This window comes from Bacillus rossius, chromosome 17, assembly GCF_032445375.1.
Source record: "Bacillus rossius redtenbacheri isolate Brsri chromosome 17, Brsri_v3, whole genome shotgun sequence".
NCBI lineage: Eukaryota > Metazoa > Arthropoda > Insecta > Phasmatodea > Bacillidae > Bacillus > Bacillus rossius.
The window spans coordinates 16,134,653-16,273,215 of NC_086344.1; the positions used below are offsets into that span (position 1 = coordinate 16,134,653).

The 138,563-nt window shown below is 38.9% G+C and overlaps 2 protein-coding genes across 3 annotated transcripts; one reads left to right on the forward strand and one right to left on the reverse strand.

The window, feature by feature from the left end:
- The first annotated feature begins 10,452 nt into the window (after nucleotides 1–10,452).
- Nucleotides 10,453–52,706, forward strand: LOC134540998 (ATP-dependent RNA helicase DHX33). 2 transcript variants are annotated; one of them, XM_063384110.1, is made up of 13 exons: nucleotides 10,453–10,840; nucleotides 12,630–12,762; nucleotides 16,229–16,394; nucleotides 21,064–21,197; nucleotides 21,971–22,155; nucleotides 31,303–31,378; nucleotides 36,529–36,722; nucleotides 38,087–38,216; nucleotides 38,754–38,885; nucleotides 42,590–42,744; nucleotides 44,260–44,431; nucleotides 46,432–46,632; nucleotides 51,028–52,706. In XM_063384110.1, exons 1-13 carry the CDS (start codon nucleotides 10,647–10,649, stop codon nucleotides 51,214–51,216), a joined length of 2,061 nt encoding a protein of 686 aa, XP_063240180.1. In that variant the 5' UTR covers nucleotides 10,453–10,646; the 3' UTR covers nucleotides 51,217–52,706. The 2 variants fall into 2 exon arrangements, with proteins under 2 accessions (XP_063240180.1, XP_063240181.1); XM_063384111.1 differs by having other exon boundaries at nucleotides 10,473–10,840; nucleotides 12,630–12,808.
- A 4,366-nt stretch (nucleotides 52,707–57,072) lies between these two features.
- LOC134540947 (uncharacterized) lies at nucleotides 57,073–115,484 on the reverse strand. Its single transcript, XM_063384034.1, has 14 exons — nucleotides 115,479–115,484; nucleotides 110,166–110,332; nucleotides 105,605–105,643; nucleotides 104,927–105,180; nucleotides 103,345–103,508; nucleotides 100,525–100,642; nucleotides 97,690–97,942; nucleotides 93,129–93,782; nucleotides 90,442–90,697; nucleotides 88,315–88,528; nucleotides 82,875–83,009; nucleotides 75,899–76,101; nucleotides 66,188–66,241; nucleotides 57,073–61,580 (listed from the first exon to the last, which is right to left on the reverse strand). Exons 1-14 carry the CDS (start codon nucleotides 115,482–115,484, stop codon nucleotides 61,455–61,457), a joined length of 2,643 nt encoding a protein of 880 aa, XP_063240104.1. The 3' UTR covers nucleotides 57,073–61,454.
- Nucleotides 115,485–138,563: the final 23,079 nt, after the last annotated feature.

Sequence of the window (138,563 nt, forward strand, 5' to 3'; positions counted from 1 at the left end):
TACATAAGAAACATTCTTATTTGTAAATTGTTTATATTATTATTTGAAGGGTCGTGTTTTCTTTATTGTAAATAGTTTATTATATTGTATGAAATGTTTTGTAGAATTAGTTCTCACGTGTTCACCGGGCGCCAAGGCCGTGGCTTCCGCCTGTGACCAATCAGCGTGTTCCGCGGGCTCGCGAGGAGGGGTGGGACGCGGGCGCTGGGTCGCGCGAGGCGGGGAGGTAGTCAGTCGGCAGCTGGACTCAGGAGGCGACAGACGTGTCTACGAGAGCTCTCCGAGACGGTGAGAACGGGCGCGGTGTCTCGCTGCAGTTCATGCATTGCCGAGAGGAAGTGATTCCTCTGTCACAGTCGTGTGGGCATTTAGGTGTGTCATCGTGTCATTCAGTCGCGGCGTGCAGTCAGGCACTTCTCTCGCGTGCGTGTTTTCTCCGGCAGTTTACGAGTCGCGGAGTTCTTTTGCGGGCTGGATTTTCGCCTTCGTTTGCACGGTAATTTTCGGGTCTTGCTCCTCACGAACGGGACATCACGTATTTTCCCATACAGCAACAGTTCGCGAAACCGGGCTCCGCCCTACAGGATCGGTCACAGGCGGGAACGCGGCAGCCCCTTGTAAAGGGTTTGATTTTCCGTATATAAAGAACCTGGGAACCGTCTTTGAGTGTATTAATTGCTATCCTGGTGACTTAGTCCCTTGGCCACGCGGCCCGAACCCTCTCTACCGAACACTGAGTAGCCGGCTAAATACTATCATTCAGGGGCTAGTCGGTCAGGCGACGACATACTGTACGAAATTATTATATAAAATTCTTAGAACTTTAACTTTAGTTTAATTTTTTAGTATTCACATGGCAACAGTGAAATATCTATAAAAAAAATTAATAATAAGAAAATTGCGACTTCATTTCTGGCTTCAAAGGCAAGCCGTATAACCTGTTACTGCATAATGACGCCATTGCTTTGCATGGAAACTATGTCTGACAGACACATATAGTTGTTTTTTGTAGAGGTGGGTCGAAAAGTATAAACCTGATACTTTAGCACTGATACGCGCCTGTATCAGGAACGGCAAATGAGTACACTTGAAAAGTATCAAGTACTTTAGTATCAGTTCAGAATTCGCCTGGAACAACACCACGGCCAATGTGCGCAGAACCCGATCGCAGATTACGGTCACTTGGGCGGAGTTTGTGAAAAGGGAGGGAGCAGGAATGACGAATAAGGGATAAAGAAGGGAAATAATGTAGGGGACGAAGCGCAGGGGAAGGCGTTGAAGGAGAGGCGCAAAGCGAAATTGTTACGAGTCATTTGGTTATTGTCCCACATCAAAGTACGCTCAGTGCGCAGTGCGTGCACAGTCTCGTTCAATAATAAAAATAATGAAATTTTAATATTAAAAAGTACATTAATACAAGATATAATATTTACGTTTGTGCACCTAACAGCTATGAAAATGCAAATAAATTCTCAGTTGACACTAATAACAGATGTAATCAACATATGGACTTTTTTTTTCCGAAAACAATTAGTAACTAGTGTTTTCATACATTAAAAGATTAAGATTTTATCAAAAATTAAAAATAAAAAAACAGATAGGTACATTAGTGAGCATACTATATCAATGTTTACATTTCAAATGTTTCTTCAGATTAGTCGATGATGATTTATAACTCAGTTTTTGTTTACACAAATTACAATTAGCAAACTCATTATTTTCCGTAAAAAAATTCCACACAAATGAAGTCTTTTTCCTGCACTTATCCATTCCTTATTTCACTATAAAGATACTAACTACAAAGCATGACAGCCCGCAACAATGTACAAGGTGGTAATTAATACACGGCCAGGACGAACTGCAGTGAATGTTGAACTGATTGATACTGGCTGTATCAGGCGGGCATGAGAGTAACAGAGGTAGAGAATTACCGGGCGTGATAAATAATGTATCAGAGACACCGATACCTTTTTACGCTGGTGATGACGGCACGGAGGATGTGTACCCTGTAACGAGAATGCTGATACTTTGTCGCTTCCTGGGACCGCTACAGTTCTGATACAAAAGTATCAGATACTTGTAACTAGGTACATTACTGTATCAGTATCAGGTTAGAACAGAGACCGAAAATTGCTGTAACAACCCACCTCTAGTTTTTCGTATTCTATTTGCATTTATGTATACCAAAAAACTTAAAGTTACAAGGAATGCAAAAAATTAAAACTTTTATTAAGAAACATATTTCGGGCAAAATGACTTGTGGGAAATTTGAGGGCCTGTAATGGTCACTCCTTAACAGACAAAATCTTTTCAGGATCTGTTCGCACTCCATCCTGCGAAACAATATGTCCCAAGAATGTCACCATGCTGAAATAAGCACTTATCAATTCTTTACTTAAGTTGTGTATGAAGAAGACTAGAACACATACTGGATGTTTCACAAATGTTCCTTCTCTGTATTCCCCAACACAATAATGTAATCAAGGTATACTAGGCATATTTTCCAAGTCAAACCATGCGGCACAAGTTCCACCAATCTCTCAAAAATTGCAGCAGCATTACATAACTCGAATGTTAACACAGTGAACTGGAACAACCCATTCCCTGTTGAGAAAGCAGTCTTCTCTTTATCCTCTGGGTGTAGCTCCACTTGCCAGTAACCACTCTTCAGGTCCAGTGTAGAGAACCATCTGGTGCCAGAAAGTATATCAAGTGTATCATCACTATGAGGGAGGGGGTAGCTGTCCTTTTTGGTGATGTCATTCAGCTTCTGGTAGTGAACACAGAACCTCAGTTGACCATCCTTATTCGTTACAAAAAATGGGGAAACCCAAGGGCTCATTGATGGTTATATTACACCATTCACCATCATACCCACATCAACTTCTCTGATTCTTCCTGTTTTGCTAGAGGCCTCCGCCGTGGTGCTTGTAGGATTAGTTCCGCATCACCTGTGTTGATGCGATGGTAGACCAGGCTTGTTCTCTCAAGCTCAGTATCCCCTAGGAGAAAAACTTCCTTGTTGCTTACCAGAAAAGTAATAACTTCTTATATTTCTTCATCTGTTAGGTTATTTTGTCAATGCCTTTAATGTTGTAGATTTAGGTTCAGTGGTTGCTCGGCATGTCTAATATGTGAAGAAGACTCACACTGGTCTACCTAAGAGATTTATTTAATGCTAGCTATTGGGTCTCCCTGTTTCAGAAACTCGGTTCGTTAATCGAGGTTGGCCACCCTGACTGGTACAACCTCGCCAAACTTTGCTATGCTTGGAGCGAGAAGCTTGACGTGTGCCGGCAACAGCGTCCAGTGCTTGAGTGACTTGTGGTGGGGTGATTAGCCCGCTGGTATGCTGGCACTGTTCCTTGTCTCTCAGATGTTGGCACTTTTCTGAGTTGTCTGTGTCCTGCCCACTTGCTGGTCAGACTAGAGGTGGGTTGTTACAGCAATTTTCGGTATCTGTTCCAACCAGTTACTGATACAGTAATGTACTGGTTACAAGTAGCTGATACTTCTGTATCAGCTAAGCAGTAGCGCAGTAGCGGTACTAGGAAGCAACAAGGTATCAGCATTCTCGTTACAGGTTACACATCCTCTGTGCCGTCATCACCAGCGTAAAAAGGTTATCAGTTTTCTCATTCTACATTTTTCGTAGTCGAAAAAAGGTATCGGTGTTGACGTCGACCCAAGTGTCTCCTCGGCTCCTTCAGGCCGTTATGCCTCGTCAACACCCTCTCTTGCATTACTAGTGCAACCTAAGTGCAGTGCCTACGAACAGGGACGCACCCGTGTGCGCCCTGGAACGTCCAAAGGCGATCCTGTGTCTTGTAAATAACTTCTAATATCCTATATTTGTTGTCACTATGCTCCATTGTAAATATTCACGAGTGTTTACGTTTTGTTAATAATTTATAATGCCCTTTTCTTTTTAATACTTTCCATTTAGAGAGTTCTGTATATATTTTTAAGTGCTTATGCTGTGCCATTATCATGTAGATCGGCAAGCCTGGCCCGCCGCGCGAGTCGCGTCATCCCCGCCGGCCCATTTCCCCTTCCTCCCCTCCACAGCCCGTGCGGGCGGGCGGCGGAGCGCAGAGTGTGAGTCAGTCGTCTGCTGGGAGTCGCACGGGGGTGACCTGCTTCGCTCCGCTCCGCGAGAAGTAGCACGGGGTCCGGGTCGCAGCATGGATGAAACGTTCGTCTACCGACGTGGTCGTCCAGGCTGTGACAGGATTCCTCGCGATAAACCTCGTTAACAATATCGCGTCTTCATAACTTCGCCATTCACTCCGCTCGAGACGCACGCAGCGCACGTCTGGACCTTCCTACGTTCTTAATCTGTATGTATCGTTATAGAGTCGTCTACGCATACGTCACGAGTCGCGTACGTGCTACGAAGCACCGCTGAACTTTCGTAACCGGTACGATTCGCTACGGGACCGCATTCACTGTTACGCCGGTTCTCTTTTTGTCTCCAAGTGTTTGTTTCCGAGAGTCCGGGTCGCGGCAGAGGAGGACGCTCGTTTCGTGACGTGCCGGCCAGGCTGCGACAGGATTCTTCACGGAATAAAGGAGCTCGTGAAAACAGACAGCATCGTATTATCCTTGTTACCATCTACCATTGCTTTCACATATGCAAAGTTCCCTCCCGGTCCCTTACTTTCCGGTCCCGGCCACGTTGGCCTGAATTCACTCTCTCACCGACGAGAGCTACATGGGCAAATCAGGACAGTTCACCACAGGAAAATAAAGGACCATAGGCCGAGGGACGTCAGTGTACTCTTTCCATGCCTTACGTAATCGGAGTCTTCAATCTTTGCAAGGAGCTTGCACTGCGCACTGAGCGTACTTTGATGAGAATCCTAAGATGTACATCAAGCTCTGTCCCTGCCCGAACACGCCCGAATATTCACCTTCGGCCAACCTCGGGATTTGTTTTATTTTTGCGCAGGAAAATTGAATTCAAATATTAAAAGTGGTCAGTTAGGTTGGCTACATTAAAACACTTAAGAACACTATGGACGGTTAGCTAGGTTAGTAAAGCTACATTAAAATAAACAGAAAAATATAAATTTATATAAATTAACCCGAGGTTGGCCGAAGGTGAATATTCGGGTGTGTTCAGGCAGGGACAGAACTTGATGTACATCTTAGGCTTCCCCCTCCCCTACATACTTTCCCTTCTTTATCCCTTATTCGTCATTCCTGCTCCCTCCCTTTTCACAAACTCCGCCCAAGTGACCGTCATCTGCGATCGGGTTCTGCGCACATTGGCCGTGGTGTTGTTCCAGGCGAATTCTAAACTGATACTAAAGTACTTGATAATTGAATAGTATACTCGTTTGCAGTACTTGATACAGGCGTGTATCAGTTACAAAGTACCTGATTGATACTCTGCAACCCACCTACCCACCTCTAGGTCAAACGAACAAAGAAGGGGAATGATCCTAGAGCATAATCCTCGGAGGGCCACTTCAGGAGGAGGGTCCTAGAGCATAATCTTCGAAGAGCTGGAATCTCTGACTCATTTTTTTTTCCCTAGCCTAAGTTAATTCTAAATGTGTAGGGGAGTGTCCAGGTTAGGGGAGGAACTAAGTGTGTCTCAGGCCGAAGCCTATACACTCTACCATGCGGGTTTTTAACCATGCAGGACAAGGGCGCGTGCATTGTGTGCTTATTGGGGTTTACTGGCCAGCCATGGCTGTGATTGGTGCCATGACTGACGCCCCATTGGTCGCCTAGCTTAAAAGCTAGCTAATGTGACCCAGGTAACACCTGCATAGACACAGGGAAAACCCTGGGCCGGGTCATGCGGGGATAAATATCATGCATTAAGCAAGCAGGTAACTACTGGACAAGAGGGAAGAAGGGTACAGGTAAGAAGAGTTGGAGGGGCTGAAAAATCAACCATGCTGGAGTTGGGTGCTTGGGACTTGCTGCCCACATTTAAATGTTGGGAACTCCTGGGTTATTATTAACCAGGGGCGCACGCGCCCCCACGGGTGGGCGACTTCACTCAGCCCATCCCAGCTGCCCAGGCAGCCACAGTTAAAACAGAAGTGGGCAGACGAGCCAGTAAACCGGCTCGAACTGCGGGCGCACGGAGCGAAAGGCAGCCTGGCGTTGTGCCATCTTCATCTTCCTTCTTCAGGTTAACAGCAGTGTACCTTTCAAGCCAGGGTGGGGGGAGGGAACCAACCTCGCCACCCAAAATCCCCGAGACGGTTGAAGGTCACGCCGCTCGAGGTTACTACTGCCAGACCTACAGTAGCCCTAGCTGAAGGTCCCTGATGTCTTCCTTCAGAGTTCCGATGCATTTCAGTTCTGTTGCGCGCTCAGCAGTTCACTGCTCCGTAAGTTCCAGCCCGCAGTTCGTCTACACTTCGCTACTGTGGCACTTCGAGCTCCCCTGCGGTGACTTCGCCGACGAAGCTGCTTCCTGCCACGCGCCGAGCTACATTCAGGCTACCTTTCACCCCGATAGCTGTAATAACGACTCCACAGGCCGGCCATTGGTCCGCGGACTGCTATTGGTTATTCACAGCCACCCCAGCGAGATTGCAACTCTGGAGCTGGGCTCCCGTATCAGCCACCCGCGGGACGCGGTTGGTAGCAGTTGGCACTGCTAGGCCGCCTACCGTACGCCCACAATTCCCCCGCGCACCGTTAGCCTTTGGTTACCCAATAGGGCGCAGGGAACTCCCAGCCAACAGCCCGCGAGAGAGATGCGCACGTCCCGAGAGACGACCACCGACTCTGCGACTCTGCGACTCTGCGACTCTGCGACTCTCCGACTCTCCGACTCTCCGACTCTCCGACTGACTCTCTGACTCATAATGTACAAGCCAAGCTTATAAACAAGTCAGTTACATTAACATTGCCGTCACCCGACCTATGTGAAAGGCCCGGGGGGTACCTGACGGGCGCTACGGGCGTCGCGGTGCTCTTGTTGTCCGGAGGGGCGCCAGGCTAGCGGGCTGCTAGGCCGTTGGTGTTGGGTCGTGGGTACTCTGCCCCCGCGTGCCCCGCCAGGTACACGTCTTGAATCTACCCTGAATGGCTCTCCCTTGATTGTGAAGGCCGCTCGGCCGTGTGGAGGACGGGAGACTCCGGAAAATTAGTATACACGAGTTGGTGAGAATTACCTTTAATCTAGTCCCGCTACAAAACACTCTCACCAACACTTGGCGACGTCTAGCCGTTACACAATTAACACAGAAAAAACATAACACTACGCGACACTAATGGTTACCGCGGCAGTCTCGCGGGACGCGGGTCGATGCTCGCTGGAGACGGCCAGCGCCGAACATTAACGGGTGCAGGGGGGGCTCTATGAGCGGGCTCCTTAATTCGGCGAAACACTTACATGAGTGATACGATCTGCAGCGCGGTATCACGATGAAGACGGTCGGGATAGGCCCGGTTCCGTAAAATACGCGCCGAGGCGACGTGGGTAGCTTATGAATTAATAATAGGTTTAAATTTAAATATTTAGTGCAGAATAAAATGATCACAGAAAGAAAACTTGGATGCTGCCCACGGACACACATCTGTTCCCAGCGCGGAGTGGTTCGAGACTGCCGGACATGGCCGCCTCGCAAGGAAGTGAAACTTTCTCTTCTTTGTGAGTCGGTGTCAAAAAACTTATATTAACTTAATTTGCTCTATTATAAGCTAAAAACACGTTCCAGGTGCTCAATTAAAAGGTAGCACCTGGTAATTGTGTGCTTAAGGCTTAACAACTGTTTTATAGTAGTATTTAATTATTTGAATTGTGGCATCAAGTTGGCGACTGTAAATATATCAACATATTGTCTCACTGTGAGCCGTTTTAGTTGGATTTCTTCTAATCTGACTCGATCATAGTCACGGGCATTTTAATTAAGGCCAGTGGCCGCGGTGACTGTTAATGAGGTTTGTTGTCTGTTGAGGTCACGCCCGGGGCGCTCGCCTGACTCAATCTGGCTGGGCAAGGGGCGCGATCCGAAAACGGGATACGGTACTGGCGGTGCGGGCACGGGCTTAAAGGCCATGGTTGGTACGACGTCAACATTACAATCAATATTTACAGATTTAGCCTTTGCAGCATGTTCTATAATATAACACTGATTGCCCTGATCAGATGCTAATTTCTGACTTTGGGATGCTCCCAACATGAGCGGAAGCCGGCTCCTTCCTTGAGTAATGACACAATGAATCCCACTTATTTACATTCTGCAGCAGTCGTCATCTATTGGCGCCGGGTGCATCACCATATTACAGGATACTACCATAGGCATAGAGATTAGGTAAAAAATACCCTGCGGTGTAGGGGCAGCCATGTTTGTTTCAGGGATGAGCATGCATCTCTCGCACAAGGGGGCCGAGGCCAAATGCAGGACACGACTCTGTTCTACGCCTGCTCCACAGAACTGTTTACAAATTAAAATACATAACCCTACAACTGTAACAAATATTCGGTTCATGTAGTTTTCGTTAGGACTCATTGTTCGTAATGCTAAGAATATTTACGATTAAATCAAGTGATTGTATTATCATTACTGTGGTGGTAATCTAACAAAATGAATGACGAAAAAGAGCGTTTGCCAAGTTATTTGCCTACTAATTACAAAGATATTCTCTCTAATTAAATGACGCCGACCGCCAATGCTCCTCTATGTCGCATAGACCGCTATGCCTCATCAACGTCTAGCAAAGGCGTGTGCACCGAACGCGCTCGTGCGCGCACCAAAGTGTAGAGCGTGCAACGTGGCGAATGCCAGGCAACAAGTGCTACGTCGGTAGAAGGATCCGGCCGGGTGAGGCATATCCCTCCGCCGAACAACAACAAATGTAATATATGTATTTTTTCCACAGGATTTTATTATACATTATTTTCATCAATTAATATTTTAATTCTTACAAAATTATGTTTCACTGTGCGCCTTGTCCCGAACCTGGCCGGTTCAGTTTCCCGCGAAAATCACACGTTTCCGCGGGAGGTCTGGCAGGGGAGGGGGGTCGCGCGCGGTGAGAGCGGCAGTACCCGTCTAGAGCTCAGAGGGGCCGGCAGCCTCCGCGCAACACGGGACCAGCAATTTGTTTTTTCACTGATATGTAGTTTCAATAGTTATAATCTTCGCAATCTTTTTCGTACAGTTCCGTGGACGGCCTCGACCTACCATGTGGTATTTCACTTAAATAATCAGTGCTCCAAGATGAGCGTTCAGCGTAATACGTAAGTACTGTGGGTGATCTACGAGAAGTTACGTCGGCGCTTCACGCAATAACCTAGCCAACCGGCTAACTAGTTTTCAGCCTGCACAGGGCAGCCAGTAGGTGACACGTGCAACCAAAATTACTAACGAGTCAATATCTGGGACAAGTCTAAGAGTCAGGTAGAGTCGCCGAAGTTACGGGCCTACGTGTTATTAGCCCAGTGTAATACGTAATGTGTAATTGCGAAGTGTTTTATTAGTCAGGGTATACGTAGTATGTCATATTAGGGTTTATTCTGTAACCGCCGCATCGTATCATGCAAGCAAACTTACTAACGAGTCAATATCTGGGACAAGTCTAAGAGTCAAGTAGAGTCGCCGGAGTTACGGGCCTACGTGTTATTAGCCCAGTGTAATACGTAATGTGTAATTGCGAAGTGTTTTATTAGTCAGGGTATAGTATGTCATATTAGGGTTTATTCTGTAACCGCCGCATCGTATCATGCAAGCAAACTTACTAACGAGTCAATATCTATGACAAGTATAAGAGTCAGGTAGAGTCGCCAGAGTTACGGGCCTACGTGCTATTAGCCCAGTGTAATACGCAACGTGTAACTGTGAAGTGTTTTATTAGTCAGGGTATGGTATGTCATGTTAGGGTTTATTCTGTAACCGTCCCATCGTGTGCAAGTGTATGATCTTCCCGCGCAACAAAATCGTGAGTCGCCACTGAGAAAGTGGCTTCGCGTGTGACGATTCAATTCGGGACAACGTTACGGCCAGGGCGGGCAGCACCTTGTATAGGGCTGTGCCGTAATAAATTCACCAGACATCAATCAGAAATATCGTGTTCTCTTTCAGGCGTCCCGAGTGGCCATAACAGCTCGGGGGGCCCTGCTGCGTTGAACCATTACCTTTAGCCACAAGGCCAAACCTACCCTGAGATCCCGAACAATATTAAATCACGTAAAAATCTATAGAGGTAGTGGGGACGGCGTCACAAAGAATAATGAATGTGATCCAACAAATTTTCTAATATTATTTAATATTATTTACAGATAATCAACATATATTGAATATTTGATCTTCTCCTTATTCATCGGAAGTCACAGCAATGGAAAATAATAACTATATTTGTTGCAAACTAGTTTTCAATGGTTTTGGTGGTTTGTATAATGATATCCGATTTTGTATAATTTCAGAGACCAAGCGGTATAATATAGGTTGGCTCTACTGGCAGCCTTGGGAATTCTAGACTTGCTTATGGCTGCAACGGCAACGTAGGCCAATATTCGTTGTGAAGTGAAGTGGACACGTGCGTGATGGATTTGCGAATAAATAAATAAATAAATGTGCATTAACGTCAGTATGTAGCGTTTGAGCTAAGTTGTAAGAAAGTGGTTACGATCATTATGTAGTTTACAACAGTCACGTACAACTGTCATTAAGATGGATTCAAAGTATAATGTAACATACGGTACTCAAAGAAGTCCCCTGAAACAGAAACTGAATGGGCCGACTACACTTTTTTTCCCTGATAGCCCTAGCCCCAAACGACCAAAACTGGAAACTAATGAGAAAACAAATTCCTCGTGTGTTTTTAAAACAAGGAAACAATTACCAGTGTTCTCTGTGCGCAAGAAGTAAGTTTTGTTCTTAACCTGGAAATATATTTTTGCATGTATTTACCGAATGTTAAAATTTTTAGTTAGCTTGATGTTTTTTGGTATAATTAAATTTCGTCAATTTTTGGGTATCTGCTACGTTATCCAAGTTTTTTAATATAACTAAATAAATGTGTGTGTGTGTGTGTGTGTGTCTATATATATAATATATATATATATATATATATATATATATATATATATATATATATATATATAAAGTAGCATTAGACCACTGAACTAGAATGTTTGGAAAAGTCCAAGAAATGTTTTTGTTAACCTAAGCACAACTATTTTAATAATATGGGTAATGTTCGGACAGAGCTGCTTTTTAGAACTGAAAGAGAAAAGAAATCAGAATATATGGTTTTCACACACTATACACATGCCAAAATTTACTCCGAAGGGATGGTTTTGTAATTCATACTAGTTTTTAGAAAAAAATAAATTTTTATTTCTTACGTTACAATAAGTGAGCTTTTACGCTGTTGCTGCCATTCGTTGTTTGCCTGTGTTTTTTATTTTTTTTTTATTTTTTGTATAGAGAACTTAAGCCAATGTAGGTGTTGCAATAATGAAATTTGTTTAAATAATGGCTATTGCAATTGTAAGGAATTTTAATGCTTATATTTAATGTTTGTTGTTCTATTAGAATAAGTAATTGTATTACAAAATGTTTTGTTTTGTTACATTACATTTAAAGTATGTACTATTTTATGCCATATTGTAATGGAAGATTCTATTGGGAGGCAAAAATTTGAATAGAATTGTTAACATTGTTCATTTTCTTCGAGGAATATGTGCTATGCACTGAATTGGTGAACACATTGAATTTTACAGCCATTCCAAGGAATTCTTTGATTACAACCATCGTATATTCTGTGTGTGATATGGCTGGTGTTTCTAGTTTCCCATTTTTTCTCTGAATCCTGCAGCCTTGATCCTGTGGTACATGATGCTTGCTGTTTTAGGTCAGTGCGTCGAAAGATACTGATAGCATGATCCTGTTGGCTTGATCCTGTGGTATATGATGTCGTTTTAATTCAGGACGTCGGAAGAATCTGCACATGTAACAAATTTCAAAATAATTATGAATTATGATTGTAGGTTGAAAAACTTCCTTTTTATGTGACTTAAAAATCATTATTCATTATCTGACAATATATACAAAACCTTCCAACGTACTGAATAAAAACAGCAAGCATCATGTACCACAGGATCATGCCATCAGGATCCAGGGCTAAACTTCAATATATGAAACAAAACAAATTAACGTATTTTTAATCCTCCATAGTTGGCTACAATTATGCTAAACAAAGAGATACACAATCGCGGGTAAACAATGAATGGTGGTTGCAGTGTGAAAACACAGGTATTATAATGTAAGATTTAAACTGTATTTTTTCACGAACCAGTAGGAATTAATAAATTATGTTTTCAGGGTAACTTTAAGGATGTCTCTAGTACTTAAAATAAACAATTTATCTGTTTTTATTTACTTTTCATTCTATGAATCCACAATGTCTGATTCTGGTATAGTAAGGTAAGCTATAGACTATTATTTTTCACAAACTATAATGAATTAAGAAACCATAATTTCAGAGTAAATTCATTGAAGTGTTTAGTGTGTTGTGAAAACCATTTTTCTCTCTCAATATTTTCCTTTGTATTCTAAAAAAAACGTTGCTCTGTCCGAGTATTACCGCCTAATGTTGAAAGCTTTGTACTGAAATGTGTAATGAGTAATGATGCATATTTTGGAACGCAGGCTTGTCGCGGAGATTCAGAAGCACCAGTCGCTCATCGTCATCGGCGAGACGGGCTGCGGCAAGACCACGCAGATCCCGCAGTTCCTCCACGAGGAGCGCATGGACCGGGACGGCATGGTGGGGGTCACCCAGGTGCGTGCGTGGTCCGGGCACCGCGAGGCGTCTGCTCCGAGTGGGGGTGCGTCCACTCTGGAAGTTGGGAGGCATACGCCACGTCGGTCCGACTGATAATGGAGTATGTGATGTACCTGGTGATGGAGATAAGATAAAAATTCTTACGTTGCTACTTCTCCGCTAGGAAAATATTCAGAAAATTGTGATTTTGGTAATTTTCTTACAGAGGGGCTTTTACACGAAGTAAAAATAAAAATCCGAAAATAATTTTTTTGAAACACTAGTCTCTTTCTTACATTAATCCTGAAAACAGCATTTCTATATTTCTACTAGTTTCTGAAGAAATCACTAGTAATAGGTTCCATTACAATACATTGTACTGAAATGTGTAATAATGCATATTTTGAAATGTAGGCTAGTTGCGGAGATTCAAAAACACCAGTCTCCCATCATATGTGTGTGTGTGTCTATATATATATATATATATATATATATATATATATATATATATATATATATATATATATATGTATGCGAAGTGCCGAATTTTTACGCACGATAGCACGTTACCTGACGTAGGAAAGAAATTATCATTTTACGTGTATCAAAAGTTTTAGTTTCTTTTTTTTAACGTCAGGTTATGTATGTGCGGTCGCATGTAAGGAGTTACCACTCCGCGTCTTCGTACTGCTAACAAAACAAACATCCCTGTCGAGGGTTGAAGCGTGGGATCAGAGGCACAGTGGGGGTTCATGTATTTTTTTTTATATACCTTCCCACTGCATCACAAAATACAAATACAAAAAAAAAATTCTTTACATATAGAGATCCACAGGATCTGCATTGCAGTTGAAGCACAAAATTGCGGCGGCCGCGTTAATGCACAGGGATTGTAATGCAAACAATAAACAATAATTTATTAGAATCTTGTAGGAATTTATGAACACTATTTTCTGGGTAAAACAAAAAACTTCAGTCATACTGAAAAAAACATCTTTTCTGGAATTTTATATTTTACTTACAGAAAAGCAGCGATGTAAGAAATTTACCAATTTATTTTCGGGCTTACGTATGCCTTCCACTAAACAACATAAATTTTTCCTAGCCCTATTTAATAATTAAGTATAATATCCAATTATTATTTTAGTTTGCATCAACACAGTAAAAGTTAATAATTTCAGTGCTTGATACCACTAACTTATCCTCATAAACTTTTGTTTAAAAAAAAAAAAATATGTTCTTCCTTTTGTTATTATTGTATTGTACCATGAACATTTGTTTCCCACGAAAGAGTTTGGATTTCCAAAAATTCCCTCCCTTCAGTTTTTTACCTGGATACACCTTTGCTGTGCATAGCGATTCATATTCTCATTTGTCATGACACTGATACGCTCTTCAACCCATTTTTTTATGCTCTTTTATATCTGTAACAAATGAATGCCATATCGGTACTCCAGGATCTTCCAACAAATTTGGCATGGATTCAAACACCAGGGGTCGAAAATGGTCACTTAACTCACTTACAGTCACTTATTTTGCATCAATCACTTTTTTGTCACTTTTTTTTTAAACAGTCACTTAATTTACTTTTTTTTTCAGTATTGGTGCCCAAAATTTGCATTTCCGTTTATGAAAGTGACATTAATTAAATGCTTGAATTTGTGTTTTTGACCGTAATCAAGGTATTTGCCGTTTGCCATTACACGGATTGTGTTGAGATCGTTTTTTACATGCGTAAAAGCGTAAACAACAACTGAAGTCGAACTATCCATTAATTGATTCGCCCTACAGTATAGATCGGCTGACGTGATGGCAGATAACCTATGTTCGCGCCAGTGTGTTCTGTAGTTAGTCTGATTACAGTCTTAAGTTAGTTTTGTCCTTAGGGGCCTTTGCTAGCGATATGACTTGTGTAATGCTATACTATTATTTGAGATAAAAAAGTAACCGGAAAATAATATCGTTGTGTTTTGATGTTTTCTTTTTTCTTGTGTGAAGATGGGGAAGTGTCGTTTTCGTAGCGAGTGGCTAGAGAGGCGCGATGATAATGGATATGTCATTAACGAGTGGGCAAAAAAACGTAATGATACTGATGTTTTTTGTGCAGTTTGCTGTGTCACAATCAAAATATCAACTAAAGGGTATGAAGCACTATCTCAGCATGCTACTTGCGAGCGACATAAGAGTGAATGTCGAAATAAGTTGGCTCCTAGTCAGCTAAAATTCACGGTCGTTCGACTTTCATGTTCAGCTTCCACATCAAGTGAAGTGTCCTCAGAAAACCATGTTAAATGTCTTTACAGTGTACGAGATCGTGCAACAAGTGCAGAACTGAAATGGGTAATGAAATGTATTATTTCAAATTATTCAGCATCATCTTGTGGAGGAATAAATGTATGTTTGGTGAGGGTGTGCCTGAGGACTTCAGCCTGAGCAGCACTAAATTTAGGTATCTACTAACAGATGCATTAAGCCCATATTTTCGTAATGTTATTTTGAAAGACATGGATGGTGAATACTATTCAGTGTGCTACGATGAAACAACAAACCACACAGGTAGAAAGGAACTGCAAATTGCTATCAGGTCACCTTTTTAGTCACTTATTTTCCTGGAGATCACTTTTTTCTCACTTTTTCTATCACAAAGGTCACTTTTCTCACTTTTTTCTAGTGAATAAAGTACTTTGAGGCCTGAAACACCCTAATTCCACACAAATGTTGCATAATATACTGTATGCTTTCACCACCAACTTTGCTTCACACCAATCTAACGAACATGGCCACCTTGAAACCGTGTTTACTTTCTTCACCGATTTTCATTACGTCACATCATTTCCCTCTTTATAGCGTCACAGTCTATTAACATCGTTGCACACTTGTTACCTGTTGAATTTAGTATGTTATTCTAACAAAAATCACCTATTTTGTAAACTCATAAATTTTTTTGTCTTTGCAACTGGGTGTTGTTACTTAATCAACGGGGTCAGTGTTTTTGAAACTGTTGAACCAGTAGTATTTGGTGAGTTTTACAATTCCGTTTTGTATAATATCTGTTAATATTTTACATTTGGTACTTTTCATTTCATTTTAATGTATCAATGCAATTTGTTTGATTCATTAGGTTTCAATTCATTTCGCTTCATTTGGTTGTAATTCATTTTCAATAGTTTCGTTTTGAATTATTTCGATAGTTTTAACTTTGATGTGTGGAGTTAGTTAACATTTTAATACATTTCAGTTCTTTTCTTGGTTTTATTTCGTTACAATTCGAACATTTGATTTATTGGAATTCATTTCTTAAATGGTTTATTTCATCACAGTCGGTTTCTTTCGTGTTTGCTTCATGGTGTTTCAATTCATTTCATTTATTTCACAACATTTGGGTACATTTCCTGTCACTTATATTGTATCAGTTTTGTATCGTGTGAGTGGAGGGGTGGGGGGGGAGGAGGGGAAGTTGAGGGGCTCGTGCTCTTGTGTGCAGCCGCGCCGCGTGGCGGCCATGACCGTCGCCAAGCGCGTGGCGCAGGAGATGGACACGGCGCTGGGCCAGCTCGTGGGCTACACGGTGCGCTTCGAGGACGTCACGTCGCGCTGCACCAAGGTCAAGTTCCTCACCGACGGCATGCTGCTGCGGGAGGCCATAGCCGGTACGAAACTTCCTTCGAGTCCGGGTGAGAGGTAGCTTGGCTTCTGGGTTGGAAGCCACTTCCTCGGCGGGTAAATCCCTCCAATTATATTTTTAATTGATTGTATACACATGCAGGAACATTTCTATATACCATCTATATCGGTACCAGTGGCCAAAAAGGGGTAAAATAAATTAATGTTTGTGAAATATACCCTGAAAACAACACTTTGGAGGGCCTGAGAGACTCTTGTGCGACTCGTACAATATATTTCCCTCCAATTATATTTTAAATTGATAATACACAATTAGGAAGATTTATATATACCAGCTATATCGGTACCAATGGCTCGACATTGCAGTCGCCATCGTCAGGGAGCAGTTAGCGCTCGTTGATATGGGCGCCATTCTTACCTCGGGTGATGTCAATTTCCTTCTGCTCTTCCGATATGTGTCTACACGGTTGAGTGTTGGATAATTGATGCAGTGATCCTCACTTTGAGTCGCTGTATATCCATTATCTTCTTAACGTGCATATTGTTTTTAATGTATTGTCACAGAAAAGGGTAACTTTTTTCTGTGACCTTGTGTAGGTAACTGCTTCCTGATGATGGCGACTGCAATGTCGACCGAAACGTCGGTGAATTATCCGCCAAGGACGCGGCTAAAACCCAGAAGCCAAGCTTCTTCAGACAACGGCCGTGAAAGTTTGAGCACATATTATTATTAAGAATTTGTTCCCATACGCCATGTTGGCTATCTCATTTTCTTGTCATTACTACAGTAGACTCCCGATTATCCAGGTTAATAACTGACATGGAACCCACGGATAGCCAGAAAACACGGTTAAAGCAGTGAACCTTTAAGTAAAAATTATCCCCCCCCCCCCTTCCCAATTTATCCAAGCAAAATCTGTATTAGGTTATACGTAATAGATACTGAAGTGTTTAGACGTAATTTACAGAAAAAAAGTTGCAGCACATACGTATCACTGAAACATAGTTGTATTCTACATCTAGCTGTTTGATATGATTTTTATATTTGTTGTAGTACCTCTCGATTGCATTTGCTACTAGACATTACTGTCCGAAGATACGAGAGAAAGAAAAATACTGCTGTGTTGCGACTGGTGCCTTGAAACTATGCAGGCCAGTTGTGGGTAGAGCGAGTCACGAGAGAGCAGCATCGTGCTGGCGCGGTTCACAAGGGCGCACAGCTTACAGGCGTGCATTTATGATTTGCTCTAGCAGTTCATGATGCATACTAACACTTTCTTACCAACTGCGCTTTGTTTGGCAGTATTTTTCGTCTTGAATCACATTAAAAAATGTGTGTGTCATATCAGTACATCACAAAAATAAAAAAAAATAAATGTAAAAAATTATTTCGTGTTCATGGTTTATGGAAGAGAAACACAGCATGGTTAACACGTAAAGTTCTATACCTAGCTCAGTACTGGTTGATATGGGTGCCATTTTTATCTTGGGTGATGTGTTTCCTCCTGCTCTTCCGATTTATGTCTACACTTTTAAGTGTTGGATAACAGATGCAGTGATTCTCACTTTGAGGTGCTGGAGGACCGTTATCTTCGTAATGTACGCATTGTTTTGAATGTATTGTCACAGGAAAGGGTAACGTTTTCAGTGACCTTGTGTGACTACGAGGTTTAAAATGCCTCACCTGTTCACGCCACGCTGCAGGATGTGCGCCAGGCAGCAGAAGGTCCTGTTTCAGTTTGGTTAAGGTCTTGAACTTTAAAATTTCATGAGCATTTGAAGACACCACATATACGTATCTGTTAAATAGTACTTCTTTGACAGTAACAGTTAAGAAATCCGGCAATCGTTCCCTATGACCTTGTACTGTTTGGTAAATATATTGTGAAAAAATTTTCTACCCAACAATAAATGAAATGGAGCTACTGAAATAAACTTACAGGAAAGTAGCTTAATCGCACAGTTCAAAACGGTGAAAAAGAAGATTGATTGTACGAGGTAGCGTCCGGATATTCTTTCTAACTCATTTATTACTTGTGAGCCACAACCCGACACACAACCCACCGGTGCCTCATTCAGACGCTGACTGACGAGGCTACGTGGATCTGCACGCCGCCGGGGGAAGGGGCAGGTCATTACCTCTCCAACCAATCACAGTGCAGCCCTCACAAAAAGAAACTTAGCAATATACAAATTTCCGAACCCTTGCAACGAGGCTTTTCCGGCAAAAATCACAAGACAAAATCACAAAGTGTAGTTAACATAATTTTTAACAAAAATAAAAAAAAACACGGAAAAAAATACTAGCCAATATTGGTGCATGGCAACAGCATCACGACTACCGATCTCTCGCTCTATCTCTCTCTCTCTAATTATTATGCACTGGGCAATATATGGCATCTGCTCGCCTTCAGACAAAGGCCCATGGCAAAAGAAGCACTTTTTATAATAACTGTGTATGTTTAATTTTTTTTTAGTATTATTTATATAATGTGTGTATGTGTATATATATATAGTCTTAGTATAATCATATTGTAAATGGCGGTGTTTTAGTTAAATATTATTTGAATACAAATATTAAAAAAAAAAATTCTGAATATGAATATCTAATGTAAATAAGAAGTGTGAGACTATTTTTTGTAAAAAAAATTTTTTTTTTATAGTTTAGTCTTATTTTACCAGATACTTGATAATGGTATTTAATATAATGGTTGGTTTTGGATACGTAAAAAAAAAAAAACTATGATATTAAAATGCTTCAGAATTTTAAATTTTTTTTATGCAGTACTTAACTCATTGTTTGATTGCCTTGGTTTCACATTGTCAAGAAATTTCCAGATTTTCGATTGTTCTCCTGTCTGAACTTCAGCCATTTTGCTGTTCACTGAACACTTGTTGAAATAAACTCAGGCAGTTATGTCAAACCCATTTGTATGCTGTAAGTGGGATGTACACTTTTATATTGTACACCAATGACTCTCAACCTCAGTTTTGATGTTACACAAGGTGATGTTACATGTAACAGCTCGGCTATACTTAGAATACAAACTAATATTGAATATTTCGAAGTGTACATATTTGAAAATGAGTATGAATGTTAATCATGTATTTGTTTTGTTGGTTTCAAATTTCAGTAATTGTTTGTTGATGCATATCCTTTTTATATCAAAGTTTTATAATTCATATTTCCATAATCAAATGTATTTTGGCTATAGTAAAGTTTTACATCTCAAACACATATAACTGCTTACTTTATTTTAATTTTTTTTACATTAAAATACAATTGGTTACGTTACTCTGGGACAATGTTCCTTATTGCGTATCAAGTTTATATCAGAGCTTTATAATGCTCATCTTCAAAATGAAAAATATTTTGGTAATTGTACAGTTTCAAATCACAAACACATTCAACTCCATACTCTATTTTAAATATTTTACGTTGAAATACAAGTAGATATGTTACACCGAACAATTGCTCCCTAGAACAATGTTCCTCAAAGTTTTACTCATATTTTCAAAATAAAATATATTTTTGCATCACAAATACATTAAATTCCTTTCTTTATTTTAATATTTTATTTTAAAATACAACTGAATATGCAATAAGGAACAATTGTTGAAATGTCAAATATATTTACAGGCTTAAGCTGGAGTCACAATATCACAACATAAACACGACGATTTTTCTGATTTGGCTGTCGGTAAATCGTTCCAAGCCAAGTACTCCATAAAATGCAGTATAGAATGCGGTAAAAACAGCATAGAAGAGAAAAAGAAAATGCTTTCTCAGCCCATGCTTTTTTTTTTTTGGCTGATTTCTGTAGTCCTTCAACCCACTGTCATGCAGAATACCATGAGCACGAACTTTATTAATTTAAAGTTCTTGACTGAACTCATCCATTCTTAAATTAAATCTTCACCAATCTACAATAAAAACATTGACCATAAACACATGATGATATCCATTTGTATAAACAGATGAAGGCAAACAACAGATAAGTTTTTCAGCATAAAGATTTACCAAGTAGGTAAATATTTTTGAAGTTTAGTTCTTGTAAAGGTTTCCGTTTCCGTTTTTCTTTCTGTCGGGCGGCACGACACGGCAGAATTTGAAATAGAATCTATTCCTTTGCGGGCCGCCTGGGTGTGTGTTTTATCGGGGTGACATCACTGCGACCTCGTATTTCATTGGCTACTGAGCGTGTCGGGCCTGTCGTGGCATTGTGAATTCGGCTTTAGTTGATGCATGTGTCTCGTCACTGATAGTGTTATGGCGAGCTACCCATCATTAGGATTGTTGATTAATATGTATTTGTAGTTTAATTTCTCCTAGTTTGTTCATTATATTTATAATTATAATTGAATCATTCATTTTTGTGCAGTGCCTGCAAATTCATCTTGAATTTACATCCTGGGTGCTGCGTAGACTCTCGGCTAATTTAATTTTTCAGCATAATGATTTACCAAGTAGGTAAATATTTCTGAAATTTGGTTGTTCAGTTCTGTAAGGTTTCCGTTTGGCTTTCTGTCGGGCGGCACGACACGGCAAGGCAAAATTTGAAACAGAATCTATTCCTTGCTGGCTGTCTGGGTGTGTGTTTTGTCAGGTTGACGTCACGGCGATATACTGAGCGTTCGGGCCTGTCGTGGCATTGCGACCTCCAGCTCAAATTGATGCATGTTGATGCTGCGCAGACTCCCGGCTGATGGCGTACAGCGTGGTGGTGCTGGACGAAGCGCACGAGCGGACCGTGCACACGGACGTGCTGTTCGGCATCGTGAAGCAGGCGCAGAGGTTCCGGGCAGACAACGGCTTGAAGCCCCTCAAGGTGCGCGGCTGCTGTCATCTCGGTGGCAGAGTCCCAGTTTCCCCACAGAGTGCCTCGAATAAACACACCACAAACTCAACTAACTTAACATTTGAAAGATTGTTTTTTATGTCATTAGAGTTAATTTCTGATTGAAAATGCAATTCTGATGCCATTAATTGCATTTCTATGCTTTGTAATGCATTGACTTCATTTTTGGTGTTATATGGTGTATTGGCATGCTTTACGTTGTTATTTCGGTTTTATCGCAATTCACCATTTAATCTAGTCCCTGGTCTTTATGTTTTCTCCAAGCGCTCCACTGATCTGGCAAAGAATTTCGACCACTTTCACGCCTTTTGCACTAAGAAAACTAATCACAGCGCGTATTTTGACAGTCGGTGGGATTCCCAATCAGTGGAGGCATTCTAAATACTCGCAGACAAACAAATGTAAACATGATCGGATGTTTCCGTGATGGCGTCTGGCATGCCAACAGATGTAGGTACACAGCCCAAATGTATGAAATGCCAACCCCAGTGCTACAATGGCCGAATTTGAAAACGGTACCTACTTAAAAAAAAACACCCCTCGATTAGCTGTGACAAAGTATAAAAGCTTAGGGGGAATTTTTTTTGTCATTCCATAAATGTATATAAATAATTTTAAGCACTTAAATATTCGGAAGGAAATCCAAAATATCCAAGAAAGTGAGGCATAACCACTTTAAGTGGAACTGATAAGTATTTTTGAATAGTTTTGTGGTGAGGATGAAACAGTGCGGTGGCACGCAGGTGGTGGTGATGTCGGCCACGATGGACGTGGACCACTTCAGCCGCTACTTCGGGGGCATCCCGGCGGTGTACGTGGAGGGCCGGCAGTTCCCGGTGCAGGTGTTCCACAGCGTCCGGCCACAGGAGGACCACGCCTTCAGCTCGCTGGTGTCGCTCTTCCAGATACACCGCGAGGCCCCGCCCAAGTGAGCAGGCTCTCCCCCGCCCGACCGGCTTGCCACACAGTCACACTTCAATCATATTACCATCTTGCCACACGGGCAGACTTCAGTCATATTACCGCCTTGCCACACAGGCAGACTTCAGTCATACTGAGGGCTATTTTTTCCACTGCTTCACGGGGAAAGATGTTTATATGGGCGCCACCACGTGAAATGGGCACGTGGACCCCGGCCAATCCTCTCTCTCAGGGCGTGACGTGACCCATGTGGGACGAGTTACCAGCCCTATTGATTCGCTTATGTCGATCTACACCAAACCTGGCCCGCTCTAGGCGTCGGGCACGCCACACTCGTTTAAATGTTGGATTCTCATTACGTAAAATATAACTCACGACTCAGTTAAAATTTAGGTTTAATAACATAACTCACGCCTCCCTACACGTTCTTCATTAAAACAGTAAAAGGCCTGGGCACGGATCAGCTTAGGTAAAGCATGGGCCAACCATGTGGCCATGCGCCATGAGTCTCCTGTGGACTGCGACAAAGAAGCTCGTAACGAGTTATATAAATATTTAATTAAACGTCCCACCGACCGAGAGCGGCCCGAGGGCTAGAGATTGAACTTATTTAGGAACAAATTATAAAACAGAAATACTTGATCAGATGCACAAAGATTGCGGCCCCCGGGGTGCCGACGCGTCTACTCTCGATGGCTGTTGAAGAGGAACTGGCTACACTACCCTCGCAATGGCGCACTTCCGCCGTACAAAAACCGTTACGTTAGTTAATGATCCCGTGCCCCGGCTAAAGTGAAGATAATTACAAAACACATTATTTAATTACAAAACACAATGCTCTTAATTAAAAACCATTAACACTTCTGTAATTATTTAAAGTGAAACTTAAAAGAATCACAACTGAGGTCAAGTTCCGGTCCGTGCGGATTCGTCCGCGCAACGTCTGTAAAACTAGAATATATTATTAAATTAAGTAAAAGAGCACGTTGGCTTGAACATGGAAACACTGGGGCTAAAAATAAAAGGTTACAATAATTAATTAGGTACATAATTAGGGGCCGTCGCACTGCTTCTACAGCGCCCTCTTGCTGGGCTACCAACACACGCACGCACGCACAAGCGGGAGGTTTGAACGGAGATGGTGGTGTTTGGGGCGTTGGCATATCGGGCTCAAAGGGGCCGCAGGCCCGGACGACGTCAATACAAACTTAAATGTTACCGTCTTGCCACACAGACTTCAATCATACAAATCTAATGAGACCGTAATTTTGTCATTTTGCAATAATGAGGTCTGTATTAACTAAACTAAGCATAACATAAATTTAGTCACAATTATAATATAAATTTGTAGTGATGGGTCGAGTCACCCTATTTCAGCATCGAGTGGAGTTCGAGTTAAACCAAGAAATTTATCGTCGAGCTCGAGTCGAACTCATAGAAATTTGTCTTCGAGTCAAACTCTAGCCGAACTCATGGAAATTTGTCGAGATGAGTCAAACTTAGCGAGATTCAAGTGGCAGAATGATGAGAAAAATAAATATCACTTAAATATTTCTCAATATAATATATGTAATTAAATATGAAAACTTTGAATTATTGAAGGTTGCCCTACACATTTTGATTTTTTGTATTTTTTTTTTATCTTCATACTGACGCTTTAAGGAAAATGCACATCCAAGTGACGAATCAGACTTGAAGTTGATAATGACTGAGTCTTGTAAATTTTTTTGCAGCACTTGCATCGAGCTGGCTGATCAAATTTTTCAAAAAATTCCCAAATCTCTGCTCTTGATTTCTGTTTGTCACTTTGTGACGCCCCAGGCCGTACAAACATATCCATTCCACTAATACTAAACTGTTTATGATTAATACGAGGCCGGCGACGCAATTTTCCGTTCGGCCATGGAAAACTGGTAGGAGATTTCAATTAATGTTGATATCGATTTGTCAAAGTGGCAACATTCCCTGGCTGTATGATGACTTATGTAGGCCATTGGCCCGGAGTTAAAATGGCGGCTATCTAGTGTTTAGTAGTAAATATTATTATTACGTCCAAAGCTTCCCAAATATTGACTTGGTCTTGTTCATGACTGAATCTATAGAACATTTTTTAATTCCGTTATAGTTAAATAAAGGTATTATGTTGCAATTATAAATATTAAGTGCATATTGAAGGATGGGATGCACTGTTTGCGGTTATACACGATCGAAAATAATCTTCCGACTTCGTTTTCAAGGTTTTCACTGTTGGATCAGAGGTCTTCCACTAGGTAGGCATAAATAGTACATTTTATTTGATTTTAAAGTGCATGGTTTCGGATAAGTATCTCCACTATTGGAAATTGTGCAACATTATGGTCGAGCCAAAAACAAAACTTTGACGAGTCTCGAGGACACGATCTTAATCAACTCGGTTTTCGAGTCGAGTTTAGTTTCACCGGCTCGACTCGACTCACAGTCTCGACCCATCACTATAAATTTGTTTGTTTTCTTAATAATGAAAGTACTTTATGCTAGTGATCTGTCGGTTCTGCTTTTCTCTCAGTTTGCATTTAAAAATATTTCACGTTTTTAGGTTGATCTCCAGGCAGATTCCAGTCACACCAGAGATATAGTATTTCCTGATATTTTGTGTGTTTGATTAATTTGACTTATCAACACCCCATTTTACCATAATCCTACCAAAACTTAGTCATCTAGCCCCTAGGTAGCACAGTTGCTTCGTGTGTCTCTAGAAGACTAAAGCAACACTGTAACAAAATCCTGTGCTGCAGCAAGTTCCAGTAATACACTGTGGTGTAACACACTAATATGATGACAGACACACGTTATGCTGGACTGAAGTGACCCAAACGTAAACAAACACCTTGTTTGTTTACAAACACAGGACTGCCTGAATGGTAGATGATATTTGTCAATACACGAGTGCCTAACATTACTTAGCCCTGTTTGCCATAACTTTAAAATATAATCAAGGAGACTGACCTGTAGTACAAATAAACAATATGTATATGATTTTCCAAGAAATTTTAATAATATTAAGGAATTTGAGGCAAAACAATAACATAACATTGGAATTACATTTATACTTGATACTGGCTAAAGTTCTCTGAATATATCTATAGGCACAATGTGACTAGCAGAGAAAAAAAAATATGTTATTGAAACTGCAGGACGTTACGAAGGGCACCGGGCTCGACAACAGTCCAATTCAAGTTCAGTCTCTATTGTTGGTATCCAACGCAACACGTAGATGCAGTCTACACATTAAATAATGGTGGGGGTTGCTCTGGGCTAAAACTCTGTCGGTAGGCTATTTCTACCCTCAGGACCTCTGGGGGGACCGCGGACAGTTACTATTAGGAGGCACAGTCTCTGCGATAACGTCTCGTAGCTGGAATCACCGTGTAAGATGCGGGGAGTTCGCAGTCCAACAATGCGCTGGCGCCGACTCAAGGCGACCGCGCCTTACCTTGCGAATGCTGCGCTGGCTCCACAGTCTCCAGTCTGTGTGACGGCTGTCCCAGGGAGTGCGTTGAGATGCTCCAGTAGGCACCACACACTTTAGGTCACCAGAGCACTCACACAGGCGAAGTTCCGGCGCGCGCGTAGTTGTTTCCCGGACGGCGGACGCGTTTATGAATTCGATAAATACCGTCCCAAATATTGATAATACCGAAAGTTCAACTTCAGGTCGCGATTCCGCAGCCCGGAATCGCGGGTAGCGAGGACTTCTCACGCGAAGCGACACGTGCTCCGACTGCGCAGCGGACCGACTCCCTGAGAAAACGCCAGGCGGCTCTTTTATACCTCCGCCGAGCGTCCCCAGCGGCCTCTCTGATTGGCCCGTTTTTAAGTTCAGGCGGTTGCCAACTGCCGCTAATTCTCCTGGAGCTGGCGCGCATGCGCCGTCACACTATCACTTCAAAAGTCGAATATTTACCAACACCGCAGACCATTGTTGACTAGGCCTCCTCAAACACTGTTTATATGTCCTTAAATACGCCCTACTGACCATATATATATATGTGGGCCGTGTATCGGTACAACACATTAACCAATTTTTTTTTTGCTGGCTCAGTATTTAATTTTGGCACACCAGTAAAAAAATTGCGTCAGAAAAATTTACCCATTTACTGGTAGTCTAACGTATTTTAACTGGAAAAGGCTGCTAAGCTGTCTGGGTTATATTTTAGGAGTGTGCAAAGTCTACTTTGGCAGTTCGAATCGAAGACGAAGGTATAAATCTTTCCCGAAGTCAGGAGTGAAGATTGGTTAAATATTTTGCTACATTAAGAAAAATCCATAGATGTAAATTTAAGTGCTCACATAGGTGTCTCTCTGATTAGATAGAACAATTGTCTGGACATTATATTCTTTTACTATTATGGATCACAGAAACATTCATAAATTCAGATGTCCTTATTTTCTTGACAATACATACTGCCTTAAGAATTCCTCAATTCAATTCCTGCTTACACTCTACTCTGTGTACTCTTCATACTAATAATGATATTATTTATAGACTTACAACAAACTACAATAATCTATATTTGAATTCCAACAGTGTTTAATTATAAATTCTGATTTATGTCTGTCATATCTATATTATTTTTCCTTCAATTTTTCGTAACATTTAATAATATGATTTTACCTATATGTTTTATGTGTTATGGTTCTTTAACCTTTGTTAGTGTTTTGTTTGTTTTGTTATTATCACTGCTAGTTTGTGGTACTCTTGCTCTCGTTTGCTGGCCATCTGTAGATGTTTTCCTCCTATGGTACCGACGGAGGTGGGAGTCCATACACTGGTAGTGATAACTGTGTTCCTGTAATTGCATGTAGTGCCCACCACTAAAGTCTACCACTGTTGGTGGGCATGTGACAAATTCCAGATAAATAAATAAATAAATAAATAAATAAAATGAAATAAAAAAATAAAATGTATTGTGTGGGTAGTAAAATTAAAAAAAAGGTGAGATTATACCAAGTACCTATATCAAACAAGTATAACATTCAACATTTATTAGTTTTCCCGTTTTATGTATTGATTTTACTGCTGTCACCAGACTAACTAATGGTTTGAACCTTTGTTTATTTTAAGGCTGCATGGGAATCTAGTTTTAATTTCAGGATATCTTTGTGTGGGAAAGAATTATTCCTCAAGGGTATTGGTTTGGGATTGCAAACAAATTTAGTGGAATCAATAAATACCAATTACGTATATATATTCAAGTTATTTCCTGAAATGGCCTAGTTTTAAAGTAATAAAAAAAATTAATATTTATTGCATAGGCAATAAATATGTATAGTTAAGGGTTACAGCTAGTAAAACACAGTAAGGTTTTGTTTTTCTGGGAAAATATTTTTTTTTGTTGTGGTTGCAAACTGTTCACTGATTGCATATTTTCAACTTAAATTTCTAGTAAACACATTATCACGCAGTCATTACTTAAGCCAGTCAGCTGTTCACTGTGCATGTACGTTAAATTTAACTTTTGGTGGTTAGGCCAGGTCCATTTATATGTTTTAACTGTGTATGTACTCATTTATTGTACAACAATGACTTTTAACGTTAAAACAAAACTGATAGTCATTGTGAAATGCAGCTTTCTTACTACACTTAGGATATATTGAATATTCATTACTGTGTTTTATCGCATAATTGTCGCACATTTTATACTAAAATCAAGTTTAAAAAGTAGGGATGCAATTTTTATGCGTAAAAATTTCTTAAGTAAAGTTATTTATACAAACAAAACCCATCCACGGAAAGTACGTTATTTAAAAAGTAGAGTATACAAAAGTACGTCAAACAATTTATATTAATAAATATTGGAACAAAAATCTTTCTTTAACTTTAAATAGAAAAACAAAATCTGTGATCCGAATGCGAGCCTGAACTAACGCATAACTATCGTCGTAGTACACACTTGCCACGAAAGAGCGCGTGCCATCAAATGTAGTTAACTCAACACTCGACAGAGAGCATGTTGCATGCAATCGGCAAGATATCAATATCAATATTTGACTACGTGTGCACGCTCTATACGGGAAGCAACATAACCAAACATGAATGATGCCAACTAGCGCTGGCTACATTTTTATAAGCGGTACGCAGCGGCGACGAAGACGAACAGATAAAGTTTGTAACGTTTAAAATGTCTTTAAAAGAAAATTTACACATCAGACAACTTAGTATTTCCGTAAATTAAATAAGTAAGTGGTAATGTCTCTACTTTAAAATACATCATTTTGTATGGAAAAAATACCTACACAAAGTGCTCGGAATCTAATAGTGGGATCAAAAACATCATGCGACATTTACGCATGTAGTTTTTTCCCTCTAAATTTTGATGCCCTAAAATATCAGTGCGACGTTTATGCGATAAAACACAGTATTTTGGAGTGAAAGTATTTGAAATCAAATCAAATACAAATACAGTACACTCCCTATTTAACGCGGTTGTCGGGGGACATAACTTTTACCCGCGTTGTTGCATAACCGCGATGTTTCGATGTGACCAAGGTCAAAAGGCATAAAACACCGCCTGTATTCTAATAGGTCGGCAAGCACGCACAGTATAGACGGCCCGCCTTTGTGCGGACTTTGCATCCGCAGTTTTCACTAAATGCGGGTGAAAAAATAAAAATAATAAATTTTAAAGATAAATATTAAATGTTGAATTTTATTTTTTATTTTTCCGCACGCCGCGCACAGTTTGTCGCACGGCCTACGAGCGCGCCACACGCCGCCATACACACGTGCGGCACACAAGCTGCTGCCAGTCTCGTGGTGTCAGCCACAGTATCTGCTTCGTCTGAGTGTCCGTAACAAAGTAAGTGCAGTGTGTGCGGTTACACACGATTCTGTGGTCAAAGTCTTCTAAATAGAAAGGCCATAGTAATACTTCAAACCGAATATGAATCGCAAAGTACCGAGTTTGATTGACAAAATAAAAATTCTAGATTTACGTACTTACAGATAGCGTGTCTTTTGTAGAAGTATGCAGCAGATACGTGAAAAACGATTCTAGCATTCGTACAATATAAAATAAAGAATCGTCTATCGTGTAAAGTGGTTAGTTAAACATTGTTATCCATGCTTACAGTAAATTATAAATGGTCACATGTGGGATACAAAAATTGCGCCAAAATAATTTTAGCGCAATCAGTGGCGCCGTATTAAAAAGTCTGTTAAACGTTGTCTTTACTTATTCCATCAAACGCTGTGTCGAGTTGCTGAGTGTGTGTGGCTCTGATCGGCAAGTGTTATATTCCCCAGCCTCTGGTTAAAGGTCGGGAGGCCGCTACACATAAACATTTCCTGGGCTTGTTTACTACCTCACGGCAAAAGTGGTACAGTATGGTTCACGTAAGTATTGGACCACTGGGAATTCCTCGGCAAAGATTAAAAATACGCTAGCTGATTTACTTTACTATTTAATGTTAAAACATTATACAAAAGTAAAAAAGATGAACGTGTATAATACAACGAATAATATTACGTCTGTAGGTTCAAGTTGTAACAAAACATTTATATGTCTCCGCTTGCCAACACACGTGACCACTAGAAGTGTGCAGACGGAAATGAGTGAACTACTCAAGGTCACCAGACTTCCCCCCTTTCGGCTTAATCGCCCCTCTCATCATTGGCGCTTATATTCCACTCCTCCCGTCTACCCGGGTGTCTTGGTCGCATATTCTCGGCTCGCCTCTCCCCTCCCAGCGCTTGCCGACAACCAAGCCTATCCAACATCAATCCCCAGCCGAGTCACGCTGGATAATGTCGCTGGACGGTGGGCTTTATCAGGTCCCCTGTCCGATGCTTCATTTGTGGGTTAAAAAAAATGTTAAGAACTAGTGTTTTAGAAAATAACACTGGGCTGGATTTGACCATAATTTGAAAACCCTACAAGATAGAGGAATAATGTACGGAGATATCTTGTTTATAATTTCACTGCGGACATTTTCTACGCCTAGGCTTTTTTCTGCCCGATGCTTAGTTTGTGAGTTACAACGCAAAATTATCCTAATCGGCTGTCAACCATTTATTCCATTATTATTACAGTAGAAACTCGTTAATCCGTGACGCGCTAATTCTGGAATCGGATAATCCGGGACGATTTAAAAGTGCAGAGAAAAAAAAAGAGAAGTAAAAATTGTCAGCGCTTAAAATTAACGTCACGCGGGCCGGCGGCCGGCAAACACTGCAAGCCTTCGCATGGGCCGCCAAACTCTGCAACGCTGTTTGTACCGACCCTTTGTGTCGTCCCCCTTTCAGCTGTCACATTTGTCACTCTTTAAACTTGAGGGGGATGTCCTGACTTCTGCTTCCCGTCTCCCTTTGTTTGTTTCCACCCGCCAACGCACGGCAGGCGCCTGGCGAGTGACGTGTCTGGCTGGCATTCGGCTGGATTAAGGAGGGGAGGAGGGGTGGAGGGAAGGAGGGGGGGGGGGCTACCAAAAATTTATGTGTGCAAGTTCAGCACGATCATATCTTTCTCTCTTTGGCTGTTGTAAATGACCGTGAACTAATGGCTAGGCAGTGCCGTATTTTTTTAAGCCGAGACTAATTCGAAGACGGTCCTTACCGTGAACGGATTATCCGGGTTTATTAAATTTTTTTTTTACAGGATTTTAATTATCTGGGCATCGGCGGGTCCCAATTAACACGAATAATGGAGAGTTTACTATTTTTTATCCATCTGCTGCCAAGGCGCAGTAAGCCTCGGTAGATGTTACGTCACATGACCTTGGCCTACCCAGCTGCACGCCGGTTTCTGAGAAGCTTGACAAGATCTTCCGGGCTTTTAATCGCTAGTCCGTGAAATTCGGTAATCCGTGATTATCTCGGTCCCGACCATCACGAATTAACGAGGTTCTACTGTGTTATTATTATTATTATTCATTTCTGATTGGGGGACATGGTTTGACCCGCGATGTACCCGATTCCGCGATCTATCGGGGCGCGGTATACCGGGAGTTTACTGTACTAAAATATTTGTCTTGAAATTTGAAATTTGGAATTTTCACACAGGCCTACCCGTTGCAGACGGAACCTGGAACCTTTGTCAGGACATGCGTGAGTTGACTAGAAAAGTTTTAAAAATATTGTTTTTTAAGTTTTTAATTATACCTTTTTTTGTTCCAGTGCTGACATTTTAGTTTTCTTGACTGGCCAAGAAGAAATTGAAGCCATGGCTTACAACGCGCGCTTAATTGCAAAGGTAAGTGAGTTTATTATCCAGACATGTTCTATGTACTGTTTTTTTTTTACTTTAAAAGTTTCCACCATTATCTATTTTCTTGTATTTTCTGGCATGAGGAAGATTTTTTTAATTTTTGAAAAGGATTTTGGTTAAAATTTGGCAATATTTATTGGTATACTACTTCATAGAGAGGTTCTTGTGATAATTAATTTATGATTTTTATTAAAAGTATTTTAATTATTGAAATTTTGTTTTGAAAACAATCTAAAGGTAGGTATAGCCTACATTGTACTCAAGTTAAGTGATATATATAGCTGTTTCTCGAAGGTATGGAACACCAAATAAAAAACACTGTATCTTTTGGGAGAGCAAGATAGTAGGGGCAGCGGGCCGGTTCTGTTACACTGTCAACAATCCTAGCAGCCGATGCGGCTCGTTTGAATTTACCGCAAAAATTAACATGGCGGCTGGCTTGTTTAAATTTCCCGCTTAACACTATAAAAAAATAAACATGGCGGCCGACTATCAGCCGATGCGGCTAGTTTAAATTTACCGCCTAGCACTATAAAAATAAACATGGCGGCCGGCTTGTTTAAATTTCCCGCTTACCACTATAAAAAAATAAACATGGCGGCCGACTAGCAGCCGATGCGGCTCTTTTAAATTTCTTTAAAACATTTTATAAGCATATATACAACATCTGAAATTATTTTCTCCAACATGGTCTCGTGGTCCTGTGGTTAGCGTCACGGACTAACGATCCAGAAATGAAGGTTCGTATCCCCGCCGCCCGCCGCCGCCATCACATTTTTATACTTGTAAAAATAATTCCGGCGCGTGGACACTAGCGCTACCTACCTTCCTCATTTAGAAACATCCACACACCCCTTCACGTGACGTCAACAACCACCTGTGGATTCCCTCCACGCGGCTCCCGGCAACACCCACCCGACCAAGTGGTGCCACGCCTACCCGGCCACGTGCTCAGACAACCACTTGTTTGATTGTTGACAGTGTAACAGAACCGGCCCGCTGCCCCTACTGCCAGTAGTTTCCCTCATACCTATCCTGTTACCATTCCCCAATATATTGTACTTTAAACCAGGGGGGGGTTTTAGGGGTTCAAACCCCCCCCTTAGCACCAAATATTTAATTAATTTCTTATTCATCACTCAAATAAATTTCGTGGTAAAGTTAATAAAATTTTTACCATTACTATATTTAAATTTAAGTACCGAAAACGGCTAAAATGGCACTATTTTACACCTTAAAATCCAAATTTTCCCGGGGGAGGACCCCCGGACCCCCCGCTTTAATACGGGGGGGGGGGGGGGCGGCGGCATGCTTCTTAACACCCCCCATACACAAATCCTGGCTACGCCACTGCTTTAAACATATAACTAAAATTTCAAACTTCGCGCTTCGCCGCGGGCATCGGCGCTTCTTTCCCTCCCTCCTTCCCCCTCCTAGAGTTGTGTATTGTTTCTCCTCGCCTCCCCTCGGGGTGGGCGCATGCGCGCTGTGGCGCGCCGATTCCATACAAGCAGCCGTCAGGGTTTTATTTGCTCTTCTTCTTTTTAGCAGTCATGTGCATGTAGTCGTCAAGTAGAGTTTTCTTTATCAACGATGTGTGAGAGTGACCTCGGGGGAAAGATATGTAAGTGTCTTTTCTTGTGAGTGAGGCGGTGGCCCTTGCCATAATGTAATCCGCGAACTTTAACTTTTTGCTATCTAGTATAAATTCTCTTTAGGCTGCCGTCTCGACAAAATTATGTTTGGATTTAATTCTCTGTCGTTTGCCTTTTCATGCATTCACTAATTTCTATTAATTGGTTACTCAGAACTGTTCTCCCTGGAGAATTCGATAATAATACGTATTGATAATGATGTTATTTATTAGTATGTAAACTTTATCGCGTGTAATAGTTTTTTTGGTTCATGCATTTTTGCTATACGTTTAAGGTATTTACTATCCTGTATCTGTGGCGTAAGCCTTGTAGGTAATTTAGTTGGTTAACACAACGGCCCTTTTGATGGTCTGTACAGGGATTGTACTCCAGTTACGCGGGTGTTACTTGCATTGAAGAATGTTCATGGCCTTGATATTTGTAATGCTCGTCTACATTAGGCATAATTATTCATGTGTATCCCTTTAAGATTTGTCAAATATCATTGTTTGAGGCAATCGTATTTCACTGGATTGGTTTTTTGTATTTACCTAAATTTATATGTCTTAATGTTCACGGACAGCATAATTTCACAAAAACTCATGATGTCATTTCACCACTGAGTATTTTGTTTGTATTTTGTAGGAAATGTTCTATTGTGTATTGTGTACCTTAATTAGGCTCTGGGCTTAATGAATTTAATATTCTCTTATTGAAAACTACATTCGTAGTCCCTGTTGAATGCATTGTTTTCTAATACACAAACACCTTAGTCTTTGCCGAATAATTGAATTTGGCCACTCCTTGTTTAGATGGCAATTGCAGAAAGATAACCTTTCAAAAGGATTAAATGAAATTTTTGTAAAACCCCAGACTAAAAGGAAGTTTGTAATGAAAGATAAAAATAAAAAGCATTTTAAAAGGGTTGTTTTGTCATGAAGTCTGTCATATGAACAACTAATGACTTTTCTTAGTGCTTTGTTCCTTTATGTACTTATTTGTTTATCGTAGAGATAGACACAACTATAATGTCAAATATAGGTACTACATGTATTCACTGACCTTATAATATAATAACAAACCCAAGAACATTCATCAGGGCTGTCATTGCCATCTCTGTTCCCAATTTAAATTAAAAAATAGCAGTATAGAAAAGCTATTGTGTGTCTTGTAGAGATGCAGCAATTTATTTCAGTTAAAGACTACAATTACTTACGTACCCAGTGCAATTTCAATTACCCTCTTTTATCGCGTAATCGTCGCACTCGCTTAATCGTCGCACCTATATTTTAGGCAGTCAAAATTGTGATAAAAAAAATTTATCACGTAAACGTCGCATGTTGTTTTTGGTCCTTTTATTATATCCCGAGCGCTTTGTGTAGGCATCTTTTCCTTATAAAACAATGTATTTTAAAGAAGAAACCTAATAATTATTCGGACATTGCCACTTACTTATTTAATTAATGGAAATACGAAGTTGTTTGACGTGTAAATTTTCTTTTGAAGACTTTTTCAACGTTATTTCCTTTATCCGACCGCCTGCGTCGCCGCTGTGTATCGCTTATAAACATGTAGCCAGCCCTAGTTGGCATCATTCATGTTTGGTTATGTTGCTTCCCATATAGATCGCGCACATTTAGTCTAATATCGATATCTCACCGATGCATGCAACACACGCTCTCTGTCAGGTGCAGAGTTAACTACATTTGATGGCCCACACTCTTTTGTGGCAAGATGTACTAGGACATTTACGCGTTAGTTCATGTCACATATTCAAGTGACTTGCGTTCGCATCACAGATTTTGTTTTTCTATTTAAAGTTGAAGGAAGGTTTTTGTTTAATGAATTATTAATATAAATTGTTTGGCGTGCTATTGTATACTCCACCTTTTTTTAAATAAACGTACTTTCCATGAACAGGTTTTTTGCTTTTATGAATAACTTTACCTAACAAAAAAATTTTTTACGCACAAGTCACAAACATATAAAAATGCAAAATTTTAGTTCATTTTGGGGCAGGGAATGGCAGCCCCAACGGATTTTCTTAGGTTTGTAATTGTATTAATAGGGAGGTGAATATGTGTAGTACCTGTATTTGATATTATCGCTGTGTCTATATCTACGAAAAACAAATAGGTACATAAACGTAGGAAGCACTAAGAAAAGTCATAATTAGATGTTTATACAACACACTTCACAACAAATCAACCCTTTTTAAAATGCTTTTTTATTTTTATCTTTCGTTACTTACTTCCATTTAGTTGTGAATTTTACAAAATTTTTATTTAATTCTTTTTTGGTTACAATGTTTAGATCCATCATGGTATTTTTTTCAAAACTTTTAATTTTGCTTTTTATTTTAAACTTTTTAGAGAATTCCTACTTTACTGTCTAAATATCTGTCTATTTGTCTGTCATTCTGTATGTTTGGTGTCTTACAAAATATACCCCTACATTTTACCCCTGCACTGCTCCATTTTATGTTTATTTTTTAATTGTACCCCGTGCGGTCAATACCATACCATTTTGTTGAGAGTAATGTTTTTAATAGCGATATATTTTAAGATATCGCAAACTGCAACTGTTTTATATTTTCATGTAAGAATAAATAATTCTAGGAACAACATAATAACAATTAATAATAAGCTATACTGAGTCACAATTTTTTTTTGATATGCTGGTACAACTGTTGCCGATTCACCAATTCCGAACTGATACAGAAGAAAACACATTTTGTTAAAAGATTACCCAAAATAACTCAATCCAAAAAAATCATGCAATGCAAATGCACATGTATTTTAATTTATAAAAGGAATATAACCTCTCTTATTTTAACTCATATGTTTAGCTTTTTTTTCCTTTGTTTGTTCACCACCCTTAGTTTCTTATTTAAACATGAATTACTAGCTACGTGCCTCCACATAGTTTCCGATGACGATGATCTCCTCTATCATCAGACTGTCAGCAGTTCATGTACAGAAGCAAGAAGAAAAATGTTTATTACAGCACCCTCTGGTGAGTTAACACCACTACATACACCTGTCTAAGAACCATTGCCGATGAATCACAAACCTTTTACAGAAAACCGTATCTAAATCGGTCGAACCGTTTAGTAGATAAATGGGAACATTAGTTTTTTGCACACACAAACAACCTCTCACCCTAAATTCATACACCTTGTCCGTTCCGTCGTGGCTAAAAATTACAATATGAATTGATTCTGCAAACTTAGTTTGTGAAAAAACCATTAAAAGGGAAGAATGTTTCAATTTTTTCTTTTTCTTTTTTTTTTCTTTTTTTTTTTTTCCCTTCACACTTAAATTCGCATTCAAAGGGTATATTTTAGGTACTCTCTTGTATTCGAATTCGAGATTCGGGTGAGAGGAAATCGGGATTTGACCCATGACTGGTTTGAATAACACTGGTTCTCTTGTATGCTAACTGTTAACGCTGATGGCTCTGCGTGAACACGCATTAAGTCGTGCGCGTGTGTGTCGTAAGGACCTGGAGGGCCAGTGCGTCCCGCTGAAGGTCTACCCCCTCTACGCCTCGCTGCCGTCGCAGATGCAGCTCGACGTGTTCCGGCCCACACCCCAGGGCGCCAGGAAGGTCGTGCTGAGCACCAACATCGCGGAGACCTCGGTCACCATCAGCGGGATCAAGTACGTCATCGACTGCGGGAAGGTGAAGAACAGGTGATGCTCTTTTTCGTGTTTTTATTTTATTTTGCATTAATCAGGGTGCTTTATGGCGAATTGCGATAAAACGGAAATAACACTGAAAATAATATCAGTACACCACATGACACCAAAATGCAAGTTTATACACCACAATAGCACCACAATGCAAGTTATATAATGGAATTAGGCAGCATTTAACCAATACCTAATTCAGATCATTAAAAAACTAATCGTTAAAAAAGTTTGAAGTTCAAGGAATGTCATTATTTCCGGACAAAAATGGTACCAAAATGAATAGATCAGAAAAATTAATTAAATTTGTTTTATTGTGTTTTACTCCGAGTTATAATATGTTCAAACGAATGTGACATTTTCCATATTATGGTAGTTACAGCGATTTTTCTGTTTTTCAAAAAACGTTTTCCCATTTCTACCCCCCCTTTGGTTGGGTATTTACCATTAAGGAACTTGACAGAGATTTTCCACTACTAAATTTTATGTATCAGTTGGAAAGTGATTTATATATATTTATATATATATATGTAAAAAGTTGTTTTATGTACAATAATATATTCTATTCTATTATTCATTTGTGTTTTTTTTAATTATAAATGCAATAGAAACAGTAATATCTAAATCAAGTGATAAATTGATATTTCTTGCGTATAAATTTTGACGTTGATAACGTCTTATAAATCGATGTACGCCGGCTGCATGCACGAAAAATTGTCATGTTCTGCCTGAGCCGACCGTGCAAGAACCGGCCAACCGCCGTGCGAGAAAATCTTCTATGATATAAAACAGGTTAAGGTGGGCCTTTTAACTAATTGTTTGTGATTATGTAAATGTGCAAAAACTGTACATAATATTTGAAAATTAGAAAGTATGAAGTTTTTCATCAGTGTTTTCTTGTGATGTTATCACATGAAAGTATCGTCCGTAAACCGACTTTACAGACAACCCCCTTTTTTTTGTTTTGCCTCAATACTGGGGTGGTATAGAAAAAAAAATTAATATTAGGAAAAATTCAAAGGAACAGCTGAAAAATAGCAAAATATTTGGTGATTTTATATGGGGATTGCCACTTCGGACTACTTTCAATCAATGGCGTTCATGGCGGACATATAGTTTGACAGCTGCGCCATGCAAACCCGTTATTCATTCAGTGCAGTTGTGTGAAATATATTACATTTAAAATCGTTTTTCGTAAATAAAAAGGTAGTGGATTTTGAGAATAGATGTTAAAGCGAATTTAATTTAATTTTGCGAACATTCATTTTGATAAGCCATTCTATCCATTACCAAATATTTTGCCATTTTTCGGCTGTTCCTTTGAATTTTTCCTAATGTTGAGGGCTGGCGTGCGGCCGTGCGCGCAGGACCCACCACCCGGGCACGGGGCTGGACGTGCTGAAGGTGGAGAGCATCTCGCAGGAGCAGGCCTGGCAGAGGACGGGCCGCGCTGGCCGCGAGTCCGAGGGCTTCTGCTACCGCAACTACACCCGGCAGGTGGGCGCCATCACCTTGTGCAATTGAGCAGCCTGTGACCAAGAGTTGATTTAAATCACACCAAAAAAAAAAATATATATATATATATATATATATATATATATATATATACACACACACACACACACACTTGTGTGTGTGTGTTTGAAATTCAAAAATGTATTGTTTCCGGATGAAATCAGAACCAAAGTGCATAGTTCAGAAAAAAATTAATTTAATTAGGTCAATCCTGCATCTCTTATTGAATCAATTTTAAACTACAAATGCTTGCCGATTTAGTTTTATTGTTCTGAATGAATCTGTTATCTTAGAAATGTGGCTTATAAACATGATGTTGTTTTGGTGGAATAGTTTCACGAACCTAAATTTATGAATATGAAATTAGTAACACAGAAATATTTTGTTTTAAAAATTAAATTGGACTGAAAGTTTAACCTGGAAGTGTTTGCGTCCTCTGACGCGTGTGCCGGGAAGCCTGGGGCAGCGCGTGCGGACTCGGGTGCAGCGCAGCGAGCCGTGCGGGCGCGGTGTTCACAGGAGTTTGAGCGGTTCTCCAAGAACACGGTGCCGGAGATCCAGCGCTGCAACGTGGCGAGCGTGGTGCTGCAGCTCCTGGCCCTGGGCGTCGACGCCGCGACGTTCGACTTCATGGACAAGCCGCCGCCCGAGGTGAGGGAGACGACCACACGGTCGGGGGTTGAAGTGTCCGTCGAATCCTAGGGCGCCACCACGTGTATGACGGGCAAGTGGATCCGGCTGCTCTGTTCTCAGGGCCGTGACGTAGCCCGTGTGTGGCGAGGCCCGTTTCCCCCCCTGTATCACTGAAATGCTCCGAAAAAGATGACAGGTGCGTGAAGCTCCTTCCTGTAGCAGCAATCTCGACTCATTGACCGTTCGTCCTCGCTCGGCAACTCTCGGGAGCGGAGCACTGACGTCACTCCGGTGGGTGCGGGCCGACACACGCACGTACGCGCACACGCACTCTTCGCCGGGGTTGTAGAGGGTGGAGGTGGAAGGAGGGGGCTTTCAGCGTGTAAGGGGGGAGGTGGTGGCACATCAGGCTCAGAAGGACGCAGCCCGGGACGATGTCAACATAACAGTTGTGAACATAACTGACGCCAAAGTTTGAAAAGTTATATTAATGAATTTGAATTTTTTTTTCATCCTGATTACGAGTGTAATCAGGCAGCATTAATACTTAAAGTGAAATATTTCAATTAAATTTAAATATACAGAAAGTCAGACCTCTTATGACCTCAGAGGTTCTAAGTACAGTCAACTCCCGATTATCCGACGGCAGATTATCCGATTTGCGGCTTAACCGGCGTTTTTTTTTTTAAGAAAAAAATTATTTTAAACAGATAGTAACTTTTCGGTCGCGCAGACTGCTGTGGCGCGCGGTGTAGCAACGCTGTTGGATGACTGAGATAAAAAAAGGTCTGCACCTGTTTTGTTTACGCGCTCAGATTCCAACCCCTCTCCCGTGAGTCATCTGGCTGGCACAGCGCTGTCTTGTCAGCTGTACAGTCGCAGTCAATATTGAGTTTCATCAGTCGTGCGTGCAAGATGTCTACTTCCAAACGTAAACGAGTTATAGAACCTCGTTAATCCGTGATGCGCTAATTCGGGAATCGGATAATCCGGAACGATTTAAAAGTGCCGAAAAATAGAGAGAAGTAAAAATTGTCAGCGCTTAAAATTAACGTCACACGGGCCGGCGGCCGGCAAACACTTGAAGCCATCACGTGGGCCACCAAACTCTGCAACGCTGTTTGTACCTACCCTTTGTGTCGCCCCCCTTTCAGCTGTTACATTTGTCACTCTTTAAACTTGAGGGGGATGTCCTGACTTCTGCTTCCCGTCTCCCGTTTGTTTGAATGTTGTTTCACGTGCTGCTGAGTTTCTTTCCGCCCGCCAACGGGCTGGCATTCGGCTGGATGACGAAGAGTGGGGAGGGGGGGGCCTACCCAAAATTTATGTGTGCAAGGTCAGCACAATCTTATATTTCTCTCTTTGGCTGTTGTAAATGACCGTGAACTAATGGCTAGGCAGTGCCATATTTTTTTAAGCCGAGACACTAATTCGAAGACGGACCTTCCCTTGAACGGATTATCCAGGTTTATTATTTTTTTTTTTTTTACAGGATTTCAATTATCCGGGCATCTGCGGGTTCCAATTAACACGAATAATGGGAAGTTTATTATTTTTTATCCATCTGCTGCCAAGGCGCAGTAAGCCTCGGGAGATGTTACGTCACATGACCTTGGCCTACCCAGCTGCACGCCGGTGTCTGAGAAGCTTGACAAGACCTTCCGGGCTTTTAATCGCTAGTCCGTGAAATTCGGTAATCCGTGATTATCTCTGTCCCGACCATCACGTATTAACGAGGTTCTACTGTACTAATACTGTACGTATGTATACTGGCACATAATAGTACATAAGTTACTAGTATTATTCACTGTAACACATTACCGTACTTCCGATTGCCTTCCGTCGTGACCGTGGTTGTTTACACTATAAGGGGAAGTGGGGACTGGCCGTTTTTTTTACATTGCGTGGTAAAAAAATGGTTAAAGTGTATTATCCAGCGTTTTGGGTTATCTGCGGCCTCGACCACCTTCATTACCGCGGATAATAGAGAGTTGACTGTATAAAGGAAATTGGGTTCTCTGACTGAACTAACTAGCCGGATGTAATGAACCCAAATGAAATTTACAATTTACTTACTGAACTTCCATTTGGGTAAAATTTTCCAGAGACTAAAAATCCATGATTTCGTGGGAGCGAAGGTAACCCCAGTGTTTTTGGCTGTAGCACTGTCGCAGTACACACACAGCACTGCTACGCTCGGAACACTCTAGCGATGCAATAAATAACGCTAGCCTCTTTAAAATAATATCACTTTAAAGCTTAAGAAATATGCAAAAATTTTTGTTAAAGTGATCATTACATTGGACCCTTTATTTTTATTTGAATTGGGCTTTTGTGTCATTGACTGAGATAAAAAACTTATTTCATTACTAATCGATTTATATCTTAATTTAATATTAACATTCGGACTGTTTTTCAACTTGAATGTGTTTAATGGTGTTTCTAGATTATTTTTGTATGTTTATGTAGTCTATACATAAAAAATTGTTCAAATGGGAAGTATTATGATGTTATCTTAGACTTAACTTCACGTTTTCGGTGGTACGCACAAATTCTACAGTGGTAAACTTTTAGTATGTTTTTTAAGTATAGTAGATACTACCACTGCAAAAATTCATCTTTAGACAAATTTTTTAGAGGTTGATAACTTTGTTTCCTGGGCTATATGGGGCGACCCTTTTGTGGGTAAATGTGGTATTGTTTTATGTAAATATTTTAAGTGCGTTACAAATTTTTTGAAGCAATTGAACAATGTAATTGTGCTTTTAACATGTGTTTAAATTTTTAATGAAAAAATGAGCTTATTTATATCATCATAAAATCATGGCTCTAAATATTGCTAATTTTACATATTGTGCAGTACTTAAAGTCTTAAAACATCATGCAATTCAATAAAAAATTCATGTGCTATAAGTAGGGACAAGATTATGTAGTGAATTGTGATAAACCTGAAATAACACTGCTAAGCAAGTCAATAGAACATTATCTCCAAAATGCAAGATAACACACGATTTAGCATTAAAATGTGACTAAAAATAAAATTCTATCAGTAATTTAACATAATATTTACTGAAATTACAAATTTTTTTTTCTAATGTAAATTTATTAAATGCAATTTATTTAACATGAATTTTGTACCAAAAAGTATAAACTAAATGTAAAGGAAAAAAATAATATTACATTGTTTGATATTGCATATTTTATTAGATTTTTACATTTAAGACATTGGCACATTTTTAAAACACATAATTTTGCCGAATATTTGTCCAGATATATTTTTTTTATCAATTATTTATATTTTTTTTACACCACAACACTGTTATTGGTTGTTTAAAAAAAGGTTTTATTGAGTCAGAACTTAAATACCAAAAAATAATGTAGTAAATCCTTCTTAATAAGTTTTCAAGGTACTTAAAAATATAAAAGACGTATTAACAGGAATATTTTTTTTACTTAAACTTGAAAATTATATGTTCGTATTTATGGGTCTACTTCTAAATTTTTGGAACATAATTTGCAGGTAATTTTCTTAAGAGGGATTATCTTAAGATTGATTTAGGGTGCATACCTACTTGAAAAAAAAACTGTTGATCAAACATGTTTATGTTTGCTAGCAGGAGCAAGTGCGCAGGTTGAGGATCGGGGTTGGGCCGTGCGGGCGGAATGTAGGGGAGACGGCAGCGGGCCGCTCACCGAGGAGTGCGGGCGCGGTTGCGTTGCAGGCCGTGCAGGGCGCCGTGAAGCTGCTGCGGCTGCTCGGGGCCGTGGAGGGCACGGACGCGCCGCGCCTGACGGAGGTCGGCCGCACGATGGCCCAGTTCCCGCTCGACCCCCGCTTCAGCAAGGCCATCATCGCCGCGCGCGACCTCAACTGTGTGTGAGCGATGCCCTCCCACGTTCGAGTGTCCGAGTGCCTGGTCTCGCCCGTGCACGGACAGCGCAGGAGCTGCTTATTTGACGACGGGAGTTTCAAGAATCTCATGTCGTCACTGGAGTCAAGATTTTATATGGTTTTCCCCCCCTTTTCCCCTTTTAAGTCTGTACGAGCTCATTTACTGATCCAGACCGCTCTATCAAAAATTATACTAGAGGTAATTGAAATTACTTCTGATGAGAGCAAAACTGTCTGTAAGGTTTTAAAATTTTTTTTCCCTAGAAGACAGTTATTTCTACAATGGATTTACTTAACCAAAAACCAAAAATCTAACCAATTTTGCTTGCGAAAATTAGGGACAATATGGAGCAACTGCAGGAAAATGGACAGACAGTGAGAGTGGCGCCTTTGAACCCGGTACTTTAACATGGTTACATTGATGAGAGATTTTGCTGTTATTGCTTTTGCGCACTAGACCTCTGATTTTACGTATGCTCCCACGGATTGCTTTCGTAAAATCGCTACCTTCTTAAAATTGGGGGTGGCTGTTCTGAACCCCCACCCAAAGAAAAATATTGTTGTTTTTATTTTTGAACCAAAAACATTTAGCATTATTTATGTGTATGTGATCATAATAAATAAAATACCATTAAATATAAAATACTATTAATGCAACAAAAAAATAAACCTCTGGCTGCAGTTTTTTTTCTCTTTCAATTGGTTTTTCTTCAAAAATGTCAATAATACAAAGTATTTTATAGTACCTGGAAATTACGTATTAAGCTAAGCAGTTTGTTTTGTACAATATATAGTTTTTTGTAATAGAAAGTTGCTTAGGCTGCGCTGAAATGATGGTTAATACCTACCTTCATACAAACATCACAGAATTATGAAATTCAAATGTGAAAATTTGACAAAAATAATACTGATTAGATCTCCTTAGTTCATTGTAGCTTTAGAAAGTAGGTATGTAATTATTCCATTTTGATTTGATGGTATGTCTCCTGTGGGTGATTTCCCAAACTTTGGTGCATTGTGCTATCATAATCCTGTTTAGAGTAACATGCCATACAAACTTATTTTATTGGCGTACATTTGGTATTGGCGTACATTTTTTTGGGTATTTTTATTTATTTCTTTATTTTTTTAATTTTTTAGTTTTTCTTCAACAGAAAAAATGCTTAGCAATGGCGTATGTCGAAAAGCTTACATCAAGTCATGCACTCCCATTGCACGAATCTTTCACAGATAATATTTGGTATTGTATAAAATCAGTTAATGTTTTATAGAGCCCATTCTACTTTTTTTTTTATAGAAGTTTTAGACTAGTTAGTAACTGGTAATAATATTTGTAACTTTGCTTGAAGTTTCTTTAGAATTATTTATGTATAAAATCTGTGACTGGAGTATCCTTGCAGTAGTGTGGTCGGTGCGTGAGGCGGGTAACGCTGGTCCCGTGAGGTGCGCGTGAACCAGGTGTTGACCGGGGTGTTGACTCGGGGTGTCGCGGCGTCGCAGGGAGGAGGTCCTGAGCATCGTGGCCGTGCTCTCCGGGGAGTCGATCTTCGTAACTCCGCCCAGCAAGCGCGAGCGGGCGGCCGCCGCGCACCACAAGTTCCTGTCGGCGGCGGGCGACCACATCACCATGCTCAACGTGTTCCGCAACTACGCCAGCGTGCCGCAGAAGAAGGTGCGTGGCCGGGACCTCTAGTCGGGGGGCTGTGGGCATGTCGATTCTCCAGTGCTTCGATTCCACCAATTGTACCTTTGAGTCTCAAGCTGTAAGCTGGAATTTTGTTACCGTGTAAGGACTGCGTAATATTTTTAGGTTGGGTAGGTCGTATGAAATGTCGATAATTTGGATACAAAATATAAATCACATAAAAATTGATTCTTTGCCACCATTGCGTATTTTCCGGCCAGTAAGCTGACAATGATTACGCAACTCTCGTAGCACAAATATACTAAAAATGCGGTAAATTATTTTAATGTTAGACCACAACTGCAATCACCTATACCGTATTTACTAACGTAAAGGCCCTGTTTTGTAAACATTTTTGAGAAAAAAATTTAAAAACGGGTTTTTTTCTGGGTTTATCTGAGGGCAGGGCAGCTTGGCATGCATCAAACAGCAAGCCTTGTATTGTGAGCGGCGGGAGGTGATTTGTAAGCGACAGTGATACAGAGACTGGTATTATAGTTTGTCCATTCTCAGTAGGACCGTCGTGAGGCATGCCAGACGAACACTGTTAGTCCTATCTCAAACGACATAAAGATAAAGAAAGCTGGACTCGCGCGCTGCCGCTGTGTTGATGTGGAGTGTTGTCGGAGAAGAAGAGGAGAAGTGAAGGAGGAAGGGAAGTGGGTCAAGGATTCTAACTCTCCTTTGTCTGGTTGGCTGGCTAGCTGGCAGGAGGGAGGTTAAGCCACGCCTCTGCCTCTCTCCCCTCCTGTCACAGCGCTGCCTCCCCCGCCACCTCATTCGAACAAAGACGCACGACTTGAAAAGAAAAATCTATTTTTTCCTCCAAATTCGCGTATAGGCCCCCTCCCCTTTTTTGGAGTCGAAAATTTGGGGAAAAAAGGGGGGCCTTTACGCGAGTAAATACAGTATATGTTTTGTAAGAAGGTATATATACTTTAATACGATTATTCATTGAATTGTTAAATAATCCACCATAGTATTAGTATTATTAATTTGGTGTTTTATGGTGTATTGAATGCTTTACAGTGTTATTTTGGTTTTATCACAATTCACTAGTCCCTTGTTCCTAGTCAATTGTCCCTAATTACTCATGAATATAAAATGTTTTGAAGTTCAATTCTTTGGGTACGATGAGAATAAAATTTCAAGGTCGAATTTTAATGCAATGTTGTGAAAAGGGCAGAGAATGGGTACTTGGCCAAAGTACCAATAAGCAGACATATAAACAGACCACTATGCTATATACTTTGTTGGTTTCATTTTTTTGTTTTCCCCCTTTGTGCATTGATTCTTCCCCTGCCCAAAAAGAATATAACCGAGAGATGTAGATGAACGAAAGAATAAGACAGAGTGTTTGTGGATGTGCTGGTTTCATCCTATAACAGTCCTGTACAGTTCAGCTGTGAGTGCCTTGAATTTTATATTTGCTACCAGCCCGCTCGCGTTCCTACTTGTTCAACCAGCAGCGTAGCGAGCGCTGTTGAGACAGTCCCTGCATTTCCCGCACATATTGCGCTACCTGTTATGAATTTAATATTTCGTTCAGACTTTTTGCATGTTCCAAATGGCAGAATTGTTTGAAGGAACAGTAACATGCCCCTTTTTTTTCTTAACGGTGTGTTTCAACAGTGAGTAATATTTATTGATGATTAATCATTATTGATTGATCAATATTTATTGATATCCTGAGCATTTATTTTGAAGGGAGTAATAATTTTGTTAATTCATATTTATAATTTATTTTAATCACATTTCTAATAAATACAAAAAAAGAGTAGGATTCTTAAATACTTGAAAAGGAAATGGGGGAAAAAAAACACTGTGTGTGTGTGTGTGTTAGTTAGAACATTGTCTTTATCTCTCTGCTGTTTGCTGTACTTACGAGTCGAGGTTTGAATTACCAAATAAGTTTCACTTCTATCACGCGCTCTTATTTTGTTTCAATACCCTCAGACTTGAGTGATAGTTGTGTGGCGTGTGCGCAGCTGTGGTGCCAGGAGAACCTCCTGCACACACGCAACCTGCACTACGCCAGCAAGGTGCGCGAGCAGCTGGCGGACCTGTGCGCGCGGTGCGGCGTCGCGCTCACGTCGTGCGGGCAGGACACGGAGGCCGTGCGTCGCTGCCTGCTGGCCGGGCTCTTCACCAGCGTCGCGGAGCTGCACCGCGACAGGCACTACATCACCGTGAGTCCCTACATCCACCTCCGCACGTTCTCCTACAGTGAAACCTCACTTTGGATACTAAACCACCATGATTTTAGTAATCATTGTGGGGAGAACTGGGTTCGTATAGGGATAGCCCAATTGAGTTTTTGTTACACAGTTTTATTGATTACTAATATTTACAGTAATAATAAATAATCTTACTCATAAATGCCTAATCATCAATTTCTCGCAGTTAGAAATGTTTTTTTTTCCCCCCAAGTCACACGGTATCTCAAGTCCTTACACACCGCACACCTCGCTGGGCCGCACTCCTCACGCAACTGTTGCCGCAGCACTTCTCGTGGACCTCCGTCGCAGGGCTCTGTGCCAAACTCCGTAGCCGAACTCTCGTCGCACTTCGTGGCCGCCGTTGCACTTCCCTTCGCTCTGGATCTGCTCGGAACGCCACTCGTAACTTTGCTCGGAACTCTCGCGGAGGCCGGCGTCGCGGCTTGAGTACCTAGGGGAGTCCTTCTCGAAGGGACGAGAGGGGCTGATGACGAGCCGCGTCATCCCGGGCTGACCCGATGCCCGAACAGTCGAGAAGGGCATTGTTAGCTCACGCGACGGCCCGCGGAATCCCCGAGGCCCTCGGCGATAGGTAACGGCGCCGAGGCAGGACGATGTACCGCGAGCAGAGGGGGAGGGAGGAATGCGTGCCATGTCTTATGTCAGTGGCGGCCACGTGATATGTGCAGGGCGAGCAGCCAGCCAGCTCCGAACCTGGCATCGTTGTCTGGTCTCTCGCATTTGTAACAATATACGTATTTTCACATTTCCTAAAAATTACATACAAATTACAGTACTAAGTAAGTTTTTTTAGTATAAAAGTATGATAATTATGGAATTCGAAATGTTTTTGTTCCAAGAGTAAAGAATGGACGACTTGAAACGGGGCGGAGCCTAGTAGTTCAAGATACGGCCGGTTGAAGCGCCACCGCTGACTGTGTGGCACAGAATGTAAACAAACAGTCACCGCTAATGGAATGGGCTATGTTGAAAGAGTTGCAGTGGACAAAATCATTATTAATTTTGAATTTGTTCAAATTTGTTTTTCAGGAATTAGCATTATCGAGGATCTGGGAAGCAAGAGGCTTCATGGTTGCTACAGGACTAGAAAACCGGGAAATGTCAGGGAAATTAAAATGGTCAGGGAATTCCGGGAAATGTCAGGGAAAATTCTACGAATTCTGGCAATTTTAAAGTTGCTTATAATTCAAACAAAGCTTTGTTTTGATGCGCTCGTACCGCTACCGAACGACTCCGCTAAAAGGCTGCTGCTTAAGGCACACGGCAACAGCAACTTTTTTTTACTTGGTCTACGATTGTCCGTTGCAATAGGCTGTTACAACCACCCACCATAACTTCTGGCCAATCCAGGCACTCGTTTGTTCACTAGCGACCCGGCCTTCATTTGTTCGTGTTTTGATCCTTTTTAATTTGCCCTTGAGACTTTGTGTTTTGTTCCGTTCCATGCAGAGAACTTCAGAACGGGCATGGCGTCGGTTATCTTTTGAAGGCTATTTTCATGTGGAATAAGATGAGTACAAAGCTTATTATGTGAATTTAAAGGCATTGTTTCAGGTGAAGTTAGTTTTTGATGCGATCATAAGAAAATAAAGTACATTTTGATAAAGAAGCAATACCAATTCTAATTTTGAAAACTACCAAGCTGATACGAAAACACGTGGCTTTTGTGTGCGGTTATGTTTTTGCATTTTTTCTAACTATTTTTTTAATTACTTTTTTTTTTCAACCGTTATAATCCGTGAGTTCTGTTGCGTGACACTTACATTGTGTATAAAAAAATATGCATAACTGAACATGTTTTTACCCAGAATCGTTAGTTAACATTGTAAGAATGTAAGAGTATTGCATGTTGTAATGCTGCTATTGTAATTCTCTAAGTAGGCCCGTTATATTGCTAGGTGTGAATTTGTAATAGTTTTTGTATTTGTGTAGTAATATTTTTTTAAGAATTCATAAACAATAATTATTTAACCTAACCTGAAAATATTAATATGTACTTTTTTTTTTTTAGCTTAGAGATGTCGAAGAAAACTACTTTTAAGGAGAATTGGCTCAAGGAGTCACAGTTTCAGCATATCAAACCCTCTGCTAAAAACATAAATTCTGCGTACTGCACTTTGTGCTACAAAAGTATTCGACTCAGCAATATGGGCCGAAGAGCTCTCACCAGCCATGTCGAAGGAAAAAACACATTCGCAATTCTGCCGTCAAAGTAACACAATAAAAAAACCTTATTTTACCTCATGTTGAAATTTTTATATTACAGTTAATCATATGCACGTTAATATTTATGGTATGTACTTCATAAGAAAGTCAGGGAATTTTTCTCTTAAATTTCTGGAAAACAGGGAAAGGTCAGGGAATTCTAAGATTCTATTTCTGTAGCAACCATGGGCTTAAACATAGAGTAAAGTTTTAATGTTTCTACGTATTGTGACGATGTGTGGATGGCGACTTGTGGTAAGACTGTTGTTGATATCCATGGAAAAGAAAATGAAAAGGCCGAATTTATTTATTTTTGTGGAGAGGAAAAAGCTAATGATAAGTTTTGATTTCCTTTTAATGTGGAAATGTTGCAGTGTTTGTGTTGATTATATGGAAACTGTTCGCTGTTGACTAAAAAAAATAGGTTACTGCAAAATTTATTGCCAGTAAATAACTCAGAAAACCTGTATGCCTTCTACGACAAAATTATCATTATAAACTTGTATACACTGTATTTAATTCTAAAGCACATATTATTGAAGCCAAAATCGACCTACAATGGTTTTAAGAACTGTCATCCATATAGGTATATAAATGTAATTTCCTCCTTACCTTCTATAGTGTTAACTTTGGGAATCTGAAAAATATTGCTGGGTCTAATTCTTTTTAAATACTGAGTAGCACGTGTTACTCCTTGTTCATTGTGAATTTGCAGGCACTTTAATAATTTGATAAGGTAATTCAGTAGTTCACTTAAAAAAAAATACAAAAAAAAAAGTTGTGTGGGGGGAGGGGGGGGGGTATATCTCAGTACACCAATCCCTCACTTAGCACGACTAATGTGTTCCTATAAATGTTAGCGTTATCTGAAATCGCATATTCTTAAGCAAAGGTCTTCATAAATAGCACTTAATGTGTTCCAAAATATGTAGGGAAATTTTCTTTACGTAATTCAGCAATATTATAAACACAATTTTTGCTAATTTCATCTTGAATCTGAAACCATTATTTTGGTTATTTTATTTACTTTTGAGATGCAATGTCTGTTTCATCATAGATATATACAGCAAGTGAGCTGCTACATCGATTGTGGCTATCAATTTATAGGCCATTGAAACTATGACAATTACTTCTTTTAATATCCATCTAAATGGAGTGTCCGTGTATTGTGGTATTGTAGTCCATGGTTGTTGATGTATATTTTTTTCCCTACTTGAAGTGCATGTGACAAAAAGAATACAAATATTAATTTTTTTTCAAATTTGAAATGATAAATTTGCAGTGTTTTAAATTGTTTATGGAATTTTTTCGATTACTGTTTAGCGAGATAGTAGCAAAAAAACTTTAATACTTACCGTATTCAATGTTTAAAACATCACTTATTGAATGTTTAAAATGTCGCTATTGTTCATGTTTTTGATTATTAAGTCCCATAATCATTAAAAAAGGGTATTTATATTGGACCAATGAACATTGGTATATGACAAACTCATGAGGTATACTATGTGAAGTATTCGTAAGCAACTTATATTCGTTATTTCGAAGTGTTGGTATTCGAGGTCGAATTGAATACAAATAGTTTATTATTCGTATTTGTATCTGAAATGTGTATTATTCGCACATGCCTACTAAATACTTTTAATTTTAGTTTTGAACTTAATAGTGACGTAGGTTCAGTTTTGAGAGGGTAGATTTGAGGTACTCGGTGTGTATTTTTTTAGATTCAAGGAAATTCGGCATATAAAACATCACTTGTTAAAATAAAATGAAATTGAACCAATCTTTTTTCCTTAATCAAGAAGGAACCGACCCGAAGTGGCGCAGATAGCTGTCAATGCCACGAAAGGGGCCGCTGGTGTTTTTTTTTTTTTGAGCTGGAACAACACTGCCGTGTCCTCGGTCAATGGCCTTCAGGATAGATTCCACGATCCTCTGCTTACTTGGTAAAACGGCGTCTGTTCGTTGGGTGCTGAATTTCGAGGCTTCTCAAGTGGGTAACCTGTGATCGGATACTTCTCCGATCGATTGTCTGTAATCGGCCAGAATTCCAACACATCAACAGCGAATCAACAGTAGAAGGCAGACGCAACGGTATAATCAATTGGGTTGGCGAGGCGGCTGGGGTCGTGCTGCCGGCAGGTGGACTCGAGGCAGGTGGTGGCCGTGCACCCGGCGTCCGCGCTGGCCCTCGCGCGGCCGCCGTGCGTGCTGTTCACGGAGCTGGTGCAGACGGGCCGCTGCTACATGCGCCACCTGTCCGAGGTGGAGCCCGCCTGGCTGGAGGACGTCGCTCCGGAGTACGCCCGCCTGCACCGCCTGGCCCGGTGACGTTGCTCCTACACCTCGCTGTCTCCTCCTCGTTGGGCGGCGGGGGGAACACGTTTGTTTGAGCCCGCGTCTTTAGTCCACGAACCAGCCGGATTAGGGATTCTTCTGTACAATCGAACGTCAATATAGTTTTAATGGTAATACCTAGAGGCAAGATTATGTGGTGAATAGCGATAAAACCGAAATAAGTAAATATACAGTAGAGTCCCGCTAATCCGAAAATCCGCCTAATCCGAACAGGGCTAGGATAAAAAATTTTTTTATATCATTTAAGAACTAAGAAAAGTAAAGAAAAAAAAGTTTTTTCAAGTAATTTTGTACGTTTATTAATATTTACATAAGAAACTTATAGTTTATCTATCTATCTATCTATCTGATTAATTAAAAATATTATATGACACTAAAATGTAGGCTAAATAATTAAGGTGTATTTTTCGTCTGTCCTTCCTTACATATTTGATATATCAGACACTAAATACGCCTCAAAAAGACAATATATGGCATTATATGACAAAATTCCCCCTAATCCGAATTTTCGCTAATCCAAACAGGGTTCGGTCCCAATTAGTTCAAATTAGCGGGATTCTACTGTACAGCCAAACAACGAAATGCGAAGCTAAACACAAAATACAACAAAATTCAGCTCAAGTACCTCGTTTTGTCTGATAAAATATCAAATTGATTGCACAATTATTTAGTCAAGGCTATTATTAAAAACCTAAATATTACGTTGGTAATAAGTAAAAAGTTTTATTTACTTCGTAAGTATTTTTTTTAAATGTGGTTTTTGAGTTTTTAAATTGAATTTTTTAATTCATATTAAAGAGTTTTGGAATAATAAGACAGCTACAAAAAGTAAAATTTTTAATTTGAAAAAATTTAGAACTTTTTTGTTAACTAAGAAACACTACAGAAGAATATATTGAATTTTTTTTTCTTCTGTTTAACTTACTATTATCAAAGTATGTAGTATTGTTTTATTTTAAAATTTTAAGTGTCTTAACACAAAAGTTTGCAGCAATTGTTTAACATTATGCTTCTGGATGACATGTACTTATTACGTATGTTTAGCGACAAGATTATATGTTGTATTGCGATAAAACCAAAATAACACTTAAAAGTCAAAACACCATATAACACCAAAATGCAAGTTATATCATGTAACTATGTAGCATTTAACTAAAACTTATTTCAAATCATGAGAAAAAAATTAATCTTTCAATGTTAGAAATTCAAGGAATGTCAATTCCGAACAAAAAATTGTACCAAGTTAAGGGTACAGAAAAATTAATTAAATTTTATTTATTGTGCATGTCTTATTGAATCACTTTTAAACTCCAAATTCTCCTTTATTTATTTTTATTGTGCTGAATATATCTGTTCCATATAATTCTATTACAAATTATTTAATTGTAAAAATGCAGCATATAAATTTTACCACTATTTCAGTGGAGTATTATTACAAAACAACTTTTATAAAAAAATAAAAACACCGAAATCTTCGATTTTAAAAATGAAATTGGACTAAAAATAAACCCATAAAAATCTTGTCTCTACATTTGTTTAATCTTTAATGACGATAAAGATGAAATTAACTATTTTTTGATGATGAAATGTAACCATTTAGCTAATAGAAAATACTGCACTGAATTGAAAATTGACAGTAACAATAAACTCAGAGTGAACTCAAAATGCCAGCAGTGTAGTAAACCAGGTGACCAACGGCAACAGCTGGAATCCGCCTCAAAAAATCTGAATCCAGCGCCTGATTGGCCTGGATTTCAAAATCTGGCGAACCATGGAGTGCCGGAGTAAAGACCTTTCATTGTCGTAAGTTTAATTAGGGAGAAAATATTACTTCAAACACAACTAGGCCTGTTTGAATATTCAGAATTTCAAACATCTAATCAAGTTGAGCTATTGTTCGTAATTAATTTGATTTCCTATACTTAGAGACAAGATTATATGCTGAATTGTGATAAAACAGAAATAACACCGAAGCAAGTTATATCATGGAATTAAGTAGAATTTAACCAAAACTTAGTTCAAATCATAATAAAAGTAATTTTTTAAAGTTTGTAATTCAAGGAATGTCATTATTTTTAGACAAAAAAAAAGTACCAAAGTGCAAGGAAAAAAGTTAATTTAATATCTTATTGAATCACTTTTAAACCACAAATGCTTGCTAATTTATTTTTATTGTTCTGAATGTATTGGTTTTAGAAAAAATTTATTACAAATTATTTTGTTTGTAAACAATGCCGCGTACAAATTACATCGTTATTTTGGTTCAATAATTATGAAATATAAGCTTTTATAAAAATTAAAACAATAACATCAAAAGCCTCTGTTTTAAAAATGAAATTGAACTAAATATATGTAGTTTCATAATATTAATGGGCAGAATATAATTAGTAGTATATATACACACACACACACACACACATATATATTCAATATGTGCACAGCGAACAGCAAAATTTCTTAAGTTTAAATGGCAGAACAATCTGCAATATCGATATTGTTTGATAAATTGAAAACAAGCTGACATAAGTAGGTAGTAATTGGCAAACATGGCAAAAAGATGTCCTAATATTCAAAATTATACTTTTTGATCCCCCCCCCCTGTATATTTAACCATTATGTAAAATATCTATTGTCATTGCATTACCAGGTACACATACTTTTTGAATTATGACACTTAAATATTATAAAAAAAAATCCCCTCCCCCCCTGCTTTTTGAATTCAATATTTGTATTATTATTTGTTTCTGACTTAAAATCTGGTATTCAAACAGGCCAATGCAACACATCATGTATGTTGACCCATTTTTATTTCATTATATGGATTGCATTAATTTATTTGTTTGCATTTTGGAATTTTTTTTTTTACAAATAAAGCTGCTATATAAAAGAAAACTGAGGCAATAAGAATTCATATTTGGATATATGTATGTATATTGTTTGCTGAAGAATTATATATATATATATATATTTTTTTTATAAATACTTATCACTGCTGTTAGTGCTGAATAAAACCACAAATTGTGTTTTATTTCACATTTTGTTACTAGCATTAAGATGTAACAGTATCAGTTGTGGTTAAAATTTTTAACATCAGTAGCATTTATTTTTTGCTGATGTAGATTTTTTCACGGATAGAACTTCATAAAGGTCAAATCAAGAAACATTGGAAATTTGCACCATTTTTTTTTATTCTTCACAGTTGTCAGCTCTTGTGCTCTGCGATAGTTTGGGTGAAATAAAATAAATTGTTTTGACACAAGGGTATGCTCACACAATTTTTTTTATTTACATAACTATTTGTATGATTTTGAATAATAATCCAAAACATGAAACTTTATTCGCAAATTAGTTTGCAATTTTTTGTATTTACTGTGATTTGTGCTCTATGCTCTGTGATAAACGACTTGCCGGTTATTTTTCTTTTGTAACTCCGCATATTTTGTACCAATAAAACTTAAAACCAGAATTGTTGCGTTGTTGTTTAGGAATGGACCAACTCCTGTTTTTTTGCTCCATCACACGTCCTGATGCCGTATGTGTTTCATGAATACTGTACATCATTTGTAATGACTTATAAGTAGGGACACAAAAAACACTAAGTATAACTGACCGAAAGTATGTTAAAACAAACACAAATTTTATAATGTAGTGGGTTTGTAGTGTGGGTGCGTATGTAGTGTGTGTGGAGTATAGTGTGGGTGGTGTGTGTAGTGTGGGTGTGGTGTGGGTGTAGTGTGTGTAGTGAGGGTAGTGAGGGTGTGGTGTGGTTTGTAGTGAGGGTGTGGTATGGTGGTAGTGTGGGTGTGGTATGGTGGTAGTGTGGGTGGTGTGTATAGTGTGGGTGTGTATGTAGTGTGTGTAGTGAGGGTGTGGTGTGGTGTGTAGTGAGGGTGTGGTGTGTAGTGAGGGAGTGGTGTGTAGTGTAAGGGTGGTTTGTAGTTTGGGTGTGGTGTGTAGTGAGGGTGTGGGTGTTTTGTGTAGTGAGGGTATGTGGTGTGTATGTAGATTGTGTGGTGTGTATAGTGTATGTGTAGTGTGGGTGTGGTTGTGTAGTGAGGGTGTGGTGTGTAGGTAGTGTGTGTGAGGTGTGTATGCAGTGAATGTGGTGTGTATGTAGTGTGTGTGTGGTGTGTGTGTGGTGTGTATGTAGTGTGTGTGGTGCGTGTGATGTTTATAGTAGTGTGTAAAGTGGTGTATGTGTGTGGTGTAAGTATTGAGGTTGTGTATGGTGAGTGTTTTGTGTGGTGTGAGTAGGTTGGTTATGTATGGTGTGAATGTGTGTAGTGTGTGTGCTGTATAGTGTGTGTTATGTAGTGAGGTGTGTGTGTTTTGTGTGTATGTTTTTAGTGTGGCATGAGTGGGTGTGTATTGTGTGTGTTTGTGTGTGTCTAGGTATGAATAGACTTTGGTCCCGTTATTCCAAACCCTGCTTGTCTGGACCTCCAGACCAATTTTTTACAAAAATTCAGGAAGAACTAATTTTTGTAATCCTCTGTTTCTTAGGTTAAAAGTAAGGTTTACATACGCAGTAGTATTAAAACTCTAACTTGTATTACATGCATTTTAAGGCATAACATTTAATCCAAATGTATATACAGTAGAACCTCATTAATACGTGACCTGATTAACCGAGCATTCGGTTAACTGGGTTCTCAATTAAAAATTAAACATTTTTATTTTATTTGGGGAGGGGTGGGGGAGGGGGAGAGAACAAAGATTCCAAAGTGTTATTTATTAGGGAAGGGGAAAGAAAGAAGTAAAACTGTTTCTTTTAGGTCATTACAAATAATTTCAATCATACATGTTTTTAGAAATTAATAATTAGTGTAGGTAATACATGTACAATTTGTTTTGTGTAAATTGCTTAAGAAATGTTGCGGTGTTGTATAACCTAAATAGTAACTGCGATTTTCGCTTATCGTTTTGACCCATCCCCCTTTCCACAAGTTACCCCGGTTAACAAGGTTCTACTGTACATTTATATACGTACATATACCTGTGAATACACCAACACATGTATGTATCAACCTTGATATAGGAGCTTTGGTATTGTGCAACACTCAAGCAATTGTCCCAATGCTTCAAATATGTAGTTTTAGATAAACCACTAGAATTTATGAAGCAAACACAATTGCAGTCAACTGCAAAATTTATGAAATAATTTGACAAGCAACAACAGTAATTTGTTATTTGTTACTAAAAAAAAAAAAAAAAAAACTGTGTTAAAATGTAGGTACTACTTTAGTAAAATTTTTTTTAACAAAATATAATAAATATGTATTATTTAATAATATTTTATTATCAACATGTATATAATTTACATATTTTCTGTACAAAAATTGGATGACGACCAATCTGCTGTATATTCTGACACTTCAAAATGGGATTTCAAGCTAAAAATTTAAATATAATCTTACAATTTACAATCTACTCAGATTTACAGTGCAGCAAGTTTAGAGAAACATCAGTATAGCAGAACCCTTTTACAAGATTCACGCTCGCAACACTTTCACTGTACAGTCATAGCATTTTCATATACGAGGAAAACATGAATTTCCTGTGTATATAACATTTAATTTTTCCATTTCCTGTTTGTAACACACATAAAATTTTTAAATGGTAAAATTATTTTCTTTTAATAGTGACCTCAACTAGTTCGTCACCTACTGATTTGTATCAAGACTGCAAATTCAAGGAAGGTTTTCGAAAATCCTACTTTGATTTTAAAATAAAAACTCTGGTAATGAATTATCCTTAAAATTAAGCAAATATCTTAAAGAATTACAATTACCTGTTTTGAGTTTTCTTACACAATTATTATTGAAAGTATCCTTTTTTTTTTTTTTTAAAGTTCCACAAATTCATCATGTCATGAACCAATTTTAAAATGTTTTCAAGACCTTTTAATATAAATTTATTTTGACTCCTTTGTATCACCAGGTCAAATTTTTAATATTTAAGAAGCAAAATTTAATATAGTATAAAATAATTCTTCAATTAGCAGAAAAGTGCTATATTTTTTTTCAGGCAGAAAACAAAAACCTTATCACAGATAATTATCACATGGTTTAAGTGGCCCATCCATACACCATTTATATTTAATGTGCAACTATAAACTGTAGTGAGGTGCAAAAAAAAAAAAAAAAGGCTGCCGTAAATTAGTGTTTCATAACTTCTGTTTATTTTTAGGACTTGTTCGTGAATTCCGTGACCTGTCAAGTATCCTCATTTTTTTTGTGATATGTACACACACTATCGTTAACAAACACCCAGTTCACATTTTTTTCCCCTCGCGAGGTTCCTCAAACTACGTTATGTTACAAACAAAAATTGTGATAGGGTAATTCACTATTTTTGAAGACTACTCAAGGAGTACAGGATGTCGACAAAAATTATTTTTCGGTAAAACCTTTGTATCTCCTTGCAACAGTGGTCTTTGTAAGCTGCGTTATGATGTGTATGCTAAGCCTTACCAATCAACACAATGCTGGTGTCCAATCTTAGGGCGGAGCTACACAGGACTCTGAACTACTTCAGGTTTCAACTTAAGTGTGAGGTCACACAATCTGAACATGTTTCATTCGAGGCCATTTCTCATTCAACCTAAACAGTTTGGCAAATTTAGTTCAGAACGACATCTATAAGCTATAACACAAAGGACTCTGATGAGCTGTTAGTGTAGAGAGTACAAAGAGCCCTTTTGCAAAAAACACAAGATGGAGAATGTTCTTGGCACAAGTTCGTGTAATACTTAACAGACAAGCAACAAACTTGGAAACAACAATAAACGCCATGGATTACGAATAAGTGTCTCAAAAACCGCAACTAGAAAAGTTGCAAATGATGCCAGACATGAATCATTTTGTTTTGAAGCCTATTTCGCTGATGATGACTTCTTAACTACAGTATTTCATCAGCTGTTTCTGCCTTGTAAAGTTACTAATATAAAACCAATGCAGATTAATTTTCCATCTGCTTATATTACCATAAAAACAATTGGGGGAAAAAAAAAAAACATGTTTTTCTAGGTACAAAATAAATTAGAATTTGTAACACATTTATTCAATGACAGTAGACAATCTGTTTTGGAGCTGAATACACTTTATACAACTGACGCGTGACCGCACACTTTCGCATTTGTAAACATGTTTACCTAAACCTGTCCACCTGAAGTATTTTGGCGCCCTTAGTCATTTTCATCTCTTCAAATAAAGAGTCACAGCAAAAACTACTTGGCAAACACACTGAAATACCACTTCACATTACTTTTTCATTAAAACAGCCACATTTCTCATAAACTATATTGAAAATTCAACAAACATATTTTAAAAATATATATTTTATATTCATTTAAATTATGCCAATCAGAGCTGTAGCAACTGCAACTGCACCACATATTTAGAATAGATTTCTGTTATCCGACTGTTCGGTTATTCGTCTTACCCCTGGTCTCCAGAGAGTGACGGTAAGGGTGGGGGCAGCTAGCGAAGGCGACCATCAGTCCATTACTGCACTCTGTGCGTTCTGAAGAAACTGCAGCTAGGAGCTGCGTTTATCGCCACCAACGCTGGACTCAACTATCCGTCGCATTTGTCCATCACCCGTCCGTCCGTCAACAAGATCAACGATTCACAACTAATCACACATCTATCATAATATTTCCTACTTAAATGCTGCCAACTTACTACTATTAAGTTAATAAATTTTTTGAGAACATCTGTTGTAAAGGTTCATGAGTTTGTCGATTAAGTATGCCAAGCACTTACAAATTACTAAACAAACTCTAAAATATTTATTATAATGTATGTAATTTCAAGCTACTGAGCATTTTTACTTTTTGTATCTTTTTTTTGTTTCGCATATCAAGCTTCAAACGTGTTCATAGGCAAGTTGAAAACATAATGCCGATGCAGCTTAACAAATAGGTAAACAAACTAAAAAGCTTTCTAAATTAAAGACAATGCATTTCACACATTTTTGAGGTTATAATTTAATCCGTTGTGACGAAATTTCACTCAATTTAATTTAAAGACAATATTATTCTATGTATTTAAAAAGAAAGTGATAGTAACATCTTTGGCAATGTGTGCGCTTTGCTTTGATATTCTAAAAGTTTGACATTCAATATTTAAAAAAAAAAATAAGCACAGTGGATAGACACCAGAAGTTTGTTATTAAAAAAATTTTTAAAAAGAAAATTGTTAGAGCTTGATCTAGAAGGATGGCCATGTCATTTTATTTATATTTGAGCCTACTGCGAAAGTTAAAACGAAGCTTTGTAGAAGCTGAAGTTGTATTGGCATTTAAAAATCTCAAGCATTTGAAAACTTTGAAACTCAAGACTTATGATAGTTTTGTGTGTAATATTTATGGATTTCAACATTAGACCTTGGGAGTCGTCGTACGAACCAGTAAAACACGGATGTTAAGAATTTGACTATCCGACGTGGATTATACGAACTTTAAATCACTTAATCACATCAGATATTTACGACTATATTTTCGGTGAGGGGAAACGGACCCTGTGATGCAGCAATACTTGGCTGTCATCGTGTGTTATTAGCAGAGACTCTTAGATCAGTCATATGAAGAGTCGCAGAGTGCTACCTACAAGATTTTGCGGCGCTTCACATCGACTGGGAGAAACGATTACAGTCACAGCGGCAGTGTACCGTCATGGATACCAGCTACACTAGTTCCTGAAACCGAGGATAGAATCTACTAGTATACAGCAAAGTTACCATAGATCATTAATGTCATAATGAGAAAAAACACTACTAAACGTATGTATGCAAAGTTCGGATGAGTGTGTAACCAGGTATATACGTATTAGATATAGAGTGTTTTTATGTAAAGTAGTTTATGATATCCAAAAATCGTATATAATTTTACACCTCATACATTTGCAATATATGGCGAAGTTAAATTAAAATGATAACTTTTGCTTCATTTATTGATTGTTGCTACTCCTTACACTTAATGTTAACTTCCTCAGTAGTCCTATTTTAAAGTTGAGAGTCTTAGTTATTTTACTCTTGGACAGAACTAGTTGTGTTACATGTAATAAATATTTCTGTTGTTACAATTAATACAATTTATACAATTAATTAATTAGACATTGAATTGCTAGTGTGAGTTTTAAGATTTCACTATTTCCTTCATTACTAATCCCAGGCAAATCAGTTTTGGATACAATTAAGAAGCTGGGGGTTACTTTCTGATTATCAGTAACAGTATATATTGTTTATGAAAGTCAGGTAGCACGATATGTCATAGTGCGTCTGACACTGTTTGTTTACGATGACATTGTAACTCTGTGACTTGTTTTAAATTCAACTACCAATTTTCTCAAACGATTTGATGATTTTTCAAAAGTAAAGTAACAACTAAGTTTATTAACGCCAAGGGGAAGGCCTATAATTAGTTGGCACCCTGATCAACATAACCAAGTGATTGCTAGATTATCATAACTTGTATTTTTTTTTGCAAAGAATATTATTATTTTATCGGGTAAATTTATTTGAGGAAGCAGTATGGATAAATGATTTCTTTGTAGGGCGTTCCATACTACATTTTAATTACACAGTCAAAAGTTAAAGCGTAACAAGGCTTTGACAGACGGAGGAACGGCAGACGGATGAGACGGATCTTTGTAAGTCCAGCTTAACTTTTTCAATAAGGCATGTAACCCCCTCCAACTGAGGAACGCAGAACCAGAAAAGCTTTTGTAAATACTTTTTAGATTTACCTATCTAAATGATTTTTCAATTTTTGGAATTGTGATTTCTACTCATGAGTCGATTTTTCCTAGATATACGATCAAAAAGATGGCGGTTGCATATTTTTAAGGTGAATACAGTAGTTACATTTGCATAACTTTTCAGAGTTGGGTGTATCTGTAACAGCAAGCTGTAAATATTACTTTTATCTGTTGCGAACAACCTTCCTATTTTTGGGAGTTACATCTTAAAGCACTAGCCTGCAAACTAGTAACATGGAAAACAGAATTACGTTAATATTTAAGTCCTTTCCTTCAGAAAGCACATGCAATGAATGACAAATGCAATATTTTCTGTAAACATTAAGACTTAAAATTCTATGTTTTGTATACAACTGGGAAAAAAAAAAAAAATTATAATGCATCCTTACTCGGTTAAACCTGTCCTTATACTACAGATGGGAGGTTTTACTGCCACATGCTATTCCTGTAGCTAAAGTATTTCAGGAACTTGTTCCAATAGGAAGTTAGTTTCACCACTTTTACCTATTTGCACTCTCTCCACGAGACACAACAGTGGGCCAATCTCCTGTCCAAGCACCGTGGCCAGGTCGTAGCCCTGAAAGAAAAATGTTGTGATCAGTGGACACGTACATGCATTGAAAGTATTTCAAGTTGTTAGAGGAATCAGCAATGGTCTTCAACTTATTTTTTTTAGGGACAATTGTTTCCTCCGCTAAAGTGTTGCAGGCTGTGCTGTGCCATAAAAATATCACCGTAAATAGTACAATGGCTCATTTCCTCAAGAATCTGATTTGTAGTTTATTTGCAACATGAAAAAAGTAACAAGCCTACATAACATCCTATATGTTTGCCAAATATAAAAAAAAAAGATTGATTAAACATTTGCTCACGTAATGGAAAATGTTTGGAAGTTTGGATGAAGTAGTGGAAAATGTTTGGAAGTTTGGATAAAGTAGTGGAAAATGTCTGGAAGTTTGGATGAAGTAGTGGAAAATGTTTGGAAGTTTGGATGAAGTAGTGGAAAATGTTTGAAAGTTTGTATGAAGTGTCCTAAATCGCTTAGCTAGCTGCATGGCGCTGGCTATGGGACGGATGTCAAACATTGTCCAGTTGTGACGGGCTATCGTAATTAGGACTGAAAGTATTTTATTTCACTTTTTGTCCCCAACCTCTAGATCAGTGGTTCTCGAATACATAATTCTAGGCGCACAATATAAAAATATATAAGACATATGTTATAGTAACTAAGTTAAATATTACCAATATATACTAATGGTCAACACAAGGCTTGTTTACAAACATTAAAGAGCAGATACAGAGCCTTTCTGAACTAAATCACTGTTCAAGCAAAACCTGTAGAGTCGTCATATTCCTAAGGAATACCAGAAATATTCTAGGACGCTTTGAGAACCATTGATGAATTAATAGCACTTGTAGTCGCACGAGTACAGAGTCACTGGTGATCTGCCTTTTTCCTCATAAGAGTAAATCAGCTAATTCAAATGAATGTATGTATATTTAATTTAAATACGAAAACTCCTGTTCATTGTGCCTACTACTAAGGTTATAGTAATTAGGGGTGTGCGGGATCCCGACGCTTCGGGAAAAAAGTCAGGAAAATAGGCTTCCCAAAATGCCGGGCGGGAATTTTATTACTCCCAAATTTTTCGGGAAATTGTTTAAAAATTTACAAATGTTTACTAATCATGTGAAAATGTTTTCTATCAATTCAAACTGTTTTTACAAAAATATTTTTTATGGATTCGTACATATTTGAAGGGTTTCCATACTATTTAAACGCAAAACATCTTTTAAACGTATGCCAATCGTAGCGACAGCTGTGGTGTGCAGTGAATTATGATAATCGTTTACACATATCTAATTGGAATATAAAAAAAGTACATGGAGTACCTTAAATATTGTATGGGTTCATAAATATATTTCTTCAAGGGTACAAATTTGCAAGATACGTGAATAGTCAGTTATACAGAGTGGCCACTCTTCTGGGATAATAAAATTCCTGGTTTTTTCCAGGTTTTTTCAAGGGTGGTTTTTATCAATATTTGCATACAATTTGCATTTTTGTTACACAAAGCACACACAATATGATGTTTTATTGCCGTCAAACAATAGACAACTTAACTATAGGCTTAAAAATTAAATCAATGAACTTGCTTAAAACAAAACCTACCACCAACAAAAAATTTATAATCTCACGTCACAAAAATTACTTGACACCAAACGCACGTGTTTTGCCCCTCTTGCGTGGCTGGCTAATGCTGTTCTTCCCATCCATGCTACCGATATAGATTTTAACATTAAAGAAATTGCAAATAGCGTTTGTCCCGCACTTTGGATCTTTCTCCACCCATTCAAACTCTTCCGTACATTTGTCATTGTATGTGGTGACCGAACTCATTGACATTTTGATAGTCTGCGCCAATTACATGTTAGATTAAAAGATTCAAAACAACGTCCCGCACAACTAAACTTTTAAAAAAACTCGAGAAAAGTATCCGTGATACCGTGACGCAACAACATGAGCGCAAAGTAAAAACAAATATACATACAAAACTAGTGCTACCAACATGCCGTGCGAGAAATTACTACCATCCTACAACAACATTTTCAGCCAAAATGCTGTTGCTTTTGAATACAGAAACATAATAAGTATGGAAGTCTGAATTGTTAACGGTTTCTTACGTACTACAAAAGTTTTTAAATGCAATATGAACAAATTAACTTTCACAAAATATAGCACACGAGCACACTGTCGTGCTTCGACGGGTGGTGAACGTGCTCATTTAACAGCCGTATGTTATTGTGATCGTTACTTCATAAAAAAAATTCCCGGTTCTAATAAAAATTCCTGGTTGATTCCAGGTATTCCTGGTTTTTTTAAGAAATCCTGGCTATTTCCCGTATTTCCCGATTTCCCGGTTGGCTGGCCACCCTGGTTATATAACGTTATTGCAGTCACCATCGAATACTTAACCTAAAACAACTGTGTGTCCTTAGACACAAACAAAACACATGCGCAATCCAACCTTTTCGCCAAAGATATAAGAAATACTAGACTTGCGTTACATAATGAAACATAACCGTTCTCATTACTTGATAGCAGTGGCGATGTAGAGAACTGTATTGGCACTTTGAAAAATATGAAATCACGTAGTTTTACACCACTGCTCACGAGTATCTAAACATCTATGATTTTGCTTTGGGAGAAAAAACTGTTTATTTTGGCGGGCTTTGTCGGCTGACGTTACTTTATTAAGGCTTGTGCAAAGTATCTGTTCCTATTTTCGATGCCGTTGTATATTAAAACAAACTAGCAGCCTACAAATAATGGATGTCGCAACCGATCAGCTCGTTACTTGTAAACCTAAAAGTGTTTGGAAGTACAGTAGAATCTCGTTATAGCGAGCACGGTAATAGCGAGAACACGGCTATAACGAGGTATTTTTGAGGAATTTACGGCGTGATCGCTTGAAGCGCGCTTTTGTTATTTGTCTATCTCCACCCCTCTCGCTCGCCACTAGACATCTTGCCGTTGACGCCTGTCACATTCTTCAGCCTTGCAGTCGCCACCTAAGTCTGTGGCTTTAAAAATAGAATCCCATCCTTTCTTTCTTTTATCAAACTTCCGTTAGTTATCTGTGCCGTGTGTAGACAAAGTTTGAGATTGGAACAGAAACAACGTAAGAAAGTATTTTTTACAAATTAGAAATATGTATGTTTTTGTTTTTACAATCGCGTATTTTCACGTTTTTTTAATTGTTATCTTAAAAGAGATAAAATTAAAAAGCCGCTATAATGAGATTTAATTGTTTCTTGGTTAACAAAAACCTATTAATCATCAAATATTGTTAATTGATTATATTCTATTTATTATTATTTAAGCGACGTCATACTGTAGGCGTACGCAATACGACTGGATTCGTTGCTGCAACATAACATAGCATGTTATGTGGTATCAGAAGTAACGAGTAACGTAACGATAGTAACGAGTACTAATTGTTATAGTAACGAATACATACGGGTACACATTTTTTCGTTACTTTTACACCTCTAGTAGGCACTACCGTATTTATTTCCGAATTGCTATGGCAGTTTTCTTGTAACTTTTGTTTCGGTCAGTTGTTGGGGTATCTGTCCGGGAAAGGGGTGGTGATGGTTTGAGTTTAATCCCAAATTTATTTTCTAAAAAAGTTGACAGATTTCTTTAAATTAAAAAAGTATAGTTTTCCAGCGACTATTTCGTTTGAGGCGTACGTGCATTGCCGCAGCCGCACTCCTGCTTTTTTGTAAGGAATTAAATCGTCGCGCTACACTAGCACCACCTGTTAGCAACATCCCGAACCAACATGGCCGCCAGCAGACAGCCCGCGTCGGCAATAGATAGCAGGACAATGCTGCGTCGGCCGCGGGCTGAGATGCTATACTTCCGTGGCATGGTAGGGTATTCTGGTTATTTTGACGCAATCAGTGATCGCATCCGTACTTATGGGGTATCGTTTTAAAGATAATTCACACATCTGCTCACATAATTTAAGATTTCGTTAATATAACCTCTTATTTTCCAATTATACAGGTTTAAACACAATTTTATGCTATTTTTGGTTAATTTTAATTTTTGGGGGCCAAAATTTGTCCAATTCGGTTATAGCGAGGACACGGTTATAGCGAGGATCAAACCCGGAACCGTGACATCTCGCTATAACAGGGTTCTAGTGTATTTTGAACGTCTGAAAGACAGTAAATCCCTTGCAAAGTGTGTCTCGTGTGAAAAATTTTTTGAGATGCGAGCATGGTAGCACGTCTGGCTATAAAAAATAAATTGAGGATGCTAAAAAATATTAAGTCGCCGCTGAAAAAAGGGCAAATGAAGCAGACAAAAGAAAGAAGCAAAAAAAAAAAAAAACAACTAATTTGCAAGAAACTTTTAAATGGCCATCTTCTCATATTAAAATTAAAAATTTGCTTTTTTTTCATTTTCCCGATCCCGTCCTGTTTCCCGCGGGAATAATTTATTTTTCCCGAAAATTTCCCGCAGTACAAAAACCTATTCCTGCACACCCCTAGTTATAATTGTTGTGCCTACTACTATGATTATAAACTATTCGTAGGAATGTCACAAGTGTTAAACAAAATAAATAAAAACAACACAGAAAAGAAAGAAAAAAAAGCAAAATGTCTTACCTCGTCACTTTTCGCGGTGTGAGAGAGAAGCTCCAGGATTGTCTTCTGCAGGAGCTGGCAATGAACAAGTGAAGATGCGAGTTAGAAAATATTCACGTCCTTCACCGTGAGCAACTGAGGTCAAAACGTACACTGAAACACTTATGAATTCATGACACAAGTAAGACTGCCCGTCTCATATTAAAGATGAAATGGAACATATGTACATTTACTCTGAATTCCCTGTAAAATTAAGCATGACTATAAATAATTAAATACGTACAAGGATATGGAAACCCGAAGGGGGAGGAGGTGGCATACGATTAAAGCAAACACACAGTACAGTAACAGTACAGTACAGTACAGTACAGTAACAGTACAGAACAAAAATGTATGTATTGCAGACTTCCTTTTTTTGGCGGTAGGTTTAGCTTAGTTTGAATGTTAATTCCAATTGTTTTTGACACTAAATTACTTTGCTTCTAATAGTTTGTGTATTTGTACATGATTTTAAATAAATTCATAATATAACCATATTTAATTGTTTGTGAAAGGTTATTTATTCTATCCAACAAATCCTTATTTATTAATTTTTTTTAAGAACTTAAAAGTAATTTTTCTATGTCAGCCCTAGCATGTACTGAAAGCATTACAACATGTGGATTACAGTTTTGGGTTAAACATTAGTATGTAGCCTTCATTTTCAAATAATTTATTTTTACTATATTATCAATAAAAATGAGTTTTTTTTCCCCAGAAAAACATGTAACATGAGTTTTTCAGGGTTTTGGAAAAATCTAATTTTTTACTGATTTATGAATGTTACACTACAAAAAAGTAAGTAGGTATATGAAGACAAAGGCTACTTAAGAGTGGGATAAATAGCTACTAGAAATTCCAGCTGCTTGAAGGGTAACATGTGCGCCTGATATTGTACGTTAGACCGATATTGCTCCGAGTCCCTCGCGATAGGCGACACTTCTCAGTCCCACGATAAGGACCGAAAGGGGTGGGGTGGCACTGCGAGGCAGTCGGATTTAGTTTTCCTTGCTGTAGCTGTGTTAGCTTGGGCTATATGAATTGATGTTAATTTATAAATGGCGAAAACAAACGCACGTTTTGTAAATGTAATGCTCGTGGTAAATTGCATTTTTCTGTGCGAAGAAAACGGAATAGAGGTAAAAATATAGCAAATTGGAGAGAGAAAAATAAGTAAGTACACAAATTATTTATAATATTCATGGGTCGTTTTCAGTGTATAGCTTCAGGCAGTGTTATTAATAAAAACATGTGTTTTTTACCTTCATTTAAGGTTAAAAGAAAGCACAAAGACTGAAGAAAGTACGCCAATTGCAGAAACTACATCTGAGAATGATAAAAGCAAGAAGAAATTACGTTATGAATAGTTTATAAGGTGTATTTTATTTTGTAATAAAAGAAAAACCTTTTTACTTCAGTAACTACTATTCATGAAATAAACATGTGTTATATATGTGATATATAATATATAAAATACATTTTAGTGTTAAATGGGATACAAACAAGAGATACTTTTATATTCTACGTAATGAAACAACATGATAGCTTTGAAAACTTGTAATATTTTTATGTATACATATTATCAATTTGTATGTAACCGCGAGGTAAACTATTGTAACTTATGTATTTTGTTTACAAATCAGCTTTACAGTTTTGTGTAATTATTTGTATTTTGTGCTGTCCTTATAGTGTTGGAACTGCAAAATCTGTAAAACTTATCCCCCAATAAATGCCTTGCAAAGTAATATCCCATGGTATATTTAGTTCATTTAATTTTTATACAACTATTATTATTTGGTTGAAAATAAGATGTATGCCAAGTAACCTAAAAGCAACTAAAATTTAAATATTTGTAAATAAACGGCACTATAAAATATATATGTGCAAAGAATACTCTAAGAATTATGTAAATGAGGTGGACGCGAATGCAATGACAAGAGAAATGCAGAGTAACCCGACAAGACATGTGTTATCGAAAACCAGACTGTCCTCTACACCCCTTCCACACATTCGTCAACAAGGCGCAGATAACAGCTGGAACCCGACCACTCAAATGGCGAGGATTATCTACAGCGCTCGGGTCTTGCTGAGGGGATGGAATAAAAGTGTCCTATCTCCAAACAGTGAAATGGCAAATTTTCGGCTCAAACATGAATGTGCAGTGACTTACGCGTGTGCAAATAATTCACCATTGTATGAAGATAATTATTTCCAAAAATCATACACTATAAAAGAATGTTACATGTAAATCGTTCAGTTTTTATTTTTTTTGTTATTCCGATTACTTTATTTTCTGCAAGTTGTCAAATTTGGCGCTAATATAAACCTTTTTACTAATTAATTTTGCTTATTAATAACAACACTAACCGCATTCTGACAACTGGGATCAGTCATTATATCTTTCCTCAATGATGTGTAAAAATCTCATTCATCTGCATTAACTGGTTTGACCTCTACTTGCCATCGCATTGACCACTAAAACAGCTCTAAATGAAGCCCTTTATCGCCCTCTTAACCCAAAACTGCATACATACCACATGTTTTAATGTTTTCAGTACTGACGTAAAAAAAAAACAATGACGAGAATATGAAAACAATAATATAATGAACGACTTGACATATTCAATGGTATTGGTTTTGTTGGCTAGATATTTTCATATAGAAATAGTCAATACAGTGCATAGTTTTAAAAAAAATTGTAAACGGTTTTTTCCACAAAATAAGGGCTTGAAAACAAGAAATAAACAAATATGAAAACAATCTGGCTGTTAAATTATTTAAATAATTTAAGAAAAACCTCTATAGTAACAAAATCTTAGAACAAAATATATTTCAATGATTTTCTTTTACAATTGCATAATAGAATGTTTAAATAAATACACATACACACAGACTTATCAAAATCTCTCGTGTAATCAAGGATTTTTATGATCTTTTCTAATACATATTCATGACTTTTTAAGGGATTCTAGTGAATTTAAAACCAGCTCATGTGCTAAAATTCAAGCCAAGCTGATTGTGTCGGGATCAAACCCGCATACCTCTGGTGAATAGTGATAAACCAAAATAACAGCGAAATTGAAGTCAATACACCGCATAACACCAAACTGCAAAGCAAAACACAAAATGAAGTAAAAATCACCTGAATGACCTCATTTTGTCTATTAAAATATAGAATTAATTTGATTAAGCTTTAGTTTAGGGTTTTATTCAAAAACCTAAATTATCATGTACTAATTAAAAAAAAAGTTTCTTTATTTTAAATACATGTGTGTGTGTATTTTCCCTTCAAATTAAAGGGATGTTATAAATGTTAACGATCAAAATAAAATGTTATGAATTTCAAATTATTAAAAATACTTAAAATGAGCATTAATTATCCCTTTAAATATATTTTGGCCTTTCGGTTTTTATTTGTCTTTATTAGAGCTATTTCTTACACTTATAAAATTTTAATCAAATCTCATGCAAAAAAAACCTAAGCAATATTAGATGCCAACAAAATAAAACACAATTCCGAAGCTAAAGGATATAGGCGCACGGTAGCGGACGCGAGTGTCGCATCCCTAGAAATCTTAAATTTTAGTGCACGCATGTAAAGATTCATCGGCATCTCTCGTGAGAATGTGGAAGCAACGCAAAGATGACCGCATCCACTAGGATGCCCTTCTAGTGGATCCCGTAGCTAAGGAATCCATTAGGCCAGTCAGTATTCGGATGCAGCTACAGTTTTTAACAGGTAATTTGCCATGGCGGTCCCTGGGACCGGCGAGTGAAATATTAAAATTTTTGCTTGCTGCCAGCAGATTTTATTATTGTTTTCTTATTGTTAATACTACAAAATATTATTTTACGCAAAGAATTAATGAAAAATATGTTTAGATGTCTTAAAACATCACAATTTTGAGAGCGGCCCGAGGGACCGCCTTGGCATGAGACAAAAGACCGGCGGTACTAGGGACCGCCCTGGCAAAATGAAAAGGGATGGGTAGGCGAGTGAGGGAGTGTGACTCGTCTGCACAGTGACTGGTACGCTTCCTGTCGCATCGTTCTGCCTTCGCGGGAGCCTAAGGCTCAGTGTGAGTCTAGCCACTAATGTGGCAGTATGTTTTCGTCAAGGACAAATCGTATTGTGCAGTTAACCCAAGAGCAAAGTTCTATTGTGGATACATCAACAGGTAAGGCATGCTAATTGTAATATATGTAGAGACAACAAGTTTTCGCCACAATAATTTTGCCCCACTTTCTTTCATTGCCCACAAGTATATGATTTGCGTGGAGAACCCCCAGACGCTGGGAGACCAAACAGCCAATAACTGAACACGAAGTAGAGCTGCAGGTGCTCACGTAAGACACAAAGTGGTGCGAAATCTCGCAAAACTTCCTGTCACTAAATATATGATGTATGTTCAAAATACTTATGCTTTACTATTTTACATAAATAATTATCTTATTTGCTACCTCTTTACAGACTCTGAGCCTGAAGAGCTTCAAAGAGGTGTCGACTCTGTGTCCGATGACCCTGACTTTGCGCCTTCACCTAGCTGTAGTACATCATCTGATGATGAAGCAGTTGAGCCTCGAGCATAAAAAAAAGGAAGTACTATTCAAGAAACAGTGGCGAAAGTGAGTGCAAGTTACGTGCCAGAGTCTAATAATAGAGTAGTGCCAGAACCAAGAATTCAAGATGGATTGACAGAAACACAAGAAAGAGAATTTCGGGCATTTGAAGTACTTTGGGAAGATCCACAAGGTAGGTCTAAAATGTTTACCTTCCAAAAGAAGCCTGCAATTGATCCCCAAATGCAAGCAGATTTGGCAAATGCTAGTCCTGAGGACTGTTCATTTGTTCATAACTGACAAAATTATTGATATGATGGTACTTGAAACCAATCGCTATGCAGAGCAAAGTATTACAAAGGGCATTGTTGAAGAAAGCATTAGTGAAAACAGCATATTAGCCAACTGGACCCCAGTAGATAGAGTAGAAATGCTAAAATTTTTAGTAATTTTGGATACCCACTTACTAGGTACACTGCACAAGAACAGGAAGAATTTGTCAGTAGATGTCAAAATCCAAACTAAAAAAAGGAGAAGTGGTGGCGAAAGAGAGCCAAGAAGGAAATCTTGTTCTAAACTGGAAGGACACTAGAAATGTTATAATGCTATCCACATAACGTGGAAACTAAATGGGCGAAGAAAATTAAATCAAAACGAGGAACTGTGATAAAATCAACAGCTGTTATCGCCTACAATGAGGGGAAGAGTCACATCAATATATCAGACCAAATGAGCAACTACAATACATCACTCAGGAAGAGTTTGTTTTGGTACAAGAAAGTTGCCTTGGAGCTAATATTTGGTACAAGTATGGTGAACAGCCACATAATCTACAAACTGATAACAAATAGTAAGATCAGCATAACGGAGTTCAAATAAATCCTTGTGAAACACTTCCTTTTGCAAGTTGAGCCAGACGTAGAAAGGCCAATGTTGACGAAACGACCAAGGCACACACTAGAAAAAATGGAAGGTAATAATAGGAAGGTGCGGAAAGGGTGCAAAGGCTGCAAACAAAAGAAAAAAGATGGACTCATCACAAAAAGCAAAATAAAGAAAGTGGTTACATACTGCGCAGAATGTCCCGACAAACCATTTTAGTGCTTGTCTTGCTTCACTGCAATTCATTGACTCAATCACATTTTTTTTTTGTGAAAAATGCATATATTTGGTTTGTTTGTGTAATTATTTAGTACAGATAAGGCATTTGTTTGCATCTTGTTTATTTATGTAGTTATTTGGGAAAATAAGTACTGTGTTTCTTATGTTTCTTTGTGTGTAGTTATTTGGGGACTAATTACTTCATGTTTGCTTATCTATGCCATGTAAGTAGGGAATTTGTTTGTATCTTGTTTGTGTTATTATTTGGTGGAAATGGGTTTTGTTTGTTTCTAGTTTGTACTGTGGCTAGTTGTAAATTTTTTCACTTCAATACATAAATTGTTTGATTCATAAAAAATTTTCTCCTCTAACCCCCCCCCCCCTTTCTTGCTCATTTTACTAAGCCTAAAATTAGTGGTGCACCGATATGACTTTACCGATTACCGATTCGATTACCGATTATGAGAGCAATAATCGGCAGATACCGATTCAGTTACCGATTATAATGAACAAATTTTTTTAAGTGTAATAATGCACACAAAATTTTTTGGTAAATCTGTATTGTACGGATTAGCGCCAAAAAAAATCGTACAAATATGAAATAACTTTCATTATATGCTCTTTTACGTCCTCTTTACAAAACCGCCTGCGGAGATTAAAAATTCCAATTACTTTTGGAGATATCGCCGTTCTTATTTTGCAATACAAGCCCTATGTAATCATTCAACAGACGCCATTTTATATTTTGCCGTGTGTGCGTGAATGCCTAAATAACAGAAATTTTCCATTAGGTAAGGTTAGATACATGAAAAATACTTCAAAATAAACGGAAATTAAAAATAATATTAATTAATTTTAATTGTATAGTTTTAAGTATTTATAATGTAACTGACCTGACCTAACAAAACGGGACAAAGGTAGATTAGGTCAGGTCAGCTACAGTATAAATACTTTGAAACTGAACAGACATTAAAAATAATAAAATTAATTTTAATGGTTGTTTACTTTTAAAGTATTTATAATGTAGCTGACCTGACCTAACAAACCGGGAAAAAGGATGAACAGTAGGAACTCACGTAATTTTCTTTTTACGTGATGTAGTCGTTCAACTACGTCGCGAAAAAAAAGAAAATCATACTTGTAAACAAGCAACAATGGTGGAACGCGGGAAGCCTACGATTCACTCATCCTTCTGGACATACCCGAATACTCACGTTGGCAAGCCTTCTTTCAACAGACGAGAGGCAAACGCCCGATCGTGCATCTTCGTTTTTTTTGTTTTTTTGTTTATTGTAAATAAATATGCAACTCATGAAAACTAATGGTCAATTAGGTTATGTTAGCTACATTATAAATACTTCAAAACATCGTGGATGGTTGATTTGGTTAGGATAGCTACATTAAAAATACTGTGAAATCATGTAAACGGTTTCCTAGCGCTGGATAGCTACATATTAAAAAGTTATTTGCTAAGCAACCATAAAATTATTTTACAGTTTTTTTTAATGTAGCTATACTTACCTAATATAACCAACCATCCACAGTGTTTTAAAGTATTTTTAATTACTTCTTGCTAATTTTAAGAAAAGAAGGCTTGCCAACGTGAGTATTCGGGTATGTCCAGAAGGATGTGTGAATGTAGGCTTCCCGCTGAACGCCGCATCAGTGCAAATCACGAAAATTAAAAAATTCCATATCTCCTAAAGTATTTGGAATTTCTGATCTCCGCCGCGTTTAATGAAAATAGGAAGTTAAAGAGCACAGAATAAAGGTATTTTCGGATTTTTAAATTTTTTTTTTAAAAAAATCGCCAAAAAATGAATATTAAAAAATTTGATATCTCCAAAAGTAATTGGAATTTTTAATCTCCGCAGGCGGTTCTGAAAAGAGGACGTAAGATAGCATATAATGAAAGTTATTTCATATTTGTGCAATTTTTTTTGGCGCTAATCCGTACAATACAGATTTACCAATTTTTTATTTCCATGTGAATTTAATAACAAGATTAGGTAAAATTGAGAATGCAGTTATAATAACAGTATAAAAATATATAAAATACAATATTAAGTCATTGCAAAGTGTAAATTAAATTAACTTCTATTTATATTTGTTATTGTAAACAACTTGAACTACAGTCTAATAATTGTAATTTACAGTGGGTAAGTTTTTGTTGCGGAAAACTAGCATTATTATCGACTATCACATTAGGTTGCATCGAGAAATTACCGTTTAACAATGTAAACATGTTGCTATATTTTGTTCACTTGAGTTTATAGAAAAATGTTTCCACACTTCACTTTTTTTCTCCCTAGTCGCCATCTCACTATAATTATATAAAAATGACTCAAAACCAATTCTAGCACATGTGATTTTATTTATGTTGACTGAATATATAAAATTATAAATACTTTTTCACTTTTCACGTCACATACAAATAACACAACATCAAATAATGTTACCAAAGATGCCCATAACGAGTTTGTAAAACGCAGAGATAAACTCTAGAAGGTATCGGGACCACGATTTTGAACCGCTACTACGACTCGAAAAGATCGATTGTCATAGAATACACTGCAACTGCTTGTGGTATTTTGATTGCGTGCCATCTATTTTACGTCTCTGGCTATACGTATTGTACAAGGCCACTAAACAAAAGACAGAACAAAAGACGAAACGTAAATAAACGTGTAGGAAAAATGTATTTTTTATTGTTCGAGGCAATGAGATTTATTAAACTTAACGAAATATCTGTAATCATGATATGGCGGAGTTAGATGAATTTTGTAATATATAAAAATATTACTGTATTTCGTCCTAAAATGTGTAACAAAATATTACACGGTAAAAACCTACTTAATTACGCCGGGACGTAGATAATCGGCAAAGTAATCGTTAAGATAATCGCCGATTACGATTAATCAGTAAGTACCCATAATCGCCGATTACGATTCATCGGTATCCGCATCGGTGCACCACTACCTAAAATCAACTATGAAATTAGTGAAATATTTTGTTCATTTTAGTTCATTTGAATGAATTATATTTTTTTTTGTAATATTGGAAATATTTTCCCAAAATTATACTACTTCAAATACAAAAGAAGACAAAATTAAGTAATTTTGATGGTCACAAAAAAACCAACAATGTCTGGTTATTGTGCGGTGTCATGGCAGTCCGGAATAGCTGGGACTAGCCATTGCAAGGCGGTCCTGTGGCAAGTAGTAAAGGTTTCCTATCGGCAGTTGCAGCAAACACTGGCGGTCACAGGGACCGCCCTGGCACCACAGTAAATATCTCAATATCACATGTATTATAGCCTGGCAAATTACCTGTTAAATAAAAAAATAATAATAAAAAAATTGGTTGTCTGTAAAGTCAGTTTACGGACAATAGTTTAACGTGACAAGGTCATAACAAAACCTTGATGAAATGATTGCATACTTTTATGAATAAAATGGAATCATTTTTTATCGAATTATCACTATTTTGTATGGATACAAAGAAGGAGTGAAATTAAATCTACAATTTAATTGATAAATTTACTTTTATTTGCACTCTTTAATAATTCAAATATGTTTGCTATTTAACTTCTTCCGATCTGTGTTATTGTGTTAAGGATAGGACGATGATAGGAAAAGTAGGAAACGAATGGGAGTGTTCCAAGTTGAATGTGCCTCGAAAAAAGTCAAATCGATGGTTGTTCCAATCGAGTGGAAGAGAGATAGATGCGGCGCAAGCGTGCAATGTGCCTAACGGGAATATGTGCGTAACGGGACAATGTGCGTAATGGGACAATGTGCGTAACGGGACAATGAGCGTAACGGGACAATGAGCGAAACGGGACACTTTATCTTGCGTTCAGCCGGCGTTCATAGATTTATTAGACGTCACGTAAAAAAAAACCACCAGAACTGCTCATCCGCTCTCGGCCGTGTTCTTGAACAGGACCCCCACTCTGATATATCCCCAGCAGTTTGCCCCTGGAGCCCTGTGCGTCCGTGAGGACAGAGGACACGACACGGAGCTACGCACCTGGACCCTGGCGGAGCTGTGCACGGGCAGCGCGGGGCAGGCGAGCGCGACGGCCAGCGACATCCTAGTCTCCGTGGCGACGGCGCGCCCGCACCGGCGGCAGAGCTGGCGGCCCCCGGGCAGCTGCGCCAGCGCCGCGCCGCCGCACTCCGCGCAGGCCGGCCACGCGAAGGCCGTCTCCTCGTCCACGCCCGCCACGTTGCCTGCGGGCCAATCACAACACACACACACTCTCTCTCGCTCTCTCCGTTCGAAACTGTCGTCGTCGCAATCACGTACGTACTTGACAGTACCGGCATGCGTGCACCTCTACTTAACAGTGGACTTCAATCTTCCTCGCGCACCTTTTCCTAAGACAGCAACGCAGAAAAAAAATCCAAACTTAACAAACCTAAAAAGTTTTAAAATGTAATGAAAAATATAACTCTATTTATGTTGCAGCACGGTAAATACGTCACGGACGCTGTAAAATGCATTTTTTTTATGTTTACAAAAATAATATTTTTGTTGTTTGATGCAATCATGCGAATACATGAAACATTAATATTATTTTTTTCTAAACACATGTGATGAGTGCTGCACTACAACAAGAGTTTAAAGTTTCGGGTGCTGCGGTACATTTATTTAGTCCGAAAACGATAAATTTTTTTCCTGGCTTTTAAATTACGTTATATAACATGCATGCGGAAAATTATTACGCTCTTGAAGTGGTGTAGCACGCATCACATGTGTTAAGAAAAAAGAATAGTAATGTTTCGTGTATTGGCATGATTGCATCAAACAACATTATTTTTGTAAACATAAAAAAAAATGCATTTTACAGTGTCCGTGACGTATTTACCGAGCTGCAAAATAAATTGAGTTATATTTTCATTACATTTTAAAACTTTTTACATTCGTTAAGTTTCTGTGGATTTTTTTTCTGCGTTGCTGTCTTAGGAAAAGGTTAGGAACATTGTGTAACAAACAAAAAAATGCCTAAAATTAAACCAACAGTGGCTGCACATGCAGCAGAATATTCCAAAGAAGGGTTTTATGTGAGTGGTAGTAAAATATTGATGTGTAAATTTTGCAACTGTCGTTTAATGTTTGAAAGAAAAGATACATTAAACAAACACATTCAGTCAGAGGGACACAAAAATGGGAAGCAATAGCAACAAACTTCAAAACGGCAGCTTTCAATTCATGAGGCAGGGCCAGTGCTAAAATGAGCCAAGGAACAAAAAGATGAATTTGTACTGGAAACAGTTGAAACATTTATTGCCGCTGGAATTCCTGTTGAGAAACTGGGCAACTGCAAACTTAGGGAATGGCTAGCTAAACATGTCAGTGGTGCTGGTGATATACCTAGTGCAGACTGGGTAAGAGAAAACTATATTCCTCTTTTAAGGGAAAAGAAAGAGGCAGAGATCAGAGAAAAAGTGGCAGACCAGAAAGTCGTAATTATGGCAGATGAAACCACAGATAAAGCCAATAACTGTGTGTTCAATATTCTTTTCCAGATATTGCAACCAGGGGCAGAACATAGCATTTTACTTGGAGCATCATGCGTACTTGAAGCTGCTAATGCTGTCAACTGCTCGAAAGCTGTGATTGACATATGCACCAAGTATGAAATCAAAGAAGAAAACATAGTTGCATACGTAACTGACGGTGCTAGATATATGACCAGATCTGCGAGCACTTTGAAAGGTATATTTGGTGAACATGTGTACCACATGCAGTGCTGGGCACATAAAATCAATCTGGTAGGGCAGATCTAGCAGAACAGTTTGGAGGATTTACACCTCTTTGTGATCAAGGTAAAAAAAATGCTTTTTTGAACACACGAAAGAGACAGCATGCCTACCTCAACTTTTTGAGGGACAAGAATGGAAAAGATAATGTGAAGATGTTTCCGATGCCCATTGTGACACGAAGGAACACGTGGTTTCATGATGTTTTCTACCTGGCCGAACACCTGCACATTGTTAGCTTCTTCGAACAATTGAGTGAAGAAAATAATGCTGGTGTGAAATTCATAAAGGGACTGCAAGAAACTGAGATACAAGCTCTACAGTGTGTGTTTGTCACTGAAAATTGTGCCTGCTTTGTTGACACAATAAACTTTCTGGAGGGATCCTCCTACCCAACTGCCCACCTCCTCTATTCAAAGCTTCAGAAGCTTCAAATTTCATTGGAAGTTCTGACAGAAGGAATTTTTCCAGAGGCTGTTGAAAAGTTCTGAGAAATATGAAAAGTGTTCAGTCTGCAGCCTTGAATGAACAGTTCAAACAGACATCACAGCTTAGCTTACATGGGTTTTGTCTCAAGTGATCCTTCTCATGCACTTTTTCATGATACTGATGCCCTGCTGAACCCTAAAAATATTGGGAATGTCAGCATAGAAGACAAAAAGTTGTCAAAAATGGTCGATACTCTACCTTTCCTACAAAATGTGCCAAGAACTGCAATAGCAGCAGGTTATATGGCCCTTCAAAAGCTTGTAAACAGTGAACTACAAAAACGGCACACAGCCAGTGTAGACATCTTGTGTCAACTGAAATGTGACTTTCCTGAGTTTGCTGCAGCTGCACTCAAATTAATGTGGATACCAACATCAAATGTTGACACTGAAAGGTCATTTTCAAAAGTATTCTGCCATTGTCAGTGACCGGAGAAGATCTCTTTTGCCTGAGAATGCTGAACTTCTAACTATGGTTGCTTTATCATGAATCATGAATCATGTTCACCAAAAAAAAAAAAAATACTGGCACCTGTATATAAATGCACCTTCACCAAATATGGGAAGAATAATGCCACAACTATGAGGTCCTAAGTTACGTTCATAATGTTTTTTATACTTTCCTCTAATACACAATCCACGCCGTTAATATTTATTTACTTTGAACAATGTTTTAATTTACTTTGAGCAAAAATTGTAAATATTAATAAAAGGGGTTACAATTACATTTACTATTATTGATCTTAAATCTCCTAAATAAATCATAGAGGCGATACCAAAAAAATCTGAATTTTTATGACGATAAAGACGAAATCTCAAAATCTTTAGGTCGAAAATTTAAAAAAATAAAACCGTAAAATCTTGGCTCTACCGATTAGTTACAAACTTTAATAAACAAAACATTCAATTTGGTTAAGTAGCCTATTAATCCTACTTTTATTATTTTTCATTACTATGTTTTCACTTTACCCTGCAATTACTTTCTGGTTGCAATCTTCTCTGCAAATGTTTAGTTGTTCGACGTAATTTGTTTTTTTACAACTAATTAACATTTCTATTTATCGTGCCTGCTCCTTGAGTCTTGTACTGTCGGTTGGCATTTTACAAATTAAATAAATAAAAGTGTAGGATAATTACCCTAACTTTCCCCTGACTTTCCTTAAACCAAATTTAAAATTTCCCTGACTACAATTTTTCTCAAAATAATTTTAAGTAGTCTTGCTTAACCGAGTTACTGTGGACCGTTGCAAACCTTGCACAAGCAAAATTTTGAATAACATGGATGTGATAAGAAAATTCATCTTTGTTTTCAGTAGACTGAGTGGACTCATTTTTCTGGGTGAAGTTTTTTTTCCACGTCATTCCATGAATAACCCAATGAGTAAATGTCATCTTTTGGCGTTAATTTTGTTTAGACTTTCGACAACCTTTAGATCATTTATAGTTCCTCCTGCAAATGTTTCACCCATCTTTGACTTTACTGGAGCTTCAGGTCAGCTCCGGTAATACTTAACCTCGGTTTATTGAAGCTCGGTAATAGCGACTCTACCGTACCTATTTTGCTATTTTCTGAAAGAAAATTCACCCTCCACCATCTCCATTGCTCACCTAGTTCTCTCTCTCTCTTTTCTTAATTATTTTTTATGTTCAACTTTGAAATATTGCAACTAATAGCAGAAAAAAAAGAGCTATAAATTTAAGAGACAGTATGAATAAAAAAAGAAAAATTACAACTGATATAATTATTAATTACGAAAAATGAAAAAAAAAATAAACAGGATTTATAGAATCCTTTCACAACCAATTTTATATTGTGTATGACTAAGCACTTAAACACCATTTAAAAAAAAAAAAAAAAAAAAAAAGCTTTCAAAGTCTGGGTGTTGGCAGAACTTAGAGCATGACATTTCTCTGAGATTTCTTCATATCTCTGAGGTATTTCCATGACTTCTCCAGGATTCCAAGAAAATGTTCTGTCTTTCCCTGACAAATTATAACTTCCCTAACTTTTCCCTGATTTTCTCTGGCTTTACAGAATGCGTGGAACCTAGGCTCGTGGGAGGTTTCTACTAAGTGAATCAATCTAAGTTATTTTTAATATTCAATTTGACTTCTCCGGGAAATTTGCTATTCATTTTATTTGAAGCTTTCGTTGGGATGCAAAGATTCACGTTTGATCAAAGCTTTAAAACATGGAAGTGTAAGATTTTGCTCATGAAAATACTTAACTTTTTTTAATGTTTCATATTTTTTGTACGAATAAATGTGGTTACTTAAAAAAAATCAAAAGTTGTCACTCCATTTGCTTATATGAATGTTCAATGTTAATATTGTGCATGGCAGATTATGATTTTTTTTAAATGGTGTTATATATAGGCCCAAAATGGTTAAAAACTCAATCAGTTCAATTATTATAAGTGTTAAATTATTATTATTATTATTTATTTAAATCCAGTATCTTATTTGAGAGAACAATGTTTTCAATTTGATTCAACTTTGCATCAAAAACTAGTATTCGCACAGTTAGTTTCAAAGAAGAAATTCAGATTATTGGCAAAATCTCGACATTCAAATTCTTTTTTGCATGCAGATTCAAAATTAAAATCGGCAAATTTTTTCATGAATTGTAAGTGATATGGTTTGACTTTGAACCTTTTCATACAATTCCCAGTACAGTTCACCGAAAAGAATTGTTTCCTATACCTAATGACATAATATAATTATATAATAAGTAGGGACACCTGTATTTCGCGAATACATTTCGTGTCGAGGTATGTCACAAAACATTGTAGCTTTTTCTTAGAGTAATGGCGGATCGTGTGCGTGCAGCAGTACGGTATCCACATTCCCATTGGCCCCGTCGAGTGCGGGAAGACACCTCTCGCCGACCACAGCCAAAACCACAAGAAAAAAACTACGGTGTTTTGCGATGTACCTCGACACGAAACGTATTCACGAAATACAGGTGTCCCTAACAACAGGCAAGAAGTTTCAGTTCTGTCGCGTGCAGGGCCCCCACATGGCCCGTGCTACCGTTGCTATGGCAACGGGGCCCATGCGTCTTGGGGGCCAGCGAAGGAAAGAAGAAAAACTTAAAACAAAAAAGTAGACAATTTTAAATAAATCATAGAAAACAATTAAACAGCAAGGCCTAAATTTAGTTACCAATGAAATATTACACCAGAGTAATATTATTCGGGATACTATGCTGTGCGTACAGAACGTGTCTTGAATCTACAACTGTGAGTAACAAAAACCACCAGCATCCACACGTGACACCACGTTGACAGTGCGGAACACTTACACTCATCTATTTGCCATTGTTCAAAATCAATTTACGTTGACAATCGAAACGCTGACTTAAAAACTAGTTTTAATGTGTTTTAAAAATAACTGTGAAAAGGTAAAAAAAAATATATATATATATATATAACTAAAACAATATACATAAAGAAAAAAAAACATTTTTTTTCTCTGTTAGGAAAAAAAAAAGGGGGGGGGGGGGGGGGAAACATGACTTTGTAGTGGCTATCGTCTCCTCTTCTCACCGATGTCTCTCTTGGGTGAGAGCCAGGTATCGGGTGGAGAAGGTCCAAGCTGCTGGTCTGGCGGCAGGATTCACACTCGGCTGGTATGCAGGCGAATAGCTAGTGGGGTGAGGGATGGAGCTAGGCTATACATTGAAGAATACTGTCGGTATTTTCACGGAACTTTTATTGACCTGAATTGTAGAAACAGTTCAATTTGTTGCCTGCATCGGCTTTTACAACATACACTGAATTGAAACACACGGTACACCCTATCGTCCAGAAAGGGGAGGGGGAAGGGAGACAAATTCCCTAGGCCGAGATAGGTCCTCGGCTGGCCTAACCGCGAAGGAGGGGTGCGAGCAGCAGAAAACGGATAGCCAGTAGTTCTGCTGCTCCCCCTATGATCGTCCTATGGTCAGTGGGCGGAATCCAGCCACACTGGCCGTCGGGCCGATCAACTGACTCTCAGGTGGATGACCTCGCCTTTATATAGGGAGAAATGCGCGGGAATGAAGAAAAAGAAGGGAGGGGCGAACTAACTCCTCTTTGGAAGGGATGAGATGCGCGCGCATGAATCTCGCTGAAATTTCCCTGCCCTGGTGGTGGAAGTATAAACTATATATTAATAATTAAAAATGAAAAGATAAACGTGGCATAAATAATTATATGTAAATACATTAATATTCAATCCTATGTATTAAAAAGTATTTAAACTTTCTTTCACAACTTAATTAGTTAAATTTATACTTTTATAAAATATAAATACAGTTGGTAGATCGCCGTTCACAAGATGGCGTCACAATGTACATGTTTAGCTGTGGCAAGAGAAAAATATACATTGTTTACATAACTCGTCCATATTTACAATTATATTCTGCAGTACATTAATATGTGTGGTTATAGCGACGTGAAAAATAAAGGGCGAAGATGGTTCGTTGCTTTAATGAATTATTCTATTGTCCGTTGCTTTGTTTATAACCTACGACGTTGCACAGATTCGTTGCTGCATATTACGTGAGTAGGCCTATTGCCGAAACATTTTTCCCTGAATTGCTTCTGAACTTCTTAAAACTCGTTTTGGGTTTAATTATCACGTAAAGTAACGTGATATTTAATATAGGAAGGGCGGGCACGCGTCAACTTCTAGCAACGGGGCCCACAGAATTATGTGGGGGGTCTGGTCGCGCTTGGACTCCACACACTCCTCTTCCCCTGCGCTCACCGCTGACAGAGACCAGGTCGCCGCCGGAGGACGTCAGCTGCAGCCGCGGGATCGCCGGGGCGCAGCCTCGCAGGGGGCTCAGGGACTCGCCCCCCTCCGTCGCGACCCTGGTGTAGCGGTCCGCCGACAGGCTGCCTGCTGGGACGAGAGCAGTGGCGTAGCCAGGATCTGTGTATGGGGGGGGGGGGGGGGTCCTACCCCAGGAAAATGTGGATTATAAGGAGTAAAATAGTGCTATTTTAGCAGTTTTCGGTACTTAAGAGGCCACTCCAGTGTTTAAGGGGCACTACGCAACCCGCGTTACCTCATAAGATTCAATGCTGTTTTCATTTTGCTTATAACTTATTAACTAATATAGATTTCGAAATGATGCTTGCTTGATATGTAGGACAACGATGCTCTTATCAAAGCCCCTTTCTTCAAAAACGTGCATAAATTATGGTTTTATACTAATCTTTACTAATATGCATAAGTGTATTGTCTAGGTTTGAACCATTATTTATGCACGTTTTTGAAGAAAGGGGCTCTGATAAGAGCATCGTTGTCCTACATATCAAGCAAGCATCATTTCTAAATCTATATTAGTTAATAAGTTATAAGCAAAATGAAAATAGCGTTGAATCTTATGGGGTTAACGCGGGTTGCGTAGTGCCCCTGAAACACTGGAGTGGCCTCTTATATTTAAATATTGTAATGGTAAAAATTTTATTAATTTTAATATGAAATTTGTTTGAGTGATGAATAAGAAATTAATTAAAGATTTGGTGCTAGGGGGGGGGGGGGTGGTTTGAACCCCTAACACCCCCCCCCCCCCCCCCCCCGGCTACGCCCCTGGACGAGAGACACGCGTCGCGCCCACCTCCTGCAACCTCTGCACCCGACTGCCGCGGCGGTCGCGAGCTGTGCTTCATCGCCTCATCGGCTCACTTCCAGAACCTCGTGACTCCGCTCCAGTCAGTTTTACAGGAGAACTCACGAGCTTTAGGAGCACGGTTTCGACTGACAAAGATATCGCAACCTGAGTACAAGACTATCGTAACTCATAAATCAGTGCAATACTATCAAAACTCAGATGCCATAGTCTTGCACATATTCTTATACATACAGTAGAATCTCGTTATAGCGAGCACGGTAATAGCGAGAACACGGCTATAACGAGGTATTTTTGAGGAATTTACGGCGTGATCGCTTGAAGCGCGCTTTTGTTATTTGTCTGCTTTATCTCCACCCCTCTCGCTCGCCACTAGACATCTTGCCGTTGACGCCTGTCACATTCTTCAGCCTTGCTGTCGCCACCTAAGTGCGTGGCTTTAAAAATAGAATCCCATCCTTTCTTTCTTATATCAAACTTCCGTTAGTTATCTGTGCCGTCTGCCGTGTGTAGACAAAGTTTGAGATTGGAACAGAAACAACGTAAGAAAGTATTTTTTACAAATTAGAAATATGTTTTTGTTTTTATAATCGCGTATTTTCACATTTTTTTTGGTTGTTATCTTAAAAGAGATAATATTAAAAAGCCGCTCTAATGAGATTTAATTGTTTCTTGGTTAACAAAAACTATTAATTATCAAATATTGTTAATTGTTTATATTCTATTTATTATTATTTACGCGACGTCATACTGTACGCGTACGCAATACGACTGGATTCGTTGCTGCAACATAACATAGCATGTTATGCGGTATCAGAAGTAAAGAGTAACGTAACGATAGTAACGAATACATATGGGTACGCATTTTTTCGTTACTTTTACACCTCTAGTAGGCACTACCGTATTTATTTCCGAATCGCTAGGACAGTTTTCTTGTAACTTTTGTTTCGGTCAGTTGTTGGGGTATCTGTCCGGGAAAGGGGTGGTGATGGTTTGAGTTTAATCACTAATTTATTTTCTAAAAAAGTTGACAGGTTTCTTTAAATTAAAAAAGTATAGTTTTCCAGCGACTATTTCGTTTGAGGCGTACGTGCGTTGCCGCACTCCTGCTTTTTTGTAAGGAATTAAATTGTCGCGCTACACTAGCACCACCTGTTAACTACATCCCGAACCAACATGGCCGCCAGCAGACTGCCCGCGTCGACAATAGATAGCAGGACAATGCTGCGTCGGCCGCGGGCTGAGATGCTATACTTACGTGGCGTGGTAGGGTATTCCATTCTGGTTATTTTGACGCAATCGGTGATCGCATCCGTACTTATGGGGTATCGTTTTAAAGAGAATTCACACATCTACTCACAGAAATTAAGATTTCGTTAATATAACCTGTTATTTTCCAATTATACAGGTTTAAACACAATATTTATGCTATTTTCGGTTAATTTTTATTTTGTGGGGGCCAAAATTTGTCCAATTAGGTTATAACGAGGACACGGTTATAGCGAGGATCAAACCCGGAACCGTGACACCTCGCTATAACGGGACTCTAGTGTATAATGTTTTCCAGAGTGCAACACTACATTATATGCTATAAGTCCCGTAAAAGTAAATATAATACGTATTGCGATAGTCTTGCAGTGCCTAGATGATGATATTTTCCTGCTTATGGTACAAATATCTCATAAACTCAATTTTTTGAGTTACGATAGTCTTGTACTCAGGGTGCGATATGAGGTTTTATAATTTGTGAATAGAAAAGAGACTAAGTAGAGTTGACTTACGAGGTTTTATCAGCATATGCACTTGAAAGAATGAAAAAAAAAAATACGCCAAACACATCCGGGATATAAAACTGGGAAAAACCGGACTTACGAGGTTTTAGAAGTAAGCCGACGACTTACAGGTCGTCGGTCGTAGAAAGTGCAGGTCTTTTACCCTTGCCTGTACGGTTATCAGCTATAGAATGGTTTTATTAACTTTACTTACTTTTCTTAGGAAATGCTGTAGATAAAAAGTAAAAAATGTTTTTACTTAGTTCTAAAATTTAAAAAAAACATAGATTTATGAAATTAATTGTATATTTTTAATAGCTGTAATGAGGTAATTAAGGTAAATTTATGGAATTATTTTTGGAAAAAAGGGGAAAAATTACTGTTATTTATAGATTAAAAAATTGTGGATTTTGTCTTTATCGTTATTAAAATTTCAAAAACATATAATAATAGTAATCAAGCACAATTACTTTGATCAACTGCTTCAACAAATTGTGGTAAGACACTTAAAATGTGTAGACTAAACAATACTACATATATTGACATTAAAAAATTAAAAAAAAATCCATATGAAATGTTAGTACCCCAAAATCGTTAAACTATACATTTTGTTGTGATGTTTCTTCGCGCCTTTTACCCTTGTCTGTATGTTATCAGCTATAGACTGGTTTTATTAACTTTACTCACTTTTCTTAGGAAATACTGTAGATAAAAACTAAATAATGTTTTTACTTAGTACATAACATTTTAGGTATTTAAATTAAAAAAAAACTTAATTTATGAAATGAATTGTGTTTGTTTGATAGCTATGAGGTAATTGAGGTGAATTTCGCTTCATTTCAGTGCTACGCTGTGTTGACTTCCATTTTGTTGCGTGGCATGTGGCAGTGTATTTACTGAATTTAGTTGTTATTTTGGTTTTATCACATTCACTAAAGAATCTTGCCTCTATCTATAGGTTCTGCATAGTCTAAATCAATTTTATGTGAAATATGAGCATTTAAAGGGACAAGATTACATGGTAAAGTGTGATAAAACCGAAATACAAGTTAATACATCATATATAGTACGAAAATGCAAGTTAAAACATGAAACTAAGCAACATTTAACCAAAACGTAAATAAATAATTTCATAAAGTCTTTCTTTCTGTGTGCATTTCTTATTGAATCACTTTTAAACTACAAAAGATCAAAGATTAATTTTTATTTTCTGAATGTATTTGTTTTAGACCAACTTAATACAAATTATATTATTGTAAAAATGCAGCATGTCAAAATTCCACTATTTTTGAGAAATAATATTACAAAATAAAATTTATAAAAATAAAAACAATAAAACAGGATATTCTGTTGTCTTTTTTTAAAATTAGACAATTTTAAAATTATGTATAAAAAAAAAATGTGCAACATTGTTTTCTAACTTTGTTTTGCATTTAAATTTGCTGTATCTTCATTTCCCCCTCGATATTGTAATTTGTAACTATAGCTTAACTATTTGCGAATCAAACTACGTACTTTGCTATGCATAACTTAAGTCAAATTGCATTACCAAAACTGGTATTCATTCTATCTCATTGAGCAGGTGCAGAAGTTGTAGTCACACACACCAGTAGAACGATTTAGTTGCAGTAACTTGAGTAATACTTCCGGTAACAAGAACGCCTAGTTACTGCTTAGTTTTTGGTTGCAGTTCGAGTGCAGAAGTCAAAGAATGTTTAGTCCATAAAAATAAAGTCCGGAGGTTATGACATCAGTTTAAATGCAATTTCCAGCAAAGTGGAATACCCTCTTTTATCGCATAATCGTCGCATCCATATTTTAGGCTGTCAAAATTGGGATAAAAAAAATTCACGCATAAACATTGCATGATGTTTTTGGTCCCGCTATTAGATGCCGTGTAGGTATCTTTTCCGTATAAAACTATGTATTTTAAAGTAGAAAACTAATATTTATTTGGACATTACCACTTACTTATTTAATTAACGGAAATATGAAGTTGTCTGACGTGTAAATTTTCTTTTAAAGACGTTCTTAAACGTAATTTCCTTTATCTGTTTATAAACATGTAGCCAGCGCTAGTTGGCATCATTCGCACAAGTAGTCGAATATTGATATCTCACCGATTCACGCAACGCACGCTCTCAGTCAAGTGTCGAGTTAACTACATTTGATAGCCTGCACTCTTTCGTGGTAACTACTCTATCATTTCCAACCTTCAATAATACAACAATGCAGAAAAAAACGTAACTTTTTTTAAATGGTGTCTGTTATACAAACGTATTTTATTGAAAACATAGGAAGGATTAATTTAACAGAGAATTAGACAGATGCAAACTTACGTGTGTGGTTTTTGAGGTTATTTGTCTCTATTTTATATCAGGGTTATACACTATGCATTTATTTTATAATTTTATAAATACACATGTGATTTTTTTAATACATAGGCCTATGTAATTTTTTAAAATAAATGTGTGATTTTTTTTAATAACATGTGGTGAAATCTAGTGGGACTGGCATTCGAGATTCAATGACAAACACTGAGAATTCGAACAAGGATTCGGATTCGACCAAAATGTGGATTCGTTTCATCCCTACTATATGTGATTGAAATTAAATAAAATGGTGAATTTATTGTGCTAATTCATATGATTTGTGTTTCTTTGCTGTGACTGAAAGGGTAGTCACAACTTTTTACTAGGAAAACGTGCTGTTAAGTAAGGGAACGTAATATTTATAGTTCTATAACTTCCAGATAAATACGGTCGTAGGAATGCAAGTGGGTAATGTGGCGTCTCACCTCCGTGAACCAGCACGTCTCTAAGGAACAAAAGAGAGCCGTTCTTCGCTCCGAGGGGGACGTAGCAGGAAGGGCAGATGGAGATCATGACGTAGCTGCGACGTCCCGCCGACTGCTGACGGACCAGTGACATGTCAGTGACGTAGAGACATCCTCGTGTGGCCAGCAACAACTTGACCAGCAGTGAACATCTGAAGCAGCTGTCTCGACGAAGCTGTGAAAACATAACACAGGATGTCCGTAAAAGAATGTACCAGGCTCAATGGTATATTAGAACAGTTTAATTTAGACTATTTATGACAAATCACACATCAAATTGAAGGCATACTAACCTAAACTTTCTTACAAATGTTCAATATGTGCACCTTATAGTTATACCGCATGCACCCAACCTAAAGTCCAATTATTCGCACACTTTGGTTAGCAAGACCAGAGTAATGGAAGCAGTAGCCTCTTCAATACTGATTAACTACATTAATAGTTCGTTATAACGTAGATTTATAACGGCGCCAAAAGTTTATGTTATAGTGAATTTTCGTTATAGCCAAAATTTAAAAAAAATCTTATTTTTGTAGCATTTTTAAAATATATTATTTTCTCGCTTGTTTTTACTATGGAAATTCACAACAAAAGTAAAGGAAATATACATAAAACTTACTAAAATAACATTTTAAAGCTAAATCAGCACTTGCCGACTGCGAAATATGAGACCGCGTGGCCGTGATAAGGCTGTCACGCACATCGTGGCTAAGCGCACAGCTGTTTGTTCACATGCAGACGGGCGGGCTGGGTCACGCAAGGTCATGCCGGCCGCTTCCTGTCGCTTTGACCGCAGCTGGTTTGCTGGAGACGTGCGCTAAGCTGATGATATCGGGTGCATATTTGCGGAGTTTTGAATACTTACTAACAATAATATGTAAACTCAAAGATGTAGTGAAATTTATTTTAAAATTTGTCACATTATTACTTACGTTGACACCTATGAAAAATGTCAAACACAAAAAAAAAAATTTTAAAAAAATCTCTAATTACGTTGGACAACCATACAAATTAAATTATAAAAAAAAAATTTCCGACAATTGGTCAGTAACACAAAAATAATCACTCGTACAGACCCTTGGAAAATAACACAAAATTAAAAATCACTTTTTAAAAAACGAATCAATTTTCGTTTGCCTTGATTTCACTAGACTTTCTGACAAAATAAACGACTGGACCTCTTGGAAGTTCATCAAATCTTTTGTCGAAGCATTTGTATGCTGATAAAAATGACTGATTGTATCGCTTCGTTTTGATTAGAAGAGACGAGCTCGACAAGTTCCGTGTTCGTCAACTCCCCGTAACTACACCGTATGCAACGCTTACGATGCAAGTGTGAGACAAGTTATGATCATTTACGGGCTACAGTCGGCGTGATTCTAAATAAGTAATGCTCGCAGCGGGGCTCTGTCGCAGTGGGTTAACGACACTTGCTTTCGTCGCCGCGAGGCGAGCTATGCTCGCTGTGGGGCCCCACCTTGTGCAGTGTTGCCAAGACGGCCACATCATGCGCTTTGTTTCATTTGCCGGACGCGTGGAATTGTGCGAAGCTGTTTATCATTTATTAAGGAAATTGTAGACGTTTTCTCATTGTTTTAGAGCAAAATTACAGTTGTGTAATCTATCGCTATAGCGAAAATGAGCCCATGCTGCATTCGTTATTTCAGAAACTGTTATCCTACGCAGCATATGCAAAACTGACGGTGCCGATGGCAATTATCGTTATAGCGGACTTTACGTTGTAGACCGTATTCGCTACAACGGACTTTCACTGTACTTGTTGAAATGCAACGTGCCTATACAATATGATAGAGTGAGAGTGAGCGTGTGTGTCTAGGTGTGTGTTATGTGTGTGTATGTGTGTGTGATATTCATATTTGAGAATGATTTGGTACTTGTTTTTCATTCTAACTTAAAAAAAAAAACTGAATATCGCACAGGCTTAGCTGTAAAACATTTCCCACTCAGTTGAATTTCTACATACATATAATATCACCACTTCATGTGAATGAATGTTAAAAAATATTAGTTACTGCACAGTCACTACTTTTAAACCCAGAAACTTCACCTGAATGTCGAGGCTCAAACCTGTTCTGTGACGTCCACCAACAGAGAAACAGGAGGACGACTTCCAGGCGTGCGACGGAACGACGTGGCGGGGTCGTCGGCGCTGCTCACTTGGAGCTGCTCGCTGCAGGTCGAGAACACGTAGAACATGGACTGGAGGTTCGTCGCCCCACCTTCGCTGCCACCGTCTGCCGAGGCAGCCTCTGATTCGCTGGGGGCGGAGCGTGGGCGAGCGAGAGACGGTGCTTCGCGGAACAGAGCCCACGTGCCCGGGGACCTGCAACCAGCGCCGGCGGGGAGGAGCTGTACAGGCGGAACGTGGTCACAAAAAAAAAAAAAAACTGTGTGGTTAAGAAATGCCAACACAAAAAATTTAAGTTTTGAACATAAGAAAAACATATAATTTTTTTTAAATTTTCTTAATAAATAAAAAATGTAAATGTTAGTTTGTTCAAAATCTTAAATCTCTGAAAGTCCTTCACAGATTACTTTGAAAATTTAGAAACAGCATTGTATTTAAATACGCTCATGTTTTTATATACCTATGTCACACCTGTGACAGGTAAAAAGTTAGAATATATATATATATATATACACACACACACACACATACAGTAGAACCCCGATTATCCGCGACTCGATCATCCGATTCGCGGATTAACCGCGATTTATGTCCATCAAGTCCAATTTTTTAGTTACATATAACCAATGATTCAAAATGTATGTAAATGTTAAAATACTTTCAAAATGTATGTTGGTCAAAGTACTTTGACTCAGTTATGTTTATATACACAGAAAGTTTAAAAAAAAAATACTAGTACATACATACGTATGTACATAATATTTTTGTGTTCCATGTTACGTGAATAGATTATACACTGGTGCGCGATTCCACGTCCGCATGACCGGACTGTACACTCCCGCGCGCAGCACGGCGCCGTGCCACAGAGATTACCCGGCGCATGGAGACAGTCCATTTCATTAGTGTACGTTGTTGAAGCGTCAAGGTGGTGATAATTTTATGTATTGTAACAGTGATCTGCATTCCGACGGATTATACCGTTGTGTTGTGCGGAAGTGTTGAGCGCAACATTTCATCATGTCATTAAATGAACAGAAAAGAAAGCGAGTGGTACTGTCCATCGACAGCAAAACAAAAATTATAGAAAGATTTCAGAGTGGAGAAACAATTGCAAACTTGCGACTGAGTTTAATGTCGGTAACACAACAGTGCGCGACATCATAAAAAATTGCGAAAAAATCCTTCAGTTTGCTTCACAGGCTGACACTTCAAGTGGATTAAATAAACGCAAGACGATGAACGAATCCACATTTAGCAGCTTGGAAACTTGTTTGTTTGAATGGTTTCAACAGAAAAGGTCGGAGGGTGTAGCATTAAGTGGCGTAATTTTATCACAGCAGACGTAATTTTTTTAAAAAAACTAGGCTTGACAGAAGAACCATTTTCCTGTTATATTACTTCTCAGTTATTTTATGAGCACCGACTGTACGGAAGTGTGTGTGTTGCAACTAGTGCTTGGTACGCAAGATAAATTCTGCCTATCACTTGCTGACGCGGCACAGTGATACGACGGTGTTTGTTTATTTCAAAACTCAGCTAAGAGTGAACGGAGAATAGATATAACGACCCCTCACGGTTCCCGAGATTAGGGTCGTTATAAGATTTCCGACCCATCTGCAACACTAAGTCATAATAGGCCGTTTTTGCACTAATTCCACGTTCAGCAAACTAAAAATAAAAAATCTAACATTTTAAATTCATATAAATAAAGGGGGATAAAAACACCGTGAATTATACGAGACAGAGACACCGTTTCAAAACCATCAAATCAAGTCTCAATGCACTGGTATGAAAAATCTTATCTCGAAAAGAATTTTGAAGGCAGTCGTTCTGTAAAACAATAACCAGCCCGATGGTGTTACTGACAACAGAGCAATGAGCGAAGTGTGGCAGCGTCGCTTACGGGCGATGAAAAGAATGCGTGACCTTGGCAGCTATCAGCTGTCTTGGGCCCTCGGACTGGCGGGCGGCTAGTCACACACCTCGGTGCAACAACGACTCGCGTGCCCACGTCTCCGCACACGAAAGACTTAAAAACCACTGCTGCCCAGCACTAAGCAGTCCGCTTCTATGTCAACAACGCACACGCACACAAAGCATGTGTATATATGTAATCTCCGAATGTCCACAGATGGCTGTCTGTGGGCTAATGACCTTTGAGGCAAGCATGACTCGGTTAACCGCGATTTTCGATTATCCGACTCACTCGTCCCCTTCATTAACACGGATAATCGAGGTTCTACTGTATATATGTATGTATGTATGTATATATATATATATACACATATATATATATACATACACACATACATACATACATACATACACACACACATACACAAATGAAGGTTTTGTGTTCATCTTCTGTTTTGCGAAGTTAAAGATAGCAATATATAGACATAAAGGTTTAGAGAAATAAATAAGAGTTATAGAGAGGAAGATATACAAATATATAGAGAGATAGAGTGAGAGATATATATAGATGTAGAGATATAGATAGGTAGATTGAGATATATATATATATATATATATAGAAATATATATAGTAGATACACATAGAGAGATATTAAAATATTGAAAGCCTCTTCAATGAAGAATGCTGTACCAGACTTCTGGCTGTACTTACTTATTCCTTGTAATCCGTTTGACCAGCGTGAGTCCACTGAGCTTGTATACCCCGCCCTGGACTCTCTCGGACGCCAACGCTTCCCAGAACCACTTGCAGTCGGAAGTTGTTCTTCCCTCCGCTGCAGTTTCACAAGAGCAGGGACTGTCCCCGGGAACACCTGGGGATCCGTCATCACCACCGCACAGACTGATTTCATTTTCCGACCGTGGACGATTCCCGTCGCTGTGGAACTCTATTTCACCGTCGTTGCACTCCACGTCGAACAGGTTCCGGGGTTCTCCGTTCCGGTCCGCTGAAAGCCGCGGGCGAATCTCTCCAGGCTTGCCGAACGTTCCACGACCAACGCTGACTTGGGCGTTCCCTGGTGAAATGTCGTCCATGCCCGACACAAACGGTTCATTCGCCCGGTGGATGGAGCTACCATCGCGTTTAGTAGGCTCATCGCCACGGAAACGTCCAGGTGAAAGGGCGTTACCGGCTCCATCTTCCGGCGAGCCATCCCAGTTCTCCGGGAACGAACCAAGTTCCACTTCACAGAACTGGTTGTTTTCATCCCTGCACAGGATGGACCACGCAAGATTCCTGCGATCTCCTTGCGGGAAGATTTCCTCCTCGCTGTCTGGCGAGCTGTTCAGCTTGTATCTCGCTGCTCTGAAATCCCAATCACACACTCAACTTTATGGTTTTTTTAGAATTAAATTTTTCACGTGCAAAACCATTTGATACAGTTACACCTAAATATGTAACCACTGTAACTACACAGGCTGGGAAATAAAAAGGCCTACACAAAACACAAGAGTTCTATTATCAGCATAGGCACGATTGTATTATGAATGGTGATAAAACAGAAATCAAAATACTGAAATGCAACACAAAACATCAAATACAGTTATATTCCCCTGAATTTCCTAACTTTGTCTATTCTAATGTCAATAACATATACTCTATAAATCTTTAGCTTTCAATCCAAAAATTAAAAAAAAAATTTACTATGTTATGTACAATAGTTTCTTCCATATGACTATCTAAATGTATTGGAAAAATAGAGGAGTAAAAAAACAATTGTTCAAAACTTAACTAACAGGTAAGTAACATAAAACACCTAATATATAATTCATATAGATGTGATCTTCAGAGAAACATAGGCATTATGGGAGTAATTAAAAAAAAACATTCGTACTATCGAGTGGTTGAAAGTAAATAAATGAACAGAAATTGTTTACTATTAAATACCTGCTCTTAACAAATTTATGTCTCATATCTCATAAATCCATAATGATCCCATAATGGTGCAACCATTTATTGGGAATTTTTTAACATTTTTAAAATTGTCTCTTTTTGAGTAAACCAAATTTAGGATTTTCCATTATTTTTTCTGTATTTTTTAATGGAGCAACCCTTATTGAGTGTTATGTCATATATGTCACATGAAAGCACATTAAAAAATCTTTAAAATGGAACCAATTTGAGTTTTCGAACATTAATAGTTCCTGAATTAAAAATTACTTTCTAAATCAGAAACATGCAAATTTTGGGTCACACCTATCCCTCACTCAGCACGACTAATGCGTTCCTAAAAATGCCCGTGTTATTCGAAATCGCGTATTCTGAAGCATTAGTTTCCATAAATAGCAAGGCTAATTTATTTAATGTGTTCCAAAATTGTGTTGAAAAATATACTTTACGTAATATGAATGCGTAGGATAACACTCAATGATAAATATGTCACACCATTAATCTTTATTTACCTACCTCGCATCGCACTTTGAATGACAAATACAACTCCGCGTAAAGGGAGATACTTTCATCGTCAGTCCGCTGGCTGACTTGCCCGCCCGGGCATGACCTTCAACTCACGTCACGTACATTTCTAAACCATCCTTTACTGACAGTGAAACCGATATTAATGTCCGGCTAATTACATTTAAATTTTTCAAAAATTAAAGTGCATATTCACGTATCACCACCTGGGTCACACCAATCATGTCAGGCCAAAGATAATTTTTTTTCATTGCAACATTCATTTAACAACCTTTTCCATGTGAATCATCTGTTCATTTCTGTTCCGGTATCTAATGAAAAATACATTCTCGCTATTACCACCAACAGCATCAGATACACAAACTTTTGATAAAGAGTCCTTATTTCGTACGATTGTGCGCACAGTTGGCTTGCTTGAAACTAAAGTGCGACCAACATAAGCACGGCATTCATGACAATCTGCGCGCCGTAATACTTCTAGTTTTGTCTCAAATACTTGAACACGATGCATTATGCTCTCACTTGGAAGCCTGATTTCACTATAATTCCAACTACAGGTGTTTACGCACATACCCGGCAGATGAATGGGAAAACGTTGCTTTTGTTTGTGTGAATTCCCTGCTGCTGGCTAGACTTGAGTTCACTGCCCGGTTTGTGGCCACGTGACAACGGAATGGTACGGCACGGCGTCGTACGCGCGGACGTAAAAACATTTGGTCCTTTACACTCCATAGCCGCAACTTAACTTGCTATTGCTGATGTTTGTACAACAGCTGATAGCGTAGTTAGACCTGCACGCACATTTCTTTACCCCCAAACCCCCCCCCCCCCCCCCTTCACCCTTCAGAAACCTAACTGCATGCCACGGCACATCTGTTGTTTATAGAAGTTTAAACTGGTCGTGGCGTGGCATCATGCACGACTTTTTCTTTTTGCCTGCGGAGATTTCGCGCTAACTGAAATTTACAGACGTGCTATTCAAGACTGGGGTTGTAAAATTAACATAGCACTAAATGAATTTGTGCAACAATCTGAAGACGTGCTACGTGAGGGATAGGTGTAGTTAATATTTTTTTTTTTTGTAAATTAATTGAAACAACCCCAACACCCCCCCTCCCCCCACCCTGTACTAAACTCACTTAAAAAAATTCTTTATTTACTAAATGCAGGTAAACTATAAATAAGAAAATCATTTAAATCTAAGAGGGTCAGGTAGAATTTAAATTGAAACTGTACTAATTTAACTTGGAATGACCCGTAAACTACACCACTACCGTGTTATTGTTTTAATTTTGTATGAACTCTGTCTATTATTTTAAACAAATACAATACTTACTTGTTCAATGATACTTCACCAAAACAGTGTAATTTTGCCTGAGACATGATGCACTTTTATAATATAAATATAATTTGTAATAAGCATGTCAAACTACTAAGACAGTGTGCATTTGAAAAATGTACCAATGCTCATAATGTAAAATTTAGTTCATATGTTTTGTATGAACTCCATGCTAAATAATTTCATGATATTTAGAATATTTAGATGCATTCCAAAGCTTTACGATGTATTAACTTGCATATTGACGTGCTTTTTGGTGCAATTCCGACTTCATTGTAACTCGCCATATACCCTGTTTTATCGCATGATCGTCGCACACGCATAATCGTCACACCCATATTTGGATAAAAAAACCTCTCCCATAAACGTGGCATGATGTTTTTGGTCCCGCTATTAAATTCCAAGCCCTTTGTGTCAGTATTTTAAAGTAAAAATCTAATATTTATTTGGACATTACCACTTATTCAATTAATGGTAATACAAAGTTATGTGATGTGTAAATTTCTTTTAAAGACTTTTTTAAACATTATAACCTTTATCTGTTCGTCTGTGTCGCCACGGTGTACCGCTTTTAAAAATGTAGCCAGCGCTAGTTGGCATCATTCATGTTTGGTTATGTTGCTTTCCGTATAGAGCGCACACACGTAGTCGAATATCGATATCTTGCCGATTGCATGCAACGCGCGCTCTCTGTCGAGTGCCGAGTTAACTACATCTGATGGCCCGCACTCTTTCATGGTAAGTGTGTACTAAGACGATAGTTATGCGTTAGTTCAGGCTCGCTTTTGGGTCACAGATTTGTTTTTCAATTTAAATTTGAAGAAAGGATTTTTTTGCATGACTTATTAATTTAAATTGTTTGGCGTGCTCTTGTTTACCCCATTTTTAAAAATAAATTTACTTTCCATGAATGGGTTTTGTTTTTCAGGAATAACTTCACCTGACAAAACAATTTTTTTTTCCGCATAAAAATCGCACCCCTACTTTTAAAACTTGATTTCAGTATGAAACGTGCGACCATTATGCGGTAAAACACGGTGAGCACGTCAAAATACCGAGAACAATACAAATAAATCAGCAAGGATACGTGCGTTTCAAAAAATGCACCAATGTGCGTAACGTAAAAAAAATTTAATGCAAATGTTTTGTACAAAACTCCACGCTAAATAATTTACATTCATCGACTTTTATATAGGCATTCGAAGATTATGTTTTCTGCTATCCGAGTTAGATTTTCGATTAAATACGCTGATTAATTTCGTGATATTCAGATGCATTCTGGTGCTTTATGGTGTATTTACATGGATTTTTTGTGTTTTATGGTGTAATTGACATGCTTTTCAGTGGTATTCTGACTTGACTGTAACTCACCACATAATCTCGTCCCTACCCGCCACTAATACCAAACATCCCCACCCCACCACTAGTACTAAAGCACGGGGCGAACGTGTCGCTCACCTGTAGACGAAGACCTTGTGGACGCGAGCCAGCAGCCACACGCGGTCGCTCAGCACGCAGCTGTGGAGCTGCGCGGCCTCCGCCACGGTGCCCCGGTCCCCGTCCGTGCCACTGCCGCGCTCGCCCACCGCCTGCGAGCGCGGCGGCCGCTCCCCCCGGCCGTGCTCCGGGAAGAAGCAGCGCATCAGCCGGGCGCCCGAGTCGGCCGGCCGGAGCAGGCGCTTCCCGCCCGGGGGCGCTTCCCCGCCGCCCCCTGCAACACACGCACGCGTCCTCCGGTCAGAGCTGCACGTACCACGAGCACGCACGCACACACACACTACACACACTCTCGCACAGTCCATTCCCGCTGAGTTAGGTCACTTGAAGTAACTTACCAACTTCAACATTTTCTTTTTACACTACCTACAGTAGAATCTCGTTATAGCGAGCACGGTAATAGCGAGAACACAGCTATAACGAGGTATTTTTGAGGAATTTACGCCGTGATCGCTTGTAGCGCGCTTTTGTTATTTGTCTGCTTTATCTCCACCCCTCTCGCTCGCCACTAGACATCTTGCCGTTGACGCGTCACATTCTTCAGCCGTGCAGTCGCCAAATAAGTGCATGGCTTAAAAATAGAATCCCATCCTTTCTTTCTTTTATCAAACTTCCGTTAGTTATCTGTGCCGTGTGTAGACAAAGTTTGAGATTGGAACAGAAACAACGTAAGCGTAAGAAAGTATTTTTTACAAATTAGAAATATGTATGTTTTTGTTTTTATAATCACGTATTTTCACGTTTTGTTTGGTTATCTTAAAAGAGATAATATTAAAAAGCCGCTCTAATGAGATTTGTTTCTTGGTTAACAAAAACTATTAATTATCAAATATTAATTGTTTATATTCTATTTATTATTATTTACGCGACGTCATACTGTACGCGTACGCAATACGACTGGATTCGTTGCTGCAACATAACATAGCATGTTATGCGGTATCAGAAGTAACGAGTAACGTAACGATAGTAACGAGTACTAATTGTTATAGTAACGAATACATACGGTTACGCATTTTTTCGTTACTTTTACACCTCTAGTCGGCACTACCGTATTTATTTCCGAATCGCTGGGGCAGTTTTCTTGTAACTTTTGTTTCGGTCAGTTGTTGGGGTATCTGTCCGAGAAAGGGGTGGTGATGGTTTTAGTTTAATCCCAAATTTATTTTCTAAAAAAGTTGACAGGTTTGTCGTCCTGCCGATGTTGATGCGTGGTTGGGTGGTGTCTGAGGGCGCCAACTAACCTTTATCAGGGGTGGTTGCTGCGGGCTAGTACACAGCACGAGACTCCGTCTCTCGGTGGTCGTGACGTCGCCACGTGGCAGGCAGGAGTGGTTGGACCACACACACGACTAACGTTGTAGGCACGCACACGACTGTCCGGTCCGCACACGAACACCGATCGCTGAACTCCGCGAGTCGCACACGTTTGCTCGCGCCGAGGGGTGAAGGCCAACTGGCGCGTACTGGCAGGTCCCGTTAGGGCTCGAGTCGATCTCCGCTCTCCATGACAATCGACCTCCACCCGTTCGAGACACTACCGCCGACCACACACGACGACCGGTGAGACACCGAGGTGGCATAACGACCTGTGCGAGCCACGGGAGCACCTGGGACGACGTCAGGTTTCTTTAAATGAAAAGTATAGTTTTCCAGCGACTATTACGTTTGAGGCGTACGTGCGTTGCCGCAGCCGCACTCCTGCTTTTTTGTAAGGAATTCAATCGTCGCGCTACACTAGCACCACCTGTTAACAACATCCCGAACCAATATGGCCGCCAGCAGACAGCCCGCATCGGCAATAGATAGCAGGACAATGCTGCGTCGGCCGCTTGCTGAGATGCTATACTTACGTGGCTTGATAGGGTATTCTGGTTATTTTTACGTAATCGGTGATCGCATCCGTACTTATGGGGTATCGTTTTAAAGAGAATTCACACATCTGCTCACAGAAATTAAGATTTCTTTAATATAACCTGCTATTTTCCAATTATTCAGGTTTAAACACAATTTTTATGCTATTTTCGGTTAATTTTTATTTTTTGGGGGGCAAAATTTGTCCAATTCAGTTATAGCGAGGACACGGTTATAGCGAGGATCAAACCCGGAACCGTGACACCTCGCTATAACGGGACTCTAGTGTATTTTAAACTCACTCTTTCCAAAATCACGCAGTCATTTCAAACCTATTCATTATAGTTTTGTTACTATTTTCCAAAAAAATTTGATCTGTTAAAAACTGTAGTTCTAAACTTAAATTATTTATACATGTACATAAATGTTATAAATTTAATTTCTTTTGTTTTGTAGTGTAGTTGATTTGTTGTCTTGTGTAATCGTTGTTCCTACTTGATTAATTTGTGTTTTACTTGATTAATTTGTGTTTAATTTTAATTTCAAACCTATTCATTATAGTTTTGTTACTATTTTCCAAAAAAATTTGATCTGTTAAAAACTGTAGTTCTAAACTTAAATTATTTATACATGTACATAAATGTTATAAATTTAATTTCTTTTGTTTTGTAGTGTAGTTGATTTGTTGTCTTGTGTAATCGTTGTTCCTACTTGATTAATTTGTGTTTTGGGTTCTATGCGAGTTGTCTATGTTAATGTTTTGCCTACCTCTATAACGTTTCTGACTGTTAGTAGGCATATTACAATAAATAATTAAATAGAATTAAATAAATAAGATAATAAATATGAATAGCATCATATGTGTGTTTTCTATGTAGCAGTCCGGGCCCAAACAAGTTCCACTCCAGAACCAGGCTTGGCGGACGGCGAAGAGGCCGGACCCACCTCCTCCCGGGCACTCCAGCGGGACCGTGGGCTGCTCCGAGGCCCCGCCGCGGCTCACCACCTCCAGGTGCGCCAGGCACATGACCACCTTCACCCGCGGCTGGGGGACCTCCATCACCTGCCTGCGGAGGGGGGGGGTCACACGCACGTTCGCAGCCGCCACGCTCCCCAGACCACAAACTACAACTTCAACAACTGCTACTGGCCGACGTTTCCGTCCGTGGCCACGAGCAAGTCTGGTGCTCCGAAGTTCAGAGATACCCCTTTGGCAAGCCCCAGACTACAGTGTGTCGAGGAACAGTGAGTGACGCTCACACGCAAGCGGTGAAGCCATTCCGATACTGATCCCTGACACTTAATACTACCACAAATACCTGCCACACTTTATAAATTAGTAGTTGAAACACACACACACACAATTAATTATAAATAAACTAATTTAGTTAAAATTAACAAAATTTTATTATTTAATTAAATTTAAAAAATATCATTGAAACATTGTAAATAATGTACCTATATTTTAGGTAAACACTTTCTTGCATACTCATAGCTAACCAATAGACACATAATAGTTATTAAGCAAGATTTGCCTTTAGAAATCCTAGTTGATTGACATGACCTGGCAGCTGTCTGTTGCAAACAATAAACAAATAAAGCAAATATTTAAAAAAAAAAACAAAGATAAGGTTTTTTCCCCCCGGCCAATACCACTTATACCCTTGTCAAAACATTGTGATCGGCATATGACTGAAAATCAGCAGATATCAAATTTCAGTAAAGGAACACTTTTAGTAAATAGTATTACTCATAAGCAGAGGCATAATTATATGGTGGATAGTGATAAAACTGAAATGCAGCAAAATTAACATCAATTACCTCATTTCAACTATTCAAATATAAAGTTCGTTTCATAAATCTTTAGTTTTGAGTAATTTAAAAACCTAAAATTTTATGTACTAAGTAAAACAATTTTTTTTATTAAAGAAAATAAAGTACATAGTCTATAGCTGATACCATAGACATGGGTAAAGGTTTACTCACAGACAATTTTATATAATTAACTTACTTTACTGATAATTGGTAGTTATTGGAAGACATATTACATAAAAACCGTGGAAGACATGCATCATTAAACTCGCTACAAAAAATATACCCTTCTATCCGGCATATAGGTAATGCAAGAATTTGATGCAAGTTCTTAGAGCTTAAAGCTGCTACTTGTCTTACATGACGGTGCTTATGCCACATTTTCATGGTGTCCGCACAGCAGGTGGAACTAACCTCTTTTATCGCAAAATTGTCGCACTCGCATAATCGTCACACCCATATTTTAGGGCTTCAAAATTTGGATAAAAAAACTTCTCGCATAAACGTCGCAAGTTGTTTTTGGTCCCGCTACTAGATGCAGAGTGCTTTGTGTAGGTATATTTTCTGTATAAAACGATGTATTTTAAAGCAGAAATCTAATAATTATTCGGACATTACCACTTACTTATGTAATTAACGGAAATACGAAGTTGTCTGGCGTGTAAATTTTCTTTTAAAGACTTTTTTAAACGTTATTACCTTTATCTGTTCGTTCGTTGTCGCGATGTACCACTTACAAAAATGTAGAAAGCTCTAGTTGGCATCACTCGTGTTTGGTTATGTTGCTGTATAGAGCACGCACAAGTAGTCGAATATTGATATCTCGTCAATTGCATGCAACGCGCGCTTTCTGTCAAGTGCCGAGTTAACGTAATTTGATGGCCCGCACTCTTTCGTGGCAAGTGTGTACTACGACAATAGTTACGTGTTAGTTCACGTCACAGATTCAAGTGGCTTGCGTTCGTGTCACAGTTTTGGTTTTTCTATTTGCTTTCATGAATAACTATATTTAACAAATTTTTTGTCTCGCATAATCGTCGCACCCCTACTTTTCAAACTCGTTTTTAGAATAAAATGTGCGATAATTATGCGAGAAAACACGGCAATGACGCAGTTTTACATGGAGTTCTAATGCACAGGCGAGAAACAAGGAGGATAGTGAAGTGCTATTTTCATGACGACTTTGACCAAGCTTGTATGTCAACCTCACATCCACACTCACAATTGCTGCCGCAACGAGCAGTATTAATGTTTTGCATCTATCATAATTAATGTATCATGTAGTTGAATAGACAATGAACGTGATTCGCAGAATTTTGAGGTGAATGGCGGCCTATATTTTTCTGTTATACGAGTATTTACAGATAAAGCATTCAAATCAGCATCGCTCTAGTGTTTTACCACACAAAATAAATAAACGAACGAATGAATGGAGTGAAGGATGAATGGGATTAATATCTCGACAACATCACGATCATTAGTAGGGCCATGCACATTTCGCGAAAAGATTCCGAGACCAGCTGAAAGTTAAGACACTGTAGCATCGTCTGTGTTTCGTGATTGGGCGAGTTTCTTTCAGGTACACGACGATTGTCAAAACACCAATCACAGTAATTCGTTGCAGAAGCAGACGCGTCCCGAGTGGCCCGGCCAAACAAGGCAACTACTTCTCTCGCAGACGGCCGCCAATCACGAGGGAGAAACCGCTGGTGCACGTATACCTTGTTGCGGTCTTACAGGCGTTCAGCTTTATTCGCGAACAATGCCTGCCCCTAATCATTCGAGAAGATGAGAGGTGATGAATCGAGACCGGAGCAACGACGGGGCGAGTGAGCAGGGGGAACGGGAGTTCCCGAGGAAACCCCGCCGGCTCACGGAAATGTCAGCCGTGTCTCCCACCACGAGGGCGAGAGCACTCCCGCACACCGCACGGTCTCGGAGGAAGAGGAGGACTTGCCACGGAGGGTAGATCCTGACGAGGGAGCCCGGCTCCAACTGCGGCACCTGCGCCACGCACTGGTCCACGATCACCACGATGTCGGGGTTGAAGGCGTCGCCGTGACTGCTGCCCGCGCTCGAGTCGCCGTCCTCCTCCCGCTCGCGGCTGCTCGTCGCGTCTGCCTCACGCCACGCACCACTTCCACTCATATGCAGTTTGCAATACAAGAGCTAATCAATGTTCATGAAGATTAAAAAAACAAAAAAAAAACAACTGAAATGGAAGAACAACATCAAGTAAATTTTATTTATAACTAGCACCCCGTGGTTTAACAGTTAAACTAAACTAAAAAACTATTTAACTAAAAAACTATTTAATTAAAAAAAAACAGTCAAGTGCAAGTCGGACTCACGCACCAAGGGTTCCGTACCACCAACTATCCGAAGCTTCGCTGTAGTCCGACTCGCACTCGGCCAGATTTTATTACTTGTTTTTAATCCTTTATAGCTTGGACTATAATCACACTAAGATTGACTACTGCACGTATTGCCATTTTTACGATAGAACCATAAAAAAAAAATTATGGAAAAAATTCAGTTATCAAAACCACTTTATTGGAAGACATTTCTCACACATTGTCAAGCGATACCAATGTTACTGTATGAGACGGCGGAATGTACTGCAATACATCTCTGTAAACAATGTTTTGAAACTTGATTTCTGCGTATATATAGAGATTTATGGCTCTCGATACACGTGAGTAGTCAACATGGGGTGCCCAGATATATTCCTGCCACTGTTAGTGTTTGTCCTTGACTATTGTTAACAGTAATCGAAAAATGACACTTTCAAAGGGAACTGTAAGCGCTCGAAATGGAAAGTTAAATTTGTAGGGATGATGGGAATACGTGGTATCAATACCATCTCTCCTCTGGCTCCTCCGGTGATAATGGTGGCCAGCGCAATATGTCTATTCAGCTCCGTGATGCGTAATAAAGTGCCACTGCGCAACCTTGGTGCATCTAGGTTACGCATCAGCATTACAGGCACACCGAACCTTCAACTCCAAATTAGGGGACGGAGCACTGATGACTGGGTACGCAATTGCTCGAGCGGCTCCCTGAAGCTCGGCCGCTCAGTTCTCCGCTGCTCTGCATGAAGCGACTATTGTCTATCTTCAAAGCTCGAGCTCTTTGTGAGCTCTGCGAAAGATCGGACTTTCGTTTGCGAGTCACGATAAAAAATAAAATTCAATTCATTACTAAAATTAACCTATAACCTACAAAAATAAAAAAAAAATTGATAAATAACAAAACAAGCTTAATCCAAAACATATTGAAAGCCAATTGTTTTAGAAAGAGAACAACACAAACCTACCTGAAAAGAAAATAACCAAGATCATAGAAAACGTAGCCCGGTGCCATCTATCGGCACTTGAAAAGAACTTACGGCACCTCAAGATTGACTCGTGAATCAAAAAGTAACCGCGTGTTTGGAGGATTGCCAACATCGTTACTATTCTCCACTTCGTGGCTACCTCCTTAAGAGCCACGAGTCCCTGGGGTCGCCCTGTACGGAGGCAGCGCGGATCGTCACCTGAGGGGGCGCGGCTCCGCTCGCAGCGCAGCAGCACACGGCCGCACTCGCGCCAGCACGCCCGCACCGCCAGCACGGTGCTGCGCGTGTCTCCCCGGCCGCGCGACGCCGGCCTGCCCAGCTCGTACTGCCAGAGGTTGGCCTGCGACCGCTGCCGTGCCAGCAGCCGGTGCAGCCGCGCGCACAGGCTCCCCCTGCGACACACATACACGCACGGCCGCTCTCGTGCACCGTGTTTGCGCGACACGGCCAGCCTGCGACCACTACCTTTGAATATATAGAATGTATAGAAGTCGCGAGTGGATAGGATTTACTCTACGTTTTTCAGGAGCGTATATGATGAGCAGCTTGGGAACTTCACCGCTGCAGTGCGCTGCCATAACACCCTGTATCGTCTTAGTTTGTTATTTACCCGTTAAGAGCGCAGCCCTGTCACCCGCTGTCATTACCCCCTGCACCCCCCCACCCAACATTCACTGCAGCTCGAGGTCGTTCAACGGGAGGGTGGGGAAGGGGTGTTTGAAGAGTTCGACACTTGTCCGCCAGGGACCACCACAAGTCGATGCCCTAGAGATGGTGGCGATTGCGGCGGTGAATTAACCAACTACCTCAAACCGTATTAGAAATTTTAACCTGGGCTGGCGACTTCTATACAGTATATGTATTCAAAGCCGCTACCGTGCCACTAGACGGTGCAGCCGCGCGCACGGGCTGCCCCTGCAGACACACACACACATATGCACAGCTGTATCCATGCACCGCCTGGTAACACTCGGTCTCACAAGCTATATTGATATTTCTTTTCATTACTTTTTTTAAAGGGCTATTTCAAAAAAAAATTTACTCGATACCTACCCTTGCATTCGTAGTTCTGCCACAAACATTTTCTCCTGTGCAGTGTAGTATTATGGGCGTAACATGTTATGCAAGTAATGAAGATTATGAAGGCACTTTACATCCATGATATCACGCTAAGAGAATATCTGTTGAAAATATTTGTAGCAGAACAACAAATGCAAAGAGATGTACGGCATTAAAATGTGATACATTGCCCTTAAATAAAAGTAATGACGAAAAAACTAGTAAAAAATCAACATGTCCTTTGAGACCGCCTGGCCAGGGGTGTATCTGTGTCTGTGAGGCGAGATAAGCGTGATGCTAGCTGGTGTTTCTGTAACGGCATCGCCTATAAGCGCAAGGCTATGAACCACCGCGCAGTCTCCGCGTCTTGCGTACGGCAACTATGGTTCCTACTTGAACAGTGAATTTAACATTATGTGGCAGAGAAATTAAATAAAAGTGTACAACTCGCGCAGGCTAGGAAGGGCTTTGAGACGCGCAGGTTGTGATACCGCCCCCCTCGGCAGTCAAAGCGGCGCCTGTGCTCTAATTGGCTGTGCCTGCGAAGGCCATCGATAGCGCACGGCTGTCTAGTAGACTACTACCGTGCGTGAATATATCAGTCTTCCTCTTTCCGTGGTTGTGTTGTGTACGTATTTAACAGAGTAGGCTACCGCGAGAATTGTCGGATTTTGTGTGCACGTTCTCTTGAGGTATATACGTAACAATGCCTCCAATACATTCGAAGCTGAAACACAAGGTTCTGCATAGTCAAACGCGAGAAGTTATTGCGAATGTGATTGAGTTCATGAACAATGAAAAAGCGGCTCAAGAGCCTATCATCCCTTTTGCCGAAGCACGAAGACGTGTTGCTGTGGCTACAGGCGTGTCTACAAATGTAGTTACCCAGATTACCAAAGAGATGCAGCGTATTGCAGTCGGCGAGGGCACACGTTTCGAAACACCAAACAAGCATAGGACGCGTACGAAGCATGTTACGGGACTTGACGATTTTGATAAGTGTGTTGTGCGACGTAGTATTCACAATTTTTATATAAATCAGAAAATCGCCCCTACTATCCCAAGACTACTACAAGAACTACGAAAGAGTATTGGTTTTAAGGGAGGAGCAACAAGCTTACGAAAAATCGTACGAGAATTGGGATTTAGATGGAAGAAAACGAGAAAAAATCGTTCTGTACTTACAGAGAGACAAGAAATAAGATACAAACGGATTGCGTATCTAAGAGAGATAAAGGAAGCTAGGCAGCAAGGCAGGCCTATAGTGTACATGGACGAGACGTATTTACTGAGCTCGCACTGTACAGAAAAATCATGGAGTGACGAAAGCAATGCAGGCCTGTTGAAACCCGTATCTAAAGGCGAGCGAGTGATAATTGTTCACGCAGGTGGCGAAATGGGTTTTATCAAGGATGCGTTGTTAATGTGGCGTTCAAAGCAAGTTACGGGTGACTATCACAATGAAATGAACGCCACTAATTACGAGAAGTGGGTATTAGAGAAGCTTATACCTAATCTTCCAGAAAACAGTGTTCTGGTAATAGACAACGCACCGTATCACAATAAACTCCGTGAAAAGTGTCCTAACTCCAACTCCAAGAAAGAGGACATGAAGACATGGCTACGTGAAAAAGGTATTTCATTCCGGCCCGACATGTTGAAACCAGAGTTGTACGAAATAATAAAAAAACACAAAGAACTACATAAGAGTTACGTTATTGACGAGCTTATGTCACAGCACTCTCACCGAGTTTTACGTCTTCCTCCATACCACCCTGATTTAAATCCCATCGAACTCATCTGGGCGGACGTTAAACAGTGGGTTGCGCAACGAAATGTTGATTTTAACATTAAAAGTGTTATCGCTTTGTGCAATCAACGGCTCTCCGAGATAGATCAGGACAAATGGAAGTCAGTATGTGCACACGTACAAACAATTGAAAACGGATATAGAACACAGGAAGGGGCAATTGATATCGCTGTGGAAGAAGTGATAATTAACTTAGGCGAAGAAACTGACACTTCAAGTGAAGCTGATAGCTACAGTGATGACAGAAATCACTCTGAAAGGGACAGCGAGTTGTCGGGCATTGAAGAACTGCAGTAGGTAAGTAACCTGGAAAATGTATTTTGGTTTCAGTGTAATGTATACTGTATATACGTGTTTTGCTGTGCCGAAAGTAACCACTCTGAAAGGGATAGTAAATCAAGTATTACAGTAGGCGAACCAACTACATAACAGCCGCATGATGTTTTCAGTATGGTGTGTACCGTACACGTGTTTTCTTTCCTTTACACTCCCCTCTTCGTCACCAAGAAGGGGGGGGTACTTGAGCTGCGCAGTAGAAGCTAGTTTTCGTCCGTTTTTAATCTCCATCAAAACCTTTCCTACAGCGAGCCTGGTGTACTGCTGTCAAGAATATGCACCAGGTGTTTCATTTCTAAAAATTATTCTGAAAACAAGCGTTCTAACCTTTTTACCTCCTAAGAAATACAGTTCTAAAATGAAATTTGGAAACAGTAGTACACATCCCCCCCCCCCCCCCCCAATTCACTGTATATCATCTTAAAAACTTTTCGTAAACAGTCTCTACTTATAATATCTTGAGCAGTTTTTAAATTGTATTGTTTTTTTCTAGATTCTGATTTTTTTTTAAACATTTTGAAACAAAAAATGTTTTCAAAACAACATAACTCCATTTTAAAAATACTTTTTAAAAGATGTTACATATGTTTTTGTCTTATTTTATTACTAGGAATCACCATTTGTATTGTCTTATTTTATTACTAGGTATCACCATTTGTATTGTATTATTTTATTACTAGGAATCACCATTTGTACTGTATTGTTTTATTACTAAGAATCACCATTTGTATTATATTATTTTATTTCTAGGAATCACCATTTGTGTAGTATTATTTTATTTCTAGGAATAACAATTTGTTTTGTATTATTTTATTACTAGGAATCACCATTAGGGTATTGTCTGTGTTAGGAAACACTAGAATTTCAATAAAATGAAAATAAAATTTTTGCAGCCCTAATTAAGATATACTTGTAAAAAAATTGTTGTTTTATCATTACTGCCATGAAATGAGCATAAATTTCAGTTACCAAGAGTCCAATGATCAAAATCCCTGCATAAATCCAATGAAAATTTAGTATCTTATACAGTCACCTAAAATACCCGGTAAACCAATTTCAGAACTTCTTCAGGAAATTCAAATAAAGTTTTCTTACAACTTATTTAAATTACAGAGTCTTTTTTATATATACATAGCAAACTAAACACAACAATAACTGTAGGCAGGAAAGTGCCAAATTTCTACAAAGCTAAAACCTTTTCAGAGGTATTTGCAAATGATTTTAAGTGGACAGACTATAAATTTTTTTATTTCATGTGAGACTAAAAAATACATGAGGCATCATAAAAACTGAAATTCATGTTAGCAAATAGCTGCTAGAAATTACAGTTTCTTAACTTCCAGCAGCGTTATCGTCTATTTTGGGGCTTTTATCATGACTTTCATGACCCGCCCAGTTACGTGACTTCCGTGGATTGCACGACCTCGTGATGAGTCACAATCGTGCCCGGCTAGGGCGAAGACTCTTCCTTGCGCGTACATAAACAGTTTAAAATTTGGTCACAGAAGTGGGGTGTGTACAACTCGGTCAGCATTTGAAGACTGCCACTCTTGGAATTTAAATAAAGGCTGTGATATGTGATAGATTAATGCTTATAGAGATCAGGGCTGGCGCGTCCACACAGGCGAACTAGGCAACCGCCCAGGGCGCCGAGTAACTGCGGGCGGCGCAGCACGACACATAACAGCTGATATAGTATGTTTAACGATTATTGAAACTAGATGAAAATGGATTTTTGTAACAGTTTGGAATGTTTTATATTGATATAAGTAATTATTTAAAGTCCACGGTGACCTGTTTATGATTTGCAATAAGTAAAAATGTAAAAAAAAAAACACAAATCTTAGGCTTACGTGATGTATTTTGAGGCAAGGAAAATTTTTTTTGGGCTGTCCGGCCCGGGGGGGGGGGGGGGGTGGAGGGGGGAAACATTAAGGTTTTTCGCAGAGGGCGCCAATTTACATTGCACCAGCCCTGATAGAGATGTATTTTACACGATGTTCTTGTATTATGGCAATTATTAGGCTGTTTCGAAAACACGGAGAAAACGAACAGGTCTCGCTCGGCCACAATCAGTTCAGAGCAGAAGGACTCCATCGTACTTTCCTGATTTACTCCCTTGATTTTTTCCAGAAATAAAAACAATTCCCGGAGAATTCCGGGATCGCCCACATGCCGGATGTCGACACCGCGGGAAGTAACGTCGCGACGCGGGACGGGCGGAGTGCTTACTTCCTGTATCGCTTGCGCGCCGTCTTCCGGGCCGAGTCGACGTCGGGCGTCGGCCCTGGGGGGACGGGGGGGGCGGGCGAGCTCGGCTCCGAGCCGGTCCCCTCGTTCAGCTTCATCTCCTGGGACAGCACCGGCGAGATCCTCCTGCCGCAGGAGTGGTCGCTGCCCTGCGAGCACGGGACACGCAGGCGTCCCCCTGAGCCCACCTTCCTCGAGTCCACACAGTCCATCAAATAACATCCCTGTTTGAACGGTACATTACCGAAATTTAAGTCGGACTATTTACAAAAAAATTGTAGCTTTTTGTACTGTGCCCGCCGCATCGGCCTCCGGCACTCCGCTCCCCTCCTCCTTCTCCCTCCTTTTCCCCCCCTCCTAGTGGTTGATTGGCGCATGCGTGCGCTGCGGCGCGATCTTATAAATTGAGCTGCAACCATGTCAGGAGCCTCTTTCTTGCTTCTGGTTTTAGTCAGGCTCGGTTGTCTGTGTACCTGATACCATTTACCTTGCATACCTAATCTGCTCCACTCACGTAAACCCCAGTCCATGCCAGGTTCTGGCCTCCCTTCATGTTTAGTAAAAGGACAACCCCCTTTACAAAATCATTCATCAAATTGAAGATAAATTAACCTAGTTTTTCTTACAAATTTCAATATGTGCCACCTTAGTTATGTGGCATGGCACACATCCAACATAAAGTCCAATTTTTCCCACACACTTCAGTTAACACGTCCGGGGTAACGGAGGCAATAGCCTCTTTGATTCCGTGTCTCAACTTCGGAAAATCATTCGGTAGCGGTGGAGCGTAGATGCGATCTTCTATGGAGTCCCAAAGGAAAAAAAAAATTGCACAGCGTTATGTCCGATCAACGTGGAGGCCAGCTTTTTTTTTTTTTTTTGCAAACACACTTCTGGTCATTTCAAATTATCTATACCACTGTGGGATAATTTTGTAACATGGATCACAATTAAACTTTATAACGAAACGCTGAACTGAAATTACAGTTTCACTTTTAGCAAATTGCAAAAAAATAAAAACGCTTTACGCTCAGGAGTCACCATTTTTTTGTAGATGGCACTGAAAGCAAGAAAACAAGAAAGCATTACTTATGGATGCGCTTTTCTTAAACTGTTTTGAGTTACTCTTTGATTGTGAAATCAAACCAAAACTCTACAGGGCTTACAGTTGATACTATTAAGATTTATAACTGGGACTTTCTTTTATGGACATACTGCACAGTGAAAGGTCTTAAATCTGGCACGTTTGAAACAACGGCCATGCTGGATTAGCCATTTTGTCGAATAATCGAAAGTCAATAAAGTTTTAACAGGAATGCCAAAAGGTGAAAAACAGGAAATATTACATGATATGAAAACCAACAAAAGCTATAAATTCAGAGGGAAAACAAAAAGCAGGGGGCACAGTAACGAGACTTATCAGCCAAGGAATCCACCGGGGAACATCTGAACTTCAGCAGATCGATTGGAGTCGGACTACGGAATGTGCCTAACTATAGAAAGTGGAATTAAATCATTCCACAGTGTTTCACTTTAAAGCAGGGCTGTCTAAAAGTAATGAAATTGTGGGTCACAAGAAGACAAAATGGTTGAACATTTCACAAAAGACAGAGTAATTTTATCAGATGTATCCTATGCAGATCATAAATGTGTGAGCATGTTTAGAGAGAGCTGCATAATAAAAAATTTAAAGCTTACCTTAAAAAAATGTTTTATTATTTACCTAATATAGGCTACCTATTGTAACAGTCAAGAAGGGTTTTGATCAGGACATGGTTAATGGTAGAAATTTTTAAAAAATATTAGTAATACTATTAAAAAGACAGAAATATAATTATAGTTTGAGATTACACTGATGAAGATAAGAACTGAGTGTTATACCAGTGTTTCTTAAAAACTATAAAAAGTAGATAAGCCCAGTAACCATTCAGTATGTCCTAATTAGGTAAGTGAATATTTACCTGGGTAGCTTCTAATTTCTGCGAAGAATTGACTTCTTGCGAGGAAACACTCTCGATCACAAACGAAGCCGACGAAACTGAATTACTCTCGTCTTCGTTTATTACTTGAGCTAGATGCCTAGGGTTCTTCTCTTTGACAACTTGAGATTTTTGGGCCTGAACTTTTTCCATGGTTTTTATTATGAACTTCTGAAAGGCTGTTTCTTCTGGTTGCTTATCAGGAATGCTAACTTGAAGGGCGGTCTTCGTATCATTTTTATTTAAAGGCAAATTATGAAACACAATTGGAGATGGTTTTCCGATTTCCATCAACTGTCTACCACCTTGATTTGTAAGATTTTTTTTCAATACCGGGGAAACATTCTGCTCTTGGGGTGATTCTGGTATTAATTGTGAATCATTAAACGTTGAACTTGCAGAAAAGGTATGTCTTGCTTCTTGTGAACTGCTCGATACAGTATCTTCTTTCAATGCAACCTTGTCTGACAAAGAAATTGGCTTTAAATTTTTGGTTTCCTCGCAATCTGGAAAAGTGCGTGATGAGTGCGGCACACATTCACAATCCCTGTTGGAATGCTGCAAACAGTAGCTCACACCTAAATGTCTGTCAGTTTGTGCTGACACACTGACGTTACTTTGGGTCCCGGGCACACCTGTGAGTCTCCCGATGATCACAGGGGAGTCGGGGTGTGTATCAGCGCTGACCTCCGAAATGTTCAAGGCCTCCCTGCCATGCGTTTCACCAAGAACGTCTGCGCTGCCTCTGGGAACGGGTAGATCACAAGATCCTTCCGAATGTGTAGACTTCTTCAGAGAATGATTGTCCAAACTGTCTGTTGCCTGCTTTGTAGCCGAAAATGTTTCCACTGATCTGACCATCCTTCCCTGCATCACCGTGGATTTCGTAGCCGAGGTGAGGACGGGAGACGAGGGCGGTAACACAGCCGCGGCCCCCTCATGGGGTGAGCTCGCCAGAGTCCTTCTCGGGGTTTCTTCCGGCTCGGAGCAAATCCCACGTCCCGGATGCCCAACAGACAACTTCAACAAAGCCTTTTTGGTTTTAAATTTTTTCCTTCTTGCAGCTTTTCTGCCCGGAAAACTATTTCTGCTTGGCACATTCCTGCTCTGAAACATTTCAGGGTGCAAGGCTTCTTTCGACTGAAGTTTCTTCGCGATGGTCTTGAAGAGTTTCCTGCAACTGTTCTTCTTCTCCAACCTACGGCCAGCGACCGACGACACACTGCATCCGTCATTGTCGTGCATACTTGGAGATGGCTCCGCGCCGGGATTGGTCAGTTTATGGCACCCAGTCTTTGTTTTTGATTCAACACTACTCTTGCCCTCAGGAAGATGTAAACACTGCTTTTTACAACGCTTCTGAGAACCTAGTGTAGGCGAGTAAGTCTCCGACTTTGTACTCTTGATGGCTGGTGACTTGGGGGAGTGCAGCGATACACCAGGTCTCCAACACATTTCCACAGCTGCAGGTGTCTTCTCTCTAACGTGGGGAGGTGTCATCGCTGCGAGGACAGGCGATGACGGGTGAACCTCCGTAGCAACTCCTGTCGCGTGGCTCGTCTCTTTGCGTGATGAAACCACGTGCACAGAATCATGCACTTCTGGTTCACGAGCATAGCTATCGTTCGACCAACGATCACAGGTACTTTTGCGTTTTCGAAGTGCTGTTCCCACGACAGGAGACCCTAACCCACATGTACTGTCTTGTCTCATCCCCCTCATACATGGTGAAAGCGATTCATCTACCGCGGCAGAACTAACACTCCTTGTACACTCGGGAACTACACAATGAGACTTTTGAGCACTTGCAAGTTGTTCCTTCACAGTTCTGGAGTACAAGTTTCCGGCAAATTTAACACCTGACAGGCACGTTCCAGTTTCAGCGACGAGACTGGATGTTTTACTTCCCTCCGCAACAGTTTTATCACTCTCACAAACGGAACTAAACATTTTTCTTTGCACACGTAATGAACCAGGCTCATCTAAGCCACACCGTCTTTCACACCCGTCATTTCCCACGCCATCTCGCCTGGAAAAGGTCTTATCGGAACCATCTCGGCAAGAATCAAAGTTTAATCTCGTCACAACGCTAGACTTCCTTGGTAAAAAATTCCTCGAATGGGGCGGCTCCTCTTCGTCTGTGTCGCTAGACGTAGTCTCCCACGAAATGCTTAAGTTTCGGTCCTGCCGTTCTAAATGCCGGGGACTGTCCAGTGCCTGTGGTTTGCTGTAGAAACTTTCCATGCACTTGTCCCAGCACTGAAACAGCGAAACACATTGGCAACCATAAAATACAGAGCACTGGAACACAAAACCAAAGACAATCTTATTCACTTCATAGTACTGAATGGTTCAATGGTGTGCTTAACATTATTTACTTTTTGAAGTGAAACTTCTTGACAGTAGGTAGCGTAAGCTGAAGGGAAGATGATATTAGGATGTAATGGACTGTGCGATGCTCAGGGGGCAACGAAAGGTGAAACGATCAGGAGTGAGGCATCGATGGCAGAGAAGAAAATGGGTCTCGGCTGCAAGGCCATCGAGAGAAACTATGGACCCGGGGACAAATAATTTTCGTCGGCCCCCCTCGCCATTACCAAATCCTAAAATATAAAAAAAAAAGGTACACTTTTATAACTGTAAAAGTAACCATAGACATAACTGTAAAAATGTGATCTACATGTATCGTATAAAATGTAACATTTCCAGTGAATTATATTAGTAATAGATTTGTAATTTTGTACAAGCTCAACTATGCTCCTATGGTACCTACTTAGGCCCTGGGGATTCCCCCCCCCCTCCCTTTTCTAGGCCACTCCTTCTCTATGGCTCTGCTCACGAATGCTCAATTGCATGTTTGCATTATAGTTCAACTGCAAATCTGAGCACATGCACACTTGCACACACGAGCGTAGGTCCTGGGGGAGGGAGTGAGGGGTACCCGGGCCCCCTCGGAATTAACAAGCCCATCACTGAGGGGCACACTTGTGTTTGCAGAATCGTGACTGTGAAAAGGGGTCGATAAACGTAAATCTCAAAACAACAAATCACGGTTAAAATTTCTGCATTTTTTTTTTAAGTTTCCTGCTTATTGCATGCACACAGGCCAGAGTATGGGCAATGTACGACATACAAGCACCCCATCCAGCGGTGACTAAGTGTGTCGGTTTAAACCCCACGCGCAAAACTCTCGGGCCACGTGGTGCATACCTTGAAATTCCAGCTGCCCCCTCTACCCCTTGTGAATCCTACCGATTTGAGCCCTTGCTTGCACACTTGGACACTTGCATACTTGTGCACTCTCATACTTGCTCACCTGCATTCTTGCACACGTTTATCTGAACTCTCATACCTCTACCTGTGAAGTTTCACTTGTAACGTGCGTGGTGGCCACGCAACCAGGATGCGTTTGTTTTATTGAAGTTAAAACCTTCTGCCTTGTCGAGTTCGAAACCCGGCCTGGCCATCCTGATTTCATTTTGCAGTGGCCTGTCGTTTTACACAATTCCGGGACGGTTACTAACCACACGTCACTGTCTCCAGTTTGCTCATGTGTGGCTATCAACCACCGCGGACCTGAAGAGGACAGAGCGTGTGAGCAGACGCACAAGGGCCAGGGAAAGGAGGAACCTGCCAAACACACCCACTCTGGCACAATGCCTCAGCGGTGGTACAAACTCCCATGCTGAGCTGAAGGGCCTGCCTTATCTTACCTGGGAGTATACTTACTTGGTGCTTGGACAGGGTGTGTCTACACATACCTGGTGAACTAATTTCAGGACATTTTCAGGACCTTTTAATAATTTTTTTTATATAAAAGGGTAATTTTTTTACACAAACAAAATCAAACAATACAAAATTAAATTTTTTTTTTAAGGAATGTGCCAATTTTTATGTCATGCTTAGGGATAAGATTATATGGTTAAATGTGATAAAACTGAAATAACGCGGAAAAGCATGCCAAGACACCATATATGTAACACAGAAATGAAAGTTACTACACCGACCAAAAAGGACTGAAATGCAATTAAAATCATGATAATAATCATCATTTACAGTCAAAACTTAACTCCAATGATGAATATTTTATCTTTTAAATATCAAATTCAATGAATGTAATTTATTTAGCATGAATTGTGTACATTTTATGAAGAAAAAAAAATTGTTTCGTAAGAATTTACATTCTTTTAATCTTGCAAGTGTTATTAGTTACACATTTTACATTATGACATTAGTACATTTTTCAAAACACAAATATACATAAGAGATTTATTTTATTTGTTCTGAATAGATATACATGCTTATTACAAATAAATATATTGTAAAAGTGCATCATGTATCATAAATTTGGAGAACTATGTATTAGGTATGGAACATTTAAGTGCCATATTTGTCCAGTAATATGCTACCGTATCTTTTTTTAATAAACAGATTTCATATAAAAAATAGATCTCCTGTTTTAAAAAAGAAATTAGCCTGAAAAAACCATAAAATCTTGTCTCTATTTATGATGCTAAAACTTTTCAGAGATAATTTCCAAATTATTGAAGTGCATAGTCCCCAACTATTTATATTTAATGTGCGACTATAAGTTGAACGGAGGCATAAAAACCAAATGCAAGTTAGCAAAAGCCTGCTGGAAATAAGAAATTTTGTGATTTCTAGAATCGTTAAGTACTATTTATTTTGGGACTTTATCATGACTTTTGTGAGCAATCCTTAAGTTCTGTTACTTTTTTTTGGGACTGAAGTGACTTTTGTCTTCCGAAGACACCTTGAATGGAGATTTTAAATATCTGCCTTCTTGGAGATTATGGTGGTTATAAATTTTTAACATTCAAACACTGTAAAATTATTTAGATACATATATGCACTTGAGATAACATTTTTGCAACCTACAATATTCTTTCAAAGCAATGCTCCTCTTTTCTACGGTTTGTCCTTCAAAGTGATGTGAAAAACTGAAGAAACACTCCAAAAAGTATTTCACGCGTGAAACTCTATCCCAACGCCCGGTTGAGTCACCCCATAGGCAGGACACAGAATAATTCTACTTACTAACATGCTGAATTTGTGGGCAAAAAAAATAGTGTTCCATTTTATTAATTGCAAAATTTAGACATACAATTGTATTTCCCACATTAGCCAGAAAATATCACTGTTTTAAAATGTTTGCACTCTTTTAATATAGGGCCATTTTGTAACTGAAATTTCAGTAGTCTCATAATGTAGCCAAATGAGTTGCATGTCTAACATTTTTCAACTTCTTGCCAATCGTTAACAATATTCATTACTTTTTTCTGTATAAAATTCCGAAATTCTGTGCGACACAACTTTACACATTTACTACTCATGAAGCTTCTGCAGTACAAAATGTGACGTGTTTTTACTTAATTACAATGGCCTTTGTTAAGCAGTACAAACAAATACACCTTTTTTTTTTCAAATAGATACTTTGCAGTTCTTGAAATTAAGTAACTATCTACCGGTACTTATTTAATTACTATGTTAATTGTTAGGCAGATTTGTCTTTTCATACATCCAATGATAAAAAAACTTAAATGTTAAAAATAGATCTGTTTTGTAAAAAGCAAAGAATAAAAAAATTTAATTACAAAAAATGCAAAAAAAAAAAAATATAAGGCACATAAGTCTGAATATTTATTTATAAATCACGCCAAATTAAAAAAAAAAAAAAAAACCAGGTTCATTATTAATCATGTTTGATTTCGGGATACATAGTTTATTAACATGGTCTTCAAGTCTGAAATGATGGTTCAAAATGTTTTTCAAATGCAATAATCATTAGTAGAAAGCAAATTAATGACACATCACAACTAGAGTTATAATGCATTTTGTGCTCAAGTGTATTAGTAGGAAGTCAACTAAATATTTGAATATTAAATGAGATTTTAATAAAAACTTTCCCATAAATGGCTAAGTAATAAACGCCAACTGTTAACCTAAGGTTTACACTGCCGTATAAGTTTGATTTATGGAGAGGCAAATATGGATTTTTCGTAACTGGGAAAAATGGCGGACGTTGTGAGTTTCTCAGGATACTCCTGTCCCCTTAACTCTTTCATTCCGTCAATGTTCCATTCTCGTCTGAACACCCCTCAACGTATATAATAATCCCGAAATAAACGGGGCGTTAAGCCATTAAATCATCACCTAACCTTAAATGACGATACATGTCCTCTTCCATGAAACAGAATTGGCTTTTTACGTCTTGACATGATTGCAATAGATTGCCGGTTTATAATTTATTTATTTATTTCGTTTAACCATCCTGGACAAAACATACACTGTTTACAGTAATTTTAAGCACCCTAACACTTTCCGAGTTTATTTCTAATTCTGGCGCCATAGTGAATATCATAGATGACATATTTGTGGGTAATCTTCAACGAATCTCTAGGTCGTTGGTAATCTTCAAGAAATGTTAACATCAAAAACATGTTGACAGTGTCTTATGCTAGCAGCCATTTTTGAAACGGCAGAAGATAATGGCTTGGGGGGGCCTATTCTTGATGCTGTTGGAATAATTCCGCGAGCGGAATGACTTGATTCCGACAGAGATTTGCTAATTTGCTAAACCCTATTCTTGAACACACAATTAGCCCCGCCCCTTGTGGTGTTAGTTAGGTTTAAGAGTGCATGCCAAGTAGCTAATTTTAATACATAATCTTTTCCCCTGTGCCAGATGGCTTGTAGTGTTTTCATAGTACATGTTGTATTAAAGCTTTTTTATTTGTTGTTAAAGTGACCATTGGGGGGTGGCCGCTTTGTGGACACTCTACTGCCTGATGCCCCTACAGTCAGTAGAAACTCTGCTGATGGAACACGCTTGCCGGTTCCCCACCCATTCAGTAGCAGCCTTGCTGATGGAACACACTCGTTTGCCTTTCTCCACCGTCAGTAGGAGCTGATGGAATACACTCGCTTTCCTGACCCATGCAAGTCAAGTGTACACCCCCATGCAAATATGCAAAAAAAAAAAAAAAGTGTTTTTTTGACCAAACCTCATAATTAATTGACCAAACAATTCAGTGACCATGTAATCAAATTCATATAAACCCAGTCGTGCGATGCAAGACATGTTTTTGGCCCATTAAGAGCACTCTTTTTTTAACATTCTTAATTCACTTTGTGGCTTTGGGCCTTAATTAATTTTTGCTGTTATCTGAGTACATCACATAACTATAAGAAACTAAAATACTGATAAACAAAGTAGTCACAGTAAATAACAAATATCACACGTTGATTTACTTTTCTCAACTAATTATGTACTTTTTAATTAATCAAAGCATTATTGGGCCTTTAGCCACTTGTTTGTCATACAGTACGTAATTTATGTAAGAGAAGCACGATGCATTAAATCTTTAAGTTATCACGAAAAATTATTTACCTTTATTTTTGGTGTGATTTTGGTGCTAGGTGATGCTGTTCTCCCTTTCCCCCTTGCTCATAATTACCTACCAACAGATTTTGTCAGGCCACGATCGGGGCTGGGCGCTCTGCCTTGTGGGAACCTTCAAGTTTTGATCTCTGATTACTTCATTCTGGCCATTATAATACAACTAACCGTGCCAATATGATGGCAAAGATGATTACAGAAAGACTGAATATTGATCCGATGTTGAATTAGGCATCAACATTTTAATATCAATTGCCAGGAGACCAAGAAAGCATCACCAATTCAATAGCATTTTCGAGAAGATGAAAAAAGGATGAAAATTTTTACATCCATTACCATGGATATTATCGGGAATATGTGGTCTATATTCGGTTTAAAAAAAATTAGACTGAAAAATCTAGAACGAATTTTGAAAACTCACTTCAGGTGCAAATGGAATCACTTCTCACACAGGAGAATCTATGTACTGACGCCGTCCCCGCTGCCTGATTACTGAATCAATAATTTAAGCTGTGGGAATTTAGAATTTTAACTCGAGGGCGGGGTTCTTTGCCTCGTGGCTACAGGCAGGGACGCGTCGACAAAGGACTCCCCGGGCTGTTTAGGCCACCCAGGACATCGTAACCATTAAGGAAGAACACGTGAATATAACTGGCTTTATTCGCACGTCTCATGGTACATTACGTCACATGGTACATGGCGCCGTCACGTAACTGGCTGTATCATCGTCTACCTTTTAATCTACGCACACACAGTGCTCGAATGGTGGCACTGTTTCATGGCTAGCGGAACGTCCCGGAAATCCCCACCGAGGGTTGCAGGCTATCCTGAGACTAGCGGTAGTGGAGATGATGGCACGTGGCACGTCTGGAGGCTGCGATTAAGGATGCGCCAGATGGCGAAACACGTGAATAACTATGACTAACTAATTATAATTTGACCTAGATGAATACTGGAGTTACAAAAGTATACGTGGTGGCTAGCTCCACACTTAGCGTGCCCTTGGCATAGGTAGGTAACACACGTGGCTGATAGCTGAAGCTAAGACTAGAATTATTACCGTAGGATAAAATCTGACATGGAATTGTTCTGCAGAGTGGTGACATGTCCCGGCAACAGCATCCAGTGCTGGAGTGGCTTCTGTCTCGGGAGCACAAAAGTGGTGCATTTTTCGTGCGATTTCGTCTAAACTCGGCAACTGTCGGGATCAGCTTTCTCCCTCTCCCTCTTCCTCTCTCTCGCTCTCTTTCTAACCGCTTCGCGTAGTGCACGTGGCGCAAGAATTTCAAACCCTTGCTTTCGAACGACGAACGAATAGAGTTAACAATTAAACTCTAACTTTACCCTATAAAAATATAGCTTAGACAAACAGACGTGATAATATTTGCAGAAGAGGCTTTTGAAAATATGTAGATGGCAATTACAAATTAATTTTAGAATTAGGCTTTTTGAACACACAACAATATCTTCAATAATGCGCATTTATAGATATAGTGATTATCCTGGGAAAAAATTACTGTTGGCCTTGCGTATATTTAATTTATGTCGACATAATTTCTTTATTTTTGAAAAGAAAATCGTTTCGCACTTTGATGGGCCAACGAGAATTAAGTTGTTATGATACATTATGTTCAGTATTCGACTACAGATAGTTATGAGTGATACAAATATTTATTTCAGCCATTAGATTGATAAGTTGCATTTTTGAAAACTATTTAGGTTTGATAAACTATCGGGATAAATCACCATCGCTATAAATCAAATTCAATTCAGTTTTAAATCTTTATCATCATACTTACCAATAATTATTCTCATGAATTGCGTGCAAACATTGGAAAAACCTCTTCTTGATGTAACTTTTGCCAGTTACACAAACAAATGATCTTTGTTCATTATTTCTTGAATACTTTTTCTAGATATAAATATTATTTAAGTAAACGAATATAAAATTCTTTTTCAGTGCATATTACTTGTCTATTTCTTCTAGATGTATCTATTATCAACTATACAAACTAAAAAAAAAGCCTTGTACATTATTAGGTGCTTGTCTACTTAAGTAGCAAATTTATAGCAATATTTCGTTGTTCACTAGAACTTGGCTTTGTTATTGTTGATGATGTTTTCTTGCGAGATTTTTTGATAGAAAATAGCTTCCTTTGAGGTTCAAATTTTGCGGTTTTTGATGCTGGAGCTGACTGGTGTCGTAATGTTGACTTCATTTTACGAGCCTGAATTGTTGGTAGTATCGAATTAAGCTGATTGTCTATTATTTAAAAATCCTCATCAGATTCTGCTTTTTCTAGAATGTGCATAAATTTTTTTTAGCATTTGAGCTCTTCTCTCCTTTTTATTTAGATGCTTCTCGGTTGATTTTTTCAATTCTCTGATTATAACATCCTGATTATCCATTCGTTGAGGTTCTACAATTACAAGGTCATTGAGATGGTTATCAGTTGCATCATTAAGCGTTTCTTCTACTGCTGTCATCATATTGGATTTTACTTTTATAGCCAGGTGGATGTGCTTGCACATATTGGATTTTATACTTGAATTAGGACAAGAACAACAAAATTAATGAATGCATGTGTTACATTCAATGCATTTGAGGTCACAATGACAGTTTAGTTCCACCTGCATCATAGATTTCACTGCTGTTTTGGGATGGTACCTTCCATACTCCCTGTTCGCATATAACATTATCCGAGGGAAGTGCTAGTGAAGTGCAGTGTCTTTGCCGAATTACTGAGAGCTTTGACGTAACTTTTCCTTTGTATATAGTAATTAATCTTTCAAAAAGTTTGTCTCTTACGAAGCGCATTATGGTGTGGATTGCAATGTCAAGCCTCTTCGGTTTCTTCCCCTTCAAATACATGTGCTTGATGATCCCATGCATTCTTTCTATGTGCATGTTCGTGTTTAAACCGGCGTGAAGGCGATAGCAGTAGGCCCAGCTTTCAACACGTGACTTATACTCATGTTCAAAGTACACTCCAAAATTTTCCATATCTGGGTCTTCCTTTAGCTGTTTTATTGCTTCTTCCAGCATTTTTAAAAATGCTCTTTCATCCCTCTCTTCCATTAGCGTTCTCAGAATTTTGTAGGCTTCTGTCTGCTTTTCATGTCCTTTAATCTTTGACAGATTTTTCCTCCACGCTCTGTCCACATGCCATGTACAAAATAAGTGAAAATTTGGGGTAGGCATTATTTTTATCCACGCATTGTAAAATGTAGGCGCCATATCTGACATGAACACTTTGCAATGAATTGATTGTCCTAAAGACTCTCGAATTGTAGTAACAAATATTTCTATCACATGAACATCTACCCTACTCGAAAACATCAAAGCACAGGGAAAGCCCTCACAAAGATTGTCCAACACAAGCAAAGTAGTAAGTTCAAATCCAGAAGGATTTAGGTCATGTGTCCCATCCATACATATGCAGTTGGTGCCAAAGTTTTTCAGGATGTCTTTCTGTGCATCATTCATAATAATGAGTATAAAATCTTCAGATTGAAATTGAGGATGTGTTTTCAGTGTTACAGACTGAGGTTTGTAGAACTGTATAACACCACCTGTTTGTTTCATTTCACTGATCCCGGATTCCACACTTACACAATCATTACTGTGTCTTATAGCTTCATCTTTTAGATTATAATCACGTGCTATATTGTGCAGGTCTTTCCGCGTAAGAAGTTCAGCGCGTTGCACGTTGCACCTCATCATTACAGACTGAAACACGAATAGAATCCAGAATGTCATCAAATGGGATTTTCAGTGCGACTTTAGCAGCAATATCATCCCTCTCCCCTCTAGACAGTCTTACACGACCCAATTCTCCCTGATGACCTACATGAGCCTTGCAGAATGAAACTTTCACTCTTCCTGGTGTGTTATAAGTTACATCCATTTTCGCAGGACAGTGCCCATTTATTTTATTTGTTCCTAATATTTTACAGTGCCGCATTGCTTTGCTTCGTGTTTTGAAAAAGCCATCGCGGTGACACCTGTATATCACTCTGGTTTCTTCACTTTTTTTCTATTATATTTGTTCTTACAAACATATTCACACAATTATTCGTTTTCAATTCCTTTCTTCCACTTGCGAAATTCATTTTCATTAGGAAACTCGATTTCTTCATTACTAATTGCAATGTCATGTTCGGCGACTTAATGTTGTAAAATATCCGTAGTTTTTGATTTCTTTTCCCCACAGAGAGAACACTGAACCACGAATGCCACATTGTTTTGTGTCGATCGGTGTTGAGTGTTCATGTGTCTCACTAGCGCAGACTTTGTTGTAGTTTCTGCACTGCAAACATCACAAGTTATTTTAAAATTGTCGTGTTATGTTCGTGTGTGGCGTTTTAGGCTTCGATAAAACTTAAAAGTTTTGCTACACAAATTACAGCTGTTCTCGTTCATGTTTTTAGTGGTATATTTATATCAGAACTCGCTCCTAACTTTATTATAAAGTTTCGTACCACTGTCTAATTCAAACAGAAACACTCTTTGAAATTGCGATAGTCATTGTTTCAGAGATAGATCAACTAAAATATTATTTTACATGCTTTTGATTCCTTAATTAAAAATGATGCATAACTCTAGAAAATTAACATCCTTGTTGTGACTAGCCTAACAATAAGTTTTTATTAATCACACGAAAAAATAAACAGGTAGGCTAGAAAAGTCTAAAATAAAAATTAAAACCTGTTAAAATAAAATTTGGGATGATCTAACTGAACAGAAGTTAGATAAAACTGAAAACAAACAAAAAATTAAAAACGCATTTTTTTCCGAAGTAGCCTTTTTTGCAGGGCAAGATCGTAAAAAGCACAAACATGGGAGCACAAAAGAATAACATACTTCTTAAAACGTATTTTTTTACCACTATAACTTTCTTTCGCGCGCGGTAACAACAGGCGAAAATACGAGACTGAAATGTAAGAAAGGCATGTCTGCCGCACAATATTCTTTTGCCAGTGCGGCACCACAATCGTAGTGGAGTATCTGCCACATTAATACTCTTTGCGCTAGCGCTTGCACCCCTTTTGTGCTCCCCAGGGATGTTAGACGTACCAACTTGTTGGTACACATACCATTTTTCAGGGTCTTGTACCATGTACCAAGTATAAATTGTGCTGGTATGCAGAAATACCAACTTTGAACATCGACCATACGCGATGCACCATGCATTACCAATTAACATTAGGCGTGGACGAATGATTCGAATAGTTACGTTTTAATAATTCCATCTGTATACGTTTAATAAAACTGCATTTTAAGAGAAATTTTTAAGTGATAATTTAATTGAAACCATTCATACTAGGTGCTAAAGTTTTTATGGCCATCTTATAATTTCAGAAGCTAGTTCTGTAGAAATTGATCACAGCGCCATGCCGTATTGCCGTCATGGCGTGCGGATTGAATAAAAAATAGGTTACCAACCTTATCATACTTTATTTGTTGACAATTGTGAAACCTTTTATGTTTCCATAGTATATATCGTATTAAAGCAGTTTATATAAATATCATTATATATATATTTATATATATATATATCATTATATATATATAAAATCTATGAAACAAAATCTACAGGATCTTTGTCAGTGTAAGATCTTGGAGTGTACCAGTTTTTTTTCTTCAGATACCAGCTTTTAGTGACATCTGTACCAGGTTCGTTGAGCCACTGTCTAACATCCCTGGTGCTCCCGAGACACAAGTGGGTGAACACCTTCCTGGGGTGTGATGTCCTCAGTTGTCACTGTCAAACCGCACCTGTAGGCAGGCAGTCTGCCAGGCAGAGCGGGCCTGCATCTTTCCCTCTTGCTGGGCAACAAATAGGAAGAGGGAGGGAAAGGCTGCTGCAGGAGAAAGGGTCCTAGAGCATAAACCTGAGGAGGCCGCTCCAAGGGAAGAGGGATGCTAGAGAATAATTCCAAGGGCCGCTCTAGCACAGACCTTTAGAAAGGTCTTAGAGCATAAACGTCAAGAGGCCACTCCAGGGGAAGAGGAATGCTAGAACATAATTCCAATGGCTGTTCCAGTAAAGGTCACTCTGGAGGGAGGAGAAAGCACTAAACTAAATTTCAGATTTCTGCTTCAGATTTCTCTGGAGTAAGGATCACTGACTGGTGCCGCCGTTTCCTCATATGCTCGGCCGGGAGCGTGTGACAGAGATACCGGGAACTCTTACATTCCCATAACAGTTAGAGGTGGGTCGAAACGTATCAACCTGATACTTTGGCACTGATACGCGCCTGTATCAGGAACGGCAAACGAGTACACTTGAAAAGTATCAGAGACTTTAGTATCAGTTCAGAATTCAGCTGGAACAACACCACGGCCAATGTGTGCGTGCGCAGAACCCGATCGCAGAATGATGACGGTTACTTGGGCGGAGCTTGTGAAAGGGGAGGGAGCAGGAACGACGAATAAGGGATAAAGAAGGGAAAGAATGTAGGGGAGGAAGCGCAGGGGAAGGCGTTGAAGCCTTGAAGGAGAGTCGCAAAGCGATATTGTTACAAGCAGGGCTGCCACTCATGGGTTTTTCCACCCAGATCTGGGTTTTTCCAATGGTGTTTGGGTTTCTCCACCCAGATCTGGGTTTTTCCAATGGTGTTTGGGTTTCTGGGTTTTTAAATAATGAATTCCAACAATTCTAGGTTTTTTATAATTTTAATTATTTTTATACCTAAAACAATAATAAAGGTAGTAGCTACTGTATCTGTTGCAATATCTGTTTGATAAATGCAAACAAGTCTATGTGTTTCACACACAAAAATACATATAAAAACAAAACTAGTTTTCAAGAAGCTAAGTCGAATATTAAATTAGACACATTCTTCAAAGAGGCTTGCAGAACACAAAACCAATGCAACAATTAACCTTCAAACCAATCTTGTAGAATCAGACTCTGAATAAAGACTAACGTACATGATGCAGTTTTATAAAAACAATTACCGGTTTAAAGGATGCAGTGATGGTGTTTGTTTTGTCATGTATATATTTGTAGGTTTTTTTATGATATGTACTGGTCCAAGAATTACTTATACAGCCATTTTTCTGCAGTGTAATTTTCTTGTATTGGTTGTATTTAACCGTTTTCAGTCTTGTAAGGTAATTAATTGTTTTATATTAAAACCAGTTATGTTTATATTTTTGAATTAGTACGCAAACATTTTCAGCGATAGCATTTTAGACGCATCTGGGTTTTTTACCCATGTGTCTGGGTTTTTTGTAGGTTATCTAGGTTTTTCATGAATATCAGAGTGGCAGCCCTGGTTACAAGTCGTTTTGTTTATTCTCCTACTTCAAAGTACGCTCAGTGCGCAGTGCGTGCACCGTCTCGTTCAATAATAAAACTAATGAAAATTTAACATTAAAAAGTACATTAATACAAGATATAATATTTATATTTGTGCACCTAACAGTTATGAAAATTCAAATAAATTCTCAGTTGACACTAATAACAGATGTAATCAACATATGGACTTTCTTTTTTCGAAAACAATTAGTAACTAGTGTTTTTATACATTAAAAATGCACGATTTTATCAAAAATAAAAAATAAAAAACAGATAGGTACATTAGTGAGCATACTATATCAATGTTTACGTTTCAAATGTTTCTTCAGATTAGTCGATGATTTATAACTCAGTTTTTGTTTACACAAATTACAATAAGCAATCTCATTATTTTCCGTGAAAAAATTCCACACAAATGAAGTCTTTTTCGTGCACTTATCCATTCCTTATTTCACTATAAAAATACTAACTACAAAGCATGACAGCCCGCAACATGGTGGGTGATACACGGCCAGGACGAACTGCGAATGTTGAACTGATTGATACTGGTTGTATCAGGCGGGCATGAGAGTATCAGAGGTAGAGAATTACCAGGCGTGATAAATAATGTATCAGATTCTCCTTCCGGTCGCATGGTCTGCGTACGCGGAGCTTTGTTGCCTCCTGGGACCGTCTGATAGAGGTGGGTCGAAAAGTATCAACCTGATACTTTGGCACTGATACGCGCCTGTATCAGGAACGGCAAACGAGTACACTTGAAAAGTATCAGAGACTTTAGTATCAGTTCAGAATTCACCTGGAACAACACCACGGCCAATGAGCGCAGTACCCGATCGCAGATGACGGTCACTTGGGCGGAGCTTGTGAAAGGGGAGGGAGCAGGAACGACGAATAAGGGATAAAGAAGGGAAAGAATGTAGGGGAGGAAGCGCAGGGGAAGGCGTTGAAGCCTTGAAGGAGAGGCGCAAAGCGATATTGTTACAAGCAGGGCTGCCACTCATGGGTTTTTCCACCCAGATCTGGGTTTTTCCAATGGTGTTTGGGTTTCTGGGTTTTTAAATAATGAATTCCAACAATTCTAGGTTTTTTATAATTTTAATTATTTTTATACCTAAAACAATAATAAAGGTAGTAGCTACTGTATCTGTTGCAATATCTGTTTGATAAATGCAAACAAGTCTATGTGTTTCACACACAAAAATACATATAAACACAAAACTAGTTTTCAAGAAGCTAAGTCGAATATTAAATTAGACACATTCTTCAAAGAGGCTTGCAGAACACAAAACCAATGCAACAATTAACCTTCAAACCAATCTTGTAGAATCAGACTCTGAATAAAGACTAACATACATGATGCAGTTTTATAAAAACAATTACCGGTTTAAAGGATGCAGTGATGGTGTTTGTTTTGTCATGTATATATTTGTAGGTTTTTTTATGATATGTACTGGTCCAAGAATTACTTATACAGCCATTTTGCTGCAGTGTAATTTTCTTGTATTGGTTGTATTTAACCGTTTTCAGTCTTGTAAGGTAATTAATTGTTTTATATTAAAACCAGTTATGTTTATATTTTTGAATTAGTACGCAAACATTTTCAACGATAGCATTTTAGACGCATCTGGGTTTTTTACCCATGTGTCTGGGTTTTTTTGTAGGTTATCTAGGTTTTTCATGAATATCAGAGTGGCAGCCCTGGTTACAAGTCGTTTTGTTTATTCTCCTACTTCAAAGTACGCTCAGTGCGCAGTGCGTGCACCGTCTCGTTCAATAATAAAACTAATGAAAATTTAATATTAAAAAGTACATTAATACAAGATATAATATTTATATTTGTGCAGCTAACAGCTATGAAAATGCAAATAAATTCTCAGTTGACACTAATAACAGATGTAATCAACATATGGACTTTCTTTTTTCGAAAACAATTAGTAACTAGTGTTTTTATACATTAAAAATGCACGATTTTATCAAAAATAAAAAATAAAAAACAGATAGGTACATTAGTGAGCATACTATATCAATGTTTACGTTTCAAATGTTTCTTCAGATTAGTCGATGATTTATAACTCAGTTTTTGTTTACACAAATTACAATAAGCAAACTCATTATTTTCCGTGAAAAAATTCCACACAAATGAAGTCTTTTTCGTGCACTTATCCATTCCTTATTTCACTATAAAAATACTAACTACAAAGCATGACAGCCCGCAACATGGTGGGTGATACACGGCCAGGACGAACTGCAAGTGAATGTTGAACTGATTGATACTGGTTGTATCAGGCGGGCATGAGAGTATCAGAGGTAGAGAATTACCAGGCGTGATAAATAATGTATCAGATTCTCCTTCCGGTCGCACGGTCTGCGTACGCGGAGCTTTGTTGCCTCCTGGGACCGTCTGATACAAAAGTATCAGAGACTTGTACCTAGTGACATTACTGTATCAGTATCAGGTTGGGACTGATACCGAAAATTGCTGTCCCAACCCACCTCTACCGTCTGATACAGAAGTATCAGAGACTTGTATCTAGGTACATTACTGTATCAGTATCAAGTTGGGACTGATACCGAAAATTGCTGTCCCAACCCACCTCTAATAACAGTACATGCCAAGCTTATATACACGTTGGTTACATTATCATTACAGTCAATATTTACAGATTTACCTTTGCAGCATGTTCTATAAGATGTCACTGACTGTCCTGATCATATGCTAATTTCTGACTCTCGGAATGCTCCCAACACGAGCGGAAGCCCGCTCCTTCCCTGAATAATGACACAATGAATCCCACTTATTTGCATTCTGCAGCAGGCGCCATCTATTGGCGCTTGGTTGATCACAATCTTACAGGATAACCAGCTTAGGTATAGATATTAGGTAAAAAATACCCCACGGGGTCGGGGCAGCCATGTTTGTTTCAGGGATGAGCTTGTAACACTCGCACAAGGGGGCCGAGGCCAAATGCAGGACACGACAACTATGTATGAGTTAATGGCACCAGAAGCGGTTCCGCAATCAGGACGAAATTAATGAAGAAGTGTGCTCTTTGCATGCGCGGAATTTGGGCAACAGATAGGACACCAAAATCCATTCCTTAAAAATAAGGGACTTGCCGTGTACTATCGTGCAATAGGAATACAGCTAGGGTAGGTACAGGTGTAGCACATTCAACACCTGAATCCTTATTTTTGTGTCTTGGAATACTAGCCTAAATGCCTTAATGACTAGAGTGACATGTGAACCAAGGTTTTTCTGCATGGGAGTCTGCAGTCAATAAATTGGCTTTTATTGGTCAATGTTGTTTTTGGAGAAGGTTGAAATATAAAAATACATAGGGTTTTTCCCATGACTTTCGGAGCCATTTTGTCGGTTATGGTCTTGATTCGGTACTCGCTTGTGGTGTTATGTATCCAGAATCATTCGTATTTCTTCTAAAAGCTATGTACAGTACTTGGATCTACACTTTGGCTCCTGCCTCACCTGGTTGTATAACAAAACAAACAACTTCCATTGCTTCAACTATATCTGTGTCACACACATCAGGCTCCACATGTTTCTTTTTGTTGAAGAAACACAAATAAATATAAAGTTACACAGCTTAATAGTTCAAACACAATGATACAATATTATATTTTCTTTTCTGTAACAATCTCTTACAGAAAATGAACAGGTATGTTGAAGAATATTTTGTATAAATACCTGAATAAAATAAATTATACTCTGCCGGTATAACTATTTTAACTCTTACACAAACAAGCTGGAAACATGCGAGATCTGTGGAGGTTTGTCCATCCACATTATTATATTGGTAGCTGAACAGTTTACCTGCTATCATGCGTTTTATTTTTTATTTTTAAATGTGCCAGATGTTAGAAAGCACCTCCCTTCTCCCCTAACAGGTTTGAAGAATCAATATTTTATAAATAATTTATGGACATGCATAACCCTAACGTTTCTGTGGCTACCGTATATAAACCTGTTTTTCAGCGCAGGCAGCCAGCAGCTACTGTGGTTGGAGCAAACAGCAGGAGTACAGTCATATGTCATGTGGTGGTTTTGTTGCTTATTTGAGAGGATATGTTCATTGTGAGGCAGACGGGGTGATGGTGGGCCATTGTAGGCCAGCTGCCTGCTCTCAGCAGCATGGATACAGTGGACAACTATTTTTTTTTTTTTGCCGCTGGTGACATTCAAGTATCCAAAGGAGGGGTCATAGTGGAATGCCATCCCCCAACCCCCAAACCAGAAACCTTAATAATTTTCAGATTTTCTCCAAATCTCAAAATAATACTGAAAGTATTATTTTACTGAAGTGCTAGAGATAATAGGACGTTTCTGGACTACAAATATGATGCATAAAATATTTAAATTGAAAACGTACTAAAATTGTATTAGATAATATAATTTGGCCCTCCCCGTCAATCTGGATTCGCCGTTGGCTGGGGAGAGCTCGCAAGTGTTTTTTTTTTTTCATCTGGCTGGGAGGGGTGAGGTAGCAGTAGCACGCAAAGTTGTCTGGTCAGGCATGATGGTTGGAAACAGAGATTGTTAGTTTGGAGTGGGACCGGAAGTTGGGGCTGGGATGTGTTATTCTGTGATACTCGGGACCTACGAGTCCTTGGTTCGGTTCCCATTGCCTTTCGTCTGGAGCACTGTCTTTGGTGAGGAGAGTGTAGTGTTTGTCTGAGGTCATTGTGTGTTTGTGATTATTTTTGTTGAAGAGTTAGGTGTTATATTTTTTCTTTTCATACTTCTTGGGAGAGACATCTTTGTCTCCATTTCTCATCACACTATTTATTACTTTACGTTTTTCTCATCTTCCGCACCACAATAAATTTTTCTTAAAAGTGTTTTGTTTACAAATTCCTTCTTTTCATTGTTTTTATGAACAAGTTTAACTATTAAAGACTTTTTTTTTGCACATCCTTTTCCTCGTGGACTGAGACAACTGTTTCACACATGGAAAAATGGGTTGGATGAGCTTCCGTTGCCCAATTTGCTGTCTTCTAAGGCGGCTTGTTATTTCTCGGGGTGAGGTTTTAAAATAAATAATGCTTTTATTTTCCTTTTCTAGTACTCGTATATGTACTCTATGAGACTTGAAAGTACACATGTGTTGTCCTCATCTCCCCGCTTCCAGGAACTACCCACACTATGATTTCTCACCACTTCCTTCTCTTTCTGCCCTGTTTTCATCCATCGTAATACACCTGGTTACTGTCTTGTTTTTTTATATCTAGTGCGAACATTATTATTGATCCACACTAGTATAGGAATGACGGACCGGGTACAAGGTTCAGGGTGTGGTGCCGGTGCCGGGGTCCGCCATATTGGATTGTGACGTCACGGCGGCCATCTTGGATGAGTGTAACGGGACACAGCGTAACGGGACAAGTTTGACCTTGACCTTTAACCCTCAAAATGGGGCAAAATGGGGCAAAAATGGCCCAAAATTCCTCAAAATTCGCCAAAATTTCCATTTCTGTGGAAAAAAAGTTCCACCAAAAAATCTCAAAAAATTCCACAAATTAAAAATTTCTATTTTTGAGGGAAAATTTTCCCGTTTCGAGGGAAAAATTCCCGTTTTTAGTCCTTAAAAATCCCAGCGGCTGAAAATTCCTAAAACTGGCTTAAGCATCCTTAACTCAAGCCTCAGTTAAGCCATTTCTAGGAATAAGGATACCATGACCGCCATATTGGATTGTGACATCACGGCGGCAATCTCGGACGGTTGTGACCTTGACCTTTGACCTTGACCTTGACCCCGGCGGACATTTTGGATCCGCCATCTTGGACCCGCCATCTTGGACGAGCGTAACGGGACACGACGTAACGGGACATAGCATAACGGGACATGTAGGTCACGGCGGCCATTTTGGATCCACCATTTTGGATGACGTCATTGTGTTCTCGCACATTCCGGCGATGTGTTTTCCACAATATTGGATGATGACGTCACCGTTGCAGTTTCCGTTACGGCCGTCATCTTTAACTTTTTTATTTATTATCCGATTTTAACGAAAAAAAATTTAAAAGTTATAAAAAAATTTAATTAATAAAATTTTAATAATTTTTTTTATAAAAAAAAAAACATTTACGACACGGAGCTCGGAGTCCTCGGTTCGAACCCGGTGAAGGCAAAAAAAAAATTAAAAATGGCGACCGATCCTCCCCCGTGGTGACTGCTGGCAGACTGACTCCCACCACTTTTTTCAAAGCATATATAACAACATATAGTATGACGTCATGTCCGCCATCTTGAAAATCCGTGATTTTAATGCTAGAGATTCGGGAAAAAATTAAAAAATCATTAAAAAAATTAATCAACCTAATTAAATAATAAAAAAATCCTTAAAACCACCGTTGCACTTTTCGTGACGACTGCCATCTTGAAATCACCCGCTGGAGGTCACCATCTTGTTTTCGTCCGCTAGAGTGTGCTGATACCATGTTAGTATAATTATCTGGTCACAACACCTTTGACCTTGACCATGAACTTTGACCTTGAAATTTGACTTTGACCTTGAAATTTGACCTTGACCTTGTCGACCATCATGGATCCGACATTTTATGTTCAGTACATGCTACCAGGAGCTACCACCTGCTGGAGTACGCCATCTTGTGTGTGTACTCGTATTATAGAGTACATTTACATCTGGTTAATTTTATTCTAACCCGCTACAGTGCAGTAATCATTTATTATGGAGGGACCCCCGCCATCTTGAAATTCGGCTGTCATCTTGAAATCATGATATAATGTAGCTAGAAAAGCGGGAAAAAATCCAAAATTCATTAAAGAATCACTCATTAACTTACCTATCGATTCGATTCGCTCCAGTACTTGGTTCGATCCTCGATCGATGCAATAATGTTTAATTTTATGAAAAAATAATAATAGCTTCAATAAACCATGTTCAACATTCTTAAAGAGACTTTAAATCCTCTACTACCATCATCCTATCAGACATCAAGACCACCATATTGAAAATTCGTAATTGTAATGCTATAGATTCGGGAAAAAGTTCAAAATTCATTAAATAAATTTGTAATCTATATACTGATTGATTAGATCGACTTAGGTCCTTGGTTCGATCCCTGGCCGATACAAAACAACTTTAATTTTAAAAAAGTACCAGAAAAGTGTAAGGTTCGAGAAATAAAACACCACAAAGTCTTTTACAAACATAACATTTATTACACAATTTCTATCCTACTACAGAATCACTTGTGAAAGCCAGAAATCTTATAAACATTTAGCCCTGCATAGACGTGCAACGACTACTTCTTAGCTCCAACAGATCCAAATGCTCCAAATGGCTCCAACAGCTCCAACAGCTCCAAATGCTCGAACTGCCTTTTCTTTCAACAGCTCCAATGATATTGGGCTACAATGCTACGAGTCTAAGAGACTACGAGGCTACAAGGCTACGAGTCTAAAAGGATCTAGCTGGTTCCGAGTTATACATGGCTGCGAGACTGCATGACTAAAAGACCGCATGGCTACGAAACTACATGTCAATGAAGCTACAAGGATACAAGTCTACTCGGCTCCAACACGCAATGTACGCAATTTACACGCAATGAATGTAATGATTACACAGTACACACAGGAAACGAAATGAAGAAAAAATACACACACAAGAATAAAACGGAATGTACACACAGTACACACACAGGAAACTGAACGTACACACAGGAAACTGAACGTACACACAGTGTACACACAGGAAACATAACGTACACACAGTACACACACAGGAAACGGAACGTACACACAGTACACACAGGAAACGGAACGTACACACAGTACACACAGGAAACGGAACGTACACAGTACACACAGGAAACGGAACGTACACACAGTACACACAGGAAACGGAACGTACACACAGTACACACAGGAAACGGAACGTACACACAGTACACACAGGTAACGGAACGTACACACAGTACACATAGGAAACGGAACGTACACACAGTACACACAGGAAACGGAACGTACACACAGTACACACAGGAAACGGAACGTACACAGTACACACAGGAAACGGAACGTACACACAGTACACACAGGAAACGGAACGTACACACAGTACACACAGGAAACGGAACGTACACACAGTACACACAGGAAACGGAACGTACACACAGTACACACAGGAAACGGAACGTACACACACACAGTAGCGGAAACACACACACAGACACGTACACACAAATGGCCGCCGTGACGTACATGTCCCGTTACGATATGTCCCGTTACGCCGTGTCCCGTTAAGCTCGTCCATTATGGCGGATCCAAGATGACGTTCAAAAATGGCCGCCGGGGTCAAGGTCAAGGTCAAAGGTCAAGGTCACAACCGTCCGAGATGGCCGCCGTGACGTCACAATCCAATATGGCGGTCATGGTATCCTTATTCCTAGAAATGGCTTAACTGAGGCTTGAGTTAAGGATGCTTAAGCCAGTTTTAGGAATTTTCAGCCGCTGGGATTTTTAAGGACTAAAAACGGGAATTTTTCCCTCGAAACGGGAAATTTTTCCCTCGAAAAGAGAAATTTTTAATTTGTGGAATTTTTTGAGATTTTTGGTGGAACTTTTTTTCCACAGAAATGGAAATTTTGGCGAATTTTGAGGAATTTTGGGCAAATTTTGCCCAATTTTGGCGGATTTTGGCGATTTTTTTGTTGATCAAATTCAAGGTCAAGGTCTAAGTTCAAGGTCACAACCATCCAAGATGGCCGCCGTGACGTCACAATCCAATATGGTGGACCCCGGCACCGGCACCACACCCTGCACCCTGTCCCCGGTCCGTCATTCCTATACTACTCTCACTTTCTCCAGAACCGTCCAATACCAACACAACATACCTACTACCTACCAATGACTTTTTTTTTAATCCCACTCGTGTAATCACGGCTCGTGTTTTGATCAGTAATCCTGTGATCCCCCTACTAACACTGAGAAAGGATAATTAAGAAGCATACAATTTTTAGGAATTTTAAAGTTTTGATATTTAAACACAATACATATTAATTTGAAATTTCATTTAGAATGCATAAAAATACTTTTGAAAATTAAAAAACAATATATTAATATATTTTTTAATAATTCATTTTTATTTCTATAAATAATACACTTTTACAACACATCAATATCAAATTAATGAGGGCATTTCTTTGCCAATAAATAAAGCTAAATAAATGTTAATGCTGTATACAATTTCATTTTTATCTTATACATTTAAAGTTTTACCCTTCTGTCGCACCTAGGAGTGTGAAATCTTTATTTGTCTAACATTGTGGTTATACGATCTCACGGCATAAAAAATGACATAAAACAGAATTTTCAATATTTATTGCTATATTAGTCATGTTACAATATGAAAGATTGAAGACATTCTTAAAGAAATTTTGTGGAATGTAATAAAAAAAGAGAGCGTTTAAAATATAGCTTTCTAAAAATATAAATAAAAAAATATGATGTTAATTTGTTTCACTCATAAAATTGTTAACATTCCACGATTGACAAAACTGAAATGTTGTTAAAAATATATATTAATTTTTTTCACTTTAGATTTATTAAATTGTAAATTAACAATATTACTTAATACACTAATTATCTACCTACATTCGTTAAACAGGACGAAAGCGACAGAATTTGTCGACTAACCAAATAATACATTCCCATCTACGTGATGCAGAGTTGAGCTGCAGAGTGATTTTAAAAAATGTTTACAGAAAATAATTTCATGATAACATTCTGCAGTTTTCATGTAGATAAAAATAAGCTTCGGAAGGAAGAACAAAATAACACAAGTGAATATTTATAAAATACCAACTGGTTATCTACAAATCTGGCAAGGGCTTTACACTAACACACTCCAACTTATTTCCAGCAGTAAAATCCTAGGCGAAATCTTAACAGATTTCTCCCGGGTCGTGAACACGGTCTGCCACGTGCTCGGTTATGTTTCTTGATTGTGGACCCCGGCTCGCTCCTGAAGTGACATCGCAGTGTGCCGTGTATTAGGGATTTAGGCACGTTTTATTTAAAATTTTGTAATCTTAAATATTTTTGAAAATATATTTTTTTTCTTTTCTTTTTCTCTCATCTTATTTTCTTTATGGCCAGGCCCTCAGCCTCTGTTCTCAGAGGCGAGCTGATTCTCTTTCCCAGCCTCATGCTATAGGCTAGCATTCTGGCTAATATTTCTCCCGCCTCCAGGCACGTCGGGGCCGGTAACTTTATTTCTTCGCGTGACTACCTTTTGCCTACAGCAGCTTGTGAAGCAGTGCTGAGCCCTGCTAACTCTGTCACGAATCGGTATAAGGTTCACTAGCAGCAAGACACGACAGGAGGATCCCGTGGACCTTGTGTCCCACAGACCATGCATTTTTTGAAGCCATCCTCCTCCTCCTGCTCACCCACCACTTTCTTCTCAGAAGTGTGGCTAGGAGCGACGACCGCACGGGTACGTTAACCGAAGTCAAGGCCATCTCAGGCTTGACAGCCGCAGTTACGATTATGGACTTTAGCGACACCTAGCGACGGCTGTGGTAACTAATGCCACTTGTGAGGCGTCGGCAGCGCCGACACTACCGCGCTCGCGCGGAGGTAACGACAACCTCTCTCCCCTCCTTATGTCTCAGGCCGCTAGGTGGCACCACTGGTTACTCCATTAATCCCCTAGCTTGACACACTCGTCGGCCACAAGTCGATTTATTAGTACTTCTGCTCGCCACCAAAATATAGCGCCTCAGTCGCGCAGTCACTCCAGTAAGATCTAATTTTTTTATGCCAGACACCTTCGGGTGGGCTCGGTAATTTTCGGCTCAGAGCCTAGGGATCCCACGCTTATGATATTCTGGTGATATCCCGTGCTGAACTTACTTCGGTGCGCGCCTCCTGACTGACTGGTACCGTTTGTATCTGCGATCTTCGGCGAAACATCGACATTGTATATTATGTAGTCTTCTCAGACTAAGGGATGGAGTCCCTATCTAAAATTATTATTAACCAGTCAGTAGTTTAGTTAATAGTTGAGAAACTTAGTATTTTTATATAAATTATTTTCTAATTAATCATGATGACTTCCGTGGCTACCGCGAAACGTGGTTCGAGTCTTCGGAGACGAGACACCCTCTCCTGAGCGCCAGGACCAACACCCTGTTTTGGTAAGTCTTGACGTCATCCCCCCCCCCCTTTAATTTCTCTCTATTGGCCTTTTGCGCCATTTAAGTATACTGTCTGGAAACAGGTCTAATTCTTTGGAATTTGGACTTCTGTTTCAGACAGGGTTCCAAGTTTGGGGCAACCAAAATCCTCTGCCAGGACCCACTGGAGTCGGTTCCTGCGCAGAATCCAACATCATTAGGCCTACTACCTCGATCACCGTCTACCTACAGCCCCGGGTGATACCCGCACAATTCTATCTTTTTATTCACGAACTCAGAAATAGTGTAACCCAGTTAAGACAGCGGACAGTAAAAAGCAGTTTGAGGAGAAGAAATTTATATTATGTTTTGGAAGGACTATATGTACAACCCTTAAAGTTACCAATGTTGATTTCATTCATGTTTTTAAGTATTGTTATTTTTGTTAAACATTCAGGGCCGGCCCGATAGTTAATTAGTTCAAAAAATATATATATAATATAGTCAGTGTAATTG

Excerpts from the sequence above, each read along its gene's own strand:
- LOC134540947 (XM_063384034.1), bottom strand. Across the intron at positions 100,643-103,344 it reads GGATCTACCCTCCGTGGCAA|GTGATGGAGGTCCCCCAGCC; the intron begins GTCCTCCTCTTC and ends CTCCGCAGGCAG. Across the intron at positions 83,010-88,314 it reads AGACGTGCTGGTTCACGGAG|GCAGCCTGTCGGCGGACCGC; the intron begins GTGAGACGCCAC and ends TCGTCCCAGCAG.
- LOC134540998 (XM_063384110.1), top strand. The coding sequence starts at position 10,647 with ATGGATTCAAAGTATAATGTAACATACGGTACTCAAAGAAGTCCCCTG. Across the intron at positions 22,156-31,302 it reads CACCGCGAGGCCCCGCCCAA|TGCTGACATTTTAGTTTTCT; the intron begins GTGAGCAGGCTC and ends TTTTTGTTCCAG. Across the intron at positions 31,379-36,528 it reads ACGCGCGCTTAATTGCAAAG|GACCTGGAGGGCCAGTGCGT; the intron begins GTAAGTGAGTTT and ends GTGTGTCGTAAG.